Source organism: Orcinus orca, chromosome 3 (genome assembly GCF_937001465.1).
Source record: "Orcinus orca chromosome 3, mOrcOrc1.1, whole genome shotgun sequence".
NCBI classification, from domain to species: domain Eukaryota; kingdom Metazoa; phylum Chordata; class Mammalia; order Artiodactyla; family Delphinidae; genus Orcinus; species Orcinus orca.
This window is the reverse complement of record NC_064561.1, coordinates 13178047-13290828: the sequence shown is the minus strand read 5'-3', so window position 1 is coordinate 13290828 and position 112782 is coordinate 13178047. Positions and strand designations below refer to the sequence as shown.

The window sequence follows — 112782 nt, the reverse complement described above, 5'->3', positions numbered from 1 at the left end:
CTGCAAGATGTAGAGGTCTGGGATGTGCAGTGAAGTGGGCCTAGGTTCAAGTCCACCTCTGCAGATGACTTCAGGTGTGGCCTTGGGCAAGTCACCCCGTTGCCTCTGAACGAAGTGTGAGTTCTCCTCAGCCAGCCCTGCTGGGATGTCACAGGCAGCCAATGTGATGAAAGAATGGCAGGTGTTTCCTGAACTGTAAAGCACTGTGCCAGCCTCAGTGAATAACATTCCCGCCACCACACCCTCTCCAGAGGCCTCCTCTGGCGATTCTAATGAATCAGTGAGGAGGTGAAGCTTTAGTCCCCTTGAGGAATTCGGGGATTGAGGGGGGAAAAGGCAACTTGAGCAGTCGAGGGTTGGGCCTTGGGAGGCCCTGAGCTGGGACAGCATGGGCCTGATCTCCACACCTCACCTCCGCCCACCGAGACCCACAGTGAGGCACTTCCAGCCCTCTCGGTGGAGAGACATCCAGAAGTCACCCCTTTCCTTGTACAGATGGGGAGATTGTGGCCCAGAGAGGGTGCAGCCACACCCAGGATCACATAGTGAGGACAGAGGTTAGATCCTTGGCTGCCTCCCTCTCGTCTGCCAGGTTAAAGTTGGGAAACATGTTTTCGGAGCAGCTGTGACTCAGTGATGTGTGTTTATTCCCAGAGCCCAGGGAGACCAGATTCTACATTGAGATGAGGGGTCGCCCTGCCTTCCTCTGGCCCGGCTCCTCCGCAGTACCCTCAGATGCGGATGTGGAAGGTGCTGGGTGCAAAGAGAAAGGGAGTCTGTCAGCAGGCAGAGGGTACCCTTCCTTCGTCCTTCTCCCCAACACTCCCACCAGGAGTCCCCGAGGCATGCAAGGAGCCACAGTGGGTGGGGGAGAGATAGACCCCCTCAATAAACCCCAGGCCGTGGCCTTCCTGACCCCCACAGGGGTTGAGGGCACATCACTTTGGATCAGAGTGTACGTCCTGGCTCTGCCCCAGACTCTAAGTGCGCGGCTACCCCTTTCTGGGCCTCAGTTTACTCCCCTGTAAAATGGGGATAAGCTGTCCCTCCTTCACTGTGCTGTAATAAGGGCTAAAAAGAGGCCAATGTACAGGGCGGGACAGACAGTAGTTGCTCAATTAGTAGCAAGGGATTCATCCTGGTGTCATTATTCGTGTCTCTGTGGTGGGAGACCATCCTTGCTTATCCAGGGTAGAGGAAGGAGGCCCTCTGGTCCTGAAAGGATACCACCAATGATAACAGCCACAACAGCAACCATAAAGCAGTTATTGAGCACCTACTGTATGCCAGGCACTGCTCTAAATTCTTTGCGTGTACTAGCTCAGAGGTCACTCAACTTTTCTCGGCAAAGGGCCAAATAGTTGATATTTCCAGCTTTGCACAATGACTCAGCACCACCATGTAGCTCAAAAGCAGCCGTAGACACTATGTACACAAACAGGCAGGCTGCGTGCCAATAAAACTAGCAATAGACACGGAAATTTGAATTTCATACGGCTTTCATGTGTCGTGGAGTATGATTATTCTTTTATTTTCTCCCCCAACCATTTAAAAATGTAAAAGCCATTCTTAGCTCACAAAAAACTGGTGGTGGGCCAACCCCTGTATTAACTCATTTAATCCATGCTATCCGCCCTACAGTGGAAGCACTGATTCTCCCCAGGGCTGCCAAGTGCTATGGTACAGTCTGTTCACTACAAAATGTTCAAGCAACTGAGGGCTGAAGTCCAACCATATTCCACTCACCCAAAGAGCTGTGTCCACCCAGAGGAGGTGTTCACAAGGTCTCTAATTATCCCCATTTTAAAGACACAGGGACTGAGGCTAGGGAGGTCGGGAAAGTTCCCCAAGGTCACAAATGAATGAACAGAGGGATTTTCACAAAGGGAGTCTATGAACCCTTTCCATAAGAGCCTCTCTCATACATGGGAACGGATTGTGCAGGGTGGAGAGGAATGTCACCTGAGGAAGTCCGGCGCCCGCAGGATCATGTTCTGGAAGTCTTCCAGGGACAGTCGCCCGTCGTGGTCCCCGTCGGCCTCATCCAGCACCTTCTCACACACCAGGCTCACCTCCTCAGCGCTCAGCTCTCCCCGCGTTAGCTTGGTCACCGTCTGCTCCAGGTCCCACACACAGATGTAGTCATCGTTGTTAAAGTCTGTGCAGCAGAACAGGTGGAGCTGTGGTGGTGAGGGGACACAGGGGCAGGCAGGCTGGGCCAGTCATGGGCACATCTTTTCCCTGTCTTACAGAGGAGGAAACTGAGCCACTGGAGGGAACCCAAGACCCTAGGGTTTTATCTGGATCTTGCTTTGGAATTGGGCAGGGACCTGCTGGGAGGTCATTCATTCACTCAAGTATTTATTGAGCACCTACTATGTGTCAGGTGTGTGATAATTGTTATTCATTCCCTCTTTCAATAAGTATTTATTGAGTGCCTGCTGTGTGCCAGGCACTGTGATAAATTTTCATTCATTCATTCATTCAGCAAGTATTTACTGAGTACCTACTATGTGCCAGGCACAGAGACAGATGGTGAACCAAAAAGACACTGTCACTGCCCTCATGTCTCCTCAGAGAGAAAGTCAATAAGGAGTGAACAGATGAATGAACAAGAAATTAAGCAGCATTGCTCCATGCAAGGAGAGAAATAGGCTGTGGCATGGAGAGTAACTCAGGGGCATGGGTTACTTTTCACCAAAATTTCAAGGTAAGAAGAAGCCAGGGGAAAGGGCACAACAGAGGCAAAGGCCTAGAGGCAGAAAGAGTTTGAGGTGTTGGGGAAACAGCCAGGCCATTGTGGCTGGAATGGAGTCAGTAAACGGATGGGGTGGGGAGGTACCAGGGTGAGGTGAAGGACAGGGCCACGCAGGACCTCGGAGCCCTTGGGGAGACATTTGTGATGGCAGGGCAGCCCCTGGCCCGACCCGGTCTCATTCCCGTTTCCCCACCCCGGGTCCCTGCACACACCATAAATTTTAAAAGCGTAGTAGGCTTTGAGGTCACGGGGAGCCATTTCACTCATCACAGAAAACATGTCCAAGAAGTTGTCCAAGGTCATGTGGCCATCCCCATCCTCGGAGAAGACCTGGGCGATCCTCTGACGGAAAGGGTTGTCCTAGAGACAGGAAGCAGGGAACCAATCCCTGACCAGGACCTTGCGGGGAGGGCTCCACATGGTTTCACTCTCAACACTCACCTTCCTGGGAACCTCCAAGTACCCCTCACCAAGACTGTCTTCCTCCCGTGATCCCTTGAGAAGACTTCAGGCAACTCCAATCTCCACCCCAGTGGTCTGGGTGTCGTTAACCCCATTTCCAGCTTCAGAGGCAGTCACATGACCCGAGTGAGGCCAATCAGGGATTTCCATTCACCTGGCAACCGTGATTGCCTCTGGGATGAGCATATGACTCAAACTTGCCAATCAGAGGCTGCCCTGGGAGAGTTGCTGAAAAGTTGGGGTGGAGGAACCTTATTTCTGCTTGTTGCAGAGCTTATGGGAGGAAATCTGAGGCAGCTGGTGTTTCCATTCACTACCTCAAGAGAACAGGCTTCCTGAGACTGAAGACTCTTCCTGGGAGAAACTGAAAGATGGAGGGAGAGTCCCAAGCATATCCTCAGAGACCCTGGTTCCAGCTGTACGTGATGCTAAGCCTTTCCCTGCATTTTTTGCTCATGTGATCCAACCCATTCTGTCCCTCTTGAATGAAGTTTCTGTCCCCTGTGATAAAATAATCTCTATTCACAGTCCCTCACCCCAAGAGTCCCCTCCAGAGTCACAAACTATGTGTCAAACAACCAGCTGAGAAGAACCCACATTTAATAGCTCCTACTATGAAAAGAAAAACTAATGTTCCCTGAGTACTTGCCATGTCACAGGCCCTGTACTGAGCCCTTTACCTGCATTATCTCATCTTATCTTCCCAACAACCCAGGGTTTAAATCCTGTCTATGTCATGTCCTAGCTGTGTGATTATGAACAAGTGTCTTAACCTCTCTGAACTTCAGTTTCTTCATATGTAAAATGGAAATAATCACAGTACTCACCTCATAGGAATGCAGCAAGGGACATCCCTACTATTTTTTCCCTGCCTGCCCCATGGCCCAGGCATACCTTCAGCTCAGGCATGCTGCCAATGAGCTCGTAAGGAACCTTCACATCAGGGTAGCTGGTATAGTCGAGAGGGACAAGCTGCGGGGCGAGGTCCTGGTAGCGATAGAAGAGCCTGGTGTGGGGACAGAAACAACGAGAAGTTCTGGGAGATGGGTGTGTGTGGCCTTGTCCCTACTCTCTCACTCTTGCAGCTGCTTACTCTACACTGAAAGATGCTGAGTCCCCAAGAGCCATTAGCCGTGGGCCTAAGCCTCACACACACAAAGCCAGACACAGGTGCCTTTATCGCCCTGGGGACAATGCCAAGGTAAAGAGAGGACTCCAGAGCTAGGGAAAACTAGAGTGCAGGAAGCAAGCCAGGGAGGAGGAAATTCTTCCTGGAGGAGGGGGCATTGATGCTGGGTTTTGAAGCATGAGTAGGAGCTTACCAAGCAGATGGGGTCGACAAAGGGAGAGTGTTTAAGGCAAGGTCATTCATTCATTCCCTCTTTCAACAAGTAGTTATTGAGTGCCTACAGTGTGCCAGGCACTGTGATAAATTTTCATTCATTCATTCAACAAGTATTTACTGAGTACCTACTATGTGCCAGGCACAGAGACGGATGGTGAACAAAACAGACACTGTCACTGCCTTTGGGTCTCCTCTGAGAGAAAGTCAATAAGAAGTAAGCAGATGAGAGAACAAAAAATTAAACAGCATTGCTCCACGCTAGGAGAGAAATAGCATTCACATTTAGCATTCAGAGAATCTGAGCCAATCTATGTATCTCTGGACATTATCACATCGTTGGCAAGGCCCCTAAAGGCCCACATCCTCACACTTTCCTTCTCTCCCTTCATCATGGGGGGCAGGGTTCTCTCAATGGGGCGGAGCAAACACAAAAGTCTAATATTCAGGTTTTTCAAAAGGGTAGATGAAAGACATTTTGCAAAACACCAAATGCCATACACACTACCTAGATGGTAGAGCCAGCTCTCCACCCTAATGCCCTCCCCTGGTGACACCATACCATCACTGAAGCATGCTGAGCAGTAGCCTTGTAGAGACCATCCTTCATGAGTCAGAGGTCCCCAAGCTGCTAGGGACTGTCTTTGAGGGGGACAGGAGCCCCTCGGTCACACGATGGCTAGGAACTCGAGGAGGAGATATCTGGAACTTCAGTCCTGGGTTCCTTCAGAGAATAGCCTGGGCTTGGGTTTGGGCTTCTGTGTGGCCTTGAGTAAGTCCCTCTTCCCCTCATCCCCCTTTCCCCTCAGTAGGTCTGTCTGACAAGCGAGAAGCTTGAGGCAGACAAAATGTTAGTCTCCAACTCCTTGGGGCTCTACCCATCTACCCAGGGGCCTGGGGTCAGCCTCCCTTGTCTGAGCCTCAGTTTCCCCATCAGTAATCCAATCGTGATGGCCAGGATGACCTTGCAAGCTGTCCTCACCCAGACAATGGGGCTCACTGGTGAAAGGTGTGTCCATCAATAATGGATGTCCTGTGCCCACACAGTTGGGGCCTTGGCCCCTATCACTCTGCAGCTAAACCCCAGCCAGCTTCAGTTTCACAGCTCCAAGTTCATGGGTCGGGGCCTCTGGATAACAGCTCCATGGGATGAGTGATGATGTAGAATACCCATCTATGCCCGTCTCGCTCACACCAGGGACCTGCAGCAGCCTGGGGCCACCTTCTCACTCTCTAACATTGATGTCAACCCCACAGCCCAGAACTGGCTCTAGACTCTGCCCCTGGCCTCCCAGCCTCTTCACACTGGCCTCAGGGGGATCTTTCTAACATGCTGATCTGCATCTGCCATGCTCACACACTCTCTATGGCTCCCCGCCACCTTTGGGAGAAAGCCCAAGCTTGTCAGCCTAGAGACATGACAACAGGACCAGATGTGACTTCTCAGCCTTCCCGTCTCTGCATCCATCCACCGACCACGCACGCAATCCCCCCATTAGTGCTTTAACCCTTATGAAGCATTGAACGTGGTAAAATTGCAAATCAAGCAACGTATAGCAAGTTTCCACCTCTTCCTCCCTCCTCCCTAGACTGACCTCATGATTTCCTTCCTCGTGAAGAAGGTGCAGTCCTGCGGAGAGAGATGTTGGCTTGACCCAGACCCTGCCTGGGGCGGGGGGCCTCCTTCCTCTCCCACAAGCCCACGTCCATCGCTGCCTGAAGCCACACACAGAGCCTCCCCAGAACGCTTGCTGACTGCACACCCAGGATGAAGAGATGCTGTCCCCATTTCTTGGGCCAGTAAACCAAGGCTGCTAAACCCACCGAGGGCCCGGCCCATCACGCCTACCTGATATGCTTCCAGCTGCTCATGAGTAAAGACTGTTTGCTTGTTGCCCATGATGAAGACCACGGCCAGGACCCTGGAACAAGCTCCCAAAGCCCCCAGACTCCTCGGGGCCACACCGGTCGGCAGGCTGCTGTGTACCAGTGTCTGGGCAAATCTCCCTGCCCTGGTTGTCACCTGCCCACCCTCCACATCACCCCCGGCCTGGGTGAGGCTCAAGTTACAGCCGAGCTCTCTGGGCAACAGCCTGAGTATGTCCACAGCCACCAGAGCAAGGAGAAGGGCTTTGGGAGGTCACAGGGTAGCCCTCAGTGGGGAGAGCACACCTGCCACCACCAGGTGAGACCGAGGGTATGGGGCACCTTGGAGAGATGGGCAGGGTGGTGGAGAGGCTGCCAGCACACCCCAGGTCAAATTCCATCTCTTTACCCACTAGCTGTGTGGCCTTAGGCAAGTCATCTGGCCTCTCTGAGCCTCGTTTGTAAGATGGAAATTATATTAGTACCTACCTCATAGAGTTGTTCTGAAGATCTAATGAGATCATTAATACAACACCCCCAAAAATATTTGACCACTGGATACAGGCAAGCTCTAGGCACATAATGGTAAACAAGCTAGATGAGGTGTGCATTGGGGACGAGGATGAGGCTGATGCTGTGGCTTGAGAAGAGCAATCCAATGTCTAAGTTTGGGTTCAATAACGCCAGAGTTCTTTATTGCAGGACTTGTCAGAGCCTTTAATATGTTAATGTGCACCATACATCCTCAAGGGGTAAATACAATGTAGCAGCTCCCAACCTTATTAAGACTCAGAATCCTCTTGGGCAGAAAATCTGGCAGTTGAAAGTTCCCAGCCTGGCACTCCCTGCCCTTCTCACTCTGGATCTGGCCTCCTCCCACTTTCCTCTCCTGCGCAGCCAGTTTCCAGCCCCATACCCCAGGCCCCCTGAATCACTCTTGAGTCTTCCCCTTCCCTCATTCCCACTCTCCCTGGCCTGGACCATTGCAGTTCCTCCCACAAGTCTCCTCTGGCCCCTGCCTCAGCATCCATACTTTGCTCCAGCGTGTGAAGCCATCCTGTAAAATATGACTATGATCAAGCTTTAAAACCCCCCCTGAGGGCTTCCCTGGTGGCGCAGTGGTTGAGAGTCCGCCTGCCAATGCAGGGGACACGGGTTCGTGTCCCAGTCTGGGAAGATCCCACATGCCGCGGAGCGGCTGGGCCCGTGAGCCATGGCCACTGAGCCTGCGCGTCTGGAGCCTGTGCTCCGCAATGGGAGAGGCCACAACAGTGAGAGGCCCGCATACCGCAAAAAAAAAAAAAAAAAAAAAAAACCCCTGAAGATGATTTTTTTGGGGGAAAAAAACTGACAATACCAAGTGTTGACAAAGACATGGAGCAACTGGAACTCTTATACATTGAGGGTGTGATGCAAAATGGTACAGCCACTATGGAAAATGGGTTGGCAGTTTTTTATAAAGTTAAACATACACTTACACATGACTCAGCAATCCCACTCCTGGGTATTTGTCCAGGGGAAATGAAAACCTATGTGCACACAAAAACCTGTACGTGCCCACGAAATAGAGACAATATTTGCAAATCATGTAACTGGTAAGGGACTAGTCTCCAAGCTATATACAGAACTATTAGAAGTTTACAACAAAAAGACAAATAACCCAAGAAAAAAATGGGCAAGTGTTGGGGGGAGGGAGGGAGGAACAGGTGAAACACAGAGGATTGTTAGGGCAGTGAAACTACTCTGTATGATACTATAATGATGGCTATGCATCGTTATACATTCGTCCAAACCCACAGAATGTACAACATGAAGAGTAAGTTCTAATTAAACTATGGACTCTGGCTGATGATGGGTCAATGTAGGTTCATCACCTGTGACAAATGCGCCACTCTGGTGGAGGATGTTGGTATCTGGGGAGGCTGTGCATGAGTGGGGCAGGAGACGTAAGGGAAAACTCTGAATACCTTCTTCTCAATTTTGCTGTGAACCTAAAACTTCTCTAAAACCAAAGTCTATTAAAACAAAACAAAATGGGTAAAGGATTTGAATAGACATCTCTCCAAAAAAGATATACAAACGGCCAGTAAGCACGTGAAAAGATGCTCGACATCACTAGTAATTAGGTAAATGGAAATCAAAACCACAGTGAGATACCACTTCACACCCACTAGGATGGCTATACTAAAAAAGACAGACAATAACAGGTGTTAGCCAGGATGTGGAGATATTGGAAACATCATACTCTGCTGGTGGGAATGTAAAATGGTGCAGCTGATTTGGGAAACAGTCTGGCAGTTCTTTAAAAAGTTAAACTTATAGGGCTTCCCTGGTGGCGCAGTGGTTGAGAGTCCGCCTGCCGATGCAGGGGACACGGTTCGTGCCCCGGTCCGGGAAGATCCCACATGCCGTGGAGCGGCTGGGCCCGTGAGCCATGGCCGCTGAGCTTGCGCGTCCGGAGCCTGTACTCCGCAACGGGAGAGGCCATAGCAGTGAGAGGCCTGCGTACCGCAAAAAAAAAAAAAAAAAAAAAAAAAGTTAAACTTATAGCTACCATATGACCCAGCAATTTTTATTCCCAGGTGAAGAGAATTGAAAATATATGCCCACGTAAAAACTTGTACATGAAAGAAAAGTAGAAACAACCCAAATGGCCATCAATGGGTGAATGGATAAAGAAATTGCGGTCTATCCATACAATGGAATATTATCCAGTCATACCAAGGAATGATGCACTGATTCATGCTATGACGTGGATGAACCTCAAAACCATTATGCTCAGTGAAAGAAGCCAGACACAAAACGTCACATGTTGTATGATCCCATTTATATGAAATGCCCAGAACAGGCAAATCCACAGAGACAGAAGATAGATACACGGTTGCCAGAGGCTGAGGGAGGGCGAATGGGGAGTGACTTCTAATGGGTATGGGGTTTCTTTTTGAGGTGATGAAAATGTTCTGGAATTGAATAGTGGTGAAGGTTACACAACATTGTGAACGTACTCAATGTGACTGAATTGTGCACTTTAAAGGGTGACTTTTATGGTATGTGAATTGTATTTCAGCTTAAAAATTTTTTTGTACATAAATTTTTATAGCAGCCTTATTCATAACCTTCAAAAACGGGAAACAACACAAATGTCCTTCGCCTGGGGAATGGATAAACAAACTGTGGTTTGTCCATATGATAGAATACTACTTAGCCATAAAAAAGAATGAACTATTGATATGCACAATGTGAATGGATCTCAAATGCATTACGCTTTAGTGAAAGAAGCCTCACTTCTTTCAAGTGAGTCAAGAAGACATCTACTAGATGATTTCATCCACTTATGTGACATTCTCAAAAAGACAATACTATAGGAACAGAAAATATATTAATGGTTGCCAGGGGCTGGGAGGTGGGAGGAGGAACAAGGGAATTTGGGGGGTGATGGAACTGTTCTATATCTTGATTGTAGTGTTGGTGACATGGCTGTATTCATTTGTGAAAACTCATAGTACTGCACACAAAAAGGGTGAATTTTATTGCTTGTCAATACATTTTTTAAATGAAGACAATAACAAAACTAATTTTTAAAGACCTCCTTGTTCCCCATTGCCTCCTGGTTGAAGTCCAAATTCCTATGCCTGACCCCATCAAACACTTTGTGATTTGGTTATGTAACTCCCCCCCAATTAATTAATGTTCAATTAATGATTGAACATGTACTGTGTGCCAGGTGCTGTCCTAGGTCCTGGTAATACATTTGTGGAAAAAAATGAGTTCCTGATCTCATGGATCTCACATTCCAGTGAGCAAGCAACCAAATAAACACATAATTAGTCAGGAGGGCTAAGTTCTAAGAAGAAAAATAAAACAGGGCAGAGATAGATAGAGATGAGGGTGAGCTATGTAGATTAGGAAGGGAAGGCACCTCTGTTGGGGTGACATATGAGTAGTGACTGGAAGGAAGTGAGTGGGAAGTAAGCTGTGTGGGAAGAGAGTCCTTGGCAGTGGGAACAGCAAGTGCAAAGGCCCTGAGGCTGGAGCAAGCATCACACAGTTGAGAGAGAGCAAGCCAGCCAGTGCTGTATGTAGGGGCTCAGCAAGCACTAACTATGATTAAGTTAATTAATAACTGTTAATTAAGCTGCTGCTCATGTCTGCCATTAGAGGCTGCTTCTCTGATACACCAGCTCCAGTGATGGAATTTTTTTCTTTTTTGCATTTCCAAGAAATCAGTTTTCATGGTATAAATAAATTAATTTTATCTTGGCATAGATCAATTTCAGCTATATTATGTTAAACTATACGCAACAATACCTTATAGTATATCCTGGACTTCAACCATGAGGCAATGGGGAACAAGGAGGTCTTTTTAAATCCCCTTATAATATAGGCTATAGGACTTCCCTGGTTGCACAGTGGTTAAGAATCTGCCTGCCTATGCAGGGGACACAGGTTCGATCCCTGGCCTGGGAAGATACCACAGGCCACGGAGCAACAAAGCCTATGCGCCACAACTGCTGACCCTGTGCTCTAGAGCCTGCGAGCCACAACTACTGAGCCCGTGTGCTGTAACTACTGAAGACTGTGTGCCTAGAGCCTGTGCTCCGCAACAAGAGAAGCCATTGCCATGAGAAACCTGCGCACTGCAAGAAAAGTAGCCCTCGCTCTCCGCAACTAGAGAAAGCCCACGTGCAGCAAAGAAGGCCCAACACAGCCAAAAAAAAAAAATAATAATATAGGCTGTAGAACTCAGAATCATAATAACAACACTGCATGTCACTAATCACCAGGGAAATGCAAATCAAAACCACAATGAGATATCACTTCACATCTGCAAAAACAAAACAAAACAAAAACACACAAAAAACAAGTGTTGGCAGTGACGTGGAGAAATTGGAACCCTTGCACACTGTGGGTGGGAATGCAAAATGGTGCAGCCTCTGTGGAAAACAGTATGGATGTTCCTCAAAAATTAAAAATAGAACTACCATATGATCCAGCAATCCCACTTCTGGGTATAAATCTAAAAGAATGTAAATCAGGACTTTGAAGAGATGTTAGAATTCTTATGTCCACTGTAGCACTGTTCACAGTACCCACAATATGGAAACAGCCTGAAAGTCCATCGATGAATGAATGGATAAAGATGTGGTATATATATAAACAGTGCAATATTATTCAACCTGTAAAAAGAAGGAAATTCTGCAATATGTGACAACATGGTTGAACTTTGAGGATGTTTGCTAAGTGAAATAAACCGGTCACAGAAAGACAAACACTGCATGATTCCACTTATATGAGATATCTAAAATAAATTCTTGGAAGCAGAGAGTAGAAAAGGTTGGCAGGGACTTGAGGGAGGAAATGAGACGTACTAATCAATAGGCATAATATTTCAATCATGCAAGATGAATAAGCTCCAGAGATTTGCTGGACAACATTGTATCTCTAGCCAACAATAATGTAGTATGCACTTTGTTAAGAGGGTAGATCTCAAGTTAAGTGTTCTTACCACAATAAATAAAATAAAATAAAATAAAATAAAATACATTCAACTACCATACAACCCGGCACTTGCACTCATGGGCAACCCCCAGAGAAATGAAAACTTATATTCACACAAAAACCTATAATGGCTATTTTATTCATAATAGCCCAAAACAGGAAACACCTCATTTGCCCTTCTTCACTGTAATTGAACCAAACTTGGGTCTGCTTGCCTGCATGCAGCAAATCCAATCTACTGACACCAGGTCTTGCTGAAGGAAAGTTCAGTGTTTTTTGCAAGGTGCCCAATGCAGGGCCAAACAAGAAGAATGGGCAGCTCATGCTCAAAAGACCTGAACTCCCGGATGGCTTTCAGGGAAGTGTTTTTAAAGGCAAGGTGAGGCAGAGGGTCATAGGGTGCGGGATCACCTCGTGTATGTCCTTTTGATTGGTTGGTGGTGAGGTAGCAGGGCAGTGTTTGGGGAATCTCAATCATCAACCTTCTGGTTCCAACCGGTCTGGGGTCTACATGCTGGTGGTCAGCATGCAGTTAACGTCTTCCATCTGGTAGGGGTTTTAGTATCTGCAAAACAACTCAAGGATATGGCTCAGAATATTATCTATAGACCTTGAGGAGGAACCAAAGGTCCCTTACTTTGTTTAATGGCTAAACTATTATTATTTTGTCTCACTTGACTGTTTTCTTTTGTTTCTGCACCTTCTCACTTCTCTGATTAAGTTTGCTCTTTGGAACTTGGGGAAGGCGTAGGAGGCTAAAGCTTGTCTACAAACAAGAGGTGGAGGACGTGGGGTGTGTCCCCAGGAAGGCCCTGCAGGGTCCTGCTCAGTTTCATCATCACATCATACCAGGAGCTATACCATGTCACCAACAACATTGGCTTTGATCACTTGGAAGGCGATATGTCTCATGTTTTCCCACCATACCCTATGTTTTTTCCCTTTCCATACCCTATTCTTTGGAAACAGTGTGGATTGTCTTACAGAAATGCTCCTTACAGGAGTCCTTGATGGCCCAGAGGGAGATGTCATGTGATAAAGCACAGGCATTGACAACCTAGAGTTGGAAAGTGATTTTGAAGAGTATACTCTGAATATGAAGACATTTAGGAAGCCTTAACTGATTCACTGGTTTTCTTTGTATGTATACACAGCAGTAGCATATAATGAAAATCTCAAGACTCTTCAAAAGGATATAAAATAAACATTGTAAGGGATCAAAAGCATTGTGTCATAGTTCACTTGTCACATTTTCCCTCTTAGAACACAAATTATCAGTGGGGGTAATACTGCCCCCAAGGGGGTGAAAATTGGTTTGCGGGGAGGAGGTAACAAAAAAAATCTTAGATATTTCAGTGGTTTGTGGCCCTCCAAAGCTTAACCCTCCCTGGCAAAATCTTATTCATCAGCATTTAACTTCTCTAATTAAATTAAATTAAAATGGTCTCTTTAGGTGGGAATAAGGGGGGGAAAATGGTTGAAAAACACTTTCTTAAGGTTTATAAAACAGTGATGGATCTAATTTGAGCAGATAGCCTCATAGTGGTTGACAAAAACAAGGATCAAACAGTACTCAGTGTGTGTTGGATTATGCCTGTGCCTCAGTTTCCCGACCTATAAAATCAGGATGGTTTACATAATAGGGTGGCTGTGAGAGTAAATTAGATGATCTCCATATGAGTCCATATAAAGTATTAGCTGTTATTGTTATCATCATCATCACTCCCATTTTATAAAAGAGGAAAGAGAAGCTCAGAAAGGTCAGACCACTTGCTCCAGGGCACACAGCCTTGGAAGTGCCAAAAAGGAGCTCCAAGGCTGCTGGGTTGGCTTGGGGAAGACAGATGTCCACACCCGAATCTTTCCTGTCCCTCCCTGCGGAGTTGATTCTGTCGTGGACAGCCCCACAAGTAAGCTGGCGCCACTTGGTCGCCCCCATTCACTGGCACAGGGAAGCCCCTTCTTTCTTTTTCTTTTTTTAAAATTTGTATTGGGGTACAGTTGATTTACAATGTCATGTTAGTTTCAGGAGTACAACAAAGTGAATCTGTTATATATATATTTACATCCACTCCTTTCTTGGCGATCTCATCAATTCCGGTTCGCCAAAGGTTGAGCCTATGGCTGGAGAATTGGGCAGTGGTTTGCTGCCCCCTGCAGGTAGAATGGGAAAAGGCAGGCATCGTGCACTCCTTTGTCGACCCCCTCTAGATTTGGGGGCGCTTGCTTCTCTCTTCTTTTTTCTCCTCCACCCCCATAATGCCCTCCAAAAAATGTCCCTGGCACAATTTGGGCGACAGCAGTCCAAATTTAAATGCACAAATGCACATACTCTTGGACTCAGCAATTCCACTGCTACAGATTCAGGCCACTTGCAAAAGTCAGATAAGATTTGTGGGCACCTAGGTGGTCATTGGTTGGGGAGGGCTTCACTCATCCACAGGACATCCAGCTTTGAGGAAGGTGGGGTGGAAGTGTACCTGCTGTCTTGTAAAGAGCTTCAAGACATTTTGATAAGTGAAAAGCTGAAGGCAGAAATAAAAGAACATCGCAAAGATATATATATATATATATATATATATATATATATGTTGGCATATACACATTTTGGGCTGCAAAGAATCAAAATGAACTTGTTAATCGCTTTGGAAGGAGGTGGGAAGGGAAGCTTCTACTTTTTTGCTTTCCTTTTTCTTTCTTTCTTTTAACCATTTTTTTTACTGTGTGGTTTTCTTACACAGAACATGTGGATTTATACATATATCTTAATGTCAGCAAAGGATTATGGGAGATTTGGGGCTTCTTCCCTGTTTCTCTCAGTGTTAAAATCCCAATGATAAAATTTTTAACTCAATACATGAAAGCCGTCACAGTATTCTCATGGGGCAAGGGTCAGTGACAAAGCAAGTATAGAATAAGATCCCATTTTTATTTTTTAAAATTATAAATAATAATAGACTGAAATAGAAATCAAAACACTAACAGATTTTTTTTTTCTGGATGGGAGCGATTTCTACTGTCTTCTTTGGGTTTCTCTGTATTTTTTTCTATTACGTATTCCACAATTAATGTTTGTATATCTTTTGTAATCTGAAAAAAAATAGATACCCAGCATTGTGAATGCATTTAATGTTGATGAGTTGTACAATTTAAAGTGGTTACAGTTGTAAGTTTTATGTTTTATGATACTTACCTGGTTGGTTATTGCAAGGTTACTTTTCTTTAGGGGATGGTAGGAGTCTATCAGGCAGATGACCTAACTAGTGCTAACCAGGCAATTCCTGATTGACTACTTTGAGATTCCATTTCTGGAAAAGCCAAAACTGTAATTAAGTCTCAGTTTGGTGATGTGGCACTTAGTATAAGTGACTCCATTTGAGGTCTTTCCATTTATTGATTTGAGGCTTATTTACTACATAAAGTGAGTTTCCTCTATGTCACATGAAAAAATGAGAGGAGAGCCATGGGGCTGACAGCATTTTCATCCAGGGCAGAGGAAGATGATCCACATTGAAAAATATAATGTTTAAAAGAATGGAAGGGAACAAAGATAGAACTGTGTTTTGGTTATGACAATAGTTCTGCTTATTCAACAAACAAATTACTTGTGATATCAGGGAATTAAAAGCCCAACTCACTGGAGTCCCAAGTGTTATGACACTATTAGATCAGGTTTTTTGGTACACCTTCTGCAACTATTTTCTCTTAACACAGCCTCAAAGCCAGAGTGGCTGAGAATCAACATTTTATTCTGAGGAAAACCAAATCTTGCTACAATTCTACCTCAAGAAGCAAAGGCATCTGGAGTGAGCCCAAGAGAAATGAGAAATATGTCCATACAAAGATATATACTATGTTCACAGAAGCTCTGTTCATTATAGCCACAAACTGGAAACAACCCAGATATCTATCCACAGGTGAGTGGATAAGCAAGTTGAATACATTTATATATAATTGCGTTACCGAACCAAACTTGGGTCGCTTGCTTGTGTGCAGTAAAGCCAACCTACTGACACTGGATTGTGGTGAAGGAAAGTGTAGCGTTTATTGCAGGGCGCCAAGCAAGGAGTCCAGGTGGCTAGTGCTTAAAAGGCCTGAACTCCCTGAAGGCTTTCAGGGAAAGATTTTTAATGACAGTGTGAGGAAGGGGGATTGTGGGGTATGTGATCAGCTCATGGACCTTCTTCTGATTGGTTGGTCAGGAGGCAATTGGGAGTCAACATCATCAATCTTCTGGTTCCAACAGGTCTGGGATCTATGTGCTTGTGGTCAGCATACAGTTAACTTCTTCTACCTGGTGGGGAAACCCTCAAAGGGTATGGCTCAGAATATTATCTGTAGCCCTTGAGGAGGAACTGAATGTCCTTGACTTTGGTTTTGTTTTTTAAGTATTTATTTATTTTGGCTATGCTGGGTCTTAGTAGCGGCATGCGGACTCTTAGTTGCGGCATGCATGCAGGATCTAGTTCCCCAACCACGGATCGAATCCAGGTTCCCTGCATTGGGAGCGCAGAGTCTTAGCCACTGGACCACCAGGCAAGTCCCCTTGACTTTATTTAATGGCTGAACTATTATTACTTTGTCTTCCTTTCTTTCTCCATTGTCTCACTTCTCTGATTAAATTTACACTTTGGAACTTGGGGACAGCCTAGGAGGCTAAAGCTCTTCTACAAACGAGAGGCAGGCAGAAGACATGGTGGGTGAGTGGGTGGGGGAGGGTGTGTTCCAGGAAGGGTCCTACTCAGTTACAATGGAATAACACTTACCAATAAAAATGCAGTACTGTTATACCCAACAACAGGAAGAATCTCAAACACACTATGCCCAGTGCAAGTACTCTAACTCAAGAGAACACATGGTTTATGATTCCACCTATATGAAACTTTAAAAAAAGACCATTATGACCTATAGTGAGAGAAAACAAATTTGGAGTTACCTGGGGAAAGGGATGGAAGAATTAACTGTAAAGAGGAACAAAGGAATTTGGGGGTGAAGGAATGTTCTTTATCTTGATTCTGAAGGTGATTACATAGGTGTATAAATGTGACTACACTCGTGGAAGGCTACAATTTAAATGGGTGCATTTTACTGTTTATAAATTGTACCTCAATGAAATCGATTTTTATTTTAAATACACGAACATATATTTCACATACTACCGTCATTTACCAAAAGCTGAAAAACTAAGGAGTACTTATTAGGCTTACAAAATTAGGTTATCTATTGAACCCTCAAAATATGGCAATAAAGGAGAACAGAACATTCAAATAACACTCAATAAAAACACTCAATAAAACGCTGGGTTTTAGGAAACCGGTGCTTTGTCAAAAAGGCTTCCCAGATCTAGGTGCCCAAGGCGGGGGAAATTGGAAGTGGGCGCCAAAGCCGGAAGTGTGGCAGGAAACAGGATGCAGAAGCTGGGGGACGCGCTTGACTCTCCAAGTCCCGCCCTGAACCCGGAAGTGTGGCCCACGTCCAGGTGCAAGTACGCATGCGCACAGCCTAGATCGGCCAATCAAAAGGAAGGAAGGCGGGCGTTCGGGTGAAAATCGGGAAGTGTGGCCTTTTTACGTTCCGGGCGTTAGCCGAGCGCCATGGAGGCCTACGAGCAGGTCCAGAAGGCGCCCCTGAAGCTGAAAGGCGTGGCAGAGCTCGGAGTGACTAAGCGGTGAGTCCCGAGAGGCTGTCCCTTTGAGCATCTTCCTGAGACCCCGGAGCGTAGCCCTCTGACCCGCCGTTACCCCGTCTCCCCTCCCAGGAAGAAGAAAAAGAAGGACAAAGACAAGGCGAAACTGCTGGAAGCGATGGGAACAAGCAAAAAGAACGAGGAGGAGAAGCGGCGCGGCCTGGACAAGCGGACACCGGCCCAGGCGGCCTTCGAGAAGATGCAGGAGAAGCGGGTAAGGCGGGTGGGAAGCCTAGGGATGTCCCGCATCGATGGCCTGGGTCTCCTGGGGTGGATTCAGAGGCAGGACCCGGAGACCCGTAACCGGGGTCCACCCCAGAACGCTCCGGGGAGGGCAAGCGGTCAGTGAGGACCTTAATTCCGGGGAGAAGATGCTGCGTGAGTAAGAGAGTAAGAGTCCACGGTGGGGGAGCTCCGAGGACAAGAAGGTATTCTGGCCGGATTGGACTGCAGAGGGGAGAGCTAGAGACCCGGCTTTGGATTCCAGCGCTGTCGCTCGTTTGACCCGTAACACTGGTCAGTGACTCACCTCCTGATGCCTCAGTTTCCACATATGTAGGGGTCAGGATCATGCTTTCTCCTAAGAGGGATGGGAACTTTGGATGAGGTAACGCGGGCAAATGGCACTCAGTCTGGCATAAAGTCAGTGCTCAATGGATATTAGCTGTTGACATTAAATGGGCATACTCACCGCTGTAGGTCACCACGAAGTGTTCCCATGACGACTTTGGCGGCTTCAAATACGTTGTATGTTCAGGCTCTGGAAAATGATTTCTCTTAATATAAAATACTTAATAAATTTGGGTGGCGAAGGGTAGGAGAGGTCAGCGTAGGATAGATACGTTCAGCCCATTATGTTTGGGGGGAATAATCAGTCTAGGTCAGTGGTTCTCAACTGGGGGCCATTTTGTCCCCCACCTCCACCCCCAAGAAGACATTTGGCCATGTTTAGGGACATTTTTGTTTGTTACAGCTTGGGTGGGGCGGGGGTGGGCAGGGATGCTGCTCAACGTCCTGAAGGGCTTGAGACAATGTCCCCCAGAGCAAAGATTGATCTGGCCCAACATATCAGTAGTGCCCAGGCTGAGAAACGCTAATGGTGGTCTTGGTGATTTGGTCCAGTAACGTCAGGAAAAAGTTAACTCGTTACTCCCAGGCCTAATTGAGTCATAGGAGAGAAAAAGGAGAGAGAGAGAGAGACACTGGCTTTGACACGACAGACCTGCGTCCCATTCTGTCTCTACCACTGTTGGTGGTGTAACTCCGGACAAGTTGGCTCACCTCCCACACCTTAATTTCTTCATCTGTAAAGTGGGACTCAAGTCCCAACCTCATAGGTGGTGAGGATTTAACAAGTGTATGCACTCAAGCCCGTTCCTTAAGGTTATAGTCAGAGGCAGGGCTGGGATTTTACTGCTGGAGTTGGGGTGGAGAGGGGGAGAGGCTCATGCAACCATCAGAGTGACTAATAATGGCCCCTCAGGGTAGGGCAGCAATAGTGGAGGTGATGGAATGTATCAGATTTGGGATAGGTTTTGAAGGAAGAACAGCCAGATTAGCTGATGGGCTGGGTGTGGGCTGGGAAAAAGGAACCAAGGATGACCAAGATTTTTGGTGGGAGAAGCTGGGTGAATGAAGGTGCTGTTTTACTGAAACAGGAAGGACTGTAAGTAAAGCAGGTTTCTAAAGTGGGGGATCAAGATCTTCGTTTTAAAAGTTAAATTTGAGGTGCCTGTTAGAAACCCAAGTGGAGAATTCTCATGGACAGTTCGATACCTGAATCTGCAGTTTAGAGGAAAGGTCTGGGCCCAGATCAACATTGGGGAATTGCTCTGGGGACTGCATGAGATCCTTTGAGGAAGGATAGTGACAGAGGAGGTCTAGGATCTGACCCCTGGTGATCAGAGGGTGGCAGAAAAGAAATTGCAAAGGAGCACAGGACGGAGGGATACCAGGAGAGAGTGTGTCCTTAGGAGCCAAGTGGAGAAAGTGTTTCAGGAAGGAAGACGTGATCAACTGTGTCATATGCTGGCAGGAGGTCTAGGCGGGTGAGCACTCAGAGCCCTTAGCTGGCATTTGGTATGAGAAGGAGGAAAGGCTGATTAGAGTGGATCCAAGTGGGGGCAGGGAAAGGCAGAGATGGAGACAAGGATTAGAAATTAATCTTGGGAGATTTGCTGTCAAAGGGAATGGAGAAATGGGCCTCTAGCTGGAGGGTAGAAGGTCAAGGTGAAGTTTTCGTTGTTGGCAATGAATGCCAGAAATCCTCCTGAGGGTTTGGTTTGACCCAGCGGAGGGAGAGAGGGGGGCAGGAAGAGAGAGAGAGAAAGAGAGGGGAAGAGAGGGAGGTACATGAGATGGATGAGAGAGAAGGGAGCAGGTGTGGACAAAGCGAGGTACAGCTGGGAAATGCAGATTCCCTTGTGGAAGAGTGTTGGATTGAGCACAGTGGGCTTTATAGGCTGGACAGCTGGAAGGAAGGCTCCAGCCTGGTGGAGAGGATCAGAGCTTGGCATTTCCAGCCCCATCACCCACTGTGCACTCTGGTCCTCATTTTCTCTTGTCTGAAGTGGGGTTTACAACAGCACCCATGACGCCCTCTGAACTTGGTGCGTGGAGTGAGAAGAGGGAGGGCAGAGCCCCCCAAAGTGCCTGGCATTGGTGACAGCTGCTCAAGTCAGTGTGGCCTCTTGTGAGGAGACACGGGCCTCACGTGGGCTCACAGCAGCAGGAAGGGGCAGGGATGGACAAGGCAGATACTTCAGAGGGAGAGGGAGTGTCAGCCAGGTGGGAGCTGACTGGACATAGAGGGAGATGAAGAGGCAGCAAAGGAAAGAGGAGGGAAAGGGAGGGGCAGCCAGGGGGCAGTCTACAGTATATCTCATGCTTTTGTGGGTTGCCTGGGCTTAGCTGGCTGGTTCTTCTGCTGGCCTCCCTTGGAACCTGGTGCAGTCAGATGGCAGCTGGGGCTGGAGGCCCATCTGGGCTGGAAATCCAAGATGGCTTCCCCATCACGTGTCTGGTGCCTCATTGCTCCTCTATGGCCTCCCTCCCCACATGTCATCTCATTCTCCAGGTCCTTTCTTTGCAGCAAGGTCATCAGACTTCCCGAATGGTGGCTAGCTTCCAAGAACACAAGGCAAAACCTGCTAGGTCTCCTTACAGCTTCAGCCCAGCACTGGCACTGCATTCTGTTAAGTAAACCGTGTCACAGGACCAACCCAGAGTCAGTGCGACAGAGGACTGCACCAGGGCACCAGTACCAGGCAGCTCGGTTCATGGGGGGGCGGGGGTGGGCACCAAAGTGAGTCGGCCACAGTCACCCAGCTAGTAAGTGTGGAGCCAGGTGCGGCCCCAGGTCTGCGTGGCTCTGCATCCCATGCTCTCACCTCATGCCAGGTATAATTGGTGTTAAGCATGAGGGTAGGTCGTGGTGGTACAGGGTGCATGTTCCAGCATCATACTTGTCAAGGCCATCTGGGTCTTGTAACCCTCTTGGCTCTGTGTCCTGTCACTCAAGCACCTACTCTGTGTCAGGCTCTTTACCTTCCTCATTTATCATCCTTCCTCAGACCCCTTCTGAGGCTTTCTTTTTCTGCAAACTGGGAATGCAGTCAGTTGCCCAAGGATGCAGGAAGCACATGTACAGCTCCCAGCGGAGTCTCTCTCCTTAAGTCAGTGCTAGGACATTTCCCACAATTCAGACCAAAGGGCAGCTGATGTGAGTTCCCACCGGGGTGTGTTATGGTCAGGCATCCCAGCTGGACCCACCTGAGTGGAGTTGAGGGAGGGGCGAGGTGTTCACCCTGAGACCTCCAGCCATTCTAAGTGTGAGAGCCAGGCTGGCTGGGGGCTCTCATCTTCCATCGTGTGCTGGCCTGGGCTGCATCAGGCATGTGACTCACCTCCATTTCTCTCCTCTCTTCAGCAAATGGAAAGGATCCTGAAGAAAGCATCCAAAACCCACAAGCAGAGAGTAGAGGTAAGTCATGTGCTGGTGGGGGAGACTGAGCCATGTAGGGACCAGGCTGGGCCCAGAGGCTAGGAGCCTGGTAGAGGAGCCATTGGAGTGTTGGTGGGGGTGGGGGGGGGTGCTTTACCCAACCTCCCCAGGGTCATATAAGGGCAAGGCCAGGGTTCAGGCATCTATAATGCCTGGCAGGGTGGCTTTGAGAGGAAGGGGCTCACTGAGGAGAGACAGGATGTGGAGAAGTGGGAGTGGGCAGTGCTGCATATCCCTAGTGCCCTGCTTGGGTCTGTGCTGACATGGGCTTTCTCCTCGGCTTTTCCAGGACTTCAACAGACACCTGGACACACTCACAGAGCACTATGACATTCCCAAAGTCAGCTGGACAAAGTAGCCTCCGCTCCTGGGGTATGGAGTGGCATCAAGGAGAAGCAGAAGGCAAAGTTGGGGTTATATTTGGCGCCTTTGGTATTTTCTAGAAACATTCTTTTACACACATCCTTGCATCATCTGCTGAGACAGTGCTTTTCAAAGCTGTATGTCCTCATTCTGGAACTTGATTAAAATAAGACCGTCCTTTTACTCTATTTTGATTTCTCAGTAGCACATAGAAGAGAAACATTTTTAGTTTGGAAAGTGTATCCAGAGATTAAGGTTATTTCTGTGTAAGTGCCATGGAAAAGTGGTTTTACCCCCGAGTTGTATCTGACTCTTTGACAGCCAGCCAGCTGGCTTTGCCTGGATGAAACCGACTCCAGAGGACAAGGAGCTAATGCCAGCATGGCCTGCAGCATGTACACCCCTGTAGGGCCCTGCACAGGCTGCCCTTCCAAGCTCCCTCTAGATTGGGGCTTATGCTCTCCCATCCAGGGGTTGGGGAAGCCACTTGCAGCTATGGTCTTCAGTCTGCCCCCTCAGCCTTCTGGCCAGTGAGACAGCACAGCCTGGGAAACAGAACAACCACCTAAGGCAAGGATGGAACGTACACCTTGTCCCTTTCTAAACCTGTGGCCAGCATGTAGCCTCTTCTCCCCATATCCCCATTCCAGACGTGTCTAGTGGGTGTTGCCGTGGCAGGCATTGCCAGTCAGGCACAGCATTCTTTGTGATGGAACCCAGACACAGCCTGCCATCGTACCCTCAACCCTGGGCTCCAAGCAGCCCCCCGTATTTGTTCAGAGTTGGCACATAACATGTTTGGCGTTACTGGCCTAAGGACACCTCGAGGGTGATGGGACCGAGGCAGACCCCCAGCACAGACAGACGTGAGTGTAGTCAAAAGGAAGGACTCAGGTTCCCGTGCTGGAGAGCCAGGATCTTTGAAGGCCTCTGTATACCCACCAGATAAGGATCAGATTGCATATGCTGTTGGGAAAAAATGTGTTGACATAGATGCGGAGAGAATAAGAAAGGCAGAAAACAAAACCATGTGTTGGGTTTGGGACTGTCATATGTGAAATGCAGAATAAAACAAAAAAAAGTTATTAACTGTGAGTCTGAGTATCATAATTACAGGCTGTTTGACTACCACTAGAAACACTGCCTTTAGGATTATCACACACAAAGAATGTGCGTACCACAAAACAACTATTCTCCCTCAATTTGGAGAAAATTAGATGACGTGTTTCCACCTGGAGTTTGCAACCTACCTAAAAGAGGTGACATACTCTCTCCTTGGCATGGCTCCTTGTAGTGGATTCCCCCACTGACTGGTAGAAAGGCACTTTCAGGCCTTTGCCATCCATGAGTCAGCAGTTGGGGTCTGTGAGCATGATGCGGTGGCGCTGTGAAAAGCCTGCTTCAGTAGTGGGGAAGACAGCTACTCCAATTCTCCCTGCCCATCAGATCACTCCAAAACTGAGTGACTGAAAACAGTGGAATTTCTCTCTCACAATTCTGTGTATTGACCATGCTCAGCTGGATGGTTCTGCTCCACGAGGTGTAGTTTAGTTCATGTGTAAGTTACATTGACTTGCCTGGGGCCAGAACATCCTCCAGAATCTCCCTTTACATAACCTGTTCCATCGCCAACACAAGTCATTGCCAGACCCACTCTGGGAGGGAATTACACAGGGCACGAACACCAGAAGATGTGGTTTATCGAGGGCCATCACTTATAGTCTACCACAGTGGTTCTCAAAATCTGCATGTTAGGCTCTCCTGGGGAGCATTAAGAACTACTGATGCTGCCTGGGGTGGGGTTCCGTCATGAGATTTTTCAGAGCTCCCCAGGTGACCCCAGCATGCAGCAAAGTTTGAAAAACTCTGGTCTAGCACAATCAGTATGGTCTTTTCTGAGACGTCACAGAGGTCAAATCTGACTTACACATTAACTGCCAAGAATGAAATTCAGATATGATTCAAATTCCTTCCTCCGCATATGGAGAAAAGGAGGTTACAAGTAACTTATGTGTAAACAGTGTTTACTGTGACAGTACTGTTGGCACTTGGAAGTCTTTGTTTCCTCAAAAGACTTTTGTCCTCCTAGCCCCCCGATACTGTATTAAACATTTAAAATGCCCACAGCAAGCCTGAAAAGAAATCCTCCATAATGGAAAGGGTTGCCTCTCCTGGGTGGCTTTTCTTTTTGCCTTATGCTTTTTTGGCATTTCCTCAGTTTTTCTTCAGTGAGATGTACAGTTTTGTAGTTAGAAAAAAGACATGTTTTTCTAAAACACTGCAATAAATTGGGCAAGGTATGAGGCTAGGCACGGTAGGATTTCTTGAGAGGGAGTTGATGTCAAAAAGCCTCAGTTGGCTGCTTTGTGGAAGAATTCTTCCAGCCCAGGATTCACTTGATAACCTTTAAAGATTCCAGTTTTCTTCTCTGGATTTTCTTGCACTTACATCTCTACCCCAAGTAGAGGATGTATAACCACAGAGTTGCAAAAACTATCTTTGAAAACCCCAAGTGGAGGTAGTAGAGAAGATAAAAAAAGAGGCAAGCAGCCTGGGTAAATGGTTCTGATACTGCAGGACTGGGCCCAGGGCACTGTGATGGTTCATTGGGACAGAATGCAGGCATTTCTCCAAAGGCCGAGTATTCATAAAAGCAAATGAGATATAATTCAATTAGATTAATTGGGGTCACAGTTTGCATTACCCACAGTGACCACTAACTACAGAAATAAATCACCTGCTTTTTGCCTAGGTTCAGTGGGGTGTGGCTTTCAGGAGATCATTTCAGGCAATAAACTGAAACACTTGTCCACTGACAAACGTTGACACTGACAGGTGACAGGAACTGACTTGCTACGGCTCAATTGCCAGAAAGTTTAACTTCTTTCCAAGTAACCATCACCTTACCCCTCCCTATAAAGGGTATCACAATTGGTGACTGTATATTTGTTTTCGACTTCCCCACCAGGCTATGGGTTCCATACGGCTGGGCCCCAGGTGGGTTCAACCACAAGGATCTCTTACCTAACTTGGCCCACAAAGTGGGGTTTTCAGCTGCAGGGGCTTCGCCCAGTCTGGCAGCTAGAGTGCCCTGCCTCAGTCGGCCCGGCCCCGCCCCGCCCCGCCCCGCCCCGCCCCTCTCGGCTTACTTCCGGGATGCTTGAGGGAGGAACGGGAAGTTAGGGCGCATTGGACTTACTGCGCCTGCGCACCCTGCGCCCTGCGCCGGCGCATTCTTGGCAGCTCGTTCCCGGCCGGACATAACGGTCCGCGCGAGGTTCCCTGGACCGGAAGTGGAAACGAACTGTCGCGGGGCGCACCCGGCCTGGCTCACCGCCTGGCAGTCCCCGCTGTCGCCGCCGCTCTCGGCCAGTGCCGAGGCTTTCCGCAGCCACCATGTCCGCCAGTGCCGTCTACGTGCTGGACCTGAAGGGCAAGGTACCGAGGGCGCCCCACCTTCCGCGTTGCCAGGCAACTGGCGGGGGCCTCGCCCCATGGGGACCCACCCTGTTGCTAGTTAACCGGCCAATGGGAGCCATCCTGGTCTTAGGCAAGGAAGCCGTTTGGCAGCACCTGAGGCCTCCACCCTGTTGCTAAGTGTCCAGGAAGAGGTCTTAGGTCCGCCTTAGCCCTGCCTCGTTGCTAGATAACGCAGTGGGCTGCCGCCGTTGCCAGGTAACCGGCTGCAAGACCCTCATCCCCCACCCCTGTGGGCTGGCGGCCCAGGCCTCCGTGGGGGCCGGGGAGCGCGGGCCGCAGCCCGCGTGGAAGCCAGGCCTGGCGCCGAGGGGCTGCACGACCCTTGACCAGAGGTGGTGAGGCGTTGCGGGGACAGTGTGCCCTCGGGCCAGTCCCGCCCTCTGGGAGCGCAGCAGCTTATGTTTATTCAGCGATTTTTCTGTGCCAGTCCCTGTAGGGATTTCTTAACGTTCACTGTGACATTGAGTTACAAGAGTCAGGTGAAGTGGGTGGTGGGAGTGCCATTTAACAGAGGGAGAAACTGAGACACAGAGAGGCGATGCAATCTGCCCAAGGTCACACCGGTCACAGAGAAGTGGCAGGTCTAGGAGTTGAACCCAGAATCAAGTGTTCATTCAGCTGATATTTGAGGAGCACCTACTAAGTGCCAGGCAGGGTGCTAAGCTTTGGGCTGCCTTTGGGGAGCAAGATCAGAAATCAGTCCCTGTCCTTCTGGAGCTCAAAATCTGGTGGTAGAGGGACACTGATCTCAAAAAGCACAAATAAATATAAATTGCAGTGGTGGAGCAGTGATGATATAATAGGGAGAGTCAGCCTCTGCTGGGGGTCAGGAAGGGCTGCCCAGGGGGAGTGACAAACCCGGCTGAGACATGAAGGAGGAATTGGACATAACTAGGCCTTGGGTGCCTTTCCCAGGGGTTTTTGGGAAAGCTTCATAAAGGAGGGATCTCAAAACTTTCCAGAAGTGACCTGCTGCCTTCCCCCAAGTCCATCCCAGCTAGAAGCCAAGAGACCTCTTGCACTGGGGAGTAACAAGAATAGGGCAGAACCAACAATATTAAACAAGCCCCACATCAGTGAGTGAGAGAAACACCGGTGTCGGGCCTAGGTGAAGTGGGCAGGAGTTAGCTCAGAAGCAGCAGGGAGTGAAGAGGTGAAGTGACTGTCCCTTGCTGCTCCATTCCCCACCCCCAGCACTTTCCCAGAGTCCCTTAAGTGGGTTGCCTGCCTTGGATGCCACCCAAAGTCAACAGCTAGTGAGACCCAGTACTAGGCTCCCTTCTTCAACCTTCTTGGAGGCAAAGAAAGACACAGGGCACACCAGGGGCTGGGAGGGTGCAGTGTTTCCCAAGTCTTTGTAGCACGTGTTCTTGTTTCCTCCCTGGCCACTGTGTCACCAGAGGTCCTACAGGCTGCCTACTCAGATCACTCATTTCTTCAGCAAACATTTCATGAGCACCTAGTAGGCACCAATTCCAGTGCGGACCATCGCTCTGTGACTGAGGAGTTAGGGCTGAGCTCAAAACCTGTCTCTGCTGCTCAGCTGCATGACCTAGGGCGAGTGTGTGAACTCGCTGAGCAGACGCACCAGGCAGGCTCAGCACCACCCATGGTCCACAGGCCATGTTAGTCCCCACGGACCTTGAGCTCTGGTAGGGGAGGTGCATGGAAGCTGACAGATCCAAGCAGACACATGGATCCAAATGGTCAGATCCCATTAGCCACAAGGACAAGGCCCCAGTAATGCAGTTACCCATCCTCAGTTTGGGCTGGCGGGAGGAGAAATGTTTACGAAAGGCTTCCTGGAGGAGGGAGATGCCAGAGCTGGGAAGGTGACCAGGTGGCAGTCAGGTGAACGCGGAGGTGTCACAGTGGGCCCGCTGGCGCTGGCAAGCCAAAAGTCCTGGGTAATGCTGGAGCCTGGAGGATGATACCAAGAGGGCCGTGGGTGTTGAGGATGTCCAGATGGGAGAGCAGGACAGAGGGAACCACTTTGATCCCAAGAAGGAACAGCCACCATAGGAGACAATAGCCTGGAAGAAGTATGATTATACGTGCCTTTCAGGAAGCTCCTGAGGCAGCTGTGGGTTTGCCTCCCATCCTCAGTGACCATCACGCCATTTATTATTCCACTCCCCATGGACCTCATGTTTTGAAAGTTTGCCTTCTGCGCAGACTTCATTTAATAAAAAATAAAGTCAGGAAATTCACAACCACATATCTACCTGCCAGCCAGAGCCTCTGATCACCAAGGAAACCAGCGGGGCCACATTCAGCTGATAGAAAGCCATCCATGGATATTTCTCTGCCCTTATCTTTCTTGCTTCTTTGCAGCTTCTGACACCACTACTACGCTCCTCCTCAGCAGGCTTCTGTTGGCCTCGAGGTTGCTGTGCTCTCTGTTTTCCCCGTTTCTCTCACTGACTGCTGCCCCTCATCTTCTGCCCTCCCCTTGGACGTCGGCTCCTCATGCTTGGGCCTGGCGTGCCTCCCGTACTGTTGCTCTCCTTGAGGCAGACTTTGATTTATGTCACTGTGCCAATGACTCTCAAATTTGTTCCAAAGTCCAGAGCACTTATCTGGAGATCCACAGGCCTCCAGGACACCTTGGAGGTCTCACGGCCACTGCAAACTTGGCATTTCCCCAGATGAGCTCCCCGCCACCTGCCAGCCCTTCTCTCTCTCCCCATCTCAGTGATTGATACCACTATCCATGCAGCTGCCCACATTGGAGACATGGGCATTATCCTGGCCTCCTTTTCCTCACTGCCATGTTCACTGCACAGACTTTACTGAGCAGCTACTATGGGCCAGGCTCTGTTGTGGGTGCTGGGACACAGCCGTAAACGAGACGAAAGTGGTCACTGTTCTCAGGGAGTGTTAGACTCTGGTAGAAGCGACAGATGATAAATGAGGTTATGAATATATAATGCAGTGGTGATGTGGGCAGTGAAGGTAAAGTGGGCTTGGGAGTGGAAAGGGGCAGGATATGATCTTAGCCATGGTGAGCAGGGAAGACTTCTTGGAGGAGGTGCCATCTGAGCTCAGGTCTGAGAACCGAGAAGATCTAGGCCAGGGCATTCTGGGCAGAGGGAACTGCAAGTGCAAAGTCCCTGAGGCAGGAGCAAATGTAGATTGCTTAGAGAGAGCTAGGGTGCTGACCAGGATGGCTGGAATGGGGTGAGTCTGGGGAGCATGGATGGAGAGGCATTGGAGGGGCTGTGAAGACATGCCATGGGGATGGACTTGCAGTTTGTTCTGTATGAGGGGAGGCTGGGGCAGCAGCAGTTTAAACAAGAAGCAATCTGATCTGATTCTGTTTAAGAACACCTGTCTCACTGTCTGCGAGGAAGGAATTGTGGGGTCAGGATCAGCAGCAAGGGTTTGAGGATTGTCCCCTCGTTGCCTGCCTCCCTCCAATCTGTCCTGTCTCCTGCCTTTGTCCTGACCTACAGCCTGAGCTCCGAGGCTGCCCCTACTCTACCTAACCAGTGCTCCTAGGTGTGCCCACATGGGCTGCACCCTTAACCCCATGGCTTTAGCCACATTGGTCCCTCTGCTTCTATCCTGCCTGTCCCCTCAGGCCTCAGTTTGAAGGTCATACCCTTGCAGAGTCTCTCATTTCCCCCTGACCAGCTGTCTCAGTGCAGGGACCCTGTTTGTCTTGGTCACCCCTGTGTCTCCAGGCCCAGCATGATGTATGGTAGACGGTATGAATGAGTGGACCTCTCTGCAGCCTTGGTGATGAAGGTGAGCAAAATAAATTGCTCCCTGCTCTTTCCTTTGAACACACTGGGGGCCCGGGGACTCCATGCCCGTGGCATCCCCCAAAATTGGATACATGGGGTAGAAGGTGGGCTTGGGAAGCCCAGGAAAGCAATATTTATCAAGCAGAAGTGGCCCTGAAGGGAGTGAGAAGTGGGGTTAGAATCCTGGCTCACCTTTGTTCACTGTGTGACCTCAGGCAGGTGGTGCCACCTCTCTGGACATCACTGTCCATCTCTTTAAAAATATCAGTCCTGCTTCATGGTGGGGGGAGTATATGAGGCAATATATACTCCTGGCAAAGAATATATGAGAGGGTATGTGGGAATCCCTGTGCCAGGGCCTGGTCCAGGTACCCACAAGCTCACCCATTGGGTGCTGAGTCTCTAAGAGGCCTTCTGAACAGCAGTGAGGGCACAGGGTCCCTTGCCCATAGGCCACAAAGGAGAAACTAGAAAAGGAAGGTTCTCTCTCACCTGCTCACTCGTCTGCGCTCTCTCTCTCTCTCTCTCTCTGTCTCTCTGTCTCTCTCTGGCTTGTACAGTAAGACAATGTATCTTATGAAACTACAGGTTCTGAGGCAGGCGGCTCCCAGACTGGTCAGCTCTGTGGTGTCATTCTCAGCATATTACTGAGTTATACTGCCAGCTGTCCTCATGGACACACAAGAGTGGCAGCAGCTCTAGGCGGCATCTCCAAATGGGGCCTTGCTCAGAATGGCATAGCTTCACACCTCCTTTTTCATTCCTTCAGGGAGGTGTAACTTCCATGTAACAGACTGTGTTTATTTAAAGCATATAGTTTGATGAGTTCAGTCATTGTGTATACCCAGGAAACCATAAACACATATTCTATCACCCCCTAAAGCTTCCTCACACCCGTCTGTATCCAGCCTGTCCCCAGGCAGCCACTGATGTGTTTTCTGTTACCATTTCCCAGGATTTATTTATTTCAGTGGAATCACGTAGATATGTTCTTCATTGTCTGGTTTCTTTCACTCGGCTCAGTGATCCTGAGATTCTCTCATGCTGTTGCCAGTGTCAGTAGTCATTCCTTTTCATAGCTGAGGAGTGTTCCATGGTGTGGCTGGACAGTTTATGTCTCCATTCACCTGTTGAAGGACGTTGGCATTCTCGCCAGCCTGAGTCTTTTTAAAATAAGCTGCTGTGAACATCCATGCATGCATCTTCATGTGGACGTATGGTTCCTTTCTCTTGGGTGAATACCTAAGAGAGTAATGGCTGGGTTATAAGCTGGATTATAACTTTCTGAGAACCTGTCAAACTTTACCAAAGTGGTTGTCCCATTTTCCTTTCCTATCGGCAGTGATGTTTCACATCCAAACCCACAGGCCATGAGAGAGAGATGAGGAGAAGAGCTTCTCTTCAGGCCACAGGCAGGTTCTGGTAGATGTGAACACTTAGCAGTGTCCCTCTCCTGACACAGACAGAAGAGCAGGGCTCGTTAGCACAGAAAGGCTCTGAGAAGATCTGCAATGAGAGCCTATGGGACATTGTTTAACCTGGCATCTCCCCAGTGACGCGGTCCTGGACTCTTGCCCCATAGCCCCCCTCCACGCTCCCTCTGGGAAGATTCCCACTGGCCCCTGAGGAAGTTCACTTGGCGAAATGCTTTCCTTGAGGAATCCCCTGGGGGATGGAGATCAGATGGCCCTTTGATGGACAGGTGTGTTTGGGGTCCCTGGAGGGAAGGAAGCTGGTGCGTCTCACCCGCCACCCCAGCCATCCAGCTGGTGGAACTCAAGATGAAAGTGTCTTCCCTGTCTTCCACCGCCATCCAGGTACTCATCTGCCGGAACTACCGCGGTGACGTGGACATGTCGGAGGTGGAGCACTTCATGCCCATCCTGATGGAGAAAGAGGAGGAGGGGATGCTGTCACCTATCCTGGCCCATGGGGGAGTCCGCTTCATGTGGATCAAGCACAACAACCTGTATCGTATCCCTTGGCTAGGGGGCTCCCAGGGGGCCCCGTGTGGACATGTGTGTGCATTCACACACACGTGCAACTGAGGGCTGCCGGCCCCTGACCCGGCTGACCCAGGGCTGGCTCAGGCCAGTGGGGCCCATGAGGCACAGCCCTGTCTTTCTGGAGCTCCCTGCTGCCCAAGGATGACCAGTGTGACAGAGGTCCAGGGAGCCAGGAAGGGTTCCCTGAGGAGGTGACATCCTGGAGGAGACCTGCAGGAAGGCCAGGTGTCTGCCAGCCACGGGAGTTGGCCGGCACGAGGAGCACTAGCCCAGGCGAAGTCTCATTCCGAAGCTGTAGTGGGGGGTGACTGGAGCCCTGGAGGGGGTTGCATGGTAGGAGCAGGGCCCAAGTGGTCAGCAGGGTGTGCACTGCAAGGCCTCATAGGAAATCACCTTAAGTGTGTTGGGAAGTCTTCGGAAGGTTTCAGGCAGAGGGGTGACACGGGCACGTTTGCATTTTCTGAAAGTCTCTGGCTGCTGAGTGGATGCCAGACTGCAGGGATCAGAAGTGGACATAGGGAGGGGTGGGGAGGCGGAGGTGGGCGGGGTGGTGGCCTGGATCATGAAGGGTGGTGGGAGGGGAGAGATTCCTCCCAACCCTGCCCAGATCTCAGAGCCCCCCGTGCTCAGGCTCACGTGGAGACCTGGCTGAGGCAGTTTCCATCCGTGAGGTCTGACCAGCCCCGCATGGCTTTGGTCAGGCACATTCTGGTATCCGCACTGCTGCAAGAAGGGCATGGCTTTGCAGCACACAGCCCTGTTCAGACCCAAGCTCCAGTAGCTATGTGACTGGAGGCAAGTCCTCACCTTCCCACAGTCCAGTGAGAGCAGGACTGTTAGGGTCCGTTGAGCTGGTGCAGATGCATCACCCCCAGCAGACGCGGGTTCTCTCCCCTTTCCCGTGTTCATGGAGACACACAGGACCTCGCTAGTGCAGGTGTGGTCCATGGGCCCGAGCATCCCCTGGGAGCCTTTTGGAAATGCAGAATCCCAGATGCGATGCAGCCTTGCTGGGTCAGAATCTGCATTGTAGCAAGGCCATCCCTAGTGATTTGTGTACATGTTACAGGGTGGGAGGTGTTGGCCTGGGACCTTCATCCAGTGCCCTGAGGTCTGGCTCCCTTCATCGTGCCTTTGTTTCTTCACCCCTCTCTGGAAGGCCTCAGGGGCAGCTCTGTAGAGTATGGTAGGTGGCCTGTGAGCCAAGAGTTGGCTGTCTTGGAAGCTGCCCTGGGTCTGGGCAGTGGTTGCCCGGGTATGGAGAGGAGGGAGGGGCAGCTGTGTCAGCGCAGCAGGAGCCGTCAGACCAGTTTCCAGCTGGGCCCCAGTGTCTCACGCATGGGCAGCCAGGGAGGAGACATCGAGGGCTTGCCCCTCTGGGTGCCAGTGCCCAGCACACCCTGCCTGAGTTCCAGCCTGAGTTCCATCGTCAGGTGGCAGTTTCCAGCAAGGCCCAGCCATGAGGGTCAGAGGTGCCCTCTGCCCCTCCTTAGAGAGCACCTGGATGGCATGTTGCCCGGACTAGAGGTGGGAAGCCAGCACTCCTTTGACTGGCCCAGCTCCATTTCCTGGGGCCCTGCGCTGGGCCAGCTGAGGCAGGAAGTGAGGTAGAGGCAGTCCCTTTCTCCCTCCCAGAGCTCACAGCTTGGCACTGGAGTGGCACAGGCTTGTTGTGAATGGCCAGGGCGCAGTGCACAGGAACTGGCCTCCCTGGGTGGCTTGAGGCCCTTTAAGGAAAGAGGAACAGGAAGTGCCCAGTATACACTGACCCCAAGAGGTGAGGACATACCCCGACCCCCACCGCCGTCCCCCCTGCCCCCCCCGGCCATCAGAGGGAGTGTGCCAGACACTTTACATACATCACCTCAGTAAATCCACTCTCAGGCCCCCATCATACTAGTGAGAAAGTGGAGGCTTCATTCAAAGGTTTGCTTCAGGGGCAAAGGCTCAAAGAAAGGCTTGAGGTAGAATTGGCCCCGGCTGCTTCCGCCGGAGCCTGCCTGGGGAGCCCTGGACCTCAGGAGGGTCACGTAAGCGATGGGCTTTGGAGAAGGGCCGACTGTGCTCCTGCTTTCCGCTTCTGGATGACCCGCACTACCTCCTCCTGCCCCAGGCTGCTCGTCCCACCTGAAGTGCCCTCTACCACACCCTGGGCTTCAGCCCTCAGCTCAGGCATCACCTCCTCAGGGCAGCCCCCGCTACCCAGCAGCTGGGGTGGGTTCCCTGTGCCCCCTGCTGCCCCTCTGTCAGCTGAGCGCTCCCTGGGAGCCGGGACCTCCTCTGGCTGTAACTGCTGTGTCCCAGGCCCAGCTCAGACCAGGAGGTCGGTAACCCGCTGAGGGCCGAGTCATGGCTTGGGGTGGCTCCAAAACATGCAGTGAACTGGGGTCTGTGGGGTGGCAGCCCAGGCCTCTGACTGCTCCTTGACTGCAGCCGCCATGCAGTGGTCGCCACCTCTAAGAAGAACGCGTGCGTGTCACTGGTGTTCTCCTTCCTCTACAAGGTGGTGCAGGTGAGTTGAGCCACAGGGGTATCCGTCACCCTGTCACTGCAGTGTGCCTCACCATACCAGCCTCCCGAGGGCTGCAGCATCCCTAGGGAGTTTGGAGCTGGAACCCCAGAAGTGAGATGGGGGAGCTCCACGTGATCCGTGAGTGGGATTCTGTGGCCTTAGTTGCCCCTCTGCCTGGTGAAGAGAGGAAAGCGAACGGGAGGTGGGGCTCAGGCCAGGTGCGCCATGACTCCAAGAGGGACAGGTATGCCCCCTAGCTGGCTGTGGAAGGGTGGAGGGTAACCAGATGAGTCAGAGATTAGGAAGGTGGGATAAGCAGGAGGAGGGCGGAGCCAAGTTCTGTTCGGAATCTTGTGGGGGCGGGGCCTAAACACAGAGGCCTGAGGCCCTACCTTGGAGAGAGGTGACACACAGCAGGCCCAGCTGACAGCTGGGGAGGCAGAGAGCAGCACATGCAAAGGCTCTGGTGGGGGAGTGCACGTGGTGCAGTCAGGGAACATCAGGTGGGCCAGTGTGCTCAGGACAGAGTGTGGGGCTGCTATCAGCAAGGTGACAGGGCTAGACCATAGGGGTGGGCAGGGGCGGGATGTACAGGGCCTAGTGAGGAGTTCAGATTTCATTCCAAGTCTCGAGAGAGATGGTGGAGGGCACTAAGCAGGAGACTGACAAGACCTGATTCGAGGTAAGATCATCTCTGGCTGCTGAGTAGAAAAAGCACTTGAAGGCAGCTGGGAGGCCAGGCCGATTTCCAGGAGAGAGATAGAGGGGCGCGGCCAAAGTGGGGGCTGTGGGGTTGAAGAAAGCGGGCGGCGGGCCCAGGAGGCCTGGGGTGGGCCCAGGAAAGCTTTCATCCCTCAGATGGTGCCCTGTGCAGCCCGATCAGGAGCCATCTACGCCAGACGCTGGGGAACAGGCTGGTGTGGGCAGTGAGGACATGGGGGCAGGAGAGCAGCATGTCCCCCGGGGAGGCCCCGGGTGCAGGCTGAGGAGTAGGCCTGCATTCCAGAGCTGTTGCAGGCCGGGCTGCGCTGCCTGTGATTTCAGAGGAGAGGCCCAGCGGTTGCAGTCCTGGGGTGTGGAGACGGGGAAGCGGGAAGGAGGAAGGTTCTCCTCCCTGAAGTGTTTGGCATTGCCTTTCTGCTTCAGTGTTTGTGCTCATGAAAGAGCTTTGACCAAGCTCCTCTTCCCTTTGTCTCCTTTGGCATCCCTGCTTTGATCCTCTTAATTTTCTGTTGAAATGGGGCAGATTCGTCTGCAGGCACAGCTGTACAGACTGGAGTTCAGGGAGGCCAGAGGAGGCTGGAAGAGCCACTTGTCCCCTCCGCAGTGGTTCTTGTCCCTCACCTGAGTCACTCCTGGCTCAGAGGCAAAGGGTGATAGTTACAGTCAGGATTAAAGAGAAGATGGGAAGGGGCCCCAGGCCTGAGAGTGTCTGTCAGGGAGGGGAGGAGAGTGGGCCCGCAGGGGTGGGGCTTCTGACCAGGCCTGACGCCTGTACTCCCCCAGCCTGGTTCCTGCCTCATAGGCGGCCACTGCTGTCCTCCTGCCCACATTCCCTGAGCCCAAGGCCTCGTCCATAGCACTCTGGGAAACGGGTGAACGCAGCTTGTGGACAAAAGGGTTGTTAGCAGGGGCCTCAGGGCACGAAGGGCAAATGAACTCGTGCAAACGTTCATCCCCTCCTCGTCCTTCCTCTCAACGATCTGCCCCCCACGCAACACCACAGGTATTTTCGGAATATTTCAAGGAGCTGGAAGAGGAGAGTATCCGCGACAACTTCGTCATCATCTACGAGCTGCTGGATGAGCTCATGGACTTCGGCTACCCCCAGACCACAGACAGCAAGATCCTGCAGGAGTGAGTGGGTGGGATGGGGCCCGGGGATGGGGGGCAGGGGTCAGGCCCCTCCTGGGTGACGTCACAACATTGATGTCGTCAGCAGGTTTGGAGGTGGAGGAAGCAAACGTATGTTCATGTTGTTGGTCCCCCTGCCCTGTCTCCAGCTGCACCAGAAGTTTACTAAGTCACTGGGACAGTTGTGGGTCCTTTTTCCACGCAGCATCCGTGCGTAGCATGAGCATTTTTCCTGTTGCGAGGTCTTCATTTCCATCCACAGAAGTGTGCTAAATGGCTTGTTATTAGGGAGTCACCTGCCTTTGTTTTTATTGTCATAAATGAAGCTATGATGAAAAATCTCCCTCCTTTGGAATCCTGCCCATCAAGTAACAGTCACCGTGGATTAAGCACTTCCTGTGAACCAGGCCCTGTGCAAGCACTTTTTTCACTCCATTCACAATCAGGGGTGCTGTTTTCCCATTTTACAGGGGAGCAGAGGGACACTCAGAGAAGCCACATGAACTTCAGCACATCTCACATCCGTTGTTCCCCAAGTGGAATCAGGGTCACCAGGTTACACCCCTAGGAGGTTGGTCCCTTCTGCACCCCCAGCAGGGGAGCACTTCATGCCCACTTCTTGTTTTCCTCACCAACGCTGTCTCCTTGGCTCCCTAAAAGTGACCACTCTGCACTCACTGTAACTGAAGAGTTTGTTGGAGGCTTTGGAAATCGTAAGATATTCTTGTGTTAAACAGCCTCAGGTGAAACCAGAGCCTGCCTTTCCTGGCGCCTGCTACAGGGAGGGGCTGTTTTGAAGAATGTCTGTGCCTGAGCTGCTTAACTGTGAGCCCGGGCCCACAGGTACATAACTCAGGAAGGCCACAAGTTGGAAACAGGGGCCCCACGGCCCCCAGCCACCGTCACCAACGCAGTGTCCTGGCGCTCTGAGGGCATCAAGTACCGGAAGAACGAGGTGTTCTTGGACGTCATTGAGTCTGTCAATCTCCTGGTAGGCTTCCTTTTCTTTTTTTAAAATTTTATCTTCTCCATGATTGGAAATAAAAGCAGCTCTACTTTTAAAACTAGCAAGGCCCTGAGAAACAGGTAGTTTCTGTGTGATAGCAGATCAGCAGGATTCAGGTTGGGCTGCTCATTGCAATGTGAGCTTGTTTTATCTTCATTAGTTTCTGTTCTTATTTAGAGTGAATGCATGCACATCATTAAAAAAACAAAAAAGCAGTGTATAGACTTTGAAAGTGAAGGGCTTTGTTATCAGAAAGGCCACATCGCTTAGGGATTCATTGTCATCCTTTGGGACCTCGTGCTGTAGATATACAGACATACCTTGTTTTTCTGTGAAACTGAGAACATAAGATGTAGTTCTCCTGTGACTTGTTTTGGGGGTTTTTTGATTTTTGGTTTTTACTGTTTTGTGTATGTTTGTTTGTTTTTTAATTTTATTTTTTAAGTGACTATTTGGTAATTGACCATATTTTCTATGAATTTTAGCACATGTACAGATTTGTGTACCCATTATCATAACCAGGAATCAGAACAGCTTCATCACCTCAGAAACCTCCCTGGATGCTGCCTCTTGGTAGTCACACCCTCCTGCCTGTTCCCAACCCCTGGCAACTGCTGATCTGGTCTTCATCACTATAGTTCTGTCTTTTTGAGATTGTTGTATGAGTGGAATCATACAGTGTGTGTCACTTTGAATCTAGCTTCTTTCAGTATAACGCCTTTGAGATTCATCCAAGTTGCTCTGTTATCAAAAGTTTATTTCTTCTTATATTTGTTTATTTTATATGTTGAACTACAGTATGTTTATCCATTCACGCATCAAAGGACATCTGGGTTGTTTCCAACGTTTGGCAGTTGTTAAAAGAGTTGCTATAAACATTTCATGTATAGGTTTGTGTGTGGACAGAAGTTTTCATCTCTCTACGGCAGATACCCTGCAGTGGGATTGCTGGGTCATATGGTAAGTGTATGTTTAACTGTGTAAGAAACTGCCAAACTGTTTTCCAGAGTGGCTGTTAACATTTTTGCATTTTCACCAGTAGCAGATGAGAGTTCCGGTTGCTCCACATCCTTGATCAACATTTTTATTTCTGTCATCCTAATAGGTGTCTCATCATGGCTTTAATGTGCATTTCCCTAATGGTTAATGATGTTGAGCATCTTTCTATGTGCTTCTTTGGCATCATTATGCTCTTTGGAGAAGTGTCTCTTCATATCTTCTGATCATTTTTGAGTTGTTTGTTTTCTGATTGTTGAGTTTTGAAAGTTCTTTATATATTCTGGATAAAGTCTTCTGTCACATATGTGATTTGCAAATATTTTCTCCTAGTCTGTCACTTTTCTTTTCATTCTATTGGCATTGTCTTTCACGGAGCAAAAGTTTTTAATTTTGAGAAAGTCCAAATGTCAGTTTTTTAAATTGATTAAGCTTTTGGTGCCATGTCTGAGAACTCATTGTCAAACCCAAGGTCACATAGATTTTCTCCTAAATTTTCTTCTAAAAGTTTTATAGTTTTACATTTAGGTCTATGATATTTTTGACTTAAATTTTATTTGAGGTGTGAGGCATATATCCATTTTTTTGCATATTGAACATTTTTTTTCATTTGTTGTAAAATCATTTTGGAAAATATTATCCTTTTTCCATTGAATTGCTTTTGCATTTTTGTCGAAGAACAATTGGCCATATTGTGCAACTCTATTTCTGGACTCTGTTCTTTTCCATCGATCTGTATATCTGTTCCTTCACCAATAACCACACTGTCTTGATAACTGTAACTTTATAGTAAGTCTGAAAATCAGATAATGTGACTCTCACAACATTCTTCTTTTTCAAAATTGTTCAGCTCTTTAGTTCCTTTGTGTAGAGTTTTAGAATCAGCTTGTCTGGGATTTTGATTGGTGTTGTGTTAAATAACTCTATTAATCAATTTGGGGAGATTTGATATCTTTAGTATATTAAGTCTCACAATCCATGAGTGCAGTATGTCTCTCTCTATATATTTAGGTCATCTTTGATTTCTTTCATCAGCATTTTCTAGTTTTTACCATGTACAAATTTTTTGTTATATTTATACCTAAGTATTTCATTTTTTGGAAGCCATTGTAAATTGCTTATTTTTAATTTTATTTGGTAGAATTCACCTGCAAAACTATCTGAGCCTGGAGATTTATTTATTTATTTATTTTATTTTTTTATTTTTTTTTACTTTTATTTTTATTTTTTTTTAACATCTTTATTGGGGTATAATTGCTTTACAATGGTGTGTGGAGATTTATTTTTCAGTACGAATTTCAATTATTTAATGGTTATAGGATTATTTGGATTTTCTGTTTCATCTCGAGTGAGTTTTGGTAGTTTGCTGTTTTTAAGAAATTGATCTATTTCATCTAAGTCACTGAGTTTCTATGCACAGTGTTGTTTATAGTATTCCCTTATTACCTTTTTCATGTGTACAGGGTCTGTACTGATACACTCTCTTTCATTTCCGATATTGGTAATTTATGTTCTTTCTTTTCTCTTTGTCAATCTTATGAGAGGTTTATCTGTTTTATTGATTTTCACAAAGAATCAACTTTTGATTTCATTGATTTCCTCTATTATTTTTCTGTTTTCAATCACAGTGATTTCTGCTCTTATCTCTAATATTTTCTTCCTCATGATTTTGGCTTATTTTGCTCTTCTTTTTCTAGTTTCTTAAAGTGGAAACTAAAGATACTAATTTGAAACGTTCTTCTTTTCTAATATAAACATTTAATGCTATAAATTTCTCTCTAAGCACTACTTTAGCTGTATCCTACACTGATATGTTGGATATTCATTTTTGTTCAAAATATTTTCAAATTTCCCTTGAGACTTTCTTTTTGACCCATGGCTTATTTAATAAAAGTGTTGTTTAATTTCTAAATGTTTGCAGGTTTTTCTGTTATCTCATTGTCATTGATTTTTTAAAAGATTTATTTATTATTTATTTATATATATTTTTTATTATTTATTTTTGGCTGCATCAGGTCTTAGTTGCAGCATGTGGGATCTTCATTGTGGCGCACGGGCTTCTCTCTACTGTGGCGTGCAGGTTTTCTCTTCTCTAGTTGTGGCGCCCAGGCTCCAGGGTGCATGGGCTCTGTAGTTGTGGTGCGCAAGTTCCAGAGCACATGAGCTCTGTAGTTTGAGGCACACAGGCTCTCTAGTTGAGGCGCACAAGCTCAGTAGTTGTGGCACGTGGGCTTATTTGCCCTGTGGCACGTGGGATCTTAGTTCCCTGACTAGGGATCGAACCCACGTCCCCGGCATTGTAAGGAGGATTCTTTACCACTGGACCACCAGGGAAGTCCCTGTCATTGATTTTTAATTTAATTCTATCATTGTCTGAGAATATAGTTTATATACTGTCAATTCTTTAAAGTGTGTTAAGGTCTGTTTTAATGATCCAGAATATGATCTATCTTGGTGAATGTTCCATGTACCCTTGAAAAAAATGTATATTCTGCTCTTGTTGGGGAGAGTGTTCTGTAAATACCAATTAAATCCAGTTGGTTAATGGCATTGTTCAATTCTTCTAGCAATTCTTGCTAATTTTCTGTCTACTGGTTCTACCTGTTACTGAGGAGCATTAAAATCTCCAGCTAGGGCTTCCCTGGTGGCGCAGTGGTTGAGAGTCCGCCTGCCGATGCAGGGGACATGGGTTCGTGCCCCGGTCCGTGAGGATCCCACATGCCGCGGAGCAGCTGGGCCCGTGAGCCATGGCCGCTGAGCCTGCGCGTCCGGAGCCTGTGCTCCGCAACGGGAGAGGCCACAACAGTGAGAGGCCCGCGTACCGCAAAAAAAAAAAAAAAAAAAAATCTCCAGCTGTAATTGTGAATTTGTCTGTGTCTTTGCTTCACATATTTTGAAGTTCTGTTATTAGGTGCAAATGGATTTAGGATTCTTCTGTTTTCTGGGTGAACTGACCCCTTTATCATTATATAATGTCCCTCTTTATTCCTGATAATTTTTTTGCTCTGAGGTCTGTTTTGCTATTAATATTGTCACTCCAGAATTCTTTTGATTAGTGTTTACATGGTATATGTCTTTCTATCCTTTTACTCCTTTTTTTTTAATCCTTTTACTTTTAACTTACCTGTGCCATATATCTTGTAGAAAACATATAATTGAGTCATTTTTTAAATCCATTCTGACAGTCTCTGTCTTTTATATATTTAGAGCATTTATACTTACTGTAACTGTTAATTTGCTTGGATTAAAATATACCACTTTATTACTTGCCTTCTGTTTTTCATTCCTTTGTTTCCTTTTCCTATCTTTCTGTGATCTTTTTGAACATTTGTAGTGTTCCATTTTGTTTCTTCACTCTATCTTTTTTTTCTTCGTATAGTTATTTTAGTGGTTGCTATAAAATACTCTACTTAGAGTTAATATTTTACAGCTTCAATTGGAATTTAGAAACTTTACTGCCCCATTATAGAGTTGTCCTGTATATTCATCTATATACATTGAAAACCATATCAGACAGTGTTAAAATTTTTGCTTTCGATTGTCAAACATACTTTAAAGAACTCAAGAGGAGAAAAAGAAGACTCTCGACCATATTTACCCAGATATTTACTATTTCTGTTGCTCTCCCCTCATTTCCAATTTTCCAGGTTTCCTTCTGGTACAATTTCAGTTCCATCTAAAAAGATTCTTCTAGCAATTCTTTCAAAACAGGCCCACTGGCTACAGATTCCCTTCGTTTTCCTTCATCTGAGAATGTCTTTATTTCATCTTCATTCCAAAAGGATATTGTCACTGGATATCAAATTCTGGGTTAACAAGTTCTCTTTTAGTACCTTAAAAATGTTGTGTCACTTCCTTCTGGACTCCATGGTTTCTGATGAAAATACACAGTCACTCGAATCGGTATTCCCCTGTAGGTAATGTGTTGTTTTTCTCTGGCTGTTTTCCACATTTTTTCTTTGTCTTTAGTTTTCAGCAGATAGCTTATGATGTGTCTAGGTATGGAGATCTTTGGATTCCTACTGTTTGGGGCTTGTTCAGCTTCTTGGATCTGTAGATTTACATATTTTACCAAACTTGGGATGTTTTCATCCATTATTTCTTAAAATATGTTTTCACCATTTCACTCTTTCTCGTTTCCGTCTGGACTCTAGTGACATAAATGTTAGACATTTTGTTATTGTCCCAAGGGTCTCTGAGGCTCTGTTCATTCTATTCCATCTTTTTTTTCTCTCTATTGTTTAGATTGGATAAGTCCTATTGACCTGCTTTCAAGTTCACTGACCGTTTCCTATGTTATCTCCATTCTGCTATTAAGCCCATTCAGTGATTTTTTTGTTATTGTATTTTTCAGTTCTAAAATCTCCATTTGATTCTTCTTCTTATAGTCTTGTTTCTTTCCCAAGACTTTCTAGTTTGACATTTGTTGCAAGAGTGTTTGCAGTTTTTATCCTAGCTATTTAATGTCTTTGTCAGATAATCCCAATATCCATATCATTGTTGGTGTCTGTTGATTGTATTTTCCATGTGAGCTGAAATTTTCGTGGTTCTTTGTATGCTGAGTAATTTTAGATTATATCCTGAGGTAAGATTCTAGGTCTTATTTAAATTATACAGAAAATGTTGATTTTGTTTGTTTGTTTGTTTTAGCTGACAATTGTCCTGGTTAGGTTCAGGTCACAAGTTTCAACCCCCAATCTATGGGCCATGAGAATCAGTTCAGTTTTCAAAGTCTTTGTGCCCTTTGCTATTTAAATCTATGCCAAATATGCACTGCCCAGTGGTCCATCAGGGACTGGGGACAGTTTGGTTCTTGATGTCTTTGGCGTGCTAATTAGGATCATATCCATGCATGCCTGGTTCTAGAGAGATCTGGAGACATAAACAACTTCATGAGGTTGCTTACCTGAACCTTTCACTCTCTGCTCTCTACCTGGTGCTTTCTGGCTGGGGGCTTCCCTTTTTGGTTCTGCGGCCAAAAACTCGGGGCTCTAGATCCCTACTCTAGCGCTTGTCTGCACTTGGGCTGAAATCCTGGGTTTGCCCCACCCTCTCGGAAAGGCAGCTGAATTGCCTAGGGCCTGGGACGTGAGAAAACAGAGAAAAGGGGGTAAATGAGGGATTTCCATACTCCTTCTGAGCAGCAGGAGTTCCCCTTCTGGCCCTGGAGCTAGAGCCAGAAGCTTCCACAAGCTCTGACTGCACCATACTTCTTGGTTCCACTTTCAGGTTTCTGCTGCACTTTCACATGGGTAGGGGGGTAGGGAGGACTGCTCATTCAGTCGGCTCCTCCCAGATCCACCTTTTCAGTCTTCCAGTAGTTGCCCATGCATCCTGCCCAGGTTTTATAGCTGTAGTCAGTGGTAGAGAAAGGGTGATGCAGGCCAGTCCCATGTCACCTGCAGCCTGCCCGTCACCTCTCGGGAGAGGGCCTCACTCCCATTACTTGGGCAGACAAGGATTGGCTGGGCCAGTCCAGTCATGTGGGCCACTTAGGTGTGCCCATTTCTGACTGTTACAGCCAGTGCAGAAATGAGCATGATTGCTCATCCTCAGATGTGTGTTTGGGCATCTCCCTTATCTGGGCAGGATTTCTGGAGGGCCGAGTTCCCAGACATGCAATTGCTAAGTAACAGTGCTTTTCAAAAAGATTCTCCCAGTGGACTGAATATAAACGTATTTGCTCTCTTACTTACTAAGCCATGAGGCAAGACAGTGGCCTCACTCACTGCGTTCCCCTCCTGCCTGAGGACCTTCGTCTGAATTGTTTACTGAGCCCAGAACATGGCTGTAGGGTGTCCTAAGGTGGAGAAGCAATCCCAGGGAGCAGCTTATAAACAACTGCCTGGGAAAGTGCTGGGAGTTCAGGGGCGTCCCAGCCGCAGTGTGTCCCTACACATGGCACTGCCCAAGGACCCCTGTTCTTCCATACGAGGGGCAGCAAGAGGCAGGTATGGACATCCCAGTCATGTTGGAACACACCTTCCTAAGTCTGATTGCAGAACTGGCGGCCTTCAGAGTCAACATTGGCCTCCAGGTTCTGAAAATCTTGTTGTACTAGTATAATTAGGCAGCCGATCCCCCGGCAAACATCTCCTCTATGCCCACCCTGGGGAAGGCACCAGCTTTGGGCTGCCAGTCACGCCTCAGCACCGTCCTGGTTGCTGCCCAGGTGGCCAGGATTAGCCTTAGAGGCTGCATGGCTTTTGTCTCCACTTCCTGAGCCTTCTTTCCCATCATTCAACTATAGGGGGTGGTGCAGTCCCAACTCCCCAAGGGGAGATAGCCCCCCAGAGAAGGGGGTCTAAGGGCAGACTGTCGGGGGGGAACACGGAGGACCCGCAGAGTAAGGCAGGTGGTAGTGCCAGCTGCCCAGAGCCCAGGGGCGAAGGGCCATGTCTGCACGGGCTCGCCGAGTGCCCACTGCCCCAGGCACTGTCCTCGTGCTGGACCCAGCAGTGAGCAGCCTGACATGACCCCTCACCCGAGCGTGGACAGGATGGATGGACAGGCAGACAGGGCTGGCAAGAGGCAGAGGAGGAAGCAGCTTCTGTGTGCTGTGGGGTCAGGTTGCTGCCTGTTGAGGCGAGGACAGTGAGAGGCCAGCGTGGTCAGAGCATAGTGAGCGACGGGAAGTGACGGAGCCACACCCTGCAGGGCCTTCTGTCCTGTTTTGTGCCTTTCTCGGGGTCATCGTCCACATGGCGCCTCAGTTCTCCACTTCCCTCAGAGGCGGAGGGCTTTCATGTATGCACGTGTTACTTGCAGACATCTGAGTTAAAGACTGGACAGATTTTCCTGCTTCTCTGCAGAAATCGGAAACTCAGGCCCTCCAAGGAACGGCCCATATGGCCCTAGGGCCTCTGAGTTTGTAGCCCTCTGTTTCACTTGCTGGTGTGGATGTGGCCTCATGCAGAATGGCACTACGGGGTGGTGGTCCAGGCTGTGGCCCCAGCACCTCTGCCAGCCACTCTGTGCCCTCGGCGTGTGGCATCCTCTCTGTGCCTCAGTGTCCTCGTCTCTAAAATGGGCCCAAGGAGAGGTGCTCCAGCAGCCTGGCCCCCTGAGGACAGTCTCCGGGTTTGCCCATCGTCCTGCTGTGATTTTTAGTTGCACTCTCAGATGCCTTCCGGTTTGCACAGGAGTTAAAAGGTAGCCCAAGTCACAGCCCCGCCCTATTGAGGAGGAGCTGCTCAGTCAGTGTTGTAGCTGTGATTGTATTTGCTTAAGTGTATTGTTATTTTGGATCGGTGGTTATCAGACATCAGGGCAGCCCTGGGAGCAGGGTCCAGGAAGCTCTGTCTTCAACAAGCCCTAGGGACTTTGCCAGGCCCCACATGGAGAAACAGAGATTTCCAGGAAAGTCAGTCTGGCCTGCTCCCAGCAGATGAGCAGACCTGGTAGAGTCCCTGCCCAGGCCAGCCGAGCACACGGCCTCAAGCCACCAGGTCTGCCCCGGGCATCCCAAGAGCAACTTAGAGTAGAGCCCTCAGAGAGGATTCCAGGCACAGTATCACCTGGCCCATCTGCGAGGGAGGAGCCTAGTGTGGCCTGAGGACTAGAAGGCGGGACCTGTAAGTGTCTGCCTCCCTGGCCTGGCCTGGCCCTGCCTCCCCAGCTCAGGGGACAGCGAGAAGGGCTTCGAGAATGGGAGTGGCCAGGAGGGTCACACAGCGTGGTTGGGGGACAGTGACCGGTGCGTGGGGCCTCCCCTCACCCCCTCCTCGCCACCCCCTAGGTCAGTGCCAACGGTAACGTCCTACGCAGTGAGATTGTGGGCTCCATCAAGATGCGGGTCTTCCTGTCGGGCATGCCTGAGCTGCGCCTGGGCCTCAACGACAAGGTTCTCTTCGACAACACGGGCCGTGAGTATGCCACCGGGGCCCAGGTTTCACCCCTGGGGCAGCTGAGGGACTGTTCACCTGCGTGATGAACAACAAGTTCATCTCAAGCACTTGGCTTAGAAACATTTTCACGTTGTTTACAAGACAACTGTGAAAACGAATAAACTAACACCTGGACTTAGAGGACATGGGAGAGTGAAAATACTCAAGTCAAGCCCCCTTGTTGCTCCGAGGGCCAGAGGTGCAGGTGAGCACCTTAGGTGCCAAAGCACATGTAGCATCATACAACAGGTCCTCAACTCCACCCTACTGGAAGGTACTGCGGGCTCGCTCTCCCCTCCCAGACCCAGTTTCTGCCCTCACCTCTGGCGTTGGGTCTGGGCTGTTCAAAAGCCACACACAGTGGTTCGAGCATGCGCTGCCTGGCCTGGATGTAGCACTTCCCATGGTGAGGCATGGCCAGAGCGGCCTCAGGAGCCCAGGGTGGCTGGGGCTCCGTGTTTGCAAACTGGACCACCAGCCTCCCCGCCAACCACAGGTCCACCGGCGGCCAGAGCAGTGGCGCTTGTTGTCATAATTACGTCTGCAGCATCGCTAGTGAGGGCCTCTCTGACGTTAGCCCATCAGAGCAGCTCCCCTCTCAGGACTGAGCTCAACCCACACAGCCTCTCTGGGCTGGGAAACCAAGACAGGACCCCAGGGATGACAGGACCGGCGCCCTCAGGGAGCCCCAAGCCATCACCGAGCACCCTCAGTGGGGTCTGTTAATCATTCAGCAAACATGTCCCAGGCAGCAACCCTGGCTGGGGACTCATTGTGAACTAGGCCTACTAGCCCTGTCCTCAGCCCAATCTCGGGACGTAATGGGGCTTCCAGCGGGGTGAGGAGAGATGGGGCGTGGCTGCCTCAGAAGCCGGCCCCCTTGGTGTTCGTGGCCCAAGATACTCTCACAGATCTGGGGGCAGCTCTGCTCTGCTGTGTCAGGAGTGAACCCTAGACAGTGGGAGCATTGCTGAGAGAGTGGCCTGGGGGGCCTAGGGACTGTCCCGCCCTCACCCCCACCTCCCCTCAGGTGGCAAAAGCAAGTCCGTGGAGCTGGAGGACGTGAAGTTCCACCAGTGTGTGCGGCTCTCTCGCTTTGAGAACGACCGCACCATCTCCTTCATCCCACCCGATGGCGAGTTTGAGCTCATGTCCTACCGCCTCAACACCCATGTGAGTGCACCAGCCGCCAGCCAAGAGGGCCCCCAGGCCCCCGCCCCTGCTCCTCCCCTGGGGCAGCCTCCCTCCTCTTCCCTGCTGGCTGGGAGCCGTCCCCGTCCACAGCGAGTCTCACGTCTTGTGAGGTGATGCCCAGGATGGGCACAGCTCCCCATGAGCAGCCTGGGCTCCAAGGAGCCTGTTTGACAATGCAAGGCTCTGAACTTTCTGAACTGAGGGGCCAGACCCCTTTGACACCACTGCCCCTTTCCCAGGCATTCCCCACCAGAGCGTCCTCGGTGATGTTTTCTGTGTTTTCTCTAATGCTCTGACCCATCCTGGCACCAGCTGTGGAGCCCCGAGCAGCAGTGTGCTGGGCTCACACCTGGCCCTGTGGTCCCTTGCCCTCAGTTTCCCCTCTGTGAAACAGGGCTTTGTAAAACGACTGGTTGTGAGCGCCATCTTCACTTTCCCCGACAGGTCAAGCCCTTGATCTGGATCGAGTCTGTGATTGAAAAGCATTCCCACAGCCGCATCGAGTACATGATCAAGGTGTGTGTGCATCCTGCACGCAGCATCAGCCAGGCGTGTGGGGCATAAGGGGGGGCATTTGGGCTCCCCCGCCAATGCAGGCCTTCTGGTATCTCTGGCCTGTCCGGGGCCTTGGGCACAGAGAGGGCACACTGCCCGGATCTTGTGTGCGGCCACCGTGGCAGTGGCCTGTGACCAAGTGTCCAGGTGGAGCACTTCTGCCACTCAGTGACCTCACCTAGCCCAGGCCAGCCCTGGTCACACAGACCTTCTCCCTGGAGGCCAGGGCCAGAGGGAGGGATCGGGAGTCCCAAAGGCCAAGGGGACAGGAGGGCAGAGACTGACCGTCCAAAGTTGAGCTTAAGGAAGACCCCAGGGGGTGGGAGAGGGCGTGGGGGTCAGCTCGGTGCTGGGAGTGGGACTCCCAGAGGCCAGGCCAAGGGGCATGTGGCCCTTGTGGGAGCAGGCTGGGTGGGAGCCAGGCTGTCTCACCTTCGCCCGCCGCAACCTTGGCCACATTGGCCTCGTCTCCAGGCCAAGAGCCAGTTCAAGCGGCGGTCAACAGCCAACAACGTGGAGATCCACATCCCTGTGCCCAACGATGCCGACTCACCCAAGTTCAAGACGACAGTGGGGAGCGTCAAGTGGGTCCCCGAGAACAGTGAGATCGTGTGGTCCATCAAGTCCTTCCCGGTGAGCACCCTTCTCGGCGGGGCGCCCCCTCCAGACAGGCATGGGCAGAGGCCTGCTTGGCTCAGCCTGGCTGGGGCAGGGGTGGGGCTGGGGCCCAGGGTAGGGGGGCACTCTACCTTCCTCTTGTGTGTGAACCAGCCTGTCTTCAGAGTCACGGCAGGGGTCCCTCTCTCCCTCCTCCTTTCTCCCTCTGACACTCCTGTTTAGAGCTCATCATCCCTCCTGGGGAACAGACTGCCTTGGGGCCAGAGCCTCACGGGAATCCAGCACCAGCTCCAGGAAGGTAGAGCACTTCCTGCCCCGGCCCACAGGCTGGTATAGCCAGCTGGCTTGTGTTCAGGATTTTGAGCACTTGAGTCTGGGTTTGTGTAAAGAGTGCCCTGGGACTGGAAGATGGGTAAGCGGCTGCGCCGACTCAGGGTGCAGCCCATCGCCCTTCTCATGAGAAACAAGATGGAGCACTTTTTCACGTCTCAGAGGACTGTTTGTGCTTCTTTCTCGGGAAACCATAGTAGCTGTCTCTTGCTCACTTCTCTATCAAGTTTGCTCATTTTCTTCTTAGTTTCCAAAAGCTGTTTACACATGGGCAAGATTAGTACCTTTTCTTTGATATCAGTTGCAAATGGTATTTCTCAGTGTTTGGTGTTTGTCTTTTGACTTTGCTTCTGGTGTTTTTTGCTGTGTAACCTTTTTGATTGCTTCTTCTTTTAATTGTTGTTTAATGTAGTCACATTTCTCAGTCTTTCTTTTATTGTGTTTGGATTTTAAGTCATGATTTGAAAGGCTTCCCCATTCCAGGCTATAAAGCAATTCACCCATGTTTGCTTCTAGAACGAGTACAGTAGTATTTTTCACCTTAGACTTCAGGTCCTTTTGGAGCACAGTCTGGTAAATGGGTGACATACAGATCCAGCTTTATCTTTTCCCACATGGCTATCCAGTTTCCTAACATCATTCACTAAAAAGTCCCATCTTTTCCCCAGTGGTTTGAAATGCCGTGTTTTTCAAAAATCAAATTTTCATGCGGCATGAGGTCTCTTTTTGAGCATCCTCTTGTCTGCCTCTCCGTGCCGCAAGGCCACATTTTAACTTTATCCTATGTTTTAACATCTGGTAGGGCCAGCCCTACCCCTACCGTAACTCCCCGCAACCTCACTGCTTATCTGTTTCCTGGCAACTCTTGCTTGTTTCATTTTTCTCATAAATTTTAGAATCAGTTTGTTTGCACTAAATTTGTAAGTTAATTGGGAAGGATTAACACCTTTTTGAGGCCGAATTATCCTATCAATAGCCTTGCCCCACTCTCACCTTTGTGCCTTTTGGGAATGTTTTAATGCTTACCTTATATATACCTCATATGGCCTCTCCCGTTGTTTTTAAAGGTACTTTTATTTAAATATAACATGCAGAAAAGTAACAAGTGATACGTGTACAACTCAGTGAATTTCCTCAGAGTGAACACAACTGAACCGGATAAAAGCCACAGAACACTTCTTGCCTCCAGGACACCCCAAAGATCTCTTCTGGTTTTGCATATTTCTCATTAAGATAATTTTTAAGTTGATATTTTGGTAACTGGGGTCTTCTCTTCCATTGTGTCTTACAACAGGTTGCTAATATTTGTATGGTAATTTTGTGTCCTGGTACCTTACTAAATTTTTTGTTTGTGGTAGTTTTTCTTTCAATTCTCATGGGTTTTTAGATATTCTTCCACACTGTTTGCAGCCAGATGCAGTTTCCCCTTTTCCTCTCCCATTCTTGGGCACCTTATGGCTTCTGGCGTCTCACTGCTTCACTTGCTATCTCCATTGCCTGTAAATGGCGGTGGAGAGAGCAGCCTCCTGGCTTTGCCCCCAGCTGGAGCTGGCAGGGTTTCCCCTCTTAAGTGTGTTGCTGCTTTGGGCTACAATTCACTTCAGTCCTACTTTACTGTGTTTTTATTTTTTATTTTATTTTATTTTTTTAATATTTATTTTTATTTGGTTGCGCTGGGTCTTAGTTGGGGCAGGCAGGCTCCTTAGTTGTAGCACACAGGCTCCTTAGTTGTGTCATGTGAACTCTTAGTTGCTGCGTGCGAACTGTTAGTTGCTGCATGCATGTGGGATCTAGTTCCCTGACCAGGGATCAAACCTGGGCCCCCTGCATTGGGAGCGCAGAGTCCTAACCACTGTGCCACCAGGGAAGTCCCCTTTACTGTGTTTTTAGCACAAATGGCCAACGAATTTACCCAAACGCCTCTTCAGTGTCTGTAAGTTCCTATATTAATATAGGATGGATCTTGAACCATCCATGCATTCTGGCAAACCCCACTTGATCATGATCTGTTTTCTCTTTAATGTGCTATTAATCTTGTTGGTTAACATTGTATGTAGGATTTTTACATTGAGATCCATAACTGAGATTGATTTTTTTTTTGGTACAGTCTCTATCAGGTATCAATATTGTACCCATTTCATTATTTTTTTGTCTCCCTTTTCCATGATGCAGAACAGTTTAAGTAGCCTTGAGATCGTCTTGCCTTGAGAGGATTGGTAGAATTTGGCTTTGTGACCATCTGTATCTCTGTTACTTTCTCTACCTCATCTGTGGAAATTAGACCATTTAGAGTTTCTATTTCTGTTGGAGTCAGTTTAGGTAAATTGTATTTTCCTACAAAATTATCCATCCTAACCAGGTTTTCAAATTTGTCTACACAGAGTTGTAGAAAATTGGTGTCTTTTTTTCCCCTTCTCTTATGACAATTACTTCTCCCTTGTTATATCTTATTTTGCGTACTTGTGCCTTCTTTTTTCCTTGATAAGGTTACCTGGTGGTTTGCGTATTTTTTTTCCAGATTCACTTTTTAGTTTATTTGTTGTAATAGTTTTCAGTTTTATTTAATTTGAGTTTCTTCATCCTTTCTTTGCTCTAGTTTTCAAGTTCTGTATTTTAATTTGCTTATTTTGTTTTAAAATTTGTATTGATATAAATGAATATTTAAGCCACAGATGTTCCTCTGAACCCTGCCTTAGCTGTATAGCCCACAGATCTGGCATGTAATATTTGATATTATCTAGAAATTCTGTAATTGAATGGAGAGTGTTTTTTTGTTTTGTTTTGTCTTGTTTGAATTTCCTGGTCAAGGGGTTTTTTCCATTTTGTCTTCACTATAAATTTGGTGCTTTGAGACCAGAGAATGTTATTCATGCTGTTTCTACTTTTAGAATTTATTGAAGTGTTCATTGTGCACTAATAGAAGGTCAAAGTTTGTGAATATCCCATATGTAGTTGAGAGGAAGATAGGGCCTCTATTATTGGGGTAGAGAATTTGACACATGTGCCATGAGGTCTGCCATGATGCCATGACAGCATCAGTCAGACAGAGAGCTGGGCCAGCTCTGCCTTCCTCTGGTTCTCTTCTCCTCTCTTGTAGCATCTGCTTAACGAAAGTTGCTGCCATGTTATTTGGTGCATAGATACTCCTATCTATTGTATCCTCCCTATGGATCATAGGAATAGCCTTTAGGATGTGGACTATCATCCTCTGCACCTGTAATTCTTTGCCCTGAATTCTCCGCTGTGGCAGCAGCCCTGCTCTATTTTGTTTGACTTTGGCTGGCATGCCTTCACCCATTCTTTCTACTGGTTTAGCCTTTCTCACTCTGCTTTTACAGTGTGGAGTTGGGTTTTGGTCTGTGAGCCAACCTCTAAGTCTTTCTCATTAATAGGAGAAGTAAACCCATGTACATGGACATGACTGACACAAGGTAGGCTTGCAGACTTCCACCCCCCGCAGAGAGGGCCAGCCTCTCTGCATATTGTTTTGCTTTCATTTTCCACTTTGCTTTTTCTTTAATTACTACTCTTAACCTCTTTTTTTTTTTTTTTGGACTGCGTTTGGGTCTTCGTTGCTGTGTGCGGGCTTTCTCTAGTTGCAGCGAGCGGGGGCTACTCTTTGTTGTGGTGTGCAGGCTTCTTGTTGCGATGGCTTCTCTTGTTACGGAGCACGGGCTCTAGGCACGTGGGCTTCAGTAGTTGCAGCATGCAGGCTCAGTAGTTGCGGTACATGGGCCCTAGAGCGCACAGGGTTCATCAGTTGTGGCTTGTGGGCTCTAGAGCACAGGCTCAGTAGTTGCAGCGCATGGGCTTAGTTGCTCCGTGGCGTGTGGGATCTTCCCGGGACAGGGATTGAACCCGTGACCCCTGCATTGGCAGGCAGATTCTTTTTTTTTTTAAATTAATTAATTTATTTTTGGCTGTGTTGGGTCTTTGTTGCTGCACACATGCTTTCTCTAGTTGTTGAGAGCGGGGGCTACTTTTTGTTGCCGTGAGCGGGTTTCTCGCTGAGGTGGCTTCTCGTTGCGGAGCACGGGCTCTAGGAGCACTGGCTCAGTACTTGTGGCTCACGGCCTCTAGAGCGCAGGCTCAGTAGATGCGGCGCACAGGCTTAGTTGCTCCGTGGCATGTGGGATCTTCCCGGACCAGGGCTCGAACCCGTGTCCCCTGCATTGGCAGGCGGATTCTTAACCACTGCACCACCAGGGAAGCCCCTGGCAGGTGGATTCGTAACCACTGCACCACCAGGGAAGCCCCTGGCAGGTGGATTCGTAACCACTGCACCACCAGGGAAGCCCCTGGCAGGTGGATTCGTAACCACTGCACCACCAGGGAAGCCCCTGGCAGGTGGATTCGTAACCACTGCGCCACCAGGGAAGTCCCTCCACTTTGTTTTTATAAGGCTCAGATTTTTGGTCAGGTTGTTGTTTCATACACAGGCTGATGGAGCTGATTTTATTCCTTTGCTGCCTGCTTCGTCTATTGCTGAGACCACATTATTCTCCCCTCGTTGTCCCAGAATCTGCTTCCTGCACTGATGAGCAGAGACTGACCACTCGCTTCATCCTGGGGTGGTGCCGGGGGTGGGGGTGGGGGCGGGGGGGGGGGCATGAGCTCAGCCCTGGGGAGGCGTGGCTCTCTCCTGCCCTGCCCTGCCCGAGGCATGCAGAAGTAGCTCTGGTCGGCAGTGACTGCTGTTGCCAGAGGCACGGGGATCAAAACCCTCCATGTCCCGGGTGTGATGAGAGCTATGCTCCCCACTCCTCCCTGCTGTTCTGGGTGAGGCTCACCGGATGCTTGGACAACCAGGCCAAGACTCCTGACTCCTCGTGGCCAAGAGGAGGGTTCCAGTCATTCCTGGCCCTGCTCCAAGCACCATCTCTGGAGTCATTGCTCAGCTTCCAGGGCCAGAGCCACGCCCTTTGGGGGCAAGACCCAGGGCCAGCTCATCAGTCAGCCCCCAACCTTGGTCTCTTATTTTTGTTGCCTCTCCCTGTTCCCTTTTCTTCATTTTGACATGTCCCTCTTGCTTTCACACACCTTCCTGACACTGGGCTCTGGGGGTGTTCACTTGGACTCTGGCCTGGGCAGGTAGGGGCCCTTGTCCCACGGCAGCCCATATCTGCGCTGTGTGCTCGCTCTCCCTCTCTGTTCTTCCCTCCCAAGGCCTGTTGGTCTTATTTTCCTTGAAGCAGCTAGGCTTCTGTGCCTGGCAACTTGTGAAATTTTCTCTTCATCCTCAGAATTCAACAGTTTTCCCCAGCGGGGCTGGTGGGGGCAGCCTGTGAGGCCTGGAGGACAAGTATTAGTGTTTTGGAGAAGCCAAGGCACTGGGTGACTGCAGGTCACACAGGAAGAGGTTGGTGGCCGAGCCAGCAGCCTGGCATTCTCCAGGGGCAGCTGTTGGCCGAGCTTGCCCGGGGCCTCAGCCTGACCACCTCCACCCTGGTGTTCTCCCCCAGGGCGGCAAGGAGTACCTGATGCGGGCCCACTTCGGCCTGCCCAGCGTGGAGGCGGAGGACAAGGAGGGCAAGCCCCCGATCAGTGTCAAGTTTGAGATCCCCTACTTCACTACCTCCGGCATCCAGGTACATGCGGCCAGGGCTGCCAGGGCCCCAGAGCAGACATGGATAGGCCCAGGGGGGCCTCAGGGACCGGGACCAGGTGTCAGTCCAGGCTCAGAGGGTTGCAGGTGACAGACATCTGTGCAACCAGTTAGAAAAGGGTGCTAATTGGCTTGTCCTGGGGCTCCGCGGTGCTCCTGGCTCTGCCTGTCTCCGAGGGCAGCCCGGCCCTAATGGAAAGAGGCCCACAGTTGTTTACCCAGACCTGACCTGTGCTTGAGCTCCAAGCTCAGAGACGCATTCAGTCCCCAAAACTAGAGTTTGAGCCTCTAGCATCCACGCACTTGCCACCATGGGACCCGTTTTCCTGGGCACCTCCGCAGAAGACCTGCATGGGGAAGAGAACCCTGGACGGGACCCCTTCTCCAGGAATCTGCTGGAGGGCTGTGCCCGAGAGCGCACATCTGGCTCTTTGCCGCATCTTCTAGAAGTACCTCTACCCTCCCTCAGCCTCAGAGAGGTTCAGACAGATCAAGGCCCTTTGCCCCCTCCCTCGCCCTCCTGGTCACAGCCTGGCCCCGGGAGGAATGACTAAGCGGGGACCAGGAAGGGGGATGGGGGTGTGTGCATGCTTAGGGCCCTGGTACCTGTGCCCCAGGTGCGCTACCTGAAGATCATCGAGAAGAGCGGCTACCAGGCCCTACCGTGGGTTCGTTACATCACTCAGAACGGAGGTGCGTGTGGCCCACCCGTGGGGCAGGTCGGGGGGGTGCTGGAAAGGTCCCTGGTGGGCATGCTGCTGTCTCCAGGGTGGTGCTCACGGAGCAGCCCCAGGGTCGGGGCAGGTGGGCCCAGGGTGCAGAGCAGACAACAGACGCCTCCTCCTCACTCCTAGATTACCAGCTCCGGACCCAGTGAGGGGCCACGGTGGCCAACGCTCCCGGCCCAGCACTGGGGCTCCTGGTGGAAGCACCGGGAGGAAGCACCTGCCAAGCCTGCCGGAAGGAAGGGCTCCCCTGGACACCAGCCACCCTCCCGGCTCCACCCAGGGGCCCCTCCTCCTCCAGGCGCACCTGCTGTGCCGTCGCCACTCTCATCCCCCAAGTCCCTTTTCCCAGAAGAGGCTTATCTTCAAGAAGTCTCGTCTCTTTGCCCCCGAGTCAGTTTGAAGGGAAGGAAAGAAATCTTTCCCTCCAGAGATCAAATACAGCCTTCTGTGCTGTTTAGCTCCTAGTCACGAAAAGATTGGGAAACGCTCGCCAGACCACCGTCTGGCCGGGCTGGCAGGGCCACCGTTTTGTTGCCATTCTGTTGAACGTTGTAGGTTTATTGAGTGTTCCTGGATTTTTGTCTTGGTCCGTTGCTGTTTACGTGAACTTCACTGTCCACGCCTCCTGCCCCTCATCCTGAAGCGCTCAGGCAGCACTTAGCGAGGACAGGACCTCCCCGTTCCTCGCCCTCCTCCCCAGCGAGGCTGACGCTGGGTCGCCTTCCCACATCGGGCCAGAACCTGGCACTTTGATCGGAGGCTGCAGCTGATGGCTGTTCTTGGAGGCTCCTTGGCCTGGACGCATAGGCTTCAACAGAGGCGCCTTCTGAGGGCCAGCCTGTGCCACACGATGCTGTCACTCAGCCACATCAGTGTTTGTCCCCCCAGGGGAGGTGGGGTCCAGGAAGGGCCCCTGGCCTCAGAGGGTGGGGCGCACGGGTCATCCACATCCGTGCTTGGACACCACCCCCTTCAACCCTGTCTGTGTTTGTGTCATGAGTACATTAAATTCCATCAGTTACACATGCTGCCTGCCTTCCATCTGATGCAGCGTGGTACTGACTCCCCATGGATGACCAACCTATGTGTGGCTCCGTGTGGTGTCACCAGCTCCCAGTGCCCCTACATCCCCCAGGGAAGACGGGAACAGGCAATGGGACGGCAGAGCCATTGCACTGGGCCACCAGGGCCACCCCTTCCAGGGGGGCCACAGAGAGGAGAGCACATGAGCAAAATGGATCCCTCTCATCGGAGATGACTGTTACAACCCGCAACCCTCAGATCACCAACAGCTTGCCCCCATCCCTTCCCAGCCCAGTGGTCTTCCTTAGAGTGTGGTCCTGGTACCAGCAACATCAGCGTCCCCTTGGAGCTCACTACAAATGCAGGTTCACAGGCCTACCCTGACCTGCTGAGGCAGAGTCTCGGGATGGGGCCCAGGAGACCAGTTAACAGGCTCTACATGTGATTCGTGCACGCACTGGAGTCTGAGAACCGCTGCCTGGTCCATAGAGGGGATCATGGTGGGCACATGGGCAGGAGGAGTTTGTCTTCCCACTGCAGGCACCTGCACCCACTGTCCCTCCAACGCTGATGGCCCTGCCTGCCCCACACCCTCTTACATTCAAGGACTGTGTTTTCTTCTCCCTCTCCCATATCACCCAGCTCCTCCTTGGAGGTCTAGTGGGCATCAGCCTGAGTGGAAGCTTGGCCTTCTACCGTGTGGAGTAAAGGACGTTGCCCTGGCCCAGGGCTCAGGCCAAAGCCCTTGCAGGCACCCTTAATGCCCCGCCCCTCACTCGCATGCCCACATCTGCAGCAAGCCCTGGTGGCCTCCCTCCAGAAGACCCTCCGGAGCCACAATATACAAAGAGACAATGACCAGAATTTTCCAAAATTAAACATTTTACATGTAAAATCTTTACATTCTCAGATTCAGGAAACCATTGAGGCCAAATCAGGATAAATAAATCTAAGTCTAAAACTAAGAAACATCACAGTCAAAATGCAGAACATTAGAGACTCAGTGAAGATCACAAAAAGCAATGCAAAGAAGATAAAAACACACAACACACACAAAAAAGAAAAAAGCAATTAGGCTGAGAGCTGGTTTCACAACTGCAAGAATGGAAGTCAGAAGATAAAGAATAGGCTCAAGGGCTTCCCTGGTGGCGCAGTGGTTGAGAGTCCGCCTGCCGATGCAGGGGACACGGGTTCGTGCCCCCGTCCGGGAAGATCCCACATGCCGCAGAGCGGCTAGGCCTGTGAGCCATGGCCGCTGAGCCTGCGCGTCTGGAGCCTGTGCTCCGCAACAGGAGAGGCCCGCGTACCGCAAAAAAAAAAAAAAAAAAAAAAAAAGAATAGGCTCAAATTGCTAAGAGAAGATGACTAGTCTGTGATGACCAATTCTGTGCCCAGCAAAAGAACAAAATTAAAAGTTTAACAATAGCAGACCCTCACGAAGCAACTTGGCGTACAACAAGAAGGAGATTCAGGACTTCCCTGATGGCTCAGTGGTTAAGAATCTGCCTGCCAATGCAGGGGACATGGGTTTGAGCCCTGGTCTGGGACGATCCCACATGCTGCAGAGCAACTAAGCCCATGCGCCACAACTGCTGAATCCTGTGTGCTGCAACTACTGAAGCCCATGCACCTAGAGCCCGTGCTCCACAAGAAGAGAAGCCACCACAAAATGAGAAGCCCGCACACCGCAACAAAGAGTAGCCACCTGCTCTCCACAACTAGAGAAAGCCCGTGCACAGCAACGAAGACCCAACACCGCCAACAACAACAACAACAAAAAAGGATTCAATGCAGGAGGAAGGAAAGAGACTTGAGGAGGATTGCTGAAAAAGCTTGGAAAACATTGGGAATATCTAAACTACCATTGACTGTATAAAGCAGTGGTAGTGATGAGTTAGTAATGTCTGAGTAGTAACATAAGGTACAACTAAAATTCTGGACAGCATCCTGCAAAATAGATAGCAGTTGGCATCCATACCTCCCAAGGTCTTTTTACTGTTTGGGAAGAGGATGGACTAAAGTCTAAAAAAGCTATATATTCTTGTATAACTTCCAAACCAGTGGTTGGGAAACAGTTTAAAGAAAATTTTAACAAACCAACAGGAAAGGAGAGAGGAGCATGAAAAAGCGGGATAAATACAAGGTGTCCTAAGAATCTTTTAATAATCACACTTAAAACTGCACAACTTTTCCTACTGTGCCATAGAAACCGCAAAATAAGATTGTAGAAATAAATCCAAATGTTAGGAATCACAATAAATGTAAACGAAGCAAACCTGCTAGTTTAAGATACAAAATCCAGCTATATCCTGTTTGTGAAATATACACCTGAAATATAAGTACACAACACAGTTAAAAGGAAAATAATGCTAAGCAATACCAAAATAAACCTCATGTAGTTATATTAATATCAAACCAAATAGACTTAAGGCCAAAAAAAAAAGTGTACTAGACCTTGAAACACTTTTCACAAATTCCCAAGAATTCTTGGTATTAGAGTCCACATTCTCTAAGGAATTCTCAAGAGAATTAAGTTAGAAATCAACAAATGAATTTCTTTAAAATATTTACAAATATAATTAGTTTTCTTTTTTTTTCCAAATTAGCAAAGCTTTACTTCAATTTGATCATAAATGACTCTAAAAAGCCGATATGCAAGAGGCCAACACGCTGTGGTCTAAAGGCAACGTCGAGGCCACTGAGAATATCCCTCAGACAAGAGGCTCTGCTAAAAATCTCCCCCATCTGGGGTGAGGGCAGCAGAATGGGGGTCTGGGACAGAGGGATAAATACATCGTCTTAGCTCTGCCATTAGGGCTGGCAGCCCGGGACCCCAAGCTGGTCAATCAGAGGTTGACTGCTTGGAGCTTCCAAAGCTGCCCGAATGTTTGGGTGTTTTGGGGAAATGCTGAGGCTTTGGGAGGGCCCATGTGCCAGCTGGAAGGGCCCTCGGCCAGCCCCCTCCTCCTACTCCAGCTCCAGGGAGAGCGCAACTCCCTGCTGGCCGGGCCTGCTGTACCCTGGGGTCGAGGCAGCCTCTCACCCAGCAGCCCCTGCCAGGAGGGGGTGGGGAAGGGCATCTCCAGTGAGGCCCAGACAGGAATCTGCCCTAAAGGTGGCTGACAGCGGCCCACCTGTAACAGAGCCCTGCTCCCAAAGGGGCCCCTTGGGGACCAGCCCAGCGGGGTGCCCTCCCAGGAACGGGCAGGCCAGGCTGAACCCGGCCGCAGCAGGAGATGTGGGGGAGAGTGGTGTTAACAGACAACAGCGGGAGGGGTGGGTGCAGACAGGGCACGGTGAGTGTGGGGCGGAGCCAGCCCGGGCCCGCCCATCAGAAGGCGAAGGAGCGCTCCTTGGGGTGGCCCACGCTGTCCAGATTGGGCAGGCAGGCATACTGGATCATGCACGGGGGTCCGCACATCAGCACCAGTGGCTCCTCCTCCAGGGGTGGAAGGTGGTCCCAGATCATCTCCTCGTTCACGAAGCCCTGGCTGTAGTCCCAAGCTTCAGGGGCACTGTCCACCATGTACCAGAGCTTGAAGCACTCAGAATGTTCGTTCTTCAGTTCCTCCAGCTCCAGCCGCAGCAGGAGGTCCTTCTCAGTCTGGTTGGCAAAGCGCAGGTGGCACATGGTGTGATCATCCCTGTCCTTCATGATGGCGCGGATCACCTATAGCATTGGGGTGATGCCCGTTCCTCCCACAAACATGCCCACAGACTTCACCGTCTTGATGACAGGGTTGGATTTCTTGTCTGCACAGATGGCAAACTTTCCTTTGGCCTGGTAGACCGGCAGCCCATTTGGGTCTCGGAACTCAATGGTGCCTCCAATCTTCATGCTTTACAGGTACTGGGACATCTGGGACATCCCACCAGCGGGAAACTTGGGGTGAGTGTCTTTGAAGTAAACCTTGATGACCAGGTCCACAAAGCCCTTGTCATCGCTGGAGACAGGCATGTAGGGCAGAATGACCAGGTTCCCATTGATTCAAGCCGAGAGGTAGATGTGCTAGCCCTACGGGGAGGCCCAGGATGTGCTGGGGCGACGGTAGAGCAAAGTGGAACCATCAGGTGTCAAGGCTGATGACCTCCTTGTCAATCAGCCGCAGCAGGTACTTGATGTCCAGGTTCTCAAGGGTGATGGCGGGAGTGGAGGTTTGGAACAGCTTCATGAGCAGGCTGTACAGGAACCAGACTGGGGAGAGGACCACGTGGCCCAACGTGCTCAGCCGGGCCCCCGTGGTGGCTCCGCTCTGCTCTAGCTCCGCCGCCGCTGCTGTGACCGCCACGCCCTGGGCCTGCGCCCCCCGCCCCCCGCCACGTCACTGAGCCCAAATATAGTTTTTAAGAACACTTCTAAATTACCATGTGTAATTAAAGAAGAAAATGTAATGGAAATTAGAAAATACCAGAGATTATTTTTTTAATCTGGATGCAGGTTACATGGTGTTCTCACTTTTGAAAATTCATCAAGCATTTATGATTGTTCACTCTTCTGTGTATATGTTACACTTCAGTAAAATTTATAAAGAAAAAAAAGACAACAAATCTGTAAAGCAGCTAGGGGTGGAAAACACATTAACTTCAAAAGTGTGACAAGGTAAACAGCCTACTTTTCATCAGCAACAAAGGAAACCAGATGAAAGCAAAATGACATTTTCAACGTGCTGAAAGAAAACTGCCAACCCAACAAAAATATTTCAAGAATGAGGTTGAAATAAAAACTTTTTCAGACAAAGCCTGTATGAGTTTGCCAGCAGCAGCCAACTCACACTAAAGAAAATTCTAAATTATATTGCTTCGGGCAAAAAGAAAGTGATCCCAGATGGAAGGTCAAGATGTAAGAAGGAATAAAGAATAAAGAAGGAGTGAATACATGGGAAAACCTAAACAAACATAGGTTGCATAAAACAATAATAATGTTTCCTGGAGTTAAAAAAAGTGATAGAATTAAAATGTACAACAGAAAAAAAAAAAAGTCCTCAGGGAGTAAGTGGAGTTAGAGTGTTCCAAGTCCACGATTGTGTGGGACAAAAGTAAAAAACATCGATGAAATCTGCATTTTGAAAAGCATGCATTATAACTTCTAAAGGAATCACTACAATAAGAAAAGCAGAATTGTAACTTCCAAATGTTCAGAGGGAAGACAGTGATTTTTTTAAAAACCCACAGACAACCTAAAAGGAGGCCAGAGAGGCCAGAGGGGGGATAAAAAGGAACATAGAAAGGGTAAAAATAGAAAGTAAATTAATAGGGTAGATTTAAATCTAGATTTAAGTGTGATATCAATTATTACATTAAATGTAAATGGACTATACACTCCAGCTAAAGGTCAGTTTGCCAAACTGGATTTTTAAAAATTTCAACTCTATGTTATTTATAAGAGACACATAAAAACCATTAAAATACAGAAAGTTAAAAAATAACAGGATGGGTACGTCCCTGGTGGCGCAGTGGTTAAGAATCCACCCGACAATGCAGGGTACACGGGTTCGAGCCCTGGTCCGGGAAGATCCCACATACCGCGGAGCAACTAAGCCCATGCGCCACAACCACTGAGCCTGTGTGCTGCAACTACTGAAGCCCACGAGCCTAGAGCCTGTGCACTGCAACAAAGAGTAGCCCCCACTCGCCACAACCAGAGAAAGGCTACACGCAGCCACAAAGACCCAATGCAGCCAAAGATAAAATTAATTAATTAATTAATTTTAAAACATATATAACAGATGGGGAAAATAACCATAGAAATACCATAAGAAAGCTGGAACTGTTATATTAATATTAGACAACATATGCTTTAAGGCAAACTCATTGCTGGAGATAAAGTGGGACATATTATTATAATAATAATAAAAGATTCATTTCATCAGGAGATAAAAATATTTTTAATTTGTGTGACCCTAATAACATGGTCTCAAAATACATAAAGCAAAATTTGACACAACTACCAGGAGAGATAGTTAAATCCACAGTAATAATGGGCAATTTAAATTCATCTCTCTCAGCAGTTGATAGAACAAGTAAACGAAAAAAGTCAGTAAAGATACAGAATATTTGAACTATACAATTAATAAATTTGACCTAATGGGCCTGTATATGTAGAACATTGTATTCAGCAACTACAAAATACATTTTTCTTTGAAGCACACACTGGGTTATAAAGCAAGGTTGAAGGACATAGTCCCTTTACCAAAATGTTATTTAGTTAGGAATCAATTTTAAAACAATAATAAGAAAAATCTCCATATTTTGGAAACCAGTTCTAAATAACCCACTGATCAAGGAAGAAATTTTAGGAAAATTATATTTTCGGAAATTTTAGGGAAATTAATTTTTAGGAAATAATTAAATTTTGGAAAATTATCTTGAACTGAGAGATAATGAAAATACTTATTTAAAAATTTGTGCAATGCAGCTAAAGTAGCATTTTGAAGGAAATTTGTAGCCTTAAGTGTATTAATACTAGATATTAAAATATATGCAATATATGTTGCATATATGTAATATGTAATACAAAATTATATATATTGATAAAATATATATTATAAAAGAAAGACTGAAAATAAAGAGCTAAGCATCTGTCTCCAGAATTTAGGAGAAGAACAAAATAAACCTAAGAGTATAGATAGGAAATAATAAAGAGTAGATATGAAGGAAATAGAAAACAAACATTCAAATAAAAAGAATCAACAAGTCAGCTATTTTAAAAGATGAATGAAATTGAAAAACTGCTGGAAATTTTGAGCAAGATGAATAAAAGGCACTAATAGCTATTATTGGAAATGGGGGAAAAAAAGACATTACTGTAGCTTTTGAAACATTAAAAAGATTAGAACAAGGCAAGTGCCACTTCACAAAGTCACTCAGCCCACTTTCTGTCTACCAAGCTGTGTGCCTGGCCCAGAGCTTCATCCACCTCGAAGAGGACTGTCTTTTTCTAATCCACCTGAAGATACCATATGGGCAAGGAGTACTGGATAAAGGGGTATTATGAACAACTTTATGCCAGCAAACTTGAAAATTTTAGGTAACTTGGACAAATTCCTAGAGGGGAAAAAAACTGACTCAAAAGAAATGAAAAATCTGAATTGTTCTATAACTACTAAAGAAATTAAACTAGTCAAAACTCCAGATCCAGATGACTTTATTGGGAAAGTTTTACCAAACATTAAAGAAAAAAAAAGAAGAATTTCACAAACTCTGCCCAAAGAATAGAAAAATAAGAAACATTTCCTTACTCATTTTAGGAAATCAAGCATGTCCCTGAAACAATCTGAGACAAGAAAATTATAGACCAATCTCACTGATGACCATAGATGTGAAAATCCTAAATAAAATTCCAGGAGGTGGGGGGGTGGAGTTGGCAATGTATAGAAAGGACATAACATTGTGACTAAATTGGGTTAAATCCTGGGATGGCAAAATTGGTTTAATACTGGAAAAGCAATCCACTATCTTAAAAGGAGTAAGGGAGGGAAACATATGTGATCATTTCAATAGGTAGGTACAGGTAAAGTATTTGAAAAAAATTAAACATTCATTTATGATTTAAAAGAATAAACAACTCTTAAGCAAACTACAGATATTGACAATAGTGTCAAAAAAATGAAGTACCTAGGATTAAATTTTTAAAATACCATGATTATAGAGTCGCAGTATCAAAGATGCCAGTACTCCTTGTAGTAGGCAGAATAATGCCCACCAAAGATGTCCACATTCTAATCGAAACCTATGAATATGTTAAGTTGCATGGCAGAGGGGTGTTAAGTTTGCAAATGGGATTAAGGTTGCTAATCAGCTGACCTTAAGAGGGAGATTACCCTGAATAACCTGGATGGGATCAATGTAATCACAATAGTCCTTAAATGTGGAAGAAAGTGACAGAAGAGGAAGAACCAGAAAGTTGCAGTGTGTGAAGGACTCAGCCCATTGTTGCTGGCTTTGAAGATGCAGGATGGGGCCGTGAGCCAAGGACACAGGCAGCCTCTAGAAGCTGGCAAAGGTGAGGAGACAGATTCTCCGCTGGAACCCCCAGAAGGAATACAGACCTGCTGACACCTTGCTTTTAGCATGGTGCGACCCATTCCAGACTTCTGACCTCCAGAACTGTTACGTTAATAAATTTGTGTTGTTTTAACTTGGTGGTAATTTGTTACCGCAGCAATAAGAAACTAATACCCTCCTCAAATTGAATTATAGCTTAAATGCATTCTTCATCAAAATCCCAGTCAGGTTTTTGTGGAACTTGACAAGCGAATTCTAAAATGTACATGGAAGATCAAAGGGCCAAGAATAATAAAGAATCTTGAAGAAGAATAAGATGGGATGGCTTTCTTAGCTGGGCATCAAGACCTACTTAATGGGTAGTGATTCAGCCACACAACATAAACAGTGTGATTCCTTTGGGATGAAGTTCAAAAACAGGCTTAAACTAAACTATATTCTTGAGTGATGCTTCCAGAGGAAGGGAAAAACTCTAAAAAGCCAGATGAAGGTTAAGTCAGAACAGGGCTACCTGGGGGAGGGGGAGGAGAGGAGAAGAACCAGGGGAGTGTGGGTTGGGATGCTGCCCGTACTCTGTTTCTTGAGTGGATGGTGGTAACACAGATGTTTGCCTCATAACTCTGTTAAACTGTACATTTCTATTTCATGTACTTTACAGTATGATATTATAATTCCCCCAGTTTAATGTATTACAAATCAGATGATTCTAATTCCAAGCAATCAAAATGGTGGAAAACTCCCCAATTCAGTTTTTGAAGCAGCCAGCACTTGAATACCCAGACCAGTTAAAGATAGGGGAAAAGGGGCTTCCCTGCTGGCGCAGTGGTTAAGAATCTGCCTGCCAATGCGAGGGACACGGGTTCAAGCCCTGGCCCGGGAAGATCCCACATGCCGCGGAGCAACTAAGTCCGTGTGCCACAACTTCTGAACCTGTGCTCAAGAGTCCGCGAGCCACAACTAGTGAGCCCACGTGCCACAACTACTGAAGCCTGCGCGCCTAGAGCCCGTGCTCCACAAACAAGAGAAGTCACGACAATGAGAAGCCCACGTACCGCAACGAAGAGTAGCCCCCTCTCGCCGCAACTAGAGAAAGCCCGTGCACAGCAACGAAGACCCAACGCAGCCAAAAATAAAAACAAACAAATAAATAATTTTTTTTAAAGATAGGGGGAAAGGGCTTCCCTGGTGGCGCAGTGGTTGAGAGTCCGCCTGCCGATGCAGGGGACACGGGTTCATGCCCCGGTCCGGGAAGATCCCACATGCCGCGGAGCGGCTAGGCCCGTGAGCCATGGCCGCTGAGCTTGCGCGTCCAGAGCCTGTGCTCCGCAACGGGAGAGGCCACAACAGTGAGAGGCCCGCGTACCGCAAAAAAAAAAAAAAAAAAAAAGATAGGGGGGAAAAAGAGGAAACTGTAGATGAGCCTTACTTTTAGAAGCAAAACTTCTAAACAAAATATTAGCAACCAGAATTGAGCGGCAAGTCAATACTACAACATGCTCTGACTAAGCAAGGTTTATTCCAGGAAGGATATGGGTTCCAGAGTACACTTGATCCCCATAACTCATCCCACCAGCAAACTGAACCACATCAGTAAATTTGGGAAAGGAACGCTTAAGACACAGCAGACTTTTCTAATAGAAACAGGTGTAGGGATAGAAGGAAGCTACTTCCCCATCATAAACGATCCCCATTTACCATCAAACATCAGAAAGCGCCCCTCTCGGAGATCCTAGTAGACAAGCACAGAAGGAAAGGCTTTCTCTGGCACAGGCACACAGCCGGCAGGAAGGGCCAGTAATCAATGCCCCCCTAAGCCCCCTATGATTTCACAGCCCCGTCTCAGAAATGCTGAATTTTAAATTAGAGGCTAAAGTAACAATGTCATTGTCCTATGGCCCTGACCCAAATTCCATCACAATTCCCCTGTATACCCCTCACACAAGCACAAACGGTCCAAGAACACTCACCATAGCTCTGGAAGAGCAAATGATGGGAAATAACCAAATGGGAGCTGGTGGGATGATGGCAGAACAGTTGTCAATTTATCCAGGCACATATTCTGCTCACTCAGTGAATGGCCCAGGGCTGGGGATGCTGACACGGCCACATCTCTCAGCTACGCCCAGTGGTCTCTCCCAAAGCTGACCATTTGCCCAGGCTGCGACTCTACAGTTCTACCTCTGGGTATTCACCCAAGAGAACTGAGCACACATGCCACGAAAAGACAGGGGCTCAAATGTTCACAGCAGCCTGACACATGATAGCCCCAGACTAGAAACACAAGGCATAGATGAGCCACACAGTGGAATATTATACAGCGACAAAAAAGCAGAAGGGCTCTCCCCACGCCACCACAGAACGGATCACAGGCACGAGCGAAAGCAGATGCTGCTGGGACCAGGAGGCTACTGATTGGAGGGAACCTTCTGGAGTGATGGGAAAGCTCTACATTGTGACCTGGGTGCTGCTTACACACGTGTAAGTCACATGCACTGAAGACATGCACTTTAAACCCTTTATGTGCACGTGTTATACCTCAGTTTTTCAAAGTTTAAAAATAAACTGGGCTTCCCTGGTGGCGCAGTGGTTGAGAGTCCTCCTGCCGATGCAGGGGACACGGGTTCGTGCCCTGGTCCAGGAGGATCCCACATGCCGCGGAGTGGCTGGGCCCGTGAGCCATGGCCGCTGAGCCTGCGCGTCCGGAGCCTGTGCTCCGCAACGGAAGAGGCCACAACAGTGAGAGCCCCGCGTACCGCAAAAAAAAAAAAAAAACTGAAAAACTAATAGCTAAAAATATATAAACCTTGTTAATGAAATGAGCAAACTGCAGGAGGATGTTCCCCACCCCCCTTATTTATACAAAGTTTAAAATCACGTAAAACAACACTTCGACATCTATGGTCACATAGAATATAATAAAATATAAAATTGTGTAAGGCAGGGGTCCCCAACCTGTTAGGAACCAGGCTGCACGGCAGGAGGTGAGGGGCGGGTGAGTGAGCAAAGCTTCATCTGTATTTACAGCCGCTCCCCATCGCTCGCACTGCCGCCTGAGCTCCGCCTCCTGTCAGATCAGTGGCAGCCTTAGATTCTCATAGGAGCGAGAACCCTACTGTGAACTGTGCACGGGAGGGATCTAGGTTGTACTCTCCTTATGAGAATCTAATGCCCGATGATCCGAGGTGGAGCTGAGGCAGTGATGCCAGCACTGGGGAGCGGCTGCAAATACAGATCATCATTAGCAGAGAGGTTTGACTGCACAGAGACCATAATAAATCAATTGCATGCAGACTCATATCAAAACCCTGTCAGTGAGTGGCAAGTGACAATGAACTTGCATCTTACAGAGCAGGCTAGATATAAGCAACACACTTCGGGTGTCACTGTCTCCCATCACCCCCAGATGGGACCATCTATCTAGCTGCAGGAAAACAAGCTCAGGGCTCCCACCGATTCTGCATTATGGTGAGCTGTATAATTATTTCATTATATATTATTACAATGTAATAATTATAGAAATAAAGTGTCCAATAAATGTAATGCGCTTGAATCATCCTAAAACCATCCACACACCCCCGGGCCCGTGGAAAAATTGTCTTCCACGAAACCAGTCCCTGGTGCCAAAAAGGTTGGGGACCGCTGGTATATGGGAAAGACTAACTCCAAATTCTAGACAGAGGTACCCTCTGGGGCAGGGAGAGGAACACCCAGGGCTGAGCTGGGGACCATGGGCCTTGATTACATGGGCAAGTTTTATTTCTTCTGGTCAGTGGTGCATACATGTTAAATTATCATCAGTGTTTTTGTGACAGCCCAAGATCACTGTTAATAAAGATTGTCCCACCCTCACTCAAAATCCTACCATAGCTCCCAGTGCCCTCAGAGTAAAACCCTCCCTCCTCGCCTGAGTGTCTGATCTCAGGCCTCCACTCTCGCCCTCCTCCCCTTTGTTCCCGCCACCCCCACCTGTGTGCCCCAAGCTTGTTCCCACCTCGGAGCCTTTGCACTCGCAGATACGTCCACCTCGTGTACCCATATCGGCTGCCTCCTTCCTGACACTTACATCTCAATTCAAATCTTGCCTTCCCCGAGCCGGGCCAGCTTGTCCACACATACAATTGTTCTTTGTTCCACATTTCCTGTGTCCCCTATCTGCCTAGAAGCCCCCCAAGGGAAGGGTCCCCTGTTTGGTTTGTCACTGCTGTGTCCCCAGGGTCCAGGGCAGGGCTAGGCTGGGACTGGGACCTGTGGACATGCCCACAAGGCTCTGCCAGTCGTGGCCACCAGGGGGCGCCCACGGGTCAGAAATAAATGCTTGGGGACTTGGGTCCAAGGCCACAGAGAAAGGTGGGTGGGACAGGCATGGGGATGGGGAGATCAGGCCCTCTCTGAACATGGGGGTGCCCCAGACACATGTTATCCTTCCTGGGGGATTCTCATTCAGCCTGACCGGGACAGATGTAGAAACTGAGGCTCAGAAATGTCATGGAAGTTCTCAGGTTCCGAATGCTCCCAGATTACTCAGCTGTGCTCTCTCAGCCCCCGCCAGAAGAAGCGAGGGAAACCGTGGTTGCAAGGAGGACAGGGGCACTGGGGGCCTGATCTCGGGTGGTGCCTGTGATCCCCACTGGCCAGCCTGTCCTGGCTAAAAGGATCAAGTCAGGGCCACCAAGGACTCAGTCTGACCCTCCCAGACTCAGGGAACCTTAGCTCACAGCAGATGGCCCAGTACCTGCCCGAGCCCTGCAGCCCCCCTGAACACTTGGGGAAACTGAGGCCCAAAGACAGGCTGGAGCAGTCCTCAGGGCACCAGGACTGGGCAGGTCCCCTACACACAGTGCTGCCCCCTGGGGTCGGGACAGGGGCCTCCTGGGGGAGAGCAGACAGGGTACCCCTCACCCACTTCCTTCCAGCCATTCAACAGATGGGGAACTGGGTCTGTCCCTTGCTCAAGCTCAGCGGGGAACCCCAGTCCAAAGCCGAGCCCCACAGACTGGCTCCCCTTGCTGTGTGACCTCGAGCAGACTCCCCACCCTCTCTGGGCCTGTTTCCATGTCCACATGGGGCTTCTACATGCCATTTTGTTAGAAGAAAGGAAGTTCTAGGTTGTTGTCAACCATGTAGGAACTACTCAGTTGCCCTCTCTAGGGGCCAAGATCCTTTTAGAAGGTGCAAGGCCCTGGTGTCGCCAATTCACTCTTGTTTCTTTAGTTGAGGTGACGTTCACATAACATATAACAATTTACATAACCATTTTGAAGTGGGCAATTCCACAGAATCTAGCGCATTCACAATAATTGTGCAACCACCACCTCTATCTAATTTCAGAAATTTTCATCACCTCAAGGGAAACCCGTCCCCATGAGCAGTCGCTCCCCATCCCCCTCCCTCAGTCCCTGGTAACTACGAATCTGCTTTCCATATCTGTGGATTTGCCTGTTCTGGACGTTTCATGTAAATGGAATCACGTGCTGTGTGGTCTTTTGTGTCTGGCTGCTTTCACCCAGCATGATGTTTTCAAGATTCATCCATGTTGTAGCATGTATCCATGCTTCATTCCTTTTTATGGCTGAATAATATTCCATTGGGTGGATTTACCAAATTTTGTATAGCCACTCATCTGTAGATGGACACTTGAGTTGTTTCCATCTTTTGGCTAATGTGAATAATTCTCCTGGGGCTTCCCTGGTGGCGCAGTGGTTGAGAGTCCGCCTGCCGATGCAGGGGACACGGGTTCATGCCCTGGTCCGGGAGGATCCCACATGCCATGGAGTGGCTGGGCCCGTGAGCCATGGCCGCTGAGCCTGCGCGTACAGAGCCTGTGCTCCGCAATGGGAGAGGTCACAGCGGTGAGAGGCCCGCATACCGAAAAAAAAAAAAAAAAATTCTCCTATAAACATAGGTGTAAAAATATCTATTTTCATCCCTTCCTTCAGTTCTTTTGGGTATATACCTAAGGGTGGAATTCCTGGATCATACAGTAATCCCATGTTTAGTTTTTTTGAGGAATTTCACTGTTTTTTATAAGACTAAAAGGCCATGACTCCTGGTCAAACTGGGAATACCGTGCCTGGAATTTTCTGTCAAGTTCTTTTCAGTGATCACTGCCCAGCCTCCCCACCCCACCAAATCTCATGTATTTCAAGTGCTTCCCAAAGTGTTTTTTGTGACTGTATATATTCACCTTTGGATTGAGATAAAACACACAGCAATTTGTGCCAAATACTCAGATCTGAGGTGTGTAGCCTGATGCGTTTTTACCTCTGTGTATGTTCAAATTGACCCATAACATAACACCGCCCCATCCCCCAGGCAGGCCCCCTCGTGCCACCTCCCAGAAGGAACTACTATCCTGTTGGCTAACACCATCGGTTCATTTTGTCTGTTCTTGAACTTCAGGTACACAGACTCACACAGTGTGTCCTGCTTTTGATCTCACTGCTTTTGCTCATCATCGTACCCGCAAGATTCACGCACATCCTCCATTATTTTTCCTTGCTGTATACTATTCCACAGCACAACTGTACAGCGATTTGTTTGGCCAGTTCTGTTGATGGGTGTTCGGCTTGTGTCCAGAGCTTCTCCAAGCAGGTGTGCCCAGGTCCTGTGGCTACTGTATGTTTTCATCTCTTGTGGATGAATACCCAGGGGTGGAATGTCTGGGTTATAGGGGAGGGGGGATCTATGTTCGGCGGACGCTGCAAAACAGTCTTCCAAGTTGGCTGTACCATTTTACCTCCCACAGAGGTGAGCTAGGATTCCATTTGCTCCACATCCTCGTCAGCACTTCATGTGATCAGACTTTTCCATTTCAGCCCTGCTGATAGGGCTGTGGTTCGTGCATGTCCCAACCCCACTGCAACTGGACTTTGCACCCACCGGATTCTGTGCCAAGCTCCCCACTGAGGAACCAGTGGGGTGCTGACCACACCCACCTTTTTGAGCGGCCCCCTCTGCCCTCGGCTTCTGGGCCGCCATCCCCCTCTGTGTTTTCCTACCGCGGTTTCGTCTCCATCCCCTCAGTGGTTCCTCTTTCTCGGCCTTATCTTGAGACAAGGTCTCCAGGTCCTCCTGCCTCCCAGGAAATGGCCACAGAGTTAAGGGATCCCCCGAAGGACCCAACACTCTACTTCTCCTCCTCAACCCGGGGGGCCTCTCCTGCCTCAGTGAGCGCCAGCCTAGCTATTCCAAAGCACAAACGGGAAATCGAGGCTCATCTCCCCCACATGGATCATTGATGCTCCCACCTTTTCCACCTCCTGAATCTCAGCTCCCCCACTTCTCCCCTCCCTTCCAGCACCCACCTAGCCTAAGCCCCTGCATCTCCACTGGATGGGCCCAGCTGTCCTGGATGTGCCACCATCCCTGGCGCTTGCCTCTTGTCCAACTCACACCACGTGCTTCTAAGACCACGCGTTGCCCCTCTTAGGTGTCGTTTGGCCGACTTCTTAGCTTTAGTCCCCTGACCAGGCCCTCAGGCAAGTCCCTGCTGCATCTGGTTCCTCTGACCTCTCCAGCCCCTCCTCCCACCCTCATTCATTCATTCATTCAGATATTTATTGAGAACCTGCTGAGTACCAGGCCATGTTCTCAATGCAAGAAGGCAACTGAACCACACAAAACAAAACCCCTCCCCTCGGGGGCATGAGGTAGGGGCAACAGATATCTCCACCACGGCATGTCGGGAGCTGCATGAGGGCAGGGAGGCCCCGGCCTGGCGTGGGGCGGAAAGGCATCCCAGGGAACTCAGTGTAGAGGCTGAGGCCTGGGACGGGCAGGACGCAGCCAGCCAGGCGTGGCAGGGAGAGAAGAACCAAAACCAGGACCCCCCAGAGAAGGGGATGGGGAGCCACAGAGAGGTTTAGGTTTTCACAGCTTCCCCTGGCGGCCGATGGGAGAGAGGAGAACCCAGGCAGGAGGGAGGTGGGGAGGCCAGGGGTGTTGGGTGATGGAGAGAAGAGGTCGGATTTGGGGTGTGGCCAGAGAGCCGAGAAGGCTTGGGGACTTGGGGCTGTGGGGTAGTGAGGCTGTGGCGGGGATGACGGCATGCAGGGGCCTCCCACACTCTCTGGGCAGAAAACACATCCGAGCAGGGGATTCAGTTCCTCAAAAATGCCACATAGCCACGTGCGCGCGCACACACATGGGTGCATCACGCACGCGTGCATAAGCACGCAGAGACACAAAGCGTGAACAGATTTACACACGAAACACAACTACACACACAACAGACACACAGAGACACACGCCTACAACAGACACAGATACACAGAAAGATACACACGTACACGTGTGCCTACAACACACAAACACACACGCACCCTCTCCAGGCCAGCCTTTGAGGGACAATCCTTTTTGCACCTCTCTCTCCCCCGGGCCCCCAGCTCCCTCCACGGGGCCAGGCCAGGTTCCAGTGTCACTGAGCCGGTGTCAAAGGTCTCTCTCTGCCTCTCAGCCCCTGCCCAGTCCTGACCACACACTCTGTGTCCTGCTCTGTCCCCCACACTGGGGGCTCCTCAGGGCACATGGCAGGTGTGGGAGGGACAGTCAACAATGCCTACTGAGCAAAAGGTCTTGGTCCTCTAAGCCTCTCTCCCCTGCTACTGCCTCCACACTCTCCCAACATCAAAGCAGAGCTCCCCACTCCCCAACTTCTCATCGGCTCAGCCTCACCCCTTGACTGAGCCGGATGCAGACACTCCATCTCAGAGAGGTCAGGGGTGAGCCAGAGAAAGGGCTGAGGGGTGCCCAATAGCAGAGCTAGAATCTACTTGGGAGATCAAGGAGGGCTGCCTGGAGGAGGGGACATTTGAGGATGAGCTGGAGCTTGGCAGGCAGATGGTTTGGGGGTCCTCTAGTCAGAGGGAAAAACCTGGTAACTTCATCTAGTGCAGTCTGAGCCCAGAGCTGCTCCACCAGGAGGGATCATCGGGCTGTTTGCTTCTTTTTTTAAATTGTGGTAAAATACACATAACTTAAAATTCACCATCTTAGCCATTTTTAAGAGCACAGTTCAGTGGCATTAAGTACATTCACACTGTTGTGCAACCATCACCACTGTCCATCTCCAGAATTTTTCATCTTGCAAAACTGAAACTCTGTCCCCATTAAACACTAACCTCCCCATTTCCCTCCGTCCCTGGCAACTCCCATTCTACTTCCTGTCTCTACAAATTTGACTGCTTTAGGGACCTCACATAAGTGGGATCACACAGTATGTCCTTTTGCGACTGGCTTCTTTCGCTCAGCATCATGTCCTCCAGGTTCATCCCTGCTGTAGCAGGTGTCAGAATTTCCTTCCTTTTAAAGGTTGAATAATATTCCATCATACATATATAACACGTTTTGCTCATCCATTCATCTGTCGCAATCTATTTTCAATTTTTCTGAGGAACTGCCATACTGTTGGCTGTTTGTTTTTAAACCCAGAGTGTTTCTCAGTCGTCCCATCCAGGACCTGAACAGTCCTTCCTGTCCCAACTTCCGCCTGCCAAGCAGGGCTAGACCCCTCAATTGTCTCATCCATCCCTCAGATCTGCTCTGAGAGGCAGTGGCTCTTATAAAGCCCATTTCATAGAAGAAAACAGGTTGGAGAGCAGGAGTCCTGTGCCTAGTGTCAACCAGCAGGGGCTGGCTTGTCCCAGTTCCCAAAACCACAGGCTGCCCGCCTCTCCACATAGCCCAGAACGTTCCCAGCCCCTCAGCAGTTCCTGCACAGCCCATCTCCCACCCTGCCTGCACTCAGACGCTGAGAGCATTTCCCATCCTCCTCCTGGCTCTGCTCCCTTCTAAGAGAAACAGGTTGCACCTGGCACGGCTTCCCAGAAGGCCTGGAGCGACAGAAGCCCAGCCACGTGAGTGGGTGTGTGTGGAGGCGTGCAGTCACATTGCAGCACCCACCATGCCACCGCTTGAGGAGGGAGGGGTCCTAGACCCAACAGCGAGGACCTGCGAGGTGCTGAGCACACGGCGTTGGAGCCAGCCAGACCTGAGTGAGACTGGGGCTCGGCTACTTGCTGGCTGGGTAACCAAGAGCATCTGAGCCTCAATCCATCATCTGGGAAATGGGCTCACAGTGGCCCTTGCCTCTCAGGGAGGATTCTGTGAGGGGACTCGGGGCTAGGGGGCCTGTGCAGCTGAGGGTCCAACAGGCTGGCAGAGCTAAGGCACTCAGGTGTTTCATCAGCATGGACATCAGAACGGCAGAGGCAGGACCACCATCACCCCAGCTCCAGTAGCAGGTCTTCCTAGGAGCACTGACTGCATAATGGGGGAGCCCATCAGCTAAGAAAATCAGATGATAGCAAAGGCTTCACCATTTGAAATTTTGAAACCACCCAGAAACAAGCCCCAGGACACTGCCACACAGTTTAAAAATCGTTTTTCTAATGGAGGTGAAATTCACATGACCTAAAATGAGCCATCTTAAAGTGAACAGTTCAGGGGCCCTTTGTGCCTTTACAAAGTTGTGCAACCACCAGCAGTATCTAATTGTAGATCACTTTCATCACCCCAAAAGGGAACCCTGTGCCCATGAGCAGTCCCTCCCTGTCCCCCCTCCCCCAGTCCCTGAAACTGCTTGTCTGCTTCCTGCCCCGATGTATTTGCCTCTTGGGACATTTCATATAAACGGGATCATGCACTAGGTGGTCTCTTGCGTCTGGCTTCTCTCTCAGTGTGACAAATTTGAGGTTCATCCCCATTGTAGCGTGTGTCAGGCTTCATTCATTTTTAGGGCTAATATTTCCTTGTATTATGGACCGCATTTTGTTTATCTTTCACCCATCAATGGGCATTTGGTTTCTCTCCACTTTTTGGCTTCTGTGAAAATGCTGTTGTGAATATTCATGTACATGTATTTGTCCGAGTCCCTCTGCCACACAGTTTTGAGTCCTCCCACCAGGAGACCCAAGTGGCTCAGGCCCCATGAAGGCAGCACGGATTTATAGAACAAAGTTTCATAGTTTGCTCACGTGTCTTGAAAACCATGAAAGAGGGGATGAAAACCAGCAGTTCCCTCACCTCTCACCCCATTGACCCTCCCTGCGTTGTGCACAAAATCTCCAACCTGAGCCAGCGAGGGGGGGATGGGGTGAGCAGGCAGGAACTGGGTTGTCCTGGGTAAAGAGTCCAGGGATGCTGGTGCTCTGGGGCATCTCGGCCCCTCCCTCCAAGGGTAGGGAGGTGTGGACAACCTCCCTGAAGCCACAGGGTAAGACAGAGGCAGGGCCAGTGACCCTGTCTCAGACCCCAGCTGGAACCTTGAGACTCATCTTTGACCCCAGTCCCTCCCTGCTGCTCCCATCAGACCCCCTAGCCTTGGCCACCAGGTCCAGGAGGACCATGGTGGAGCTGGTGAGAGTCAGAGGTGAAAACCCCTTTTTAGAATCAGAGTATAAGTGAAATGAGTAATGTTTAATATCAGCGTATCAGTTTAATAAAGCAGTAGGTACGGTGACTTAGCAGGACACAGGAAGGCAAGAAAATGTGTCACACTTACACCAAATTAAGGATGTTGAGTTATGGCTGTAGGCAACTGTAACTTTAACACCATCTACCATAATAAACTTTATTTCCTAGAAAATTTTATTCACTTTGTTATTTCCTGTAACTTAAAATGTGTGTGCATATACATAATACATATATATATATAGTTTATTTATGTATAGTTAATTGTACTGTTTGGGCTGCAGTAAAATCAAATTTGAATTTTTAAAAAAAAGTCCCCCATGTCCCAGGGTCTCAACTGAGAGGGAACATGTCTCCTCCCAGGAGCTCGGCAGCAGGTACAGGAGGAAGAGCCAGGTTTCAGAGCCATGGAATCACTTCCTCTTGGAATCTCAGCTTCCTTCGCTGTGAAATGGGGAGAGTGTCACTTTGACTCCAAGCATTCTCACACACTGTTCCCTCAGCCTGGTCATCCCTTCCATGTCTTCTGCTTGATGAGCTCCTACATATCCACTGAACCCCAGCTGTGGTATCCTTCCTCCAGGCAGCCACCCTAGACAGACACCTGAATTCCTCCAGCCTCCACCCTCCTTCTAGCCAAGCCCTGATGCTGCAGGGTTGGGGACGGGATCTGTGTCCAGCTCTGTCTCCCCCAGACTTGGGGCTCCTTGAGGTCCAGGCTGGGGGCCAGGGTGGGGGATGTTAAATGAAAATGGAGACACCGCTATCCCCACTTGATGGATGAGGGTGACTTTGAGAGGGACCCAGCTCCCGAGAGTCACACAGTCATTTAGCCCCAAAGCCGCAACTCAACCCTGGGGCAGTTGGGCTCCGAGTACAATGCTCCTTCCCCAAACGTGTGAGTTGACCTAACTACCCACCACCCTCAGAGGGCTGCTGCTTTCTCTGACCTTCTCCTGGGTCCCTGCAGCCCCTTCCCCGGGCCAGAACAGCCTGTCCCCTGGTAGGGGGTGCTGTCCTTCTGGCGGCCCCAGGGTCATAGATAAGGCCACTGGGCCTGGCTATCGGCAGGAAACATCTTGGCAGGACAGGAAGCCACGGCATTGGCCAGCCGCGCCCTCGCCTGCCTCAGCCTATCTGCGGCCAGATATTTTGGGAGCCACTATATAAACCCCGACCGGGCTGCCAGTTGTTCCCGGGGGAAGCTTGAAGCTTCACATTCCTCGGCAGCTCCCGCTGGCCCTGAGGCCGATGGAACGTGAACACCTGGGTGCTCAGAGCAGAGCGCGCCCCAGCGCCAGGCTCGCTGGAGGTGCCAGGGCCTGTGTGTGCGACTCGCCATTCAATCCCAGTGCAGCCACTTGCCGGCTGAGCGACCCAGCGTGAATGACTTCACCTCTCTGGCCCTCGGTTTTCCCCTCCCCACAGCCCTCCTCGGTCCTGTCCCGGGCAACACAAACTCGGGTCCCAGAGCCTTTCCTAAAGTTTCTCGGTCTGATGTGGCACCTGCTGACACCTGAGGGCCAACCCGCCCCCTCCTGACCCTGGGAAGTGCCCAGGAATCTGCATTTTAAACTAGCCACATGGTGAGATCCTTATAGCTCAAGCTTCTCAAGTTCAAGGACATGCCACTGGTCCACACTCTCCAGGATGCCTCACCTCTCCTGCACAAGCACCCAGCCAGACCCTGAAGAAGTGCTGGATCAGAGAGACAACATTCCAAGGGTGTGGCTGTAGTTATTCCCATTTTACAGAAGAGAAAATTGAGGCCCAGAGAGGGGAAGGGACTTGCTTGAGGCTACACAGCAGGCCAGAGGCAGGGTCACATCAGAACCCAGGCCCGAGGTCTCTTCCCACACCCCATGCACCTCTCAGGAGGCTTAGAGGGGCTGAATGTAGCTCCAGAGGCCACACAGCCAGCCAGTGGCAGGGGTGGGATTCAAACCCAGGTCTGTGTGCTCCCCCATCCCCAGCCTGGTCGACACAGAACAGAACCGTCCCTAACCCAATAGCTACTGCTTGGGGTCTGACTAGCACGCACATTTCGCCCAAGACCAGTAAAAGTGAAACGCAGAAGTGAAATAAAAATACTCAAGAGTTCACTGGGGCTCGGAGTCGGCGCCTGCTCTCAGACCCTTGGCCCTTTCCTGGTGAGAGGCGAGGGGGCAGGACAGCGAGCAAGGCAGGGGAGACCAAGCGTGGTTATGTAAAGTGGCCGGCCCAGCACCTGCGGCCGCTTGCCAGTGCAGGTGGTGGAGCGTGCCCAGCGGCCCCCACCCCGGGCAGCTGCAGCCGGCGAAAGGGAACGGCCATGCCAGATATAACCTGACCTGAACTCCACCCAAAGCCGGAGCTCCAAGGCCGGCCTGTGCCTGGAAAGCCAGTTTTGGCCCAATGAGCTTGGGCAGGTTCTGGGCTTCCATCTCGCCGCCTGAGAAAGGTCTCAGCATGGCCACAGGTCCCCTGCAGTCCTCCCCCTCCCCCTCCTCTCTACAGGGCCTGGTGTGAGGGAAGGCATTAGACTATCTCTGTCTTGGGCAGCCTGTAGTAATGAGCTCCTGCTCTCCTTGCTGCCCTGGGCATCAGGCTGCCATCGTTCTCCTGAAGGGATGCTCGCTACCATCAAAGTAGCCTGGAACCCGCGCCTCCTTCAGAGCGGACCTGCACCCTGCCTTGCTCTGCCATGGAACCACCCGGATGAGGTGACAGGGACTTGGGTCTGTCCTTCTCTAAGTTAAATGCCTTAAAGCCTCCAGTGCCTTCTCCCAGGGCACCGCTCTGAAGTGTATACACGCACACATACGTACCACGGTGGTTTTCACTGAACCCGCTGTCCGTCTGTCCTATTTCAGAGTGGCAGGGGAAGCTGCCTGCCTGCTCTGATCAACCCAGAATGGGGAGAGAAATCACCTCCCTTGTTCTAGAGTCTATACCTCTATTAATGCAGCCCAAGGACCCGGCAGCTTATTGGACAGCCACATCAGAGACAGAGGGCCCCTCATGTAATCATTAATCATCAATTCAAAACTGTTGAGCCCACCAGGAAGTTTGGCAGGAAGGGTTAGGGCTGGGAATGCTCTGTTTCTTGAGCTGGGTGCTGGTTACACAGGTGTGTCTACTTTGTGAAAAGTTATCGAGCCATAGACTTAGGATTTAGGCACTTTTCTGTCTATATGTTACACTTGAAGAAAACATTTAAAAAGCAGAAAAGGAAAGAAGGCAGTTTGACGTCAGGCTGAGACTGACAGGTAAGTAGGCAATAACTGGTTGAGGTTCAGAGGCATGGATGGAGGCAGGAAGAGCAAGTGCAAAGGCCTGGGGTCCTGGGGGAGCCTCATGTGTCTGAGGATCTGGCAGAGACGCGGGTCCGGGGTGGGGGGCAGGGACTGGCCACATACAGCCTCAAAAGCCACAGCGAAGAGCATGGACGTTATCCTGAAACCAAAGCTATGCCATCGAGGGGTTTAAGGGGAGGCTGACAACACGGGGTGGACGTATGCAAAGGCCACTGAAGCCACAAGCAGGAGCGTTTATGATGGAGCGAGGGGGGAACGCTCAGCCCATTTGCCAGAGGGGGAAACTGATGCCCAGCAAGGCCAGGCTACTTGGCTACATGTTAACGGTGGAGGTGCAACGTGAGCCTGCCTGACTCTCCCAGGGTCTCTGTCTTTCCGGTCTGATGCCCTGTGCGCCTCAGGGTAGGAAGGATCGTTGCGCCCAAGAGGCAGCCATCCCGGGTTCGAGTCCCAGTCTGAGCTCACTGGCCTCTGGGTCCTCATCGGTAAAATGGGGACCCAGGAAAGTTATGAGGGGTCCTTTCCGGTCCTGTTGCAGGGGGCACTCGGTAGGCAGTGAGTCCCACAGGGTCTTCCTGGTCAGCTCAGGGTGCATTTCATAACCCGGCACCGCGGAGGCGGTTTTTCTGAGAAACCCGAAGCCGAGGAAGAAATCCTTTGTTTATGGGGGTCCGTTGGGACAGGAGCGGTACCCTCCAGGCTGCACCAAGAGAGACTCTGCAGAGAAGGCAGAAGGTAGGAGTTTTAAAAAGAAGAAATGTCCCAATAATGCAAATTCAGGCTCGAGGGGGTGAAACCAAAGCAGGAAAGAGAGGGCAATGGAAGAGACGCCTGTCAGGGGACACCCACCTCGCGCAGAGCAGGCAAGCCATCACCACCAAGACCCCCCTGCCCACCTCCCTTGCTCAGGCCCTCCCTGTGGCTCTGGGACCCACCTCCGTCCCCCTACCATGCTCTCTGATATCACCTTACTCATTTGACTTTCTCTCATCTGTTCCCTGGCCATCGGCCATTGGGAGGGTAAGACCTTGCCGGCTTACTGCCCATCAAATTTCTGGCTCCCAGCCCAGACCCTGGCACCAGGAGGAGCTCGGTAAATATTTGTTGCCTGAGTAAACTGTGGCAGGTCATCCCCCCAGCTTATCGAAACGGGAGTTTTATCGGCCTGGGCTTGACCCCAGGCCAGCAGCTCGAACCCCAGCCTGGCTTCAGTCTGATCATCACACCTCTATGAACCCCCGTGTTCTCAACTGAACTATGGGTCTGGGGGAAACACATTTTATGGGGGTCCCAGGAGATGACCCACAGCACACAGACAGCCAGGGACACAGGCAGTGCTTGGTAAATGGCCCCTGTCATCACCACCCCCCAACCCCTGGCCTTGTGCCCCTGCCGACCCCCGGATAGAGCTCCTGTCTGCCCCCCACCCCAGGGAAAGAGAGGGCAAAGGTGATGCCAGGACTCACTGGGGGCTCGCAGGCTCCCCCCACCTCGGGCTCTTTCTAAGAAGCCAGCAGTGATAACATTCCCCCAAAACAGGAACCAGCAGGTCGGACTGGGTATTGCAGAAGCTTCCAGCAAGTTCGCCCCCGGTGCACAGCCCACCGACCCCATGGCCGGCTTCAGGGCCCGCTGGGCACAGCCTGGAAAGATTTTTATGTAAAAGTGGCCGATGCAAATCCAGGGGCCCTGGAACCACGAAAAGCCCCACTTCCCCCTTTACCACCCTAGCCTGAGTAGCTGCCACCTGGGCGTGGTGGGCAGGAGCGTCGGTGGGCACTGGGGCACCCTCACTGGGTGGGCTGCCAGCACCCACCCTGCTCTGAGGGTCCAAAGGGAGAGGGGAGGGGACAGTACATGTGCCCCCAACAACTCCCCCGCTTTAGGGGTGGTCACAGAGGCTAGCTCTGATATTTTTAATCAAGATAAAATTTACATAACATAAGATTCACCATGTTAACCCTTTTAAAGTGTACGATTTAGTGGTTTTTAGCACATTCACCATGTGGTGCAATCATCACCTCTATCTAATTCCAGAACATTTTCATCACCCCCAAAGGAACCCCTCTCCCTATCAGTAGTCTCTTCTCCTCCCCCCCGCAACCCCCAGCCCCTGACAACCACGAATCTGCTTGCTGTCTCCGTGGGTTTGCCTGTTTGGATATTACATATAAATGGGACGGCACGCTATGTGGCCTTTCGCGTTGGCCTCTTCCACTCAGCATGATGTTTTCGAGGTTCATCCACATTGTGACATGTATGAGAGCTTCATTCCTTTTTATGGCTGAATAATATTCTATTGTATGGATGGACCACTTTCTGTTTAGGGACTCAGCTGTCAATTGGCGTTTGGTTGTTTTCACATTTGGCGACCATGACTAGTGCTGGTGTGGATGTGTGTGTGCGCAAGCTCTTGTGTGGACACGTGTTTTCACTTCTCCTGGGTCTGTACCTAGAAGGGGAATTGCTGGGTCATATGGTAACTCGATGTTTAGCTTTGAGGAACCGCCAAATTCTTCTCCAGGCGACTAAACCGGTTTAGGTTTAGGAGGGTTCCAACTTCTCCACATTCTCACCAACCCTTGATTGTTTTTGTTTTTGTTTTTTTGCGGTACGCGGGCCTCTCTCTGTTGTGGCCTTTCCCGTTGCGGAGCACAGGGTCCGGACGCGCAGGCTCAGCAGCCATGGCTCACGGGTCCAGCCGCTCCGCGGCATGTGGGATCTTCCCGGACCGGGGCACGAACCCGCGTCCCCTGCATCGGCAGGCGGACTCTCAACCACTGCGCCACCAGGGAAGCCCGTTTTTGTCTTTTTGAAGATAGTCATCCTAGTGTGTGAGAAGTGGAAGCCCCTATTTTACAGACAGAGACACATGCTCAGAGAGGAGGACCTGCTTGCACAGCATGAAAACTCATCTCCTCAGACTTGAAGGCAAAGAGAAATGTGGGTGGATCACAAGAACAGGGCAGATGTGCTCCAGGGAATTTGCCTCAAGTAGGAATCAGAGACTTGCTCATCCCATCCAACTTTCCTGCACAGACCAGAGGTCTCCATAAAATCTCTAGGAACCCAAACAGAACCTCCTTACATGCCCCCATGACAGGGCGCTCACTACCCATGGGGCAACCTGGTGGGACCCTCGCCCCTGAATCAGCTCCCAGGGTTACCAGATTCTTTCCCAGATGGAGCCTCAACTTTCCCCTGGCTTCCCGTCAGCATGCCCTTGACCTTGGGGACCTCCTGCTCAGGGACAGCCTCACAGAGGTCCACAGACACCACCCAGCCCCCCATTCAAGCCTTCTCCAGTTTCACAGCTGGGTTTCCAATACATAGAATCCATATTTTTAGGGATTTCCCTGGTGGCGCAGTGGTTGAGAGTCCGCCTGCCGATGCAGGGGACACGGGTTCGTGCCCCGGTCCGGGAAGATCCCACATGCCGCAGAGCAGCTGCACCCGTGAGTCATGGCCGCTGAGCCTGCGCGTCCGGAGACTGTGCTCCACAACGGGAGAGGCCACAACAGTGAGATGCCCACGTACTGCAAAAAAAAAAAAAAAAAAAAAATCTATATTTTTAAAACAGCCCAGCAACTAAATGCAATGTGGGATCCTGGAACAGAAAAAAGGCACCAGTGGAAAAGTTGGTGATGTTCAAATAAAGTCTGGCATTTTGTTAATAGTAACGTAAACACACCAACATTCATTCCTTCAATTTGGCAAAGGTACCGTGAAAATGTCAAATGTTGACGGGGGAGGTTGGGAGGAGGGCTACAGGGTACGGCCTGTACGACTTGTCTGGAAGTCTAAGATTATTCCAAAATAGAAAGTTTATTTAAAGAGTTAGCTGGACATGAACACACATCAACCCCAGATCCTATGGGGGGAACAGAAAAAGAATAATCTCAGAACCTGGGACCCAAGCAAAGCCTGGGGACTCTGGCTACCCCTTCGCCTTGCAGCTCCCGATTGCTCTGTCCCTGTCCTGGGCCACTCCTTGGCCGACTTCCCCAGGAGCAAACTCTTCAAGCCTCATATCCAGTGTCAGCTCAGAGAGGTTCCAGCAACCTCCCCCAACCCAAATCAGCCCCCCCCCACACCTCCCCTTGACCGTATCCATACGTTCACAGCTATTTATTATGCAGATGCAGCATGCCTGGCTGGGGTACAGAAGTGAACAAGACAGACAAGATACCTGCCAATGGAGAAAGAAACAGTAAGTGTATAAACGTGCGACATAACATCAGGAAAAATCTTTGTGGTACAGAAAAGTGAATCAAGTGAAGGAGATGGGTGGGGCTAGGAGGGTTATTTCAGCTGGGAAAGTCAAGGAAGGCCTTCTTGTTTGAGCTCAGACCTGCAGGAGGTGAGGGAGTGAGCCAGAGGGAACAGCATTCTTGGCAGAAGGAACAGCCAGTGAAAAGGCCCAGAGACAGACAGTACCCAGTGATCATGGCACAGGAGGGAGACTGGTGTGTTGAGAATGGGAGAAGATGGGGTCAGAGGGTGTCAGGGGCCAGACCACAAGGCCTTGTGGGCCTCAACAAAAGGGTTTGGATTTTATCCTAAACATGCCTGTGGACATACCTAGGTCAGGTATGCTGCAGCATGATACAGCTGTTTGGAAAATATTTGCTGAAAGTGGATGGATGTACCACAGACCCAGCCCTGCCTTTGGAACTTCAGGGCCTTCAGACCTGCCCTTGGAAGCCCCAGGGTGCAGTGAATTTGAGCCTGCGTGTGCTTTCCTGAGGAAGATGGAACAGTGTGAAACGGCGTGGAACAGCATGGGTGCATTCTGGAGCCAAGGCTGTGTCTCCAGCAGAGCCCAGCTGAGTTGGCCTCTCTAGGACCCGAGTCCTTGGCCAACAACTGCGAGCCTGAAACCTGAACCCAGGAAGACTGAACTGCCCCCCACGTGCTGCCCCTTTGCAGAGACTTGATCGTGTGACAGAAAAGAGGCCACCATCCTAGGCAGAGGAACTGGAGCTGCTGGCACTTGCTGCCAACCCCTAAGACGCTCCACACATTTCCCCCGGGCAGCCCCAGGCCTGACGGCAGTTCATTCCAGTACTCCTGAACCCCGTCTATGAAGCAAAGGGTGTTTGAGACCCATCGGGACGCCTACTTGGCCAAGATAGACCCAGGGAATGCGGCATGAGGACCCATCGGACTTCAATTTCTCCAGTGTGAAATGGATGGAAAAAGCCCCACTGTGCATAATACCAACACACTGCTTTCATCGGGCACTGGGGGCCCCTGCCTGACCCTCGCATCCCCGAGCGCCCCACGCGCTGCCCTTCACTCCTGACCACGGCCGGGCCCAGATACTGTTTTGATCTCGCTCTGCTCGGTCGATCTGGCACCACAAGTCTGATGGCTGCGAAAACCACAGCTCAGGGGATGTTATCTGCTATCAGCAGTGGGGGGAGGGTGGTTTTGGGGCCTCTCCATGCGCACACTTCTCAGAAGAGTTGGCCCATGTCATCACAGGGCAGCTGGTACAAAACAGCCGGGTTATCAGGCCCCGCATCGTGATCCCGGCTGATTAGAGCCTTTAATGCATCCAATGACTAGTTTACAGGACTTATTTTTAAGATTTTCAGCCAGATGTCTCCTGGTCTCACAGCCAAGGGGCAGGGCTGGGGAGAGGGGGAGAACAGCTATGCCAGGGCCTCCGGGAGGCTTCCTGGTGGAAGGGATGCTGGAAGGGGGTCTTGGGGGAGTGAGTGAGGGTTAGTTGCAGAAGGTGGGGAGGGCACTCCAGGCAGAAGGACTCACATGGGCAAAGGCTTGGAGGAGAGGACCACCTGGCAAGTTGAAGTTAATGAGCTGGGCCTTATCTCGAGGGCAGTGGGGACTTCACACAACTTAAGCCAGGGACGGGGCGGGGGGAGGTGAGGGTTCAAATCCCCACACAGCTTGCACTCTCTGAGCCTCGGTTTTCTCATCTGTGAAATGGGCATAGTGGTAGCACTCACCCCGTGGGGGTGGTGTGAGGATAAAGTGAGACCACTTGGGACAGGCTGGAGGGAGCTGGACCGGTGACACCACCAAGAAATGGAAAATCCATATGGATGGAAAGTAGATTAGTGGTTGCTTAGGGCCGGGGGTGGGGACGCGGAGAAATAGTGAGGTGATAGCTAAAGGGTACGGGGTTGCTTCCTGAGGTGATGAAAATGTTCTAAAACGGACAGTGATGATGGTTGCACGACTCTGTGAATATACTAGAAACCATTGAATTGGATACTTTAAATGATTGAATTACACGGTATGTGCATTTATATCTCAACAAAACTTAAGCACAAAGGAGATCTTTTCTTCCTTGGAGGTGGAAAATGCAGGACACAGAGCTGAACCTCCTGGTAAGAAGTGTTTTGAGGGATGCTGAAGGAGGGAGGTAGTGAGCTCCCCGTCACCCAAGCCGGGACCAGGTGAACCTCCACTGGGAACCCCAACTGCCCCAGCTGTTCCTGCCCCTCCTCTGGCGGGTGCCAGGGGCTGCCCCTCAGATGTGGCATCAGTCACCAGGCCTCCCGCCTGCCCTTGACGCCAGGCCAGCCTGGGGTTTCCATGCATTTGCTACCTGTCTACCTGCTGAGCCAATTCTTCTGTGGGCTGCTGCCTGCCTGTCTGTCTGTCTGCTCGCAGGTGCCTGGCTTCCCCCCGGCCCCTGGCATGGCCTGGCCCTCCTTTTCCCCACCCCACCCCCACCTGCATCCCCCTGCCTGGCATCCTTGTGAGTGTTCTATGGAGGCAGGACCTCCCAGGATGAATCTGGGACAGGTCAGGAGGGAGGCCCAGTCCAGACCCTCCTCCTAGAAACAAGGGTCCAAAATCTGAGCCAGCTTTGCCGCTAACCCCCTGGAGGGTCCACCAGGATAGCTGAGCCTCAGTTTCTTCACCTGAGCAATGGGATTAAAATTGCCCACCACGTGGGATGGGGCAGGGTCTTTGCACTGGCTGCTCCCTCTGGCCTCTCTCGCCTCCTGGGAGAAGCCCTCCTGCCTCCTTCCAGTCACAGGCATGAATGCGCCCTCTCTCCCTCCGGCCTTCCTGCTTCTGAGCATCTCAGTACCTGGAATTGTATTTGGTGTCTATTTACTGATATCATTCGCATCCTGCTGGCCCGAGAGCCCCATATGGGAAGCGACTTCGACCATCCCCGGTGCCCATCATGGATTCAGTGACTATTCATTAAATAATGAGAGAACTGAGTCTGGGGGAAGTGTACACACAGATTCAATAGAAAACTGCATGTGGTTTTATAGCAAAGTTAACAAGAAAATGTCAAGGGGTTGAGTGAAAACTTCAGAGAAGTTTTCAAAATACACCCTGAAACCTCAAAGAAATTCTCTGTTTTGAGGGGAGAGCCAGGTTGTGTCCAACCCCATCCCACCCCCACCTCCCACCTCCAAGAGGCAAAGTTTGAGGAGCAGGACCCTCGGGACCTCCCCAAGGTCTGCCCTGGCCCTGCCCCTACCCTGCCCCTGCCTTCAGAGAGTCCCAAGACGGGGAAAAAAAAAAAAATGGAAAAGAACCCTTCCCTCCAGGCCTTTGTGTGCCGTCACCAGGAGCTCTCTTCCTGGTGGTTGAGGGACCTGCAAGGAGGGAGAGTGGGGATGTAAAAACGCTGGGCCTCTCAAGGCCAACCAGAGCTCCAGGCAGGGGCCCGGGATACAGAATTTAGCAAGACCCTACCCTATACGGCTGCTTGGGAACAGGCCTCCGTTTGGACGCTGCTTCCAAGAAGGCCTCCAGGATGCCCATGCCCATCTGGGCCAGGTTGGGGGTTCCTAGGGCTCTGCCATGGTTCCTACACCCTCCCTCCCAACACACATACATCTGAAACCTGGAGCGACCGGGCATAGTGCTCACTGCCTCCCTCACCCCACCCCTGAGCATTTATAGCCTGTTCCAAAGCCAGGGGAGATAATTCTGTTTCCCAATACACAGCTCCAAGATAAGAGGCATGCAGGGTCGGAGAGGGAGAGTGCTTCAGAGGCAGACACAGCCAAAGGGCCCCAGAAAGGCAGATGCTATGAGAAATTACATCTGAAAGCCTGATTCGCATGTTATCCCTGAACTGATCTCCTGGTTCCCTGAAGTTTCTGGCAAACCTCTGCCCACCTCCCCACCCCACCTCCTCCCTGCCTGGGCCACACACTCTGCAGCCCCATGGCTCCTCAAAAGCCCAGCTTGCTCCCTACCCCAGGACCTTTGCACATGCCATGCCCTCTGTCCAAAGCATCCTTCCCCCAGGTCCTCACGCAGCGTATTCCCTCACCTCCTTCAGGCTTCAACTCATATGTCACCTCCTCGAAGAGGGCCCCTTGGGCCTCCCTTAGTGACTAAAGTAGCCCCCAGATTTCCCCTCTCTCAGCACCCTGTTTAATGCAATTCCCCGTCTATCATGACCTGTAATCAAATCATCAGACTTGATCCCCCTGGAATGTCAGCTCCATCATGCAGGACTGGACCTGTCCTGTTCACTGCTGCGTCCCCAGGGTCGGGGACTGAGCTCAGCACATAGTAGGTGTTCAGGAAACTCAGAGAACCAGGGGATGTCAGTTTTTGGAAACCTGAAGTCTGTAGGCAGAGAGGGAGGCAGAAGAATGGGGCTGCCACCTCAAGCTACAGGTGCAGCAACAGAGCCAGGGAGGGCAGGAATGTGCCCAGCTCCTCTGTCCTCCACCCCCGCTGCCCAGTGACCAGCTGACCCACTTCTTTTTCAGCTTCCCTCCTTGAACCACTTTCCTTCCAGGGCCACCTCGTCCTGGGGTGAGGGGGCCAAAAACACTCTCTTGCCTGTGGGTTCCTTTCAGCCTCACTCCAACCCTGCGGGGGGAGGAGATATTATTATTATTCTCCCATGCAGACGAGGATCAAAGTCAGGGGACCCAGAGGAGGGAGGTGGGGGGCTCAGGGTGCTCCAAAAAACTCCATCTTCAAGATAAATAACGTGTAATGCGATCTTTTTGAAAATCAAAATGCATGCAAAGATATCCGTGATGAACAAAGTATCCCTGTTCTAAGTAAAGACGAGTCTGACCCAGCAGGGGTGGGATTCCACGTCGCTGTCCTAACCCCAGTCCCAGACGGATACCTGGCTTTAGAAGGACAGCTCTCCAGCCCCAAATGCAGCCCCCTCAGAGGTCGTGGCTCCAGGCAGAGGTCGTTGGAGGCTGCGAGGACAGGACGTGACGATGCGGGGTCCCTCTGATGGCATGGAGCTCAGTGACCCGTCCTGTGTCTCAAGGGGGTCAACGTGCCGGAAAATCAACCTTGAGTCACAGCAAAGTGAGCAACATGTAGGGACGCCAGCAGCAAAATCCAGATTTGGGGAAACTACAGGACACGCGTGAGACCCCAGCTCCTCAACAAATAAAAAGTAAAGAGGAAGAGAAAAGGAGGGCAGAAAAGCTATAAGTTAAAGAGACGAAAAAGACATTTCTTTCTTTTTAGTTGGGGCACAGTTGCTTTACAATGTTAGTTTCTGCTGTACAACGAAGTGAATCAGCTATATGTATACATCTATCCCCTCCCTCTTGGACCTCCCTCCCACCCCCCAGTTCCACCCATCTAGGTCACCACAGAACACCGAGCTGAGCTCCCTGGGCTATACAGCAGGTTCCCACTATCTGTTTTACACACGGTAGTGTATATATGTCAATCCCAATCTCCTAGTTCATTCCCCGCTTTCCTCCCCCTGTGCCCACACATCCGTTCTCTATGTCGAGTCTCTATTCCTGCCCTGCAAATAGGTTCACCTGTACCATTTTTCTAGATTCCACATATATGCCTTGATATACGGTCTTTGTTTTTCTCTTTCTGACTTACTTCACTCTGCATGAGAAACTCTAGGCCCTTGCACATTGGCTTGGACCAGGATTCAAACAAACCAACTGTAAAAATATATATATATATATTTTTTTAATGTCTGTATAAACATAAATATATATTTATATGTAATCGCTTTACATATATTACACATTTGCATATTATAGTATATTTACATATATTTATATATGTCTACATATTGTGTGTGTGTGTGTAGTCAATTCTCATTATCCAACAAAAACACTGAATTAGCCAATACTGGACCATTGACCCTAAATGAAATACAGGGTTAGTTTCCTGCGAGCCTCTGGTGACAACATTTTCATCAACCAGTCAATATATAACCTTGTTTTCTGTGTGTTTCTGTTTAAAGACAGTTTGTTTAATATATATTGTGCAGAACTCACGCCTGAATGAAGTAACATGTATTTCTCCCCAGCAGTGCATCCCAGCCTTTTTGCTCTTAGGAACACCAGATAGCACTTCAGCACTACACTTGGGGGCCTATTTAAACAGCAAGATCACCAAAGAAAAGCACAGAAGTGGGGAAACTGTGACACTAAAAAGATCATGAAAAGGATGCCTGTTTACAGTCTGAGAGCTGGAACAGGAAGTCAGAGTGTCGCCTTGTCCCACCTCAGATGGGACCCTGCACTTGGCAACTCAAATTTGTTGTCGCTCTGTGTGTGTCCGCGAATTGATTTGGGTGTTACAAATAAATTCTAGCAAGTTGGAGAATTCGCAAATATGGAATCTGCAGATAATGAGGATTGACTGCATATATCTGCATGTAACATAGTAAATTGTATTAAATATATAAATATATAATATATTGATACATAAATGTGTAAATATTTATATAAATATATAAGTATATACAGTAAATATATTTATATACAGTAAATATATTTATATTTATTATATAACTGTATATTTACATATAGTTCCCCTACATACAAACCTTCAAGTTGCGAACTTTCAAAGATGCGAACGTGCGTTCGCATGTCCAATCATGTAAATTAGTTCACGTGTCTGGGGTACATTGTCACGTGTGTGTGTCCTCTACAAGTAGTTGTGCTTTTGTGTACTTTACTGTACAGTAGCATACACAGTAGTACAGTATCTTTATTTCAAGCCCAGGATGTCCAGAAGCAAGCGTAAAAGCAACGGTGATGTAGCTGGTACTACTGTACTTTTCAAGGTATTGTAATGTAAGATTAAAAATGTTTTCTTTATTTTTTGTGTTTGTTTTTTACGTATTATTTGTGTGAAAAGTGTTATAAACCTATTACAGTACAGTACAGCCAGTTGTGTTAGTTGGGTACCTAGGCTAACTTTGTTGGACTTATGAACAAATTGGACTTACAAACGTGCTCTCAGAACAGAGCTTGTTCGTATGTAGGGGACTTACTGTAAATATTTATATATTCATAAATATTCGTTTAGGTAATTATATATTGATACTATATGTATAGGAGAACCAGGGATATTGGATATTTGCTAGTTAAAAAAATAGAGACAAATGAGCCCTGATGGTATCCCAGCTTGCCCCTCCTCCTTGGTCTCACCTCCTAGAATTTGACTTGGGACCGAGTGTCCTAGTTATGACCTCCATGTGCACAGCTATGACCTCCACGTGCACAAGACCCTCAATAAATCCTTCATGGAAGAGGAAAGGGGAGATCAGGGCAGTGGCTGCCCTGCCCGGGCTCACACAGCAGCAGCAGCAGAGCTGGGGTTCAAACCAAGTCCCCTGAAACCAGGCCAACCACTCTTATCTGGCCTCAGTGCAGACTGAGCCTTCTTGCCTTGTCCCTGGGGCCCTTGCAGAGTCCTTGCTAATGCCGCATCCTCCGGGTGCTCTCGGAGCCTCAGTTTCCCCCTCTGTAAAATGGGACTTGTGCTGCAGATGAGCTGAGGACTGTTTGGTGGCCAGCACATAGGAGCTGTACCATGACTCGGATGCCCCAGGGTCTCCGAACTTCAGGGGGTGTCTCCCTCCTCAACACTCAGCGGATTTAGTCCAGGTCCCATCCGTGCATTTCAGAAGCCACCCCAGGAGTCATCACGGTCGTTCATCTGTTCACATATTCAACAAATATTTTAGCACCTGCTTGAGCCTGGGCTGGCTCTGGGTGAAACAGGCAGATAAAAACGCTGACTCTCAGGGCGTGGATCAGCTGGAACGCTCAAACGCTGCAGAGGGAATGTGAAAGAGTACAACCACTTTGGAAAACAGCCTGGCAATTTTAGAAGGTTAAACATCTTGGGGTGATGGAAATGTTCTAGAATTAAATAGAGGTGATGTTGCACAACATTGTGGATATACTGAATGCACTGAACTGTTCACTTGAAAACTGTTAATTTCATGTCATGCAAATTTCACCTCCTTTTAAAAAAAAAAAAAGTGTTAGACACATACATACAATTTGACCTCATCATTCCACGCCTAGGTATTTACTTAAGAGAAATGAAAACACATGTTCTTAGGAATGTTCATAGCAGCTTTATTCATAATTGTCAAGAATGGCAACAACCCAGATTCCCCTCAAACAGTAAATGGAGAAACTGTGTCTGTCCACACCACAGAACCCTCTTCCACCATGAGAAGAAACGGACCGCAAATACATGTGATGGCCTGCAGGGAGCTCGGGATTGTGATACTGAGTGAAAAATGCCAGACAGGAAAGCACTTCTTGGATGATTTCATTTATGTGAAATTCTAGCAAGCACAAACGAATCTATAGTCACAGAGAGCAGATTGTGGATGCCTGGGATGAAGGTGGGTGTTGGGAGGGGAAGGAGGGATTACCAGGGGACCCAGGAAACTTGCAGGGATAAACCTGTTCACCGATTCCATTGTGGGCACGCAGTTTTACCGAAAGTCATCCAATGACATGATTTAACTAAGTGCAGCTCATCGTATAGCCACTGTACCACACAGCAAAGCTGTAACCAATGTCCTCTGTACTCCTGGAACTGAGGATCTGGCCGGGGAGACAGGTGATAAAGCAACGCAGCAAACAAGGAGAGGGGACTGTTGATTCAAGGTGACTAAGGGCGACTGCTCCCAGGTGACACCAGAGCACAGAACTGAAGGAAGTTAGAGGAAGAGCTATATGGCTTCCTGGGGGGAGGATGTTCTGGGCAGAGGGAACAGCCGGTGCAAAGGCCCTGAGGTGGAGCAGTCCTGGGCAGGGAGACCAGTGTGGCTGGAACAGAGTGATGGAGGGAGAGAAGGAGGGAGACAAGGGTGGGGAGGCCAGAGGGGTGGCTTGGAGCAGTGATGGAGGCTGGGTGGTGCAGGGCAGTGGAGGGAAGGAACAAAATGAGGATACATTTTGGGGGCAGGGCCAACAGGACTTTCCAATGACCTGGAGGAGGCGGGGAGAAAAAGAAAGTGTTGGGCACCTGTCCCTCATGTCCCCAAGGCTGCTTCTCCCTCCAATCCTCTTGGCCCCAGAGTGGCCACAGGCCCAAGTCTGGCGAACCAAGGCCATCTGACCCAAGGTCACCGATTCTCGATGGGGACAAAGGGCTCTGTGTCCTCTCCAGCCCAAAGCAGAAGGCTCCCCCGCAGACACATCCCCATCTGGGCCGAAATTACGTTGATTTAACAAAAAGGAAGTTTTTATTTTGGATAATTTTAGATCATCCAGATTATTGTTTCAGAAAAGGTGCAATGATGGTACAAAGAGTTCTGTCTCCCCTTCCCTCAGCCTCCACAAAGCCATTTTCTTCCACGTCTGCGGTGCAGAGAGATTAACCTTGGGACAATGCTGTTTGTCAAACTCCAGACCTTTTTCGGATTTTCTCCAGGTCTCCCTTTGCTCTTCCAGGATCTCATCGGGGATGACCCCCTCCCCACAATAGCATTTAGGCAGCACATTTTAAAAGAGCACTTTCACCCCCTTCTCCATCATATTGAAGAAAATCAATACATTTTGCATTTATGGAAGAGTTGCACAGCTAGAACAGAACTCTCTTCAACCAACTGTGGTCTGTTGTGTCAGAAGAAACCAGCGCTGCCCGTGTCTCTAAACCATCACGAGGAGCCCCTTCGCTGTTTTTCAGGGCCTCCACGGCTTGAGGTCAGGCAAATTAGGGCTTCTAATCCCACCCCGGCCACATCCTGCTATGTGACCTGAGCAAGTCACTTCACCCCTCTGAGCCTCAGTTTCCTCTTCTGTAAAATGGGCAGATGCAGTGCCAGCCAGGCACGTGGCAGGCACGGGACAAACACCAGCAAGTTTTAGTTTTACGGTTGCTCGAAGTGCTTGGCATCTTTCTGTGGAATAAAGTGCAGGCATGGTGCTCCCTCAGCCAAAACGGAACATGCAGGGTTTGGTTTCCCAAGCGGGACCCTGCGGATGGGTAGGACCCCTTCCCATCCCCATCTGGCTTCCCCACATGACATCTTGACCTTCCTAATGACGCCAGAGGGTGACCTCATATCCCCAGTTTGCACCGGAGGAAACAGGCACCCAAAGAGTGAGATGTTCACCCAGCATCACCCAGCGAGCCCCACCCCAGGTATAAATGAATTATCTATTCTGTTACAGACACATCTCAGAATGTGTGGTTTTTTTCAAATTGTAGTAAAATTTGTGGTAAAATACCCGTAACATAAAATTCACCATCTTAACCTTTTTTTTTTTTTTTTTGGTATGCGGGCCTCTCACTGTTGTGGCCTCTCCCGTTGCGGAGCACAGGCTCCGGACGCGCAGGCTCAGCGGCCATGGCTCACGGGCCCAGCCGCTCCGCGGCATGTGGGATCTTCCCGGACCGGGGCACGAACCCGTAGTCCCCTGCATCGGCAGGCGGACTCTCAACCACTGCGCCACCAGGGAAGTCCCATCTTAACCATTTTTAAATGCACAGCACAGTGGCCCTGAGTATATTCACTTCGTTGTGTAACCATCACCACCACCCATCTCCAAGAACTCTTCATCTTGCAAAACTGAAGCCCCGTCCCGATTAAACGCTAACTCCCCATTCCCCCTCCCCCAGCCCCTGGCAACTACCATTCTACTTTCTGTCTCTATGAATTTGCTCTAGGGACCTCATATAAGTGGAATCATGCATACTTGTCCCTTTGTTACTGGCTCATTTTACTCAGCGTGTCTTCAAGATTCATGCACGTAGCACGGGACAGTTTCCTTCCTTTTTAAGGCTGAATAGTATTCCATTGTATGGATAGACCACATTTTGCTTATTCATTCATCCATTGCTAGACACTTGGGCTGCTTCCACCTTTTAGCTATTGTGGAAAACGTTGCTGTGAACATGAGTGTACAAGGATCTCTTTGAGACCCCGATTTCAATTCTTTGGGGGATCTACCCAGAAGTGAGCTTGCTGAATCATAAGGTAATTCTATTTTTAATTTTTTGAGGAGCTCCTGTACTCTTTTCCACAGCAGCTGTACCATTTTACTTTCCCACTAACAGTGCACAAGGGTTCCAATTTCTCGACATCCTCGAAAACATTTGTTATTTTCTGTGTTTTCGTTAGGAGCCGCCCTCATGGGTGTGAGGTGGTAGCTCTTTGTGGTTTTGATTTGCATTTCCCTGATGATTAGTGATGTTGAGCATCCTTTTCATGTGCTTCTTGCCCATTTGTATAACTTCTTTAGGCTAGAACTGGGGGCCTTTAACTCCTGGGGGCCAGCCTGAAGCAAAGAGGAGGGAAATGGCTAGTTTCCTCCAGGCAAGGGCAGGCACCTGAAGCCATCTGATCACCTACTGTGTGCTGGGTGTCTCTGAGGCAGAAACCCAGCCTCTCTCCAGATCTGCTCACTGTTCACCACTCTCCCTCATGGCTTCACATCTCCACAGCTTTCCATGTGCAGTTCCCTCTGCCGGGAATAATGCTGTTACCCCAAGGCACTGAATTCTCACAACCTGCTATGAAACAGGTACTATTCTTAAACCCATTTCACATCTTAGGAAACTGAGGCTCAGAGAGGTTAAGTGGCTTGCCCAAGGTCACACAGCTGGTAAGTGGCAGAGCTGGGATTTTAATGTAATTAGCCCAGCTCTAGAGTTCATGCTGCACTATTTCTCCTCGAAGGGATGGGCTTTCAAATTTTCTCAGCCCTACTGAGCCCCTCCCCCAATCTGCACTTTGTCCTTGCCTCTCCTCCCCAGATTTGAGCCCAACTCCTTGGCTGTGGTCTGGTCAGGGAACCCACCTCCCTCTTTCTGGACCCTATACCTCTGTTGATGTGGCAGAGACTCTCCGCATCCCAGGCCCCACCCCCTCCCCCTACTGAGTCATATCAACCCAACAGAACCCCGAAGTTTTTCTCACAGGTGTTGCTGATATGCCGTTATCTCCCCCACCTGCTCCTGGACACTTCCTTTCCTTGAACCCAAGGGTAGAGCTGAGTTGCTTGTTTTTTTAATTGCAATGAAATTCACATAACATAAAATTAACCATTTTAAAGTAAACAATTCAGTAGCATTTTGTACATTTAAAAGGTTGTGTAGCAATCATCTCTAGTTCACCACCTAGTTCTAGAAAATTTTCATCACCCCCAAAAGAGACCCTGTACCCATTAGAAGTCACTCCCCATCTCCCCGTCCCCCAGTCCCTGGCAACCACTAATCTACTTTCTGTGTCTATAGATTTGCCTGTTCTGGACATTTCATATAGATGGGATCACACAACATGTGGCCTTTTGTGTCTGGCTTCGTTCAATCAGCATGATGTTTTCAAGGTTCATCCACATAGTAGCATGTCAGTGTTTCATTCCTTTTTATGACCGAGTAATATTCCATTGTATGGATGGACCCGCATTTTGTTTATCCACTCATCCTTTGATGGACATTCGTGTTGTTTCCACCTTTTGGCAATTGTGACTAGTGCTGCTATGAACACGAATGTACAAGTTTTTATTGGAACACTTGTTTTCAATTCTTTGGGGTAGGACTGGAATTGCTGGTAGGTCTATGTTTAACTTTTGGAGGACCCACCAGAATTCAGCCACTACACCATCGTACACTCCCACCAGCAAGGGCTCAACATTTTTTAACCCTGTGACTCTCACCTAACTAGGACCCAAGTTCAAATCTTGGCTCATCCACTGTGACCACATGAACGTTTTCCTTCCCATCATGCATCCTGCTTTTTCTGGTTCTCCTTCCAGGAATCACCCCTCTTATCCCAGCCAGTGAGTCTGTTGATCCCAGAGTCCCACCCTCCCCAGGCTTGGGATGAGGAGGGGAGGATCTGGGGAACCCAGGGACAGCTCCTCCAGGTAGGCAAATCCCCGTGGACAAGGCAGACCCGAGATCCACTTGCGGGGAGCAGAGAGAACAGGGCGGCCTTGGTAGCTGCCAGAGGCTCCTGAGCCAGTGAGATTTTCAATCTGTTTTTGCACAGAAATAGTCGGGTAGACCTTAAAATGGGAATAAAAAAGAACCTGTGTTTAGAGCCTTGAGCCGAGCGTCTAAGCAGCTGGCAGCATTTAGCCTGGCACAGACCATCGAAGGCAAGTGTGCGGTTATGGTCGTGTTCAAAAATACAGCTTCGAAGCAGCAAGTTTGGGGCTAGGCTGCAAGCCCTGTAATTCTCTTTCCAAATAAAAGGCAGAACTATTCCTGGCTCGGCCTGGGGACTTCTGCGGCTGCTGGGGCTCCAAGGAGGCTGGCCTGGAATGTCAGGCATGGCCCGGGCCTTCGCTGCCTGGGAGTTTACATTTCGAGTCTGTCATTGTAAGCCTTTTTAATTAAAACGTTATTCCCATGGGGGCCATCCAAGGATGCCTGAGCCCCGAACCCCTTCCACAGGAGACCCGTGGGCTTGTGGTTAAACATTGGGAGTGTGTGACGTTTGGTAGCTTGAGTCGATTTTGAGCTATTTGTGGAGGGGATAAAAAAAAAAACAAAACAGCGTCTGATGTTTGACAAATATAGCATTTTGCATTTCTATAAGCAAAGCCCTGATTTTAAAAAATAATGTGTTTGGTCAGCCATAAAAAGGAACGAAGCACTGATATATACTAAACACGTACGGACCTCGAAAAATGTTACGCTGAGTGATGAAAGCCAGACATGAAAGGCCACAGAGTATGTGATCCCATTTATATGAGATGTCCAGCACAGGCAAATCCACAGAGAAAGAAAGCAGACTGGTGGATGCCAGGGGCAGAGGAGGGGGACGTGGAGTGACTGCTAATGGGAACGGGGTTTTTTTGCCCTCAGGCATGAGAGGCACCTCAGCGTATGGCCACCAGGCCTGTAACTTCCAATTAAGCAAAATGGAGCCAACACTGCTCTTATGAGGGGCAACTCAGGAGACCACACAGAGAAATAAATGGACATGAGGTCGCCAAGGTGGGAGAGGGGAGTGGAGAAGGGGCAACTTGGACCTCTGCCCAGGCCTGCAGCCTATGCTCTCCCCTGGCCTCACCACCCCCATCGGCCCTCAGAGAAGGGCCCTTGCCCCGGTCCCCCTGTTGCAACCATGATGCTTCCACATCACCACAAACCCCAGTTCTGAAGCTGGGGTGCCACTTTCAAAACTCCTGGTGCCCAACCCATGCCCAAGGATCTGACTTCAGTGGGCTTGGTGAGGCCAGGAACCAAGGCTCTGTTTCGCGTTTTTGCAACATTTATTTTGAAAAATGTGAAACCTACAGGCAAGTTGCTAGAATAATACATGCCCTGCGCCCAGACCCACAAGCTGCTAACAATTTATCACATTCCCTCTCTCTCTTTATATATATAAATATAAAGTATATATATATATATATATATATATATGCTTATACATATGTGTATATATGTAATTGATACAAATGATATAAAATTTGTATATATAGTATATATTACATATACAGGTGAAAAATGTATATATTTATAAATATTGTATTAGTCTGCTCCAGCTATCATAACAGCCATTTTAAGACTGGGTGTCTTAAATAACAGAAATTAATTTCCTCACAGTTCTGGAGACTGGAAGTCCAAGATCAAGGTGTCAGCAGGTTGGTTTCTCCTGAGGCCTCTCTCCTTGGCTTGCAGATGGCCACCTTCTTATTGCTTCTTTGCAGGGTCTTTTCTCCATATATACACTTATCCCTTGTGTCTCTTTGTATCAGTTTCCTCTTCATATAAGGACACCGGTCAGATCCGGTTAGGGCCCATTGTATGGCCTCATTTTAACTTAATCATCTCTTTAAAGACCCTACCTCTGGGCTTCCCTGGTGGTGCAGTGGTTAAGAAACAATCTGCCTGCCAATGCAGGGGACACAGGTTCGAGCCCTGGTCCAGGAAGATCCCACATGCCGCGGAGCAACTAAGCCCGTGCGCCACAACTACTGAGCCTGCGCGCCTAGAGCCCATGCTCCGCAACAAGATAAGCCACTGCAATGAGAAGCCCGTGCACTGCAACAAAGAGAGGGCCCTGCTCACCACAACTAGAAGAAAGCAACGAAGCCCCAACGCAGCCAAAAATAAATAAATACAATAAAATAAATAAGACTCTACCTTCAAATACAGTCATATTCTGAGGTACAGGGAGTTAGGACTTTAGCACGTGAATTTGAGCGGGGTACAAGTATTCAGTTCATAGCAATATAATATCATTTTTGAACGATTTGGGAATACACTGTTGACATCACGCTCCATAATCCCTAAGTTCTTCTGCTTGCCTATCCTGAGAACCAGGAGATTCTCACATAACTCCAGGACAAATGTCACACTCTCCAAATTTTTCATTGAGAAATAGCATGATCTAATTTACATTTTGTAGTCAAATGAACCCCACTGCCCACAATGGTCTGAATGTTTGTCCTCCCAAAATTCATAGGTTAAGATTCTAACACCCAATGTGGTGGTATCAAGGAGGTGGGGCCTTTGGGAGGTGATTAGGTCATGAGGGTGGAGCTCCAGTAAATGGGATTAGTGCCCTTGTAAAAGAGACCACAGAGGGCTCCCTCGCCCCTTCCGCCATGTGAGGATGCAGTGAAAAGGCAGCATCTACGAACCAGCAAACCCTCACCAGTTGCCAAATCAGCCCATACCTTGAACTTGGACTTGCAGCCTCCAGAACTGTGAGAAATAAATGTGTTTATAAGCCACCCAGTCTCTGGTATTGTGTTATGGCTGCACAAAAAGACTAAGCTTTTTTTTTTTTAAATGTCTTAGTCTTTTAATGGCAACTTTTTCTCTCCTCATTTAGGATGCAGGACAGACTCACCTGCTGTCTTTTGTTCTCATGTCTTTCTTGCCTCCCTTATCAGGAGCAGTTTCTCAGCCTTCTCGTGTCTTTCACATTTGACATTTTTGCAGAGTCCAGGCAGTTGTTCTGCAGCACATCCCCTGGCGGGCTGGCCTGCTGGTTCCCGGTGACCAGCTCAGTTGTGTGTCTTGGGGCAGGATCTGCAAGAGTCATGCTGGTTCTCCCTGGTGCCTCATATTCCGAAGCACCTGACCTTGGCTTGTCCCATTGCTGGTGATGTTAACTGTGTTCTCTGGGTTCAGGTGGTGGGATCATAGATCTTAAAGTCTCCCTGGGGGCACTTGAATGTTCAGGCAGAATTGAAAATGACCGGCTTAACTCACCTTCTATTTTCTGAAAATGCAGAGAAACTGCAAAGCTCCACCAGCCTGAGCCTCCACACCCATCTTGGGGCTCCCTCACCTCGACATCTTGTCTGGCCAGTTGGTGAGGAGCCATCAGGGCCCAGGGATGGCTTCCCTGACCCTGAGGAGTTTTGTAAAGGGGACTATGTGAGGATGGAAGGAATGCATTCCTGGAGGCTTCCTGGAGGAGGAGACCTCTAAGCCATGCCTACAAATGGGCTGCACCCAGTGCCATCTCAGGGTCCCACATTCTCACCGAAAAGTCTGTAGGAACCTCCTTCTGAACTCACTGAGCAGAACAGCCCAGGGGGTTCACCAGCCCCTCATTCAGGGGCTCATTTTGACTCTCCCCATCAGACACTTTTTGTGGTTCCCCAAGGCAGCGGGCAAACACAATCAGGCCCCCATCATCAGGGACCAGACCCCTTTGCCTTCTTTGAAGTTTATGACCTCCAGCGGACAAGATTTGAATCTCTTATTTTATCCCTGCAGCTTTGGAGTCTGAACCACAAGCCAGTGTGTTCAGCGACTGCCTTGAAAGGAGAGAGAAAGGAGCTATTTGGGGCTCTGAGGGCTGTAATTTCTGCTGTCCGGAGAAAGTCTGAGGGGGCAGGGAGCAGAAGGACAGGTTACTGGCTTCCCTCACCGCACCTCAGTTTACCCATCTGCTAAAGGGGCGAGTAATTCACATCTCACAGGAGGGTGCTGAAGGGTGGGAGAGGTGTTAGGTGTGAAAAGTCTATCCCTTGGTCTGTCCATGGGAGGAGGGGTAGGTCTCCCACTCCCTTTCTGCCACCTACCAAACCAGGATAGGTGGGGTCAGACAGAAGGGGAAGGCGATTTTAACCTCCAGGGAACATTGGGCAATGTCGGGAGACATTTTTGGTTTTATTGCTGGGGGGTGGGTGCTACTGGCATCTGGTGGGTGGAGACCAGGGACGCTGTTCAACACCCTACAATGCACAGGACGGCCCCCAGCACAGAGAAGGATCCAGCCCCAGAAGTCAGTGGTGCTGAGGCTGAGAGCTCCTGAACTAAAGGGGCCATTGGAGGGGATATTTGAACTTAGATCTAAACACGCCATCCTCAGTGATGTTTACAGGCCACACCTTGAAGGAGTGATGCTCACACTCTACTGCAGTATGATCCACCAGGGGAGAAAACAAGAGGCTGGTGCTGGCATCCCCGGGCGAGATGGAGGGGGCTCAGCTGGACTGGAGCCCGGATGACGAGGTGAGGAGAAATTGCAGGGTCCGCAAACTTTTCCTGCCAAGGTACACATGGTACAGCTGCTCAGCTTTGTGAACTATTCAGTCTCTGCTGAAACCACTCAACTCTGCCATTGTAGCTTGAGAGCAGCCACAGACAACATGTACAGCAGGGACTTTCCTGGCAGTCCAGACTCTGTGCTTCCAATGCAGGGGACATGGCTTCTATTCCTGTTCGGGGAACTAAGATCCCACATGCCACAAGGCCGGAAAAAAAAAGAGAGAGAGAAGGTAGTACGATCATGTTGTGGTTGAAGGAATAAAACTTAAAAAAAAAAAAAAAAAAAAAGATGTACACCAATGGGCAGGGCCAGGTGCCAATAAAACTTTATTTATGGACACGATTTGAATTTCTGTAGAACTTTCCCATGTCACAAAATAGTATTCTTCTTTCCGTACTTTTTCAACTATTAAAAAATGTAAATGCCATTCTTATCAAGGGGTGACAGTTAAGGGGTGCGGGTTTCTTTCAGGGTTATGAAAATATTCTACTTGTGGTGACGGATGCACAGCTCTGTGAATATACCAAAAATCGTGGAATCGTACATCCTAAGTGGGTGAAATTGTATGAGATGTGAGCTATATCTTAGTAAAGCTGTTATAAAAAGAAAACACACGATAGCCAAAGGTGGAAACAACCCAAATGTCCATTGATGGATGAATGAATAAGCAAAGTATGGTCCATCCATACAATGCAATATTATTCAGCCACAAAAAGGAAGGAAATTCTGACACATGGATGAATTTTGAGGACATTATGCTAAATGAAAGAAGCCAGTCACAAAACGACAAATACTGTATGATCTCACTTATATGAGGTCCCTAGAGGAGTCAGATTCATAGAGGCAGGAAGTAGAATGGTGGGCGCCAGGGACTGGGGGAGGGGGAATGCGGAGTTAGGGTTTAACGTGGACAGAGTTTCAGTTTGGGAAGATGACAAAGTTCTGGGGATGGATGGTGGTGATGGTAGCTGCACAACGATGTGAATGTACTTAACGCTACTGAACTGTACATTTTAAAATGGTGACAACGGTAACTTTTATGTTATGCACATTTTACCCCAAGTTAAAAAAGAAAGGCAAGCAAACATTCTCATCTCACAGGCTTTACAACCGCAGGCGGCAGGCAGGATTTGGCCCCCGGGCTATAGTTTGCAGACCCCTGGGCCACCCCATACAGGTTGGTGCTGGGAATAACAATGTGTGAAGCCCAGACAGAATGGCCAGTAGAACTCAGACTCAAGGGGGACTTGCCCACGAGGCAGAACCAGGTGAGGATGCGTGTGCTCTGGAAGGTGAGCCCGGGGTCCCGGGGGACCAAAGCAGGCTGAGTGCCAGGCTCCCCAGGGACAGCCAAGGAATGACTGAGTAAATGAATAAAGGAATGAGTGAGTGGGTGCAGGAGGCGGGGGAGGGGTGGGGCTGCTGCGAGCGTCCACCGCGAGGTAAAATGCTCCACCTTTGGACAAGCCACTGCTTGGAGGGCCACGGAAGCGAGAAACCAGAAGATGCTCGCAGCTCTTCTAAGCGAAAGCAGCAAGAACCCTCCAGCTCAGCAGACACCCATCCCCACTCCCCGCCATGGACGGTCCCCAAATGGGATGGAACCCAGCCGTTCCCCAGATCACAAGGAACCCCCTTGCCTTTAGGTCAGGTCCAGGCTCCCAGTCCCCAGGCATAGCTTCCTGGCCCTGCCTGAGCTGGCCCTGGGCATCTTCACCCCCTAGCGGGCCCCAGGCTGCCTCAGCTCTCTGGGTCTTTGCACATGCTGTTCCCCTGCAAGAAGAACCCCACTCTGTCCCCCCATTTTAACTCCACATGTCAGATTCCATTTTGCTTCCCCCTCCCCATGTCCCGTCCCTCCCTCAGGTCCAGCCCTGACCACACAGGCTGGGGTGTCCGTGTCCTCTTTCTCCCCAGACTCAGGGCCCCTCAGGCATGGCCTGGATGGAGTTGAGACTTCCCAGGGGTCCCAGCCTCACGCAACCCAAAGTCTGAGCGTTTCCTGCGTGACTTCAGTAGCCTGTACTATGACACAGGGCTCAACAGGGGGTGGCGCGAAGCCGGATGGCTAAGTTCAGTGCTGGGAAGCGGGTTACCAGTCAGGCTGGTGGAGCCAGATACAAAGGGTTAGGTGTCCAGGGCAGCAGACCCAAACTAGGGCGACAAGAAATAGCTGCAGGCTTGGAAGCTGCCTAGGATATAAACTGAGATGCAACTTTTAAACTCGCCCTGAGCCAAGGGTCCCTTGGTCTTATTAAGATGAGGCTCCCGGGCTTCCCTGGTGGCGCAGTGGTTAAGAATCCGCCTGCCAGTGCAGGGGACATGGGTTCGATCCCTGGTCCGGGAAGATCCCACCTGCCACGGAGCAACTAAGCCTGTGTGCCACAACTACTGAGCCTGAGCTCTAGAGCCCTCAATCCACAACTACTGAGCCCACGTGCCACAACTACTGAAGCCTGCGCACCTAGAGCCCATGCTCCGCAACAAGAGAAGCCACCACAGTGAGAAGCCCATGCACCCCAACGAAGAGTAGCCCCCGCTCGCCGCAACTAGAAGAAGCCTGGGCGCAGCAATGAAGACCCAACACAGCCAAAAATAAATTTAAAAAAAAAAAAGAGGAGGCTCCCAACCAAAGCTGCTGCTACCTGTAGGGTGCTAGGATGGGATGGGGGTGGGTGGCAAGAGAGAGCATCTGATCCCCATAACTGCCCATCATACCGCCTCCAACTCGCTTTACCATCTTTTATAACCCAGCCTCACCTCCCTACATTTCCCTCCAACACACCACTCCTCCTGTTTCCCAAATCTGCCAAAGTCTCACCTCTGGACCTTTGCCTGTGCTGTGTCCTTTGCTGGGAACACCCTTCCCCCATTTGCCTGAACCTATATATCATTTCCCCTTTGCAGCCTGGCCTGCTCCCCAGTCCCAGGCAGAGGCCCTGCTCCCCCTCTGGGTGCCCCCAGCACTGGGTCCTTCCCTCTGCCCAGTCTTGACCCCATAGGACTGTGTCTGTGTCCAGCTGTCTTCCTCAGACTGGAGTTTCCCATGCCAGGTCCTCCCTGAAGTCTGTGTCCCCACTGAACCATATTCTGGCCTAGAAATAATGTTGATGAATGTTTATCCAGTGACAAGCTGGGGAGTCCATGGCTGGCCCCCCAGAAGATGGCCATCCTTCCCCCATCTTCACCTGGAGGAGCCCAATGAATCTGGCCCCCTCCCTTCTGCGGCCACAGCCTGCAGCTGGCTTTACAGAGACACCCTTGCCCTTTTCTCTCTCTCTCTCTCCCCCGTAGCTCTCCTGAACCCCACTTGGATCACCCCCTCCTTCTGGGAGTCCTTCAGCTCTCCCACAGGGGTCCCCTCTAAGCTTCCTGCCTCAGTCAAGACCACATCCTGGCCCCAGAGGCATCTCCCCAACATGCAGACTCAACCGGTTCCCTCCCTTGCTCTAACACCTCTCATGGCTCCCTACTGCCCTCAGAATGAAGCCTGAGCTCCGCTTCTCACATGAGACCCCTAACCTTCCTGGGTCCCAGTTTCCTCACCTGGGGATAAAGGATCCCACCTCACAGGGCTATAGGAGGATCAAAGGCGGTGGGAGGTGAGAAGGACCCAGCCCAGAAAGGACCTTGCCCGTTCTGTTACAGACATCTGAGCCTTCACTGGGTTGGGGTTTCTCGGCACTGCTGACATTTGGGACTGGATCATTCTCTGTGATAGCTAGGTAGATACATAGATAGATAATAGATAGATAGATAGATAGATAATTGATAGATGATGCAAGATGTGGTAGATAGATATAGACAGATAACTGAGAGACACCAGATTATTAGATGGATGGTCAATAGATAATCGATAGATGATTGATTGATGATCGATAGATGACAAATAGATAATTGATAGATAGATTGATGATAGATGATAGAATAACAGACAGCAAACAAGGTCTCTCATGTCAAGTCAGTGTTCTCGCCTTCAGCACTATCGACATTTGGAATCCATCATCCCCTGTGGGTGGGGGGGTGTCCCGTGCACTGTAAGGTGTTGAGCAGCTTCCCTGGTCTCTACCCACTCAAAACCAATAGCACCCTCTAACCCCAGTTGTGACAACCAAAAATGTCCCCAGACATGGCCAGATATCCCCTGGAGTGCAGAATTTCCCCCAGGTAAGAACCACTGACTCAGGCAAATGTCTTTGGATGTGGTGACAAGATCCCATCTGAGACAAAGCCACAAACAGGACGGGTGACCCCAGGAGGTGATGACAAGAGAGATCAGAGAAGGAGGCAGTGGCTTCTCTGAGGGCTGTGGCCAAAGAAAGGAGACCAGGAGGGACAGGGGAGGGGCTGCTTGCAGGGATTCCCAAGCCCAACCAGGAGAGGAGCCCACCCAGGTTTAGGCTGGGGCTGGGGCTGCATCCCCAGCGCTTCTTGTACCTGTGAGACCCTGGGCAAGTCACATACCCTCTCCAAGCCTCAGTTTCCACATTTGTAAAAGAGAGGGCCCCGCTGGAGCCAAGTTTCTCTGGATACTGGGGGCCGATGTCAGAGTACAAAGGTTTTAGGCTTTAAGAGAACCATAGGGCTTTGTCCAGCATCACATGGCTGGTAAGTGAAGGAGGCTGGATTGAATCAGGTCCTGGCCGCCCACCACACCCCACTGCCTCCCCGTGAGAAACCATCGCCGCACACAGAAGACCACAGGAAGAAAAGGTCAAACCAGAACAGAAGGGTTAAGATGCCTCTGTCCAGAACCACGTTTTCTCCACACCTTCCGCCAAAGCGCAGACATCACAGATGAATTGCTCTGCAGCAAACAGCAACGTTTCCAAGAGGAAAGTGACACGACATTGACAAAAATAATTTCTTCCAAACCCAAGCCTTCCACGTATGTTGGAAAGCAAAATCCATCCATCAACAATGGAGTGGAGAAAGAAAACATGGGGGCACCCATACAATGGAATACTACTCAGCCATGAAAAAGAGTAAAGTGCTGATTCATCCTGCAGTGTGGATGAACCTTGAAAACATGATGCTACATGAGAGAAGGCAGACACTAAAAGCCACACAGTGAATGATTCCATCTATATGAAATGTCCAGAGCTGGCAAATCCATAGAAACAGACAGCAGATTAGTGGTTGCCAGGGGCTGGGGCAGGGGGAATGGGGAGTGACTGCTCACGGGGACCGGGTTTTATTTTGGAGTGATGAAAATGTTTTGGAATCAGAGATGGTGGTTGCATAACATGGTGAATGTACCCAATGCCACCAAATTTTCCACTTTAACATGACTAATTTTCTGTTACGTGAATTTCGTCTCAATAAAAATACATGGAAGAAAATAAAAAACAGAAGCATAAAAAAATCCACCAATGCAGGTATTTGCCTATCCAGTTGGGGGTGGAGGGAGGGCACACACTTTTTTCCCACCTTGGGAAGGGATGATGTAGTCGGGGGCCCCTGCCTGCGAGCCCTGGGCATGGTCTCGACAAATTTGTCAGCGCCGTGGGGGCCATGCTCGGGCTGGCGGGAGCGCAGAGCTCTGAAAGAGTTTTGTCAGGGCTTTGAAAGGGAGCCAGGTTTTTTTTTCCCGGAGCCGAGCAGTCTTGGGCCTGTTGTTCTCAGCAATCTCAGGGCCGCGTGTTAGCAGGAAACACGGCCAAGTAGGGCTTCCTGCGAATCGGAGAGAGGAAGCTCCGTAATGTTCTGGAAGGCCGGGTTAAAAATAACCCCGGTATATAAAGACAGCGGAGGGTCCCCTCTCTCCCTCACTCGCACGCAGGCTGGCTGGATGCTGGGCTGAGCAGGTGGTTTGGGGCCTAAGACAGGCCAAACCCCCGTCCCTGGGCCCCGGGGCTGGGGGAAAACGCCAGCCAAGTTCAGAGTCCCGAGGCTGCCCTGCTTCCAGAACTTAGGCAGAGTCAGGGCCACCGTGGGTGTTCCTGTTTTAAATCACTTTTCTCCAGCCAAGGATGCAAACCCAGGCGCTATCGGGGGAGAGGAACTCGGGTGGAGCTGTGATTTCGGATGTGCACAGCGATGACGCACAAAGTGCACACAGGCTGGGGGCCTGACGGCCAGGGTTCGAATCCTGCCTCTGCCACCAGCTCTGGGTCTCAGTCTTCTCATCTGTAAAATGGAACAAACAATAGCTCCTGCATTGTTGTAAGCACTAAACACTTAGAAGAGAGGCCCTGGGAGGCTGAGTAATTATTATGAATTCTTATCATTATTTCCAGGGCTTTTACTTCCCTGGGCGTGGCGTCCATATATTATCTCATTTAACCCACGCATCAGCTCTAGTACCATCCCCTCCCCCTCTTCACAGATGCAGCAAGGGAGGAGTAGCATCTTGTGTTGTCACGGTAACCCAAGACCACGTGGCCAAGTTGTCTCGGGGAGTTTTTTCCAACCTTGCCTTCCACAAGCCTGCTGATGGACACCTCCTTAAATTTTGCACCTGGATGCCTCACTTGCCTTACCCTATCCCAGCCCTGACGAAAAGTAACGGATTTGAGCCAGGGTTTTCCGGACTTTGGGGCTCATGTTCTATCTGGTCTATGCTTAGAAGTTAAACTTTGGGAGTTCAGAGGGCAGAGTCAGAAGATGGACCGTCATCACCCTTACATAGCAAGGCTTCCTGTGCTTTGAGCTGGGCGGGGTTGCCTTTCCATAAGGGCCTCCGATGTCATTGCCATCAGAACAGCGAGGACAACAAAGCCCACTACTGCCCGAATTTTGGGACAAACTCAACACCAGGGTTTGGGGCTTCTCATCCTGGACTGAGCCACAGAGATCAGGAAAATAAGGCACAAATGACCAATGTCAGGAAGGAGAGAGGGGACCCCAGGACAGATCCTACACGTATTAAAAGGATCACAAGGGGACATTATAAACAACTTGATTCCAATCAATTCAATGGCTCAGATGACACAGACAAATTCTTTGAAAGACACAAATTCCCCAAACTCACTCAAGAGGAAATGGATCACCAGGATAGCCCCGTACCCACGGAAGAAGTTGATGGGGTGGTGGAGAACCTTCCCAGGTAGAAAGCCAGGTCAGGATGGCGTCACTGGTAAATTTCCCCAAAGGTTTAGGAAAGAAAGAATGCCAGTTCTACACAGACGCTTTCATAAAACTGGAGGAGAGGGAAGTCTTCCCAACTTACCCTAAATGGGGGGCTGCTGCGGGGTGTGCTGGGAGCTTCCCTAAGTGCCACCGTTCAGTAGTGCCCTGGGGCTCCCCCCGCACCCTCACACCCCAAATGAGATCCTGTTCCCTTCCAGGGGATGTTTTCTTCTGCCGTTAGGACAGATCCCTGCCGGGGCTCAGGGAAATGAAAGAAACGTTTGCTCTCCAGAAATCTGATCCAGACGCGCCAGTTCCCCTGAAGGCGCCTTTGTACCCTGTGTGGCTGCCGCAATTAGCGCCGTCGCTGGCTGCACATCGCCGCCGCCTGGGTTCTGAGGCCCCTTTCAGAAGTCACCGTCGTCCTCCACCAGCTATTTTTAACTGGCCAAAGGGGACTTGTGGGCTGGGGGATGCGGGAAAGTGATCGGGGGCACCAGCGAAGCTGAGGGCCACGGCAGGCCAACAGGCCTGGGTGATGGTGAACGGAGGGGACTTGTACCCCCTCCCGGCCTCAGTTTCCGCATCTGTCAAGTGAAGACTTGCATCCCATCAGGGCTTCAATTCAAAGAAGCCCAAAGGCTGAATTCTATCAACCAGTCTCAGGGTCCCTCTCTCTCTCTTTATCCCTCTCCTTCTCACTCTCTCTGTCTGTCTCTAACTCTCCTTCTCGTGGAATGCAGTGCTTTTCTGCTCAGTTCTGCCCATCAGAGAACCACTCTCTCTTCCAGGAACAAGATGACCAGTTCTGCTGCCTCGTTTTCTTTCATCAGAGAAAGGATTTTCAATCGTCAATCGATCGATTGTCCTAAATCACCTAGCCAGAGCACCCTGTGTGTGCTTGCCCCTGGTCCCCACTTCCCAGCAGGGTGGGCTGACTTTGGTCCTGTTCAAACATTTCCAGTCGAGCCTATGTCTTCTCTGTGACTCGAGTTTCTCAATTAAACAAATAAGTAGATGTCCAGGCCCCTGGGGGACGGGTTTCACATCCCTGGCGAGATGCCCTGGAGGATGGTGAACTCTCCAGGGGTTGAGCTCAACGCTGCACCAGCCTCCATAGAGCAGCACCTTCTGCGAATGCTCCGCTGACCCACGGGGGAGAGGGGTAGGTTCAGAGGGGAAACTGAGCCTCAGAGGGGTGAAGCCCCACCCCCAGCCCAACAGGGTCAGCTACCTGGCTCCAAGAACCAGGCTTTTAACCAAAGCACCTCCTGATTTTTGGGATTCGAGCTCTCTTCTGATCTTCTGTTGGCCCCGGCGTGCTGGGCCCGCCTGGGGTGGGCGGCACAGACCGTGAGGCTGCCTGCTTTGGGGCTGTCAGACGAGGAGCCGTTCGCCCCCTCCCTCCCTAACGTCCCATGATGGCTCTTGTGGTCCCACCCCCAGCGGTGACTCAGCACCCTCAGCCTGCAGATGGCTTTCCCTGGAACGAACTCCTGGGCTCGGGGCCACACAGGCCCACATTGCAATCCCAGCTGGCCATGCTGAGTCCCTGTGCAAGCTCCCTGACTTCATGGGCCTCAGTTGCCACTTCTGCAAAGGGGGCACACCAGAGGTCCCTGCTCCCCAGCATTCAATGGGACCTGACATCCGTATCCGGCACAGCTCCTGGCAGCAGTTATCCAACCAAAGAGGGTCCCTGTTCGCAACTCTTCTGGGACCCTGGCCACGGGCCTGATGGTAGCCCAAGTCTCCTCCTAGCCAGCCCCTGCCGGATATTTTTTTTAAATTGTGGTAAAATACGCATAACATTGACCATTTTAACAGTTTTCAAGTGTGTGATTCAGTGGCATTTAGTACATTTGCAGTGTTGGGCAACCAGCACCTTTATCTAGTTCCTGAACACTTCTATCACCCCCAAAAGGAGATCCCGTCCCCGTCTGCAGTCACTCCCCATCCCCTCCTCCATCAGGCCCTGGCAACCACCAATCTACTTCCTGTCTCTATGGATTTTTATGTTCTGGGTATTTCAAGTAAGTGGAATCCTATATAACCTTTTGTGTCTGGGCTTCCTTCCACTCAGGTTTATTTGAGGTTTATCCACATTGTAGCATGAATCATTCCTTTGTATGGCTGAGTAATATTCCATTGTATGGTTGGATCACACTTTGTTTATCCATTCATCTATCGATGGACATCCGGGTTATCTCTACCTTATTTATTTTTTGGCTGCACCTTGAGGTACGCAGGATCTTAGCTCCCCGACCAGGGATAGAACCCATGCCTCCTGCAGTGGGAGCATGGAGCCCTAACCACTGGACCACCAGGGAATCCCTCTGTTTCTTTTGGCGATGCTGACTAGTGCTACTGTGGACATGCGTGTACAAGTATTCGTGTAAACATCTGTTTTCAATTCCGGGGGGGTAGGTCCCCAGGAACGGAATAGCTATGTCAAGCGGTAATGCTACGTTTAACTTTTCGAGGAGTCCTGCCCCATTTTGACCCTGGCAGGATTAAGCCTGAATTCTTCATGCTCCTGGGGGCATACCTGCAGCTGCCCACCAGGAAATGCCCTCATTCTGCACCAACTTCCCTCCACTCTCAGCTTCCTCATCTGTGCACTGGCTGTGATGACGATGTAAGGAGATGACGTCGGTGACCTGGCACCCACTAGGACCTCAAGCTAGGATGGGTGCGCCCCCATCCCCGCCTCTCCCTGAGTTTTCTCTCTTGCCCTGCAGGGTCCCAGGATAAAACACAGGACACCCGTTAAATTTGAATTTCAGGTAAACAGTGGATAACTTTTTAGTATATCCCATTCCATGCAAAATTTGGGATATACTTATACTTTTAAAATCGCTGTTTATCTGAAATGCCAATTTAACTGGGTATCCTACCTTTCATGTGCTCAATCTGGCGATGGGCTTTTGTTAGTTTGTTTTTCACAACCAGGCAGAAATCTCACAAATCATAGCCAGGCAGAAATCAAAGGCAACTCCAGGCCTTTTGGACCCCAAATGTCTGATCCACCTGGCTTGCCTCAGTAAAATCCAGCTGGGGCCTGAGCCGCCGAGATGTCTCCCGTCCTCTACCGGTTCCTCGAGAAAGTTCTGGTGACAAAGAATTTGTTAAGACCCTGGGAAATCTTTGAAGGTCCATTTCGGTCAGATGGCAAATGATCTAAATTTGTCCCCAAACCCCAGGCCACCAGAAGGCCAGCGAGCAAAGGGGTGAACGCTCAGGTGGCCCCTTGAAAAGACACCTCACTGGGGCTTGCCTGCCAGGTCACCGAGGTCTGATTCATGCTTCCTCATATTCAAAGGGAGCCCGTCTGGACCGGCAGCGTCTCTACGAGGGGCAGATCAGCCTGAACAGGCAACACTTCTCCCCCTCGATTTTTCCCAGAACCTGGTTCTGGGCCCTGCACTGACCCGAGGCTTGGGAGGTGCCGGGCAGTATCACATAAGGGAAACCCCGTGGTCACTTTCCACCCAGGGGACGTGGGCTTAAGGGAAGGCCACTTTCTCCAGGACCAGCTGATACATCAGGAATAGGATGGTACTTTTAGGAGTCCACAGAAATGTCTTGATTTCTTTAACATCAAAAGAAAAAACATTATGTTAGGGCAGAAAAAAAAAAGTTTTATTTTTTCTTACTTCAGAGGGTGAAAATGAAATTTTTAAGTCCTATGGAAATCATTCAATTCTTTAACTTTTGTTTAAAATGGAGGAAGTATGTCCCATTCCAAGCGATACTTGGTATATATTTATGCTAAAACATGTGTTACCTGAATCTCAAATTTAACTGGGCACCTCGTGTTTTATTTGCTATATCTGACGACCTGGTCGTTTTGTGACAATTGGTCCTCTCAGCCAGGTAGAAACGTAAGGCAAAAGCAAACGTGCCTCAGGCCCCCAGAAGTCAGAAGTCAGCCCTGAGCTTCTCCTGCCAAGATCAAGGTGGTCTCGTTACACGTCTGCACTACGAAGGTGGGAAAAAGCCTCCTCGCCCGTGGACACATCAACATCTGGTGGGATGTGGGGAGGGGCTCAGAACCACATATCCGGCATGTACCAGGAGATACAATCCATTTCTCAAATATCAAAACTGAGGCCCGGAAAAGAGAAGCAACTTGACCCAAGCTCTAGGCCGTGGTTCTCTCAAAAACCTTTTTTGGAGGGGTAGTTTTGTATCTTTTTGATGTCCTGGGCTCCCGGGTGATGAAAGTTGGAGACCATTCATTTTACATAAATATGTCAGCAGCTTGCCTTCAGTGTCGGGGGGTTCCTGGACCCTCTGAGGCTCATACAGGGGAACAAGCCTGGGTCAGGATCAGAGGCTTCAACATCAAACAGTCGAACTCCTGGCTCAGCTGAGGATCCGTTGTGCCTCAGTTCCCCCTCCCCCCCCATAAAGTGGTGGAAATACGAATGGGTCTCTTAGTCCTGAGGACCCAGGGAGCTCCACACAGGGCCTGGCACATAGTAGGTCTTCAATATTAGTTTCCTTCTCCCCTCCATCAATCCTAAGCCTCAAACACACACACACACACACACACACACACACACACACACACACACGACAACGTGACACTGGACTGGCCATTTTAAACTCAAGTCTTCACAACTACTCCTGGGAGGAAAAAAAAAAAAGGAAAACTCTCTCTCACTACACATATTTTCAAAAAACTGCCCTTACGGTGGAAAAGTTTTTACATCAGAAGAAAACCCTGATTGTTAGACTCAGGTCTGCAAGAAACCATGGCTATTTTTAAGCGCCTGGGGACGCAGGCTTGCAACCCCTGGAAAAGAAGCAGCTGTTTGTCCTCCTCAGCACGTCCGTCCGTCCGGAGCGGCCCGAGTGATGTGGTGTGGAGGGTGAGGGGCACGAGCCGTCAGCCTGCCAGGAGCACAAGAGCCTCCTGGAGTATTCCAGAACATTCTTCCCCAGGTCGTTCGAAATCCTACAACTGGGGCCGTGCCTCAAAGTTCCAGTTCTGCGAGCAGTTGTTTTCCATTTCATTTTTCCTCTTCTTTTTTTTTTTTTTTTAATTTCTCAAATCACATTTGTTTTTCCCCAGTCGAAAGCACTCGCACACATCTTGCCCTGGCCTTCAGACACACTGTTCTCACCAAGACATGTAAACAACTGCTCCCCTCCAGCCCACCCCAACTCCCAGAGCTGGGTGTTTGGGTGACACTGGAAAACCTCGAGGGGAAAAAAAAGAAAAAAAAAAAGGTGGTGGTGGGAGAGGGTGGAGTTTTCCAAAACTCACCTCAGAACTTACATAACACAGAGTCTATGCCACTGGCCCCTGCAAGCACATCCAACGGCCCAGGCAGCGAGCTTTCGGGGCAGAGGGCTGTGCTGGCAGCAGGCAGACACGAGAAGGGAAAGTGATGCCCTGGCCGGGATCCCTGACTCCCCCCACCGGAGTGAGAAGGGGAATGTGGATGGGGCTGGGAGGCCCAGTGCCTATGTGAACTCTGCTGGCAAGGCCGAGCGCTTGTAAACGGTCACAAATCTTCCGAGGAAAGGAAAGGAATCTTTTTCCACCAGCCACCGGCAGCTGAGACCCAGGCACATCTGTTGGTCGCCCACAGTGAGCCGGGATTTTTAAGTCACTTTCTATCAGTGTCTCCTTAATCTTCCTAGCGCCCTTGGGAGTTCCACTATGCCCCGAACGCCTTTCCCATTTTACAGAAGAGGAAACCCAAGGCACAGAGAGGGCAGGCGACTTGCCCCCAACAAAGTCACGCATGGCTGAAGCCGGCAGCGGTGGAACACAAA

The 112782-nt window shown here is 49.8% G+C and overlaps 3 protein-coding genes, 1 long non-coding RNA gene and 1 pseudogene across 6 annotated transcripts; 2 read left to right on the top strand and 3 right to left on the bottom strand.

Moving 5' to 3' along the window:
* Window positions 1-666: 666 nt before the first annotated feature.
* Window positions 667-6499, bottom strand: CIB3 (calcium and integrin binding family member 3). Its single transcript, XM_004277608.3, has 6 exons — window positions 6412-6499; window positions 6158-6192; window positions 4115-4226; window positions 2971-3118; window positions 1963-2158; window positions 667-753 (listed from the first exon to the last, which is right to left on the bottom strand). The coding sequence occupies exons 1-6, from the start codon at window positions 6460-6462 to the stop codon at window positions 732-734; spliced, it is 564 nt and encodes a 187-aa protein (XP_004277656.1). The 5' UTR covers window positions 6463-6499; the 3' UTR covers window positions 667-731.
* A 10940-nt stretch (window positions 6500-17439) lies between these two features.
* Window positions 17440-23064, top strand: FAM32A (family with sequence similarity 32 member A). The gene is made up of 4 exons (XM_004277607.4): window positions 17440-17595; window positions 17686-17827; window positions 21542-21595; window positions 21906-23064. The coding sequence occupies exons 1-4, from the start codon at window positions 17522-17524 to the stop codon at window positions 21972-21974; spliced, it is 339 nt and encodes a 112-aa protein (XP_004277655.1). The 5' UTR covers window positions 17440-17521; the 3' UTR covers window positions 21975-23064.
* Window positions 23065-25290: 2226 nt separating this feature from the next.
* On the top strand, window positions 25291-55521 carry AP1M1 (adaptor related protein complex 1 subunit mu 1). 3 transcript variants are annotated; one of them, XR_004475564.2, is made up of 13 exons: window positions 25291-25417; window positions 31026-31182; window positions 33659-33726; window positions 35453-35583; window positions 36424-36571; window positions 45321-45447; window positions 46499-46641; window positions 47107-47178; window positions 47692-47850; window positions 48058-48133; window positions 53628-53753; window positions 54388-54463; window positions 54625-55521. XR_004475564.2 is itself a non-coding variant. In XM_004277606.4 (12 exons), exons 1-12 carry the CDS (start codon window positions 25376-25378, stop codon window positions 54645-54647), a joined length of 1272 nt encoding a protein of 423 aa, XP_004277654.1. In that variant the 5' UTR covers window positions 25291-25375; the 3' UTR covers window positions 54648-55521. The 3 variants fall into 3 exon arrangements, 2 of the variants coding, with proteins under 2 accessions (XP_004277654.1, XP_033257458.1); XM_004277606.4 differs by lacking the exon at window positions 48058-48133; XM_033401567.2 differs by lacking the exons at window positions 25291-25417; window positions 31026-31182; window positions 33659-33726; window positions 48058-48133 and adding an exon at window positions 33795-34229.
* A 3203-nt stretch (window positions 55522-58724) lies between these two features.
* On the bottom strand, window positions 58725-60020 carry LOC101272782 (NADH-cytochrome b5 reductase 3-like; annotated as a pseudogene).
* A 15070-nt stretch (window positions 60021-75090) lies between these two features.
* On the bottom strand, window positions 75091-87718 carry LOC125963998 (uncharacterized). Its single transcript, XR_007476448.1, has 2 exons — window positions 87331-87718; window positions 75091-78947 (listed from the first exon to the last, which is right to left on the bottom strand). It is a non-coding gene; the product is annotated as an uncharacterized LOC125963998 (long non-coding RNA).
* Window positions 87719-112782: the final 25064 nt, after the last annotated feature.

Coding starts and splice junctions, on each gene's coding strand:
- AP1M1 (XM_004277606.4), top strand. CDS start 25,376: ATGTCCGCCAGTGCCGTCTACGTGCTGGACCTGAAGGGCAAG. Junction 25,418..31,025: donor TGCTGGACCTGAAGGGCAAG/GTACCGAGGGCG, acceptor ACCGCCATCCAG/GTACTCATCTGCCGGAACTA. Junction 31,183..33,658: donor CAAGCACAACAACCTGTATC/GTATCCCTTGGC, acceptor GCCGCCATGCAG/TGGTCGCCACCTCTAAGAAG.
- FAM32A (XM_004277607.4), top strand. CDS start 17,522: ATGGAGGCCTACGAGCAGGTCCAGAAGGCGCCCCTGAAGCTGAAAGGC. Junction 17,596..17,685: donor GAGCTCGGAGTGACTAAGCG/GTGAGTCCCGAG, acceptor CTCCCCTCCCAG/GAAGAAGAAAAAGAAGGACA. Junction 21,596..21,905: donor CCCACAAGCAGAGAGTAGAG/GTAAGTCATGTG, acceptor CGGCTTTTCCAG/GACTTCAACAGACACCTGGA.
- CIB3 (XM_004277608.3), bottom strand. CDS start 6,462: ATGGGCAACAAGCAAACAGTCTTTACTCATGAGCAGCTGGAAGCATAT. Junction 4,227..6,157: donor ACGAGGAAGGAAATCATGAG/GTCAGTCTAGGG, acceptor TCCCCACACCAG/GCTCTTCTATCGCTACCAGG. Junction 3,119..4,114: donor GCAGCATGCCTGAGCTGAAG/GTATGCCTGGGC, acceptor TCCTGTCTCTAG/GACAACCCTTTCCGTCAGAG.